The 122,523-nt window shown below is 47.9% G+C and overlaps 1 protein-coding gene and 1 long non-coding RNA gene across 3 annotated transcripts; both read left to right on the top strand.

The window, feature by feature from the left end:
• Positions 1–8,741: 8,741 nt before the first annotated feature.
• Positions 8,742–111,927, top strand: LOC144142667 (uncharacterized). 2 transcript variants are annotated; one of them, XM_077674327.1, is made up of 6 exons: positions 8,742–9,168; positions 90,234–90,315; positions 91,389–91,512; positions 101,525–101,714; positions 105,177–105,539; positions 107,876–111,927. In XM_077674327.1, exons 1-6 carry the CDS (start codon positions 8,814–8,816, stop codon positions 108,022–108,024), a joined length of 1,263 nt encoding a protein of 420 aa, XP_077530453.1. In that variant the 5' UTR covers positions 8,742–8,813; the 3' UTR covers positions 108,025–111,927. The 2 variants fall into 2 exon arrangements, with proteins under 2 accessions (XP_077530453.1, XP_077530454.1); XM_077674328.1 differs by having other exon boundaries at positions 105,204–105,539; positions 107,876–111,926.
• On the top strand, positions 55,280–56,998 carry LOC144141563 (uncharacterized). The gene is made up of 3 exons (XR_013316642.1): positions 55,280–55,363; positions 55,808–55,897; positions 56,554–56,998. It is a non-coding gene; the product is annotated as an uncharacterized LOC144141563 (long non-coding RNA).
• Positions 111,928–122,523: the final 10,596 nt, after the last annotated feature.

Consider the following 122,523-nt stretch of genomic DNA (forward strand, 5'->3'; position numbering starts at 1 on the left):
CGGTGTTGTGCGCATGCTTAGACGAGAAAGACACCTGCCAAAACGTCGTTCCGGAAGTCCTTCAAAGTTCTCCCGTCTGTGTGGGAAAGTCACCATCCAAATGTCATTCAAGGTGCCCTTCATGAAAGCAACACAAAACGTTAGCTCTGGAGACAAAAAAAATTCTGTTCTACGCGATTTTACTGACGGACACGATATGTGGAAACCGAGACATGAACAGCTCCGCCGTAAAGCGTCACGCAAATTGGTACGGAATTGGGACTGAAATTTAGCCCCTGTATGCTAACGTATTTGAAAACTCCCGGGCCATCTCTACTAACGTGAAACCTGGGGAGAGGCGAAGCATGCAGTGTGTAAGTGTATGCTTGGCGCCTTGGCGTTTTTGCCAACGGAGATTAAACCATTGGGGGAAGAGGTACACAGCTTTGCTGTAAAAGTCTCTTCTCTTTGCAGCACAAAGCTCTCTAGCGCGAGGCGCAAACGAGTGTCCCGGTGTTTTTTTTTTTTTTAGCCCTCGTTACGTTCCAGCGCGAGGGGTGAACGAGTTTCCCGGTGTTTTAGTACGGTGACTACATGAGACGAACGACGATTACGACGACGACGACGACAACGGGAGATGCCAACAGCCCCGGCTCATACGGGGCTACGCCCCTAAAAACGCTTCCCATGGTCAGAATCGAAACTGGGCCCCTCGCGTTATCCAGTAGACGTCTATCCTACTGAGCCATTCTGACACGGCCGAAACGGTTTGACTTTTGAACTGACTTTCATTCAGGTTGCAAAGGAGACAGCTCCGCGTTAGCCCTCTTTCTCTTAAAAAATAGAATAATTTTTTTTTCTTTTTTCTTTTTCTTTTTTTGTAGAGCGCGCTAGATGGGCTGTCCGTTCTTCGAGTAATACCATTTTCTGCGCTGCTGCCCCCCCTGCCTGCCGTTCTTCTACGTCTCAAGTACGGCGCCTTTCAAACTTGTACGTGCCTTTAAATAACTGCTCGGCGCTGTTTTCCGGACAGATTGAATCGCCAGCATCTTCACTTGGTCTTCGCGACCTCGGGCTCTTGTCCTCCGCCCCTTATCTCTTCGGGAAAGCTTGGCTTTATGAAAGGTGAATTTCGGCCGCACTTCCTCGCTAGTTCCCGTTATCGCGATTCCATTCTCCCTCTTTTCCATTTTCCCGCGCAAAATGACGTCCCCAGCTAGCCAGAGGTCAAGCCCTTCCACTTCAACAAGGCGTGACTACACTAAGATATATATAGTTCGTCTCATAGAGCTGCGCGCGTAGTCCCGTCATAATAATAAAAGAGTATTTAATACAACTGATTTTACAATGATCAACAGGCAACATTCAAGATCATAATAAGTGTTAAACAGATTAGAACTGCCTGCTTATCGCACAAATAGGAAAGGCAAGACGGTTTCAGCATGAATGAATGAATGAATTTATTGTAAACAAGGAAAGGAAAGGCCACCAGCAGGTGTAGTTTGTCTCACCTAAGGGTGGACACCGGAACGCCTGCTGGTGTGGGGGGTGTGGGGAATGGGGAAAACAGTTGTACAGGGAAGGGAGGATAGAGAGAAGAAGAGGTTACATATATACCAATATACAGGTCTAACAGGACATATATGAACAATACATACAAGGTAAACACTTTTTTAAAACACGCAGACAAAAAAAACACAAGAAAAAAAAAGCACACACACACACCCACACACACAGTTTAGTTTATGTTGGGCGAAAGCGGAGAGCCGGGAGGAGTCCTGAGGCGTCCGGGTAGGACCCCAGGGCCTCATGGACTCCGTCCCGCTCTCTGGCACTGCCTGGCGGCCACAGAAATTCTTCGAGGGGCCGAGCCCCTCCCCCGAAGGCGGCCAACAGTTCGGTCCTCCCTGTCACAAACTGGGGGCACTCCAGGACCAGATGTGGCAGGGTCTGGACAGCCGCCCGGCAGTGCTGGCACGACGGGTCATTGATGAGTGCCAGGCGGTGTTTTCGCCTGACTTAGCAAGACTTGTATTAGGGAAAAACAGTCTGTCGTGTCGTGTGACGGTGTGCTGTCCCTTTTTGGGAGGAGGGGATGTTGTGTTGTGTAATTTAGTTATGCTCATGCCACGAGGGGGCGCACAGTGCTAAGGTGGCCAATTTTTATTGTCATCATCAGTAACCGCAGCCCTATTTTAAATCATGTAATAACAATAAAGGCTCCTCTTTTTCCGTGGGTACGAGGTGGCGTCCGCATCTCTCTGCCAAGTAGGGTAACTCGGTGGGCGACGGATACAACACAATCAATGGAAAAATTACTGCGTTTTCTGGTGCTGTTGCATCAATAAAGGTCATTTCTCTCTCTCTCTCCGTGGCTACATGCATCACAGGAGGCCAAAGGTGAAGAAGAAGGAGAGAGCAGCCGAACGTGCACCAAGCAGTGGCCGAGCGGGATCTGTCAAAAACTGCAGACCGCCGTGGCCGGTTTTACCCAGAGTTCTTCGATGTAAGCAGTTGCGAAACTCCGCCTCAAAAAACGGCCCGCACCTGGACCCCCCTTTTGGGTCGTGCGTACCGTGGCGCCACTGCGGCCGCCGCATGCATTATCAAAAAGACAAACTAATTATTCAAACTAACAATTTAACGTTAAATTTTGTTTAAAAGTGCACAATTCTTTATTTTTGTGCGTTCATAAGTAATTCATTGCTATCTTAACTCCGGTTTTTAGGTGGCGATTGTTTCTGCGTCCGTGCATCTGCCTCGACCAATTGGCGCTTGTGCGGGCACTCCAGCACAACATAGGTCCGAACTGAAGTACCAAATTTGGAGCTATCGTTTGGCCTACAGCTCATTGTATGCCAAAACTAATATAGTAGCCGATCAAGTGGCTATAAATAATCAGTTTCAGTTGGCACAAAGCCGTCGAAGTGAGTTATTTATTTTTTTGCGGCCAGAAGACCGAAGGGACGCGCAGCAGACGACAGTGCGCAAGTGACGGTTGACCTCATGGTCGCATTTCGTTTTACTACTTTTGCTCCGTATGTATCTAAAGCACTTGTATAGTTCAACACATTGGGCTTCTTTGGCATAAAAATTTACGTAAGCACTCAAATACCATTTTTCGCCCAGGTCCTCGAGCGGCGAAGCAAATTGTATAGTTTATTATGCCACCAAAAGATGGCGCCACTGTAAAACAAAATCCAAAGCAGTGGACCAATCGTAGGGCCACTTTTTGATACATGGGGCCTTTGGGGAGTTTCGCAACTCCTATATCAAGTAACTCTGCCCACGACAACCTCTGCTCGTATCGTCTGCTTATGCATCTGCTCCTAACGTCTGCTGTTACGACGCCCGCCATTGTCGTGCTCGCACGTCCGATGCATCGTGCTCCTCCGGCAACCCAGCACACGTCACACGTTCACTTTCGTCGTCTGCTGGTACCGTCTGCTGGTGCGTCCACTCTTAACGTTGTCTGCGCTTTTCATCGCCTGCTCTTTCGTTGCATGAAGTCGTCTGCTGCGAACGTCCGAACACACGTCTTCTATACGTCAACGTTGTGAATAAGGGGCACTGTTTACCGCCAAACCCCGCGTAATTTGACCACTACGTCATCTCACCGATGACCCGGCAAAGATGTTATGTCACAGTACATTAGGTGGCGTTGAAAGTGCATTGGAAGTGTATTTTGGCCGCTGTCACTTAGCAGAACATTTTATGCCAGACTTCCGCCACGTTTGCGCCTAATCTTGAGGAATGCCGAGACGATGCCTGGTATCACGGTCGTAGCATGCATAAATAAGTCGTGTTTGACAGCGTTGCTCTAAATTGTTTTCGAGATCTGGTCTGGAATTATGTAAGACGTGGAGTAGTACTTTTAAAATGCAACCGCGGAGCGACTCTGACTAAGGCGTTGCGTTTTCGCCTGGAAAACTCGGTGTACTATGTGAAACAACTAACAATGCGTCATGACCACATTTGACAAATCCAAAAGCCATCGCCCATGGTGATTAAAAATGTTTTTAAATGTACACTCTACAGTAACCTGTTAATTATTATTGGCTTCATTGTCTGCGGTGAGGAGAGAGTGAAGTAGAAGCGGAATCCGCAGAGGAACACAGGGCCGGAGTATCTCATTGGCTGATCCCGATGATATGCATCGCTCTCGCCGGTATTTTGGTGGAAATGGTTTCCGGTAGATCACTGTCTGCTTGGAACAATGAAGCGATAAATGTTAAAAAAGAAGTGTTACAGATTATATAGAGCGGAAAAAAACAAAGCCACTAGTAATACGGAAAGTTTTCTGGCCAGATAATTTTGGAGAGCCAACTTTTTTCCCGTGAAGTGACTCCCTACGCGTTCCTTCCTGAGCTTTCTTGTACCAATGCACAACGACTTAGCCGAGAGAGAGGGGGAACAACTTTATTGAGCCAAACGAAATTTCGGTGACTACGTGCCGGATAGGGTGGTTCCCTCTTCACGGGACCGATACGCTTCCTCAGCTGCCTGGCCCCTGGGTTCACGTCTCTCCCGCTCATAATCCTAGCGTTAGACTACAGTCTCATAGCGTCTACAAGAGGCTGAGGAGTACGGGAGGTGAGGGTTCGAGAGATATAAAAACTACTCAACACGAAGCAACGGCCTGAACATCGCCGTTCCATCTTCCATTTTCTTTTGCGCCTCTCAGCCGGGAGGCGTCAGTGCTGTGCTTCCAACCTCGAAAGCGCAAGCGCAAGAGGGCGTTCGGCGGCGGCACGTCGCCGTACTCGGCTCCCCTAATTGAGCCGGGCCCGCTGCGCGCCGAGAGAGAGGAGGCCGGCAGGCAGCTCTAACGAGCGGCCGGCGTCAGAGTGGCTTCGTTAGACCAGCGCGCGCGCGCGCGCAGCGCCGAGAAGAGGGCTTCTCCGCACGGCTTCGCTGTACGCGGGAGAAGCGGCGCCGCCGCCACCGCCGGGCGCTAATGGCGGCTCACCGGCCGAGCGGCCCCGACAAAGCCACTCGCGGGGGCGCCAATTAGCAGGCCGCCAACACAGCGCTTCGCGCAGCAGCAAGCAGGACGGCGTTGTCGACGTCGACGACTAGGTGCGCGTGCGACGAGGCTGCTCCAACACCGCTGAGACCAAAAGGCTTGGGAATTACTGTCGTCGCGGCGACCAAGGACCTGAACTTTCGCCTCTCCTTTTCTTCCTCTGCCTGAAATAAAAGATTAAGAGTGATACTGATCCCTCCTGCCCATCAGTAGAGGAGAAGAAGACCGAGATGAGATGACCAGGCCTTTTCTATCGCAAGTGGAAGATGCGAGGCTGATTCAGGCGAGTGAGTACTCGGTGAGCACTCATTCCTGTTCGGTAGGAGCACGTTCGCGAGCCGTTCCCGGGTATACGTCATTACGGAACGACTAACTTGCGAGAGGGGAGCGTGCGTGCGCATCATTCGAGGCGACAACGCGTGACGAGTTTGAGGTGCGAAAAAAGCGTCGCACGTGTCGGCGGAGAGGGCGAGGGCTAATAGAGCAGCCGTGGCGAACACGTGCTTGAAGTGCGAGAGAGTGGGATAGTCGATGTAGTAGTCCCACGGTGTACACGCTGGTCAAGCCGAGGCGAAATGACGCTAGATGTGTTGGCGGCTGTGCGCTGAAGCCATCCAGGGTGCTTACGAAAAGTAGTTGGCGGATTTGGGAAGAGAACGTTGGCATCAGAGTTAACAACGAACGGAAACTTCCACCATTGTCGCTCGGATTAGTGATTTATACAGCCCCATCAAACATTCCCCTGAACTCCACCCTCTCTCCTGAAATCCCGCAGGGAAGTTACGTTCTCCACTGACAACGTTGCATTGAAAATACTTTTTTCTAGTTACAAATGCAGAAGTTTCTTGTTATTACATAATCACGTACGATTGAAATTGTACTTAAACGCATCAATGGGAGTTAGTTAATTAGGCAATGTTTAATTGACACCTTGATGGTCAAAACAATGCTCGAAAGAGCGACTAATTAAAACGGATAACTTAACTGTGAATGAGTCAGAAAGTTGTGGAGCGCTTCGAAAAACCCCTGAATCAAACTTTTCATTCTCCATACGATGCGTGGTGATTATATTCGTTTTGTTTTCAGGAAGAAAAGCAACCAATTTTCGAAAAATGCGTGAAATGCGAGATAGATGCGCATTCGCGGCATTGCTATTATTAAGCTCTTCAAAGTGATTTTAAGCGGAACGATATGCCCTGGGACAAAGCAGACTTTCTCGCTAACACTATGTACACATAGCTATCAATCTAATGTAGACCTCTCGGGGAAAAATCGTGCAGCCGTTTATCGCAGAGACTTTAAGACTCTTCTCTTATGACACCTAACTTTATTTACTTGCCATAATTATTCAGTGCGCCGTGAAGTTGTGAATAATCACGAGATCTCGCTTGCTGCGAATGCAGCAATTTTTACGGGAGGAGCATGCTCGGTATGGTGACCGAAAACATTTGAATTCTGAGGTTTGTCGTAACCACCCTGAATCAAATCACTTGAAATTTGGCCGCTATGACGACTCTATCATTGCGGCGAGTTTCATTTCTTTGTAACGATGAATTAGTTGAACATGGCGTTGTAAACAATTGGGAATTCTCGACACTGTTGATTGCATGCGTTCGCGGGAGGGATAGGCTGCAGGAGACTCCCGCAACTCTTTTTTTCACCCAGCTATCCCTAGGAAAACTATATGACGTTGAGCTGCTAAAGCAACTACATAACCGTGGAAAGTTTCATAGATGCAGTTTTTTTTGTTTTATTTCACACGGCGTCACCAGCCTTGCCCAAATCAAAGAAAACGGCATTCGGATTTAATTCACCGTACGCATGTTCGAAGCGTATACGGCGTTAAGATGACACGTTTGTCGTCCTGACAAGATGACAAAACTGACAAAATGATGGAATACATCATTCGACATTGAAGCTGCGGTGTTGTTAGGGTGATAGTGTGGTTTCAATCCTAAACGCAGAGTGGTTACGAACAGGTCAGGGGCTGCGTGTTACAATCAGACAGTAGTTTATGTAGTTTATGGAAGTACACAAAAGGAACAAACTCTGGGTGTTCGCTTAGTGGGACAGGAACAATGCATATGACGCTACACTATGGCTGCACTGGAGTATCCAGTGTAGGTAAAAAAAGGGGGAACATGCGTTCATGGTAGGAGTGGGATCAGTGGAAGTACAATCCCTCTTCTGGCTAGAGGTATTATTACACTGAGTGTAGACTATGTATTACGGGGACAATACGCTGACGCTACAGTATGGCTGCACTGGTGTAGGTATAGTGTAGGTAAAGAAACTGAAAATGCTCTAGTGCAAGGAGTGGGATCAGAAACAATGCAACCCGATCCTGGAAAGTGTTGCATGGTTACACTGAGTGTATACGCTCGGTATGAACGGGACAGTGCGTATGACGCTACAGCTACACTGGTGTAGAAAGTGTGGGTTAAAAACATGTCCTAGGAGCAGGAGTTGGATAACGTTATTCCTCATTAACAGGGATTGTCAAACATTCGCAATTTTCACGTCGAAGTGGAGGAATTTTTTGAGGCGTGCTTACGTGCGGATGCACCCATCTTCCATTATGTACGTTCTTACAAATTCCTGCGAGCGAGGAGATTTGCTGGAAATATTGGGTTCTTCTTTTTTATTTCCCACCGACTCCCGATGCAATCTGATAATAACCGTCTTCAAGATTCGCAAATGTCCCAGCTAATATCTCACCATCACCAACAGTGAGCGGAGCGCCATTTATAGTACTCCGAAAATAATTTGTCGCGCGCCAAAAGTTGTTCCCTCGTTGGTGTCTCCAGGAAGGCCGGCGTTTCTACTCTATCGAACACTGAAGAATTTTAGATGCATCATTGCTGTTCGCTTCCGTCGAAGACGATATTCCAGACAGAAGAGAAAAAAATATCAGAAGCAAAAACAGAAGACGGCGTGAAGAGAAAACTAGAGAAGGGGATTTGAACGAAGAAAAAGGAAGACGTAGTCGGATGGTGGCTCCTGATGTCGCCTCTCCGCTGTGTCGCTGCGCGCAAAAGCGACGGTGAGCGCCATCCGTAAATAACGAACGCGCAGCGAATAACGTCACAGGCAACGGTCGTCTGCTCTCTTCGTTTTCGACAGCGGTTCTCCTTCAATTTTCCTTTTTTGTCACTATTATTTCGTCGCGGAGGAGGCACGGGGCGCTTCCAGGACACACGGGGACCATCTACGCGAGCTGTGGAGTGTCGCCGAAGAAAAAAAAGGGGGGAGAGAGAACAACAGAAACGTGCGCCCGTCGCGAGGGCTAACCGAGCCGCGCTCCGCTTTATAATGGCCCGACTACATAAACACGATGCCGCCGGAGGGGCTGCCGCCTCGCCTCCTTCGGCTTCGGCTTCGTCTTCGACTTCCCTTCGCACCTCTCCCCACAGCACCGCTTCTTTTCCAACAGCGGGGCGCATCTTCAAGATGGCGGGTACGAGCGGACCAGCGGTCTGGCCGCTTCCTAATTGGCCGAAGGGCGCCAGCGTCGGCCAATTAGGAGCGGCGCGCGGCGGCCCCGATTGGCTGCGGCCGCGGTGCGGCCGCCGGCGTCGCTTTACCCTCCGCCCAATGGCGTCGCGTTTCGGGCCTGATTGGCCGTGTCAGGGCTCCTCCTCTCCGTTCCGACGCGTTTCCGCCCTCCTCTCCCAATCAAAGGAAGAGGGGGAGCAACGATGCGTCGGATCTCGGTCGGTTTGGTTTGGAGGGTATCGGAGCGGCCCGGGAGCGTGTTTCTGGCGGAGAATCGGCGTCGTGGTGTGGGGTTGCCGGGCGCTGACGCGCCATGCAGCGAGTCTCGGCGGCTCAACACCAGCGTTCGCCGTTCGCCATACAGGAGTTGCTGGGATTGAGCGATGCGGGTCTGCCTTCGTCGGCGCACAACAACCATCATCACGGTAGTGGTGGCAGTACCAGCCAGCTGTCGGGACTGCCGCCGCCTCCGTCGGCGGCCAGTGTGTTGGGGGGACCGGGATCTCTGGTGCATCACCAGTCGGTGCATCATCACCCGCCTCCTCCGACCCACTGCGGCTTCCCCGGTGACCGCGCTGGTGTGTACCTCGGCCACGCGGCGTTCATGCCCTGTGCTCCGTTCCTGCACGGCTTCGAGGGACCGCACGGCGTACCAGGCGACATCGCCGGTAAGTCGTGGTCTCGTGTTACGCAAGTCGGCGGTGTGACTTTGTTGCAACAGTTTACCTGGGACGTTTAACGGAGGCCGTGTAAGTTCTGCGGCCGCCCTGATGCCTCTGTACGGAGTAGACGTCTGAGTGGAGCACCCTTCTGGTATACGAACAGTCAGAGAGGCTATACATAGAGAGTAACGCTTGGGATATCCCCTGCCTTTCTCCGGCGTGCTTGTCGACTGAGCGTCGTGTTTACGAAACTGTCTGAAGGTGAGGTACAGACAGCTGTGTAGGCAAAACGAACGCGAAAACAAGGGGATACGAATTGCTATACTTCCTTTCTTGTACCTACAAAAATGATTTGTACTCAAGTAAATTGGTGCTAGTTGTGTCCGAAACGACGATTGTTAAATATGTGTGCATAAGTAAACGCAGAGCCCGGATTTTGCAGTAGTTCCACAGATTCAGATGGCAGATCTTCAGCGCGCGCAACAGTTGATACCGCGTCCACCGCGCATGCGCGATACGACCAGCATGTCTTCAGGACCCTTGATGCGATACTGCACGGGTATACATACTGCTGAAATTATGTGCAGTATTTGGCAAAAGCTGCTGCGCATTTTTTACAGTTCATACGAGACAAAGAACGCAAAATACAAGGTTACCTTTAATGTGAAGCGGACATGTCCTAGACCAGAAAGGGGAGGCATACGTTTTTCCTTCTTACCCTCACGCAATGTTGGGGTCAAACAAATTTTTAACTTTTGATTTTATCCCTTTGTATCCCACAAACTATTGGGGTGGTCTATTTTGACCAAAGCTGCACATCGTCGGCGAGGCTGCTCTAACGGATTACAGGGTTTGAAACACCTTCTGTACCTCCGGTGAAGTGATCCAAGGTTTCCTAATTTTTCTACGTATGAGACCACACCGACGTCACTCATTTGAGGTTGGCATTTTCAATGCGAGTTGCGTGACAATCGTTTACCCGCCCGTGGATGAGGTTCGAATCCCAGCCGCGGCAGCCACTTTGTGATGGAGGGGAAAAGCGAAAGCGCCCGTGTGTTCAAGATTTCGGCTCACGTTGAAGATCCCCAGGTTGCCAAAATTAAACCGGAGCCTCCACTAAGGTGCGCCTCATCGCCTGCGTTGCGTCAGCGCGTTAAACCCTTCAATCAATCAATCGTTTACCCGCCTTCCAAACCAAAGTTTGATACGGCTACTTGAAGTGCGCGAAGTGCTGACGCTTTCGTAGTGCCTTTCTCGTGAGCCATGTGTCCCGAAGCCAAGATCGATGCAGTGTTCTTTCATCAAACAGAGTTTATCGTTGCGCACTTGTGTTCCACAAAAAAAACCTGAAGAAAATACAAGCGGTGAAGAAGCAGCCAACAGGGCGACGTGCAAAGGCGAACGTCGTCGAAAACGAATGCCGTGCCGTTTGCCCTGCGGGTATGAGTCGCTCTACGTTATCTTTTACGGAACCGTCGAATTAGATCGAGAACACTACTGATCAAGGAAGAACGTTCTCGTCTAGGGAAGGGCGACACTCTCTCTATCAAATAAGATACCTTGTGTGGCATACAAAATAGAGGAACATACAAGCTTCGCTTCAAACATAGATGGCTAATCAGGCAGAGCCGGATGCTGGCAACAAAACACGTAAGTAAACAAATTAGAAGGCATGGTTCGTGGCACATGGCATGGTTGGAGGTAGAAGGTTGCGAATACGTTAAAAAAAACTGCAGTGTCCCTAAAGTTTACACCAGCAAGATCTGGATTATTTGTGGTGCACTTCCTGCAATCACGTATACCGCGATGTTCTCGCACGCTTTTAGTTGTTGCTGTCGAGGCTACTTCTTCCAAATGCGAACACGTCGTCTCCTTCAGGTTTGTGTCTCGCTTCACTGCAGAAAGAGGTAGCTTGCGGCAAAGCCTCCCGCGAGGCGTGCAGTGAGTCGCTAGCTGGGATCCAGCGGTCGCAGACGCAGTACTCCTATCACACCCAAAGCACTCGTATTCGATGCAAGCACATTTCTGTAATTAATTCTCCGAACTTACCAAGTAACCTGTAGTACTATAACGAAAACAGCTTTTTGCTCTAAATGTCCGCGTAAGTGCCCTTTAGTCAAAGCCTGTAGCTTACACATGCCAATTGTAGAGTTTGCCGTGGAAACACACGCAGAGGGAGGGGGCTAACGTGTGAAGGGCTTGCAAACTTTTTACTATCGACCAGGAGCTCTAATAAGATGTATGTGCTTTGTGTGTGCAATGTACGTTTTCATTGTTCTCGGAAATACATTCAATCGAAAATCGCTCAGGGCAGAATGCGAATGCTATTCCGGATGGAGTTCACGCCTTGTAAATTGGTGAGACCACGAGCGTCGTGATCTTAGCACTGGATTTTATCGCACACGTTGCAGCCAGTGTGAAGCAAGAATAACTTTTTATTTCAGCTAGAATAACGCCACGGGTATACAATCCCTCGCGTGAATATAAGTCTGAGCATAACCACTACATATATATATAGCTCACACTAACCGAAAATGTACAGGGTATTTTGTGTTATCCAAATATCGACTGGAGGTTTTTTTTTGGTTGTGATGCACCGACTTGAGTGGCGATGCATTAAAGAAAGGCACACGGTTCACTTTGTTTCACGTTCTGTTTCTCCACGAGCGTCCACCGTCGACATGTCTTTCACCATTTGCGGGCTCGACTATTTTACCGGCAACCCTTATATTAACGTACACACAAATTGCCATTGTCATCCGTGATTTCACTCCTTAATTAGTTCAAGTGTATTTTCACTGCTTGTGTATTCGCTCGATGAGATAGGTTCTTCCCCTCCCTTCATCTTCGGTGCACTGGCGTTGACGACCACCCCTCGTCACTGCCGAGTCTAACATTCATCATTAAATATCAGCGCGGGGGAAAAAAAACACGGCACAAAAAATTGAGAACCGTGTATTTTTTTTTTCGGTACGAAAGAATGAGGTTTTTTTTTTTCGGCCTGATCATTAATGATGAACGCTCACCAACTCACCCAACCGACTGTCTTCATAAGACGGGTTTAAGCTAGCGCTGTGCTATGCCTTGTGCATGGAACGCTTTCTTTGCTCCGAATGAATAGTTGTACACGATAGTAACGCTGATGGCGTTCAAGGTCGACTGAACAACGGACGCCTAAAGCTTTTTTGTTAGTAAGCTTAGAAACCGACCCTCCCACTGCGCTATTGCGACACATCCGCAAAAGCTGCGAAGTTGGCTTCTCCGCGCAGCATGGCTGGCTAACGTGACGCCGCTGAGTCGCTCGAAACGGACCCTACGCACGGAACGTGTTTGAGTTGAGTGTCGTCTTTTAGATGCATTATTATACGTAGGGTAGCTCGTTTTGGGGGTTGTATTCTTTTAAAAGCGAGGGGTACAAATCGAGTTTTTTTTAACTGAAAATTTGGGAGAAAGCGTTTTTTTTTTCGTGAAATCATTCCGAAATTCGGGTGTTTTGGAGTTAAATCTATAGTATAGAGTTGTACTAAGTAAAACAGACAGTTTAATTTATCAGGATATATATGAGCTTCTTAACTCTAACGCGCTAAAACTGGTGCTTGTTTCAAGCTGGTAATCCGGTGGGACAGCAGGGCTTTCTTGCAAATACTGTACGAAATTTGGTGCTACTTTGGAAATGAATCGGTAATGATGACAGCAAATAGCGTTGGTAACTTCTGCGAAATGAAACATCTTATTCACAGAAAGCTGCAGGTCATCGTTTTCAGACACGTTGTTGTTTACATACATTATCACTTGTATGCGCAACACGATGGTCTCCATTTCAAACCTGTCCGATCGTTCAAGGTATCTCAGCTTTGCGAAAGTTCTCTCGACATCATAGCTTAATAAAGGTAGAACAATGTCAGTGCATCGTCAGCCAGAGGTAGCGAGCAGTAGAGTCATGCCAATACTCAATGAGTATTGGCATGACTGGTTGTAAAGCAAGTAGTGGTTGTAAACGGTGGACCGGCAGCGCACAATTACTACTTTGCAAAGGTCTATTCGGGGTGAAATCAGGTTTAGCCCGATTCTCCTGACGCATGTTCGGTGTGTAAAATTGGGGTAACATCGTGTTTTACCCGAAAACGAACAACCTCAATTCTGCGTGCTTTCGGACGCGGTCCAGGTCTGAAATACTTGTTTGTAATGCAAGGAACGAGACATTCCTCAAAGCCGTCACTCGGGCCCTGGGGAGGCGTCCAAACAGCATTTACTAATGGTTTGTTCTCTTAATTGCGGTGATTGGTGACCGCGGTTGTTCTGAAACGAACCTGCGTCTGTCATTCAGGAGAACATTCTCAAGGTCAGATAATTGCGGCCTCAGGGAATTCTATTGAGACGTAACGGGACCAGTGTAGTGTCATGCCACAGGGATAAAAATGGCCGCGTATCTGCTCCTTTCGTTGCAAATGTCGCCGAAAGACGGTAGTCGACTGGCTCCCCTGCCAAGTAAATGCCTCCCTTCTCTTTCCCGCTCACCTCTCATGCTGTTCCTCTCCCGTCGCGTTCCTCCCAAGATAACACGCTAGAGGTTTGCTCAAGTCAATTTAAATTTACCGTGTTCCACTACTCCAAGCCGGGTGTCTCGATGCCAGCGCTGCTGTACGGCGGAGACGCGCGTGAATCGAGGCGCCCTACTACAACGTTTATAGAACCACGTTGCCCAACTCCACGAGCGTTCCAAGTGGAACGTGGACCCCGTCTAGTGGAACCATTCGTTGCTATTGCCGTTTGATTTCTTAAATGCCGCAAGGAGGTAGCTCTGGCAACAGCACGCGACGGTTTTCTGCCGTTAATGTAGTATTTCTTTTGCTATCGCAAAAACCAAGCATCCCTATTTTTTTAAATAAATGAACACTGCGAATATCACTTATGTGTTGATTTTGTGCTTTATATTTGCGTAATGTCTTGTTCTTGTTTAACAATGATGACAAGTATGAACAGTTCCACCGGACTTAGATGTTTAGATTTGGCTGTGGGTATATAAAACTATTACGCAGCTATAGTTTCATTTCGGCCGGGTGACCGAATCGAGTCACACACAGACAGTTCTTCAAAGATTCAATAGGTTCTTTTGCGCAGATACTGAAACTTCAGCCTTCTAAACCCGAGTGGCTACCCACAATTGAAGCGTTGTTGGTAATGAAAGAATATTGAAATCACCCCGCTTGCCCAAGAAGGGCTGCAGTTCTAGTGTTTGTATTGAGTATTGAGTGTACAGATTATCACTTACGTGTGTCTTTGTTTTGTCATCCTGCCAAAGAAGGCAATAAAGAAAAAAAAAAAGAGTCCCACACAGAAAGACACAGACAGACAGACCAAAATTAAGTAGCCCGAGAAAGACTGTGCTCTTTAAAAACGTGTACACCGAAAACATTTGAAGACAGTATTCTGCGTACACGTTATTGGAACAGTGCATGAAAACTTTTCTCTACGCCGGCGTTCTCGACCGTATACAGGCAGAAAACATCCTCTGTAGTTCTCGACTATGGGGAAAAAGATGCGGGGAACTTGAGATTTTTTTAATAATGCGAAAATGCTTGAGTGTCACTTTTCGCCGCGTTCTGCCGTTGAGATTGGTGTCGCTTAGTTTTGAGCTGCTGCATTTAGTGTTGGTGACTTTGATGTCGCGAAACACGCAAGAAGTCAATCATTCTGTATGAGCAAGCTTCACCGCAAAGGAAATATGGGAAGGCCAGCTTTAAAAAAGGCGAACCTATCAACGGAACCTTTAAAAGTTGACCTCACTACTTCGCACCAGTGCTTTGCTGAGAAGACTTTTTCAGGGGAGCTATTAGCAGTCTTGTATCAAGATATGAAAGCTCTAGGACGCTCTTTTTAATCGTCCACCGGGCAGAATTTTGCCATCGTGTTCCGGCCACGCTGTTCGGTTACACGTATCCGCCGCATTTTTCGCTAACTATATCAGCTCGAATTAAAAATATTCTACCTTGAGTATGTTCATAGTTCTCAGCGGGTACCCGCCACGGTGGCTCAGTGGCTAAAGCGTTCTGCTGCTGAGCACGAGGACGCGGGTTCGATTCCAGGACGCGGTGGCCGCTTTTCTGATGGAGGCGAAAAGCAAAAACGCCCGTGTGTACGAGATTTCGGTGCATGATAAAGATCCCCAGGTGGTAAAATTAATCCGGAGCCCTCCACTACGGAGTGCCTCACCGCTTGAGAAGCGTCGGCGCGTTAAACCCCACAATCAATCAATCACATCAATCAAGTTCTGAGCGGGTGACAAGTAATTTCGCATCTAAGGGAGAAGGAGTCATCACTCCGCTCAAGAAGTGAAGAATCACATCCTTTCATTCGTCATCAATGTGCCCGACCATTCTTTTTTCTCACGCATGTGCTGGCTTTTATGAGTTGATTAGCTTGCGCACAATATATTTTGTCCGGATTTGCCGCTGTAATTCGTTCGTCATTTCATGACCACAACAGCAGAAGCGCAACAAAAAAAAAAAAAACTGTTTACTTGGTAAAAAGTGCAGGCATTGTTTTACAGGGGACCCAATTTTGTAATTACTTTTGGCAAACCCTTTGGGAATGAGTTAATATAGAGAAACAGCGCTGCGTCTACTACTCCATAATAATAAATAAAAATCAGCATTTCCTCCCATCTGTTCAAAAAATTTGTGGGGCTTCTGGGGCGGGCTTTTGAGTTAGTTTTAGCTTCAGTGTGGAAGAGTACGAAGGGATTCTACGTCCACGGAATAAGTTATAGGTATACAACGTTTACAGACTGTTCGGGTATTTTATTAATTTACAATAATAGTGAAGCGAACGAAATATGTTTTCGGGGGGCATTACGAATGTTTAAGGTTCGTCGTAACGGATGACTTGTCCGAATGGCAGACGAATTGGAGACGAAAAATATTCACGCAGACCGCCCGCTGAGAAGAAAAGGCATACAAGTGCGCATATTTCACTTGCTATGCCACTTTTATTTCTATCCTGCATATGTAAATGAGCCTTTTCCGTGTCTGTTTGGCTGCACCTTCCGTGTGTTTGTACACTGAAACATCAGAAGCCTCCAGTCAATTACGAAGCTCATGGAGGTCTGTATTCTTCTCATTGTCTTACGTTACATGATGTGCTCGGTCCTGGTCATGTGCTAAAATGGCCTCACCTGCGACGAAATCCTTTCTCAGCTTCCTCCGTAGTTGAGGACTAGTCAACACTCTTTAACAGTGCTGAACACGGACGATACGTGTGATATAGGACCGCGTTCCTCATCTTTCAACTCTTAACCTCTGTGGGGTGGCAAAGTGAACATTTCGCGTGTGTGTGTTCAGCTGTTCAGCATGACTGCCATGCCATGATAATGCTAAACGTGCCGTGTTCGCGTGTGGTTACTTCACGGTCTCAGAACTCTGTTCAACTTGAAGCGAACATTTTTTTCGAGTATACTTCGTCATTTCTTCTTATACCGAACTACTGAACTTGGTTCCGACTCCAATTCTTAGCATTCCTTTTTCTTTTTCTTACTTTTTCTTTCTTTCGTTCCTTCCTTCTAGCTTGTCTTTTCCTTTTCTTTTATTTTCTCACTCGTTTCATTTTTCACCTGGTGTAGCATGCCAGGCTCTTTTCTGGACATACCTCGCCAGTACCATTAAATTACATTCTCTCTCACTCTTCCCATAATAGCTCCTTTCTCTATACTTTTTCTGTTATAAAGAATATTACTTCAACCACGTGACCACCAAAGGGGATGCTCCGGAGGTGGCAGTGCTGAAGTGCTTTCTCTGTCTTTATTTTCTATTATCCGTCTTTTTCTCACACCGCTTTTACTAGCTTGATTTCGTAACAGTGAATAAACTTCCTTCGTTCGGCTCAAGAACTCCTACACCTACGAGGGAACTGATTTCTGATTGCCAGCTAAGAAGCGAATTAAAAAATCTATTTGTGTTTCGAATGTATGCTCCGGATGAATGTTAACCATCGATTCGGAATAGGTATGAGTATTTCTTTTTTTTTACAAACTTGAAGTAAGTAATTAATTTCAAACAAATTTTTATAGGGATTCTTTTACACTTGTAAATGTTAAATTTAGTCTTTGAATGCGGTGCGAAACAGCGCATCCCTAGCGTTTGGTTCCAACAACATTATGCCACGAAAAGTTTATGCTCGGATTTATGTTAAAACCAAGCACCCTCAGGATACTTAGATCTGTCAAACTTAATTTCAGCGTAAGAATCCTGTAACATTAAAGCGCAATATCTTGGCCTACTGGTGATAACTACTGCAAATGCGTTTTATGCTCAGGGGGAAATTAAGTGATTTGTTTTACAAACCGGCATTCCCCATAGCATCTCCATAGTTTGTTTCCCAAAATGCGTAAACCAAGAAGCTGCGAGGCGTACGCATGCATGGTTCAACGCGCACAGCGGGGGAATGGAAGTGCCCTTCCGAGCCCTAACGCCCATTGTCAGTTTTATTCAGCCGGCATTTCTAGAGTGTCACGGTGAATTGCAACACCACGCTAGTCGGAATGGTGGGCCTGGGTCGATAACCGTCTCGTTGTTAGCTGCTGACACAGTTTGTTAACTGAACTGTACATTGCGAGAGTCATACTACAAAAAAGGAGTGATACCAGAACGTCTCCCTGCGGTATACTTTTCGGGGCTTGGTGAGGCGCTTTGTTGATTAGTGCTCATGTAGGGGAACCACCACAGATTAAAATGTTATTCTGCGCGTATATTAAACATTGAAACGAAGGTAAACATTACGTAGGCGAAAAATAAATTGCAGAATTGCTGGGGCACTTCCAAGGACTCCCGAATATTATCAATCTAAAACAACCCCGTGGTTCAGTTCCACCACAGTGTACTCGAGGGACAAATCTATGCCGCCAACCAGGCGAATTCGGTGAATGTCACCATCGTGCATATAGCATTTGGCTCAAAAATGTACCTGCGCTGTGGCGCTATGCAGAACGTCATGTCCTCATAGGATCATGCCACAACGCAGACCAAACTTTTGGGTCAAATCGCATGCTAGACATCGTCCTTCGCTGAATTCGCTTCGCTGGCTCTGTGGATACGTGCATCAAGTGTATTGTGCTGAAGCCAAACCACACAATTGTCTTAGGGTGGCTCAAGTAGCCAGAAGGCACGAGCGGAGTGGTCTACTAAAAATTTAAACGCGTGAGCATTTATATGTGAATTCATAGAGTAAGCCTGTCAGTCTGTCTGTAATAATCTACAAGGCACACTTCCTCTGCATACGAAAATGCTATTAAATATCCCTGTGACCTTGATGTGTTCAGTCTCAACCGCCTATATGGCCCCAAAAGCTGTGGTCTCTGCAATGCTTTTGTGAATACTTGTGAAGCTAACTGTAAAGATACGCGGGGAATAGCGTTACTTAAGAATACGGGGGGGGGGGGGTTCCCAAGAATTTTAATAAGAGGTCCGCCGGGCCCCGGCACACTTTGACATCAAACTGCATATATTTCATCAAAGATGTCTTTCCGGCCACGCAGTAGTGTATAGTTAGGAATCAGACAGCAAAGTAATCGGTGAGCAGGGTTTCATATGGGTACACGGGGTATTTATTTATTGAAGCCCGAGGCCCGTCCAATTACATATAATGCCCCTTAAGATGTCTTTTCAGCAAGACCTGCTATAGTTGTGAAGCCGACTTTAGGGGGCTTGGTGTAAAACAGAAATGCTTGCGCGTTTATAGTCAGAATGCTTCCTTCCTCGCTTGCGCGAGGAAGGAAGCATTCTGACAAAGCCTTTCAACTGGATATGTCACGTTTACGTACTCTTAATACAACAGGCATTTTTTCGCAATAGCAATGGCAGCAGGTAGTTCCGGTAATGCAATTCATACTCGCTTTTTTAACACGAAGGTGTTTTATTCCTGAAAACACGAACGTATCCCTGGCGTCATATCCGTCACGGAAATGACGCTAGTACAACGAAGCAAGCAGCCTGTAAAGGGTGCACCCCTGCACACAGGGTCTTATTGCGGGGAAGCAACCTCTAGTAGTAAAGAGTACGTTATAATTAGGGTTGTTGGTTTTCGGGTTCTATATTTTATCACGAAAGTGTTTCTTGCCGGGATACACCAAGATTTTACTGACGTCATATCCGTCATTAAATGACGCCAGTACATTTTTGCCGAAGCGACCCGCAGCAGGACGTCGCTCACCAAGCACACCCACAAGACAGCCGCCGACCAGCAAATCATGCTAAGCTGCAGATTTCACTGCACATTTCACTTTCGTGTTTTACCGATTCCTATGACAGATGAATCAACCACAGTTTTTTTTATGGCAAACCCAGTAAGGCTAACTGTGCGATGCCAAGCCACCCAGATTTTCCCGCACTGTTGCCCTACACTTCCGTTCACAGATCCGTGTACACATCCGGCTTATTTCACACCGCAGTGCCAGTACCCCTATACTCTCGCTCCCAGCTGTCGTGACTTCGCCGAGGCGTGGCCTCTTCGCCACGTGCCGTGGTTCTGAATCAATGAAGTCGCGGCGCTTCGCTGCAGCCTAATGAACCGGCACGTACGAAGAGAGTACGGACATCGTTATTATGCGGCGCACGCTCTCGCGCGAACGTATACAGGCACCCATCGTGAGCAGCGTCCGTGGCCACGCGTGCTGTCCTTTCGCGGTTGGACGAACGTTCGTTTTTTTTGATGCTGAACGGTGGCGCCGCGCGGTAACTAATTTGAAGTTGCTAATGTATAGCAGGCTTATTGCCCCGCGTGGCGTCACCAGACACCTGCGGTGGCAGCAGGCACTTATCCTTTATCGGTTCACGCCGCCGTGGCTACACGAAAACGCCACTTGTGGAAAGGTTTCGGTCCACTGTACGACGTTCGCGTATTGTTGTAGGATATCATTCGCAGCGGGTGACCAATTCATCATCATCGTCAGGAAGTAGTCAGCCACTGCAAATGATATCCGACAACCCGATCGTAATCGCAAACAAAAACACCCCTCCTGGAACGGTTCCGGACTATCGTATACAACGTTCCGGTCTATACAAAACCCATGGTGACTAATTAGGACGATACTAAATTCAGCTCATTCATATTTTTATTGCGCCTATTCGGGGATATTGCGCTACCATGAAAGCCTATAACATAAGGTAAGTGTGCACACATATCGATTCCCCTTTTCGCGCTCACAAACCACCGTAAGTGTGCTATTGAATGCGCTCTACCACGTGACCTTACGAGCTAGATCGTTTTGGCGTATGCGCAGTAGAGTTCCGCTGAAGTGGTCACAGATTAGTAAATCATGCCCTGTAAGGCGTGTATGCATAAGACATAACGACCCTAATCGACGCTTCAGATTAATCGTTGAGGTTTATACGGAATACAGTTGCTGTAAGGGCGTCGTTTGAGTCGCTGGAGACACGCGCTAGTACTTCAGGAGAGCGAGGCCAAATGTAATCCGTGTCTCCGAGCATCTACTTGCCACCCTCGGGAAAAAGGACGCAAATTTTTAATAACTCCCTGTTGTGTTTCTACAGAGTCAATAAAAACTTAAAACTGATAGCGTATGAACTTTGGTCAATATAAAGTCAATAATGTTTTCATTGAAAAAAACTCCGCATATCGATTCTATTAAGTGAACCAATGCCTGCAACTCATTGGCTGAGGTCATAAGTAAGGCGTAAGGGGCCGTTGATCACAAGGTCATGTAAGTTTTTTTTTTTTTTTTCGTAATGAGCCAGAACCAGAAACCGAAACTGAGCCAGATAAAGCTGAAGTGGCAAGAAAAACTCCGCAACTTTCCCCTAAAAAAGTGGTGGTATGAAATTAGTTGAGATAACGCCTTGAAAGCGTGTACGCAGATCGTATAGTTCGTATCAGAAATGAGCCAGACCCTGCTGTTTCATGGATCAAAATGAGCCAAATGCATTTGCCCAATGGGAGTTTGTTTTTTGTTTGAGTGTGCAGACTATTTCGTGGGTGTTTTCGGAAGTTTTTCTTTTGCGTTTCGGAGCTGGCTGATTATGAATTCAGAAGGCAATTAGGAGTTCGGCGAAAACTCTGCCCCCAGACTTCAACGACGATGTGAACGGAAGAAGGGAGCGAAATGAAACGGAGATGTGAAACAATAATTTCATTTCGTCTCCGCCGTTCCTACGAAATAACTCTGGTTATATGTATTTATTTTTACTTCCATATTTATCATTTCAGTACGTAACTAAATAACTAAATAGCCGCCGCTTACAAGCCCTGGCTAATCCCCCCTCCTCCTCCCTCTCTAAAAGTACGAACCACTTCATCATGGTGAAGGAAAAGATATGAACAGCCTTCTTGTCAAGCGTTTTGGAAATTCCTGGCAAAGCAATGAAGAGCTTGCTTACTTCGCTAGTGCTTTGAGGCGTGCTCAAGGTAATTATCTTAGGGAAGAATTCGAAAAGTGCAGCTAATGGTTCCAAGAGGACTCACCTGCTCTCCATTTATAGTTCTACTGTTCTTGAGGCCCTGTTGCATATGTTTAATGCCTTTTTCACCAAAACTCAATCGCACCTTGCTTGAAAGTCAATTTGAATAAAGTTTAAATAAACAATGTAGCATAAACTTGAGTGTTTCAATGCAATATGAGCCAAATCCGAATTCATCACGCCAATGTTGCTCAAATTAACGGCATGCTTTTTAATTACTTGGGGCCATAAACTTCCCTTAGGTGACGTGTAAAATATATCATATAATAGTTTTGACGGCGCTGCATTTAAGTCCAGTAACAAACTTCCGCTTGTTTCTCAAGTTCACGTTAGATGGATCTGGTCCATTTCGAAAAACAACGCCTCATGTGTTCGACGTGCATCTGCGACAGCAATACGAGGCGACGCGAATATATATGGAAGCAGGTAGAGTGGCTAAGGGGCGCATAGGCTTGAGGTCGTGCGTTATACTTCTGGACATCGTGGGCGAAAAAGGCTACCCGCAGCTCTTCCATTTTACTTTTAAATTCACCAAATGACGAATTTAAACAGAACGTATTCCAGGAGTAACTAAAGATGCGCGCTTTTTATGGGTTTCAACCGCTCGTACTGCCCTCATCCTCATGCTTTACGTATACCGTATAGTCTTGTATTTTAGCAGCGAAGCTGTTTAGCAAATCGTAATTTTTCGTGTCCCCAGTTAAAAAGACCAAAAAATTGCCGAGCGTGCGCACGTGAGCGCGAGCCTTGCGGCGACCGCAAGACAGTTAACAAAACCAAGAAAATGCCTATAGCGCTCCTGTGTGCCTGCCTCGCGGCGACCGCCTAGTAACTCCATCAGATCTCACACACCTAGTTTGGTGGTGCCTGCAGCTTTCGCCACGCACCGTACATTCAAATCGCCCCAACCCCATCCCGATCCACAACAAACTGATGCACAACTATTATATGAAATAGCGGTTTATTCAATTAAAAGCGGTCTGGCACGGGTTGTTTGAGCGGGTCCTCCCCCGAACGAACTGGCGAACGTGCACAAACACTACTGCGATCACCACGAACTGGCCCACGAATTGCAGGTTCCAAGAACTGGTCCAGTTATTGAGTCTACTGAGAACGACCAGCATTTGTTTATTTTCTCTTACCCTCCCTCCCCATTCCTTTCCCCCATCGTGACCAGTGGTCATCCTTTTCTATTAAAGGTTGTCTCTCTCTCTCTCTGCCCTGCGCACGTTTGTCGAGCCAAGCATACCCGCTTAAGGAGATTGGCCAAAATTTGCAAAAAAAAAAAAAAAAATTCTCCAGCGTTCGCTGTAATTGTGGCAACAATTCCTAGGAATAAGTAAGACACGTCATAACGTACGCCACTCCAAGGTGATGCACAATGATTATCACTTCCAACGAAATGAAATAAGCTCACACTTATAGCAGCAACATTGATGGAGTAAATGTAGTTGCGGCAGCGAAGAAGAAGCAAATCGGCTGCAATCGTGGACTTCAAACCGCTGTGATGGTCGCTGGAATGCGTACAGGTTCGCTACCTTCACGTCTTGCGCGTTAGTGCGATATTCTCCTTTATAGCCCTTACCTGCTTAACTTCTCGTTGAGCTGACGCCGTAAGACCATGAAACAACCCAACAATTCATCTTTTTTTTCAGAAAAGATCGTGTAGAAACGCTACTATATAACTCTTGAGCATATATATTTTAGCGCGTGTCACCGATTGATGGAAACGTTCACTAAATCACATCCTTTTGCAGGCGCGCAGCTTAAGACGTGTTGTCTAGACGTGTTAAACGATCAATACAAACTTTCGAGTCCAGGGGTTACTTACACACCAATTGAATATATACGTTCTCTTCGTCAAAGGTTCACTTATTCTCATTAAAGCACAACAGACGTGCTACACCACTTCCCTCTTTCGAGTGTACAACCATTTATGTGTGTGTTTCAATGGGCGTTGCCGTAAGCGCCCAAACGTCATGTTTTAATAATAATTTTGTTTTGCCATAATACATAAAACGGAGTTTGAAGAAAAAGAGGCTCGCAGGAACGTGATTCATATCGCAGAGTATCTGGATGCTATACCCACGCATGGCCACATAACGCATGCCAGCGCCGCTTTCTCCTGTTTTAAAGCGAAGCCTTCTATGCCTGGCTGGCGCCGTCCGCTGTCACGCCCAAACGCACTGCAGAAAAGCCAACTTAAAGAATCTGTTTCCACAAAGGTGGACCAAGAACCTCAAGGCAAAACGCTTTCCTCGGTCGGAATTGAACGTGTGTCCCTGGCGTTATGAGGCCGACGTCTATCATACTGCGCCACTCCGACCCGTTCGTCGAAGCAGTTATGGACTTTGACTTTGACGCAAGTTGCACGGGAGATAGCTTGGCGTTTTGACCACCTTTCTTTTCAGAAAGGGGCTTTGATTTTTTGAAGCTACATCTACATAACCTAATATTGTGTTTTTATATAACAGACATCATCATCAGCCTACTCAGGTGCACTGCAGGGCGAAGGCTTCTCCCATTGACGTCCAAATGCTCCTGTCCTGCGCTGCTGTAGTCCATTCTTTGCCAGGCAAATTTCCTTATTTCATCTCCACACCGAGTAAGCTGGGAGCACTGCAAAACGCCACAGCACTATAGGTACAGCATTGTCACACGACAGTATTGACAAGCGTTATGTACTACCGCTGTGACCAGAACAGCACTGCTGCCACCACAATCTGCTTCCGTTCAGTTACAGCCCGAGGCCCACTTTTGCATTCTGTCTGCGAGTGTATTAGGGCGCAATCAAACGCTCGTTCTTACTGGATCGGGCATAGTATCTAACGGGACCCCCCAGTGAGACCGACACGGCCTGCTGTGACACGCACGTGCCGAAGGGATGCATGGCGAGTGGGCTGCACCACGCCTCATTTCCGTTTGGCTGCCCGCAGCGAGCACGAGTGGCGCGCGTGTGCCGTTCAAAGCACTCCGCGCGCCGTGGGGAGGAAACCGACGATGGTAACGGGTCGTCTACGAGCTGGTCTTCCAAGGGGACGATGTCACTGAAACGTCAGGCTAGGCTGGGATTCCCACTCAAAACTGTGGTTGATTCCTCATAGGAACCGGTAAAACACAAAAGTGAAATGTGCAGCGAAATCTGCAGCTCATTGTCCTGTACCTTGATGTTTATTTATATGTCTAGTGTTCATATGTATTTGTCCTTTGCTCAATCGTTTAACTCCTAATTTTTTTGTTTATGTTTTTTTCACCTTTACGTTGTATATATGTTCCTTGTTAACCTTGCCTATGTGTTATATATATTTATGGGAGCCCTCTACCCTATCCCCTTATTCCTATGTACTCTTTCCTCCCTATCAAACCTTCCCTACACCTGCAGGCGTTCTGGTGTCCGCCCCTAGGCGAGACAATTTATACATGCTGGTGGAATTTCCTTTCTTTATATACAGTCAAACCCGGTTATAGCGAACTGCAATATGCGCCACGACTACTTCGATATAGCCAATAGTTCGAAATAGCCGAACCCGCCTATTACGAGTGTTTTGTTACGACTTCGCAATATGCGGGACCCCTTCACCCCCACCCCCCTCCTCCTGCCATCCCCGCATGCAGAAACGAACACAATAAAGTATTCCATTACCACACACAACACTATCTATTTATCGCAAGCAATTACTTTCCGCTGTAACTGCCTACCTTCCCGAAAAGCGGTGATTTTTGTTTTCACTGTCGTTTTGGCGGCGTCAACTAGCAAAACATGCGCACGAGACATCATTTGCATCAGTTGCGGTCCGTGTCCTTCAATATCGAAGCAATATTGGTGGAGCACATTGACTCCCGAAAGCGCTTCATTAAGCATCAGACGGCTTTCACTCGCGACATCCTCCGCCTCTTCGGTGCCTTCATCAGCGCCAGCAGCCATGACATCGGTGACGGTGTAGGTGTCTGAGGGGCTCACAGTAACGGCGACGTCGTCGTCGACACTCAGGCAATCCTCGAAGCGCACTCCTTTCAGCCCAACATCGGGAACGTTGGCGAGCTCTTCTCACAGTTCATCGATGCTTCCATCTTGGTCCGGACGCGCTGACTCGGAGGGTTTAATCGTGAGTCAGGCGCGTCGGAAACAGGTACGGAAAGTGCCGGGAGTCACGTCGCTCCATTGGGAGGCTCAAAATCTTCATTCCAGCCAATAAGCACCTGAATAGCCGTTCCGAGATCATGCATATTGGCGGCAATTCTAGGCGCGCCGAGTTCGATATATCAGATGTGAACTTTGTTATAAGGAATATGTTTCGCGTGTATTTCCGTAACTGATTTATTTTTGTTCGATATATAGCATAATTCGCTCTATCCGGGTTCGTTATAATCGGGTTTGACTGTAATACAATAAATACATATATACATTTGCGGGTCAGTGGCTGTCTTGTGGGTGTGCTTGGCGAGCGACGTCCAGCTGGCGGGTCGCTTCGGCAAAGGTGTACTGGTGTCATTTCCATGACGAATATGACGTCAGTGAAATCTTGGTGTTTCCCTTAGTAAACACTTTCATGTTAAAATATAAAACCCGAAAACGAACAACGCTAACTACAACGTACTCTTTAGTACTAAAGGCTGCTTCCCAGCAAAAAGACCCTGTGTGCGGGGGTGCACCCTTTACAGGCCGCTTGCTTCGTTGCACTGGCGTCACTTCCGTCACGGATACGAAGTCAGTGATATCTTTGTGTAGACAGAATAAAACACTTTCGTGGTAAAATGCTGCCCTCTCGGTCAAATCGGTTTATGCTGCGATCACAGATTGCCGAGAAAAAAGTAAGCAATGGCAATCCTTTTGTTGTGTAATATGACCAGGGTTGTTCATTTTCGGGTTTTATATATATATTTTAAATCGAGCTCTAAAAATCGGGTGCTATTTTTTAAAAATGATAATCTTGGAGAAATCGGCGTTTTTTTTGTAGAGCAATTCAAAAATTAAGGTGTTTTTTTTGTTTAACTCAACCGACGTACTAAGTAATACACCCCGTTTATTTCATCAGAAGGTATCAGGAGCTTTTCTCTAATGCGTTAAAATTGGGATTTGTTTCAAGCTTGCAATCCGGGCGGACATCAAGGTTTTCCAGCAAATACTCCCAGAAACGTCGCGTTTGTTTGGAAAAGAATCATTAATGATGATAGTAAAACATTTTATTCGCAAAAAGCCGATCATAAATTTTTCACACATCCTTGTTTACATACATTATCACCTGCATGCTTAACATGTCGGTCTCCATTCGAGACCTGTCCGATCGTTGAACGTATCTGATCTGGGAGAGAGAAACTTCTCTCGACATCACGGCTTCCGTTAGCTAGGCCCAACAATAGGGAGTTTTAGTACAGCGTTTGTTGCCTTTGCGTACGGTAAACGCTAAATTTTTGCGTCACGCTACGTAAACACCGTGAGGGTAGTTTTAGTGGAGCGTCTCATCAGTTTTGCGTAGCGACACGCTAATGCTTACGGCGCCATCTGTCGAATGTTTTGAGAAATGAATCGCCGGCTGATCTGCCAGCGGCGTGCCGGAGTGCTTGGACATTTTACGACTATCCAAACAATTGTAGACAAGCGCATTCCCGTTATTTGAATGCGACACGGCCATAACACGACATGAATATTGTCTTACCTGACTACGTCCCATAAGGAAAGCGTTGAAGCCCCGTGGAACTTCTTTCGTGCCATCGCAGAGAACGCCCTGAACCGAATGTCTGGGTTTTACGCATACATTTTATTCAACTTCAAAACAATCCAGAGATGCGTCTCGAACGAACACAACGTCACAACAGGTGTTGCAAGTCTGAACCGCGATTGACAGGCGATCGGTTGCCTCCTCCTGCCCATCGTAAATTCGGCACTCACTTCGCGCGCGGTTTGCGGGGGCGAACAGCAAGTCACTTGGCTCTGGCGCGCAAGCCGAGAAGGCTTTTAGCCACGCACACTGCACCGCAGAGCAAGATTGCTCCGTGCACTGCACACACCCGATGCGAGGTTGAGTCGTACGTCGCTCGAGAAAGATAAACCAGAGCATGGGAAGCACTATCCACCCGCAGAAGCACAACGTTGCATTTCATCGCGAAGCGAACGCGTTTACAACACACACACCCAGCTTCGGTCGCTGGCGTGGCTGCAAGCTTCATTCGGACAGTCAGCGATGTTACGACGATACAGAGCTATTCGAAGGCGACGTGCTAACCACTCGATGTATTTAAAAACCCAGGAGCAAAGAACTAGGTCCATCGGAAGCAAATTACTGTCCACAGAAGAGCGGAACCGTGTATGGTTGTCGCGGTACTTGCCGCCATGTTGGAAACGCAAGCGGCCTCAAGTACGCACGCTATTTTGCTGAAATAGCGTCCGCTATTCTTCCGTCCTCTAAACGCAGAAGCGTCTTAAAGTACGGTGCATGCGCAGTGCGAACGACGCAAAAAATACCGTTCGCTAACTGTTTGCGTACGTCTGCGTATACGTTATTCTAAAACTCTCTAATGTCACTGCAGCATTTGCCAGCCTATAGGGTAGCGAGCGGCAGAGTCATGCCAATACTCACTGCGTTCAAAAGCCTGGTTTGTGGTGCTTGCTTCTAGCAAGTACTGTTTGAGGACGGGCGACCGTCAGCGCACGATTGCGCAGATCGCTACGTTGAAGAGGTCCATTCGAGGAGAAATCGTTTTTAACCCGCCTCTCCTGACAGGAGTTCGTGGTGTGCGAATCGGGCAAAATCAGGTTTTACCCCAAAACGAACTCTAAATATGACGTATACAGTAAAAAACATTATAGCCAAGTCACTCTAGTTCAAATTTCTTTTAATTCGAAGTATTCCGTGGCCCCCATGCACTAGGATGTATACAAAGTGCATCATGCGCGTTTTTAACAAAAATATAGCATATAACGAAGTAAATTACCTCTCCTGGCGGACTTCGTTACAACTTTAATTCATCCTACATCTGGTTCTATGCAAATATGTGCCCGTGAAACATGTTAAATTAGCGCCGTAGAAACGGTACAACAAAGAAGACACTACACAGGGCTAGCGCTGGTCCTATAGTGTAGTCTCTTTGTCGTCCCGATTGCGCAGTTTTAACCTTTCACAGCTCCAACCAACCAACCAGCCCACATTGATGCATTGACAAATAAATATCTGTTATTAAGCATGTAATGACATCACGATTACCATCATTATCATCCGCAAAGTTCGTTGTCGTCGTCGTCACAATCAATCCACGAGGTATTCCATTCAGCCACTCCACCGAACCGAACCGTCAAAAAATCGAGTAGTCCTCGTCCTCAGTCTGACCAATCTGGTTTGAAGTGAATAGATGGATGGATGGATGGATGGATGGATGGATGGATGGATGGATGGATCCATCGGATGGATGGATGGATGGATGGATGGATGGATGGATGGATGGATGGATGGATGGATGGATGGATGGATCCGTCCATCCATCCATCCATCCATCCATCCATCCATCCATCCATCCATCCATCCATCCATCCATCCATCCATCCATCCATCCATCCATCCATCCATCCATTCATTCACTCTCAAACCAGATTGCCCAGATTGAGGACTGCGGCTACTCGATTTGTTTAGGTCTGTTCTCTCTCTATCTCTCTCTCTCTGCTTATGTGGACGATGACAGCGCGGTATCATGAGGAATGAGGAAAGTGGGGAAGAAAATCTGGGAATTTCATATGCGCAAGCGATCGTTCCATCCATCCATCCATCCATCCATCCATCCATCCATCCATCCATCCATCCATCCATCCATCCATCCATCCATCCATCCATCCATCCATCCATCCATCCATCCATCCATCCATCCATCCATCCATCCATCCATCCATCCATCCATCCATCCATCCATCCATCCATTTATCCATCCATCCATGTCGGTGGCAACAATAAACTCTTCTCATTATTTCCCTCTAATATTCCTATTTCTTAACTCACCCGTAATAGCGCTTTAATTGCCACCGCGTAGCAAGCTTGCCACCAGCGACCATATAGCCTCACAAGGAGCTGCCTCCAGTGGCGAACTGCCGGGAGCGCGCTTCGGGGTACTACCGCCACGTGTCCCCCTGGCGGACGGCGGCAGCGCTGAAGTAGGCGTGTGCCCCGCGACGCGTTCGATAACGAGCCGCCGCTCGCGCGCACCTTTGGGTGGCACGGCGCTAATGGCGTCATTAGCGGGCGTTGCCCCGCTCTCGGGAGAGCCGACGCCGTCGTCACGCCGGCCACGACGACGACAGCCGGCCCGCTGAACAGGCGGAACACCCGCAGCGCCGACGAGGAGGAAGAGAGGCCTCGCGGCAGGACTACTGCCGTCTGCTACGGGCTGAGCAGACGACTGGTGCCCGTTAAGGATATGGCGGCAGAGCAAAAAGTGGCGAATTAATTAACGCAAGATGTTTGATCAATCTGATTGTTTGCATTTCGATTCACTTATCGTCTTTCAATAATTAAACATAGTTTTTTGCTCGTGCAATGCTCTATGGAGAAAAAAGCAGGAAAAAAATGGCGGGAATAGAATGTACGCACAATCATGTGCTCAATGATGAGCAGACGACTAGTGCACATTAGGAATATGGCGGAAGGAAAAAAGTAACGATTTAATTTACGTTAGATATTAATCAATCTTTATAGAATTTACGACTTCATTTCCGGTTTAAATAAACGTGCCATGTAAAGATTCCCACGTACAACGCTTTGCACTCCTTTCCCGGCCACAATGCCGTGAAAGGAGTGGAGACAGAATCGTCTGCTCCTATAGATGAGCAGGCGACTCGTGCGTGTCACGAATATGGCGGCAGAAAAAAGAAGTAACGAAGTAGAATTATATATTCGGTCTCGATATTTGCGCTTAGAAATGATTTCTTGTGTTTAAATAATTAGGATACACATTACTTGCACGTACGGTTCTCCTTTTTGCAAAAAAAAAAAAAAGCAGGAAAGAATTCCGGTAGATGGGTAGGAGAAGAATCGTCTGCTTCAGTATGAACAGACGACTTGTTCCCGTTCTTGTATATAGCGGCATAAAAAAGTATCGAACTATTTTTACGCTATATATTCGACCACGCTGATTATTTGCATTTACGATTTTCTTTTTTGCTCCGATATTACACACATCGTGAAATTATTTGCGCGTGGTATTCTCTCTTTCGTAAAAAGAAAATGGGGAATAATGCCGGAAAAGGAGTGTAGACATGATCACCTCTTCGTGGGTGAGCGGACATTGATATGTTCAATAAGCGAGATCAATTTTACGATGAATAAACGGCAACTAATCATGCGTATAAATGCTAGCGACGATACTTGACTAAAAAATGCAAACCTGCGTTTATGTAACTTCAAAATGAAATTCAACTGAAGCACAAACATAGGTTATAAATTATGTAGTTGGCGCCAAACTGCGTGCATACGTGCGTACTTACATACAAAAAAAGATACATACATACACACAAAGGCAAGTCTCTTTGCTGAAACGGTGGCAACAGTCGAGGTCGATGTTTCAGTTAAGTTTTCGTTTTCTAACATACATACATACATACATACATACATACATACATACATACATACAAAATAGAACACCACTTGGGGATGGGCAAAATCTTGAAAACAGAAAATAATTAACCACATTTTATAAAGTCTTGCGTAACTACCTTAGTTTAAATGAATAAATGCACCAATCAATTTAAATAATTAAAAAATTCGCCATCCGCCAGCGTGGTCGTTCCTCCAAACATACCCGCAATACGTACACCCCAAAACAGGGCTTGCCCAAATCTTGCTAACTTGAATAATGAAATAAATACAAAAATACCTTTATTGACTAACATTTTCAGCAAACAATAGCGTCAGCCGACACCGAAACTCCCCGTCCGCTAATATATTTTTTTCATCCATTATGCTGAATGAAATGAAGACGAGCACGAGTACAACACAATCAAGGCCTAGCACAGAGGCGACAACGGGAATTTTTTGAAGCGGGGCTCTTACGAATGAGTCGAATTACGATAAAACGAAACCGGACCGTCAACGTGTCGGAGCCTTCATTCAAGCGCTCCGCGTTCATTCAAGCGCGATCGAAAACAAATATACACAACCGCCACATCTGCAAAGCGACACCAATTCACCCTCAACAACTCTTCCCTCTTGTAGACCTCTCCTCGGCAGTTCCGCCTTCGCGTCATTTTTTCGGTTCCCCGTCCGAGCTGGCCGGCAATTTTCTTCTTAGAGAACTCTCTACGAGCGCCAACAGCTCGCGCGGCCATTGAAATCTGACGCGTCAAGTGGCTGCAAGTGGCTAACAGGACGCCAACGGATCTATCGTATAACCCCCTCCTTGGTGCTGTCTTCATTGTTCTTGGGCATCTTCATTTTGACAGGTGAGGTGAACTCACCCAACTCGCGAATGCGACAAAGAAATGCGCTGCACAGCTGTCTCGGCCGCTGCCGGGGATGACACGCTAACCGCACGGTGCCGTGCCCACGCCCGCTGACAACTAAACTGGCCGTCGATGCTGGCTCCGCTGTTCCTGGTATACATACTTCTCGGCTACCTCGGCTGTCGGCAGCCCGCCAAAGCCGCCCTCTGGAAGTCTGACGCCGACGATGCTTTGAGATTGCTCTCCCTGTAGTACGCCGGGATGCCACGAGAGGTGAAGAGGACCCGGTCGCCTTCCCCCCTCACTTCATTGATGCGACCTTTAGATAACCGCGTGACCCCTGTTCCCTCGCACCGCCCCCCCCCCCCCCCCCCCCAGCCCCCATCTTTCCCCCCTCTGCCGGGACGGCCATAACGCCCCCGTATTTGCTCGCGGCAGCCGTTTACCGCGCAGGGCCTTCTCGGCTCCGCCATCACCGTAGCAGGAACCTGTCGTCTGCGTGTTGTTATTATTTTCAACGCTGGAAACATTGCTGGGGTACCTGTCAGACACAGACAATCAGAGCGTGCGTGTTCATCTGTGTGGGTGCATGTGGCTGTTCCTGCTGTTCATAACAGGGTGGACTGCCACAGTTTGTAATAAAAAGCATTGTAATTAACGCCTCATTATTTCTGCGGAAAGATGGGTAAGTTGGTCATATTCTACTCCGGTACAAGTAGAGAAAGGCGATAGGTAATAGAATGTATCACTCCGCCGAAACCACTGACCTGGACGTCAACCCTGGCGAGCGTTCTGAAATTCGATTGCGTTTAATGCGTGACTTCAACTGCTTTTCACTCAATAGCGTTATTATAGGCTCATTTTCCTGCGTGCTAGCCGTCCGCTATCAGCCGTGCTCATCAAGCGCCTGCGGGAATACGTCATCGCTGCCGAAATCGGAATCTACTACTGATTCAGCCAGATAGAGTACATCACACTCCCACCTGCTCAAGGGATCGCTAAGTCCACTATGCAGCAGGTGTGGTGAATATCTATCCGAAATTCACATTCTAATAAAATGTAAGGCACTTGACACAACACGACACAAACAGTTCCAAGAACTACAGACAACACGTTCCACCACGTCCATCATACCTTTTAGCTGATGATGCAATATGTTTCCCATTGAGCACGTTTTTCAGTATTTATTAGAAGTTAAATTTGACAGCTCCTTCCATATCCCGCATAATCATCCTGGCCTTGACACCTGCCATTTGCATTGCCTTCCATTTTGTTTCACTTTCATTTTTGCTGACATAGCATTTGCGTTCACATTACTGCAATTAAATAACTCATTTTTCGCGCTCTTTGCCCCAGTCGTCCTCGCGCTATTAAACACCAAACATCATCACCACCACCAGATACGGGTACACACATGAATTTTGAATATGGGGCAGCGGCAACAGGATTCTGGAAAGGAGAAAAACAATTCTACGGCGGAGACGAGAGAAGTGGTAGGTGCTTTCCGCACGAACCTTGAAAGAAATACCTTTAAAAAAATCAAAGCGGCCACTGTACCGAAAGAGATGAAACGCCTGTGACAAACAAAATCAGGACGGGCCATTTTAGGGAATGCTAGAACACCTGGAGAAAAACAAAAATTACACCATCTTCCCGTAGGGGAACCCTGAGTAGTATGCGAAGCAGCCATGGGGTCGACTGAAGTTCCCATTAGTTTTGAGTTCGTCGTTTCCGTTGACGTTCAGCTTCGCGTGCCTTCGTTGTATCAGTAGCTTCTTGACGTAGTTTGAATGAGTGACGGACATAAGGCGCGTTCGTAGCACATGCTCCCGTCTCGGTTTGTAGCGCTGTGGGGAAGAGCGCCACGTACCTCCCGTTGCGGCCGGAGATTCGTGGGATCGAAACCGGGCGCCGCCTATTTCTTTTTATAGTGGACTGCGCTGACGTCAGCCCAAACGCTGACGGGGCTGAAGAGACGCGCATGCGCAGTAGAGTGCGGGCGGCGGAAAATGACAACGAGGGAGGGAGGGACACAGCCCCGAGCATGAGATGCTTCGCATCTAAAATACGGGTATATAGACACCATTATGGACATGCCACTGATCGAACTGTTCTTTCGAAAAACGGAGATCCTAACCTACACACGGAGAGACGACAAGCGAGGATCAAAATATTTCGATAAGAGTTTCTAGAATATGAAAACACAGTAGACGCCGACGGCATGATGTTCGGAAGTACGGAGGCAAGAATTGTTGTTGTAGACTACCATCGCAATCGTTATGACTCCATGTCCCTTTTACATTTACACACAGGAACGAAATAAGGGAAAATTGCAGCCATCCTCTTGGTGATCCGCATATAACGCAAAGAAGCTTAAGCATCATTACACATTCTCGAAAGTTCAGTAGACTGATGGTAAGGGCTTCAGAAAGATTCTCCCAGTCACAATGACGAAAATTCACCTAGCACTGACACCCGGCCATCATGGTCTGGAAGAAAATGCCGCAGCGGACCAAAAAGCATGCGCACTTTCGTACCATGCTCCGTGGGGCCACGAGTAGCACACTCCACTCATAGAACAATACGAAGAGCGTGTCCTCATCCTACGCTATAGGAACACCACCCTTTTCCGCGCCAAACGGGGACCTCAACACCGAAGAATCGGTAACTCTGCACTGGGGGCAAACCAATTCATGTAACTACAAATCTAGACGGGTGAAGATGTTTGGTAGGGAGCGCCTGGCATTACTTTAAAACTGTGCGAAATACTGTGAGACATCCACCCTGTTCCCCGCAACCAGGTTATATGCTCAGGGCATAGCAACTCAAACATTAGATACTCCACTTCCACCGAGACATGTGAGGCAGCCTTGACCAGCTGGTCACCTCAAGATCAGCGTGAGCTGATTGAGAGGGCTTGAAATGCGCTGCTGCATTTCGGGCCCCTGACTTCGGGTTCCACCCTCGATCTTGGTTTTTGGTAGGGTGTTGAAAGCATGTGGAAAAGGTGTTCAGGTGTTGATTGATTGAGGCCACGTGTGCACGTATACAATTTTACTGTGAAGTACAATACATCCCCTCATACCCTCCTCCACCCCTCGTAAGAAATGCTCAAAAGCAAAGAAAAAATTGTTCGTCCGCAATGATCTCTCGTTGCCAAGTACTGTGCGCCTCGTGGCCCAAGTTACGCTTTGGCTCGTGAAACGTAAATCTGAACTTTAAAAATTAAAAAAAAATACATATACACACTAAACTTTTTTACACCCTTATTACCTTAAACGGGAGTAGTATAAGTGGAATAAAGGTGTTGGTGGGAAGTCACTACGTCCTTTTTCTAAGGTTCCAGCATCCTAATTTGTAGCTTTACACTCTTTTTGTGTGGCTAAAATGGTGTTGAGTGACTGCAACGCCCTTGGTTTTCTGTACAGTGTTGAACGGGTGTGAAATAGGTGTACAGTTGCAAAAAAAAAAAAAAAAAAAACAGCGGAGATGGGGGTCGGCCTATATATCTTCTTCCGGTATTGCTAAGTTTTGCTAGGCTTTGCTAATATTTGTTTGGTTTTGCGATATTCATGCTAGGCTAGGCTAAGTGCTGAGGGATGAGACCAAGCGTAGCCGGATTTTACAAGGCTGTTCCTGTGTGTCCCTCACACTGACTGCGGATTCAAAGGGGCACCAAACTAGGTCCACACCCAGCTCCACTGTTTCTGACTGCATTCTACGGGCGACGAACTTGAACACTAGGCTATAGGCTGAGAGCCTCCAGTGTCAATCACTGTCAGTGCCTCAGTGCTGGGCATACGTGTCTGGTCCAACTTTTCCTCTTTTCTTCCTCTCTCTTTTTTGCCCATTTCCCCTTTCCCACGTGCAGGATAGCAAACTAGGCTCTAGCCAGGTTAACTTTCCTGCCTTTCTTCTACATTCTTCCTTCCTTCTTTTACTAGCGAAAAAAGAGACGCGGGCGAAGAAGTAGTACACAGGACACTCGCTGTACAGTTGCAAAAAAAGAAAAAAGAACAGTGGAGCTGGGGGTCGACCTAGCTTCTTTCGGTATTCCGGTGTCCTGTGTACTTCTTCTTCGTGCGCGTCTCTTTTTTTGCCAGGAAAATGCAGTCAGATAACCAACTAGCCCAACTTTCTGCCTCCACTGTTTCTCCAGCCTTACACCACTAGTGCCAGCTGCGTCAATTTTTTTGCGTTTTAGTAGCCCCAAAAGACTATAGTACCTTTAAAATGATGAGGTGCGCATAGGCATGCACCCCTTGTGCTCACACTCGAACGGCCTCGAAAGCCGGCTTCACTATTATAATAACCTATCTGCGCATGTGCACCCTTTACAGGTGCTGCAGTTCTTTTTCTTTGTATTTTTTTTTGCGAATGCCACCGAACCAAGCTCAAGCTCAAACAGCTCCGATGGTAATAAATTATGCCAATTCATATTGTTTTAAACATCATGAGGTACAACACATCCCGCGCTTGTAGACAATGTTCAGTCCACCCATGTAAACGGGTATAAAATACCTCCAAAGTTGGAGGTCTTTTAGACCTTTTTTTTTTCTTAGTTGGCGGTCTTTCGCGCCATTTTTGCTAGTTTCCAACACCCTAATTTGTAGCTTCACACCCTTGTGGGAAACGGGGCGTTCAAATAATGAACTCTTCTCGGTGGGTGTAGAAATGGTGTGAGTGGGTGTTTGGTGTATACGGTTAAACCTGGATATGACGAAGTTGACGAAAATTCGCAAATTTCTGTTACATCCAGGTTTTCGTTACATGCAGTGTTAGAGTTAAGGCTCACGTAAATCAAGCAGAAGTGAAACAAAAAATGCTAGACTTCAGTGATGGCGAACTCCCGTTTAAGGATTTATTTCACCCTGAAAAACTGCGTAATTCGCGCCAGCTGCTTTCCTACAAAATTAGCCACTACACTGCACTCTAAAGAAGCACGTTTACTTACCCACGTATTCACAAACGTAACTTTTAAGTCTCACTTATGCCTTTTGAAACTTTTCAGTGCCTTAACACCTTTAAAGGTCCAAAGTTACGCGGAAAGGGCGCCTTTTCGTGAACTTGATGTTTTTTCCCCACTCAAAATTGTTGAGAGGGTGGTAGCTGAGACCCTGTACACAAGGGCGGCGACGTTATCCGTTCTCGTTTGCAGAGACGGCATTACAATTGCGAGCTTGTCTTGGAAAGACAAAAGTTTTCGTTTCCTGGCACCAGAACTCATCACCGACGGACCGATACCACAGATCGCAGTGGAGACTCGCGACTATAGACGCCGACAGGCAGGCCCAATCGATGCCGCTGTCATTAGAAACGTAGGGTAATTTGGGGTGCGGGTGAAGCTCGCTAAATTAGTTCATTGCTCCGGGCTATTTTTCAGAAAAAGTGCAAAAAACAATGCCTTATCAGCGCAGCGAATTCGTTATGACAAGGTGAACCGTCGCAATGCATCGCAAACACATGGGTTTCAATGGGGCTGGCAATAGGAAATTGAAAAACTTCGTTAAATCCAGGAATTCGTTACGTAGCTGTTCGTTACATCTATGTTTACCTGTATAATAAAATTTCATAAGTTATCGAACATGATGACCACCTCACGATTAAAAAGGTTCTGCAAATCCGCGTAATCACTTGTGTATGCTCATATCAAACTGCATAATTCCGAAATTAGCGCCCAGAAATCTGATTTTTGTGACTGGACCACCGACTCTATCAGATTACTCTCCTCTGCTGGGTATAAAAGCAAGAACAGGAGACGTATTTGTAAATGTGTACTCGCTCTCCTCACGCATCCAGTTGGTTTACTCGCTTAATTCATTCGTCGTCCAAGTGTGACTTGTGCGTGTTGAATGTATATATCTGTATTTCATGACGCGTGCTCCGCCGATCTACATTGGCACGCGTATAGCTGCGCTGTCCCCATCCTAATTTTAGGGTGTTAAGCAACTTTACACCCTTTTTTAGGGTGTTCACAAGAACACTCCTTATTTCATCCTTAAACCTATTTTTTAGCCAAAACACCTTGTAAAGGTGTGCGCCATGGGACAAGATTTTTACACCCTTTTCGGCCAAAAAGGGTGTAAAAAAGTTTAGTGTGCACGTAAAATAGCGGCCGCACGTGGCAGTTTCGCTGATTAACCATCTGTACGGAGTACGTAGGCGCATTTTAAATCTTATTGAACCAAATTTTGATATCCCGCACCCATAGTGCGCATATACCTTCGACACAAACTATATATACGGAACAACTGCACATATAACTAAAAAAAATGATACTCACACAGTTACGAACGTCGTTTAAATGGCCGAGGAGTAAGTTCGTTCATGCTTTGTTTAGAGGCATTAGCCTGCGCCCTCATACGTCGCTTGAAAAGGAAGCAGTGCATATCTTTGAGCCCTCTGCTATCATTCTACCTTGATCGACAATGCTCCCGACATGACTGCGTGCATCTCGGAAGGACGCGGCCTCAAGGTTGACCGTACGCCGCTTCATTCGATTCGCGAGCTGACAACTGCATGCCCATGCCCATTTGTTGAACAACCTGTTCTTGTTAGTTGCTTTTGGAGCGGCACTTCTCTTTATTAAACGCTATTCGGTTCTGAACCCCGGCGTCGTGTTTGCTTTCGTAACATCATGCGCCCACGCGTTGACCGGCAAAGCTGCAGGCGCGAATACGAAGAAGACGTACTGTCCAGGAAGTCTGAATGTCATGTCCTTCAACAGCACGCTATTACGTATTTACAAATCAATTTTTTAAGCGAGCGCTCACAAGTTGCTCATTAAACGCAACCTTTGATCCACTTGATGTTGTCATTTATGAGTTTAAAGCATCATCACGGCCTTTTATTTACAGCGACGTTGTACAGTTGAACGTCGTCATAACGAACACTTATATAGCGAATTATCGGCTATAGCAAATGAAATACGAACTTTGCGTGATCACGTAGCCACGCGCGCTATCGGATATAACGGAGAAATATTTGACCAGTAGGCTGAGAAGATACTTGGAAAAACTCCCGGCGTCAGAAGTAGAAGAGGCCGACTGCAGAAGTAGAAGAGGCCGCTTTCTTCGTGGACACTGGAAAACTTCGTCCTGCTCAGTGCTGCGAACAGCCACCAGTCAAAGATCACATCCTTCCTCGAAGAAATTGGAACGCAGGCGTGTTTTGTCAACTGAAGTTTGTTCTGTTGTACTTCCCCGTTTCATGTTCTGGTTCATCGAGCTTAAAATGCCACAACGGGAAGGATAAGGGTTACCTTGTTTATAGTAGGTTAGAAGATTAAAATAATGTGTTTTTGTATCGAGGATTTTTGCGGGAGTCAGATTACCAATTGGTTTGAGCCGATTTTTACTTCTACAGTCACAACGAATATCTGATATAACGAAATAAATGACTGTCCCGATACTAATTCGTTATAGCGAGGTTCCACCTACCGATTCCTCAAATGGCTCAATCGTGTTCAGAGTCCGCACATAATTTACGCTTTGCGAGAATGTCCACTCTTTCAAGCATGCTCTGTAGATATCAGGGCAAGAATGCCGGCAATCCATAGTGCAAAAAATATTAAACGGCCTAGCCGAACGAGTGCACGCCAACAAAACGATTGAGGCGGGGTGGAGTCCAAATGAATCCAGAGAACGGAACTGGATTGTGTGTAATGCGATCTAGCACACTCTTGAGTTAATTAGCTTAGTGAAAATTTCAGCATACAAACATGGGGCTGTCAGCTCTGCGGTGGCTTCGTGACGCTGCTGAAATGGCTCATTGGCGGTGGCTGATTGATTGATTGACTGATTCATTGTTATTTTTAAGGCGCCGACGCTACACAGGCGATGTTGTGGAGGGCTCCGTATTAATTTTGACCACCTGGGGATCTTTAAACGCGCACCAAAATCTCGAACACATAAACGTTTTTGCTTTTCGCCTCCATCAGAAAACGGCCGCCGCGGCCGGGAATCGAGCCGGCGACCTTGGGCTCCGCAGCACAACGCCTTAGCCACTGAGCCACAGCGGCGGGTGAGGAACGGTGGCTTCAAGTTTTAACGCGATGACATTATTAGGATATTTTTTTTTAATTTTTCCTCGCGTGCTAGCAGTCCGCTATCAGCCTTGCAGATCAAACATCCACGGCAATACATCATCGCTGCCAACTGCAATAGAGGCTGCAAGGCAGCCAGATACGAAGGCTCGCCTGAATCAGGAATACGGCGCAGCGGCAAGTTAAGTGTGTAATGAGGAGAATGCTAATACGGTGGAGACGAAAGAAAGAATATGCAATTTTAACACACGCCGCGCCTTCGGCATAACGTTCGTTCTACGCCCGGTCGGTGGTAACGCTTGGAAGACACGGTCGTCAGCCGTGCCCGTTATCTCAGCAAAGCGTCTCTCTTACTGGAACTCACGCCGACACAAACATGGGGTCACCTATCTTTAAGGGAAAAGGAATGACAAAAAATTAGCGCAAGTTTCTCGAAAATGGCTACATCATGGGAAGAAACGAACTAAAACGTGTCCTGATAAAAAATAAACTTAGCATATACCGTCTAGTTGCACAAAGTTTGCGATTACTTTTCGACTTTCTCACGTATCCGTCACCAGCGCAAGCTCTGTCTAAAGAACGATAAAAGTCGCCACGCGGCCAATTTATATAATTACGTTTAACACATAAGGGTGTCGCTAAGGGAGACCTGTCCGATCGTTGAACGTACCTCAGCCGGGAGAAAGTTCTCTCGACATCACGGCTTCCGTTAGCTGTAGGCGCAGCCATGGCAGTGCAACATTTGCCAGCCTATAGGGTAGCGAGCGGCAGAGTCGTGCCAAAACTCAATGGGCTCGAAAACTGGGTTTGTGGGGCTTGCTTGCAGCCCTGGTTGAAAACAGCTAACCTTCAGCCCACGATTGTGCTAATGGCTACTTTGAAATGGTTCATTCTGGAAGAAATCAGGTTTAACACGATTCTCGCGAAACATGTTCGGGGCGTACAGATCGGGAGAAATCGTTTCTTACCGGAAACGGACGACCCCTGGTATACACAGCGAGGAGGAAGACGGATCTGCGTTATCCGTCCACAATTTGACCCGGTTTTTAATTTGCGAGACGAGACGAGTCGCTGCAGCTCTCGCCTTTTCCGTGGCGATGAGTTTCGGCCGACTTGGACCAAAGCGGACGGGACATATCAAACTGTGAAGGCCCTGGACTTGAAAAGTAATGCGCAGACCCGACAACCGGTGTATCATCGAGGTAACAGAATGGCTACCGATAAACGGTACTAGGAGTAGAGGAGAACCATTAACCCGATGTAGAGACGAAAGCAGAAAATTCGGAGGCAAATAATGAGCTAGGGCACTGCTATACAGCTATTAGGACAGAAAAACGCTGCAAGATGCTGGAGAGATCTTCATCATGCAATGGACACAAGCAGGATGATGATGCTGATGATGACGATTAACGCCATTGGCCACGACTGCAAGTTCCGGGTGCCAGGCGGCCTGTCAAAGCTCGATGAAAGAGCTTTACAACATATCCGGTTTAATGTGGACTACTCAAATAATGCATTTTTTTTAAATTCCACGAGCTTCATCCCACCTGTGCCCAATTTTTTTATATTTATACGTGAACCCAAGGTTTACGTACGCTCCCCCGCTATGCCGTTTCAGTGAAGGTGTCTTGACGTCTCCCCTCCAGCATTGCGTAATGCGGTCGTTTCTTCGCCGACATCCTCCAACATGGCGCCACGCTTTTTACAGGGCAGTAATCTTCTGAATGCTTCGGATACACTCAGAAATAGCTGTTGTTTCCAGCCTGCGTGCTAAAGCTGAACTTTCCTCATCGTCATCTTACGTAGCAAGTCAGATAGGTTGAGCTAATTAAAACGTTATCGCTTTCTCCTGTCACTTATAACCATTGATAAATACGGTATACTTGTCACGTATTCGTTCAGTTGAAATCTTCATCGTTCACCTTGTTCAGGCTCTTCCCATATGCCACGTTGGAGGGGGTGGGGGTCCAAGATATAGACGTGTAGGGGGCACTTGTACTCCTTAAAGACTGCACGACAGGAGGGCTAACCTGCGACGCTCAAGAACGCAAAACAGAAATAACCAAACACGAAGAGCGCACGAGCCTTTTCTTCACCCCTCCGGCCCCACGTACACTTTTAACTCCGTCAATCGTGGCTGTCGCGCTGCATTATTCTCTTTCTCTAAAACGGGCCGCGTGGTTGTCGCGACAGCCATCTACTCACGGCGGGAGAATCCAAACAAACCTCGGCTCTTTCTCTCTCCGCGAAAAAGGCCGAACACGAGCCCGTCGGACACGGTATGTGGTGGGAGACACGTATTAACAGTCGAAGAAAAGACGACCTCCTGCTCCCTGCGACTCCGACTCAAGGGGCGAGACGCGAGTTTCCCTCAATAAAACGGAGAAATGAACCGTTTAATGTGAAACGAGTCAGGAGGGGGGAGGTTCGGGGCGCGCGACCAGCTGCCATGGTAGTCCTCGTCGTGGGAAGGAACGGGGCGCGGCAACCCCTCCCTCCCCACTGCCTCGAACAACGCTTGAAAAGGGGGGAGGGGAGGCAGGGGCCGACCTGCTCTGCTCTCTACGAGTTCGCGAGGGGCTGACAGCTTTAACAGGCGCTTTGTTACCGCGCGACAACAACTTGTCCGGCCGCCGCAAAACCTATTGTCGAGATGTCATCCCGACCAACGTTTTTAGATACTTATAAACGTTGATCCCGACTACGACGACCAGAGCAGAGGAGAGCGCCCGCGCGAGGGCGCTGTGTACCCCCGTGCGCGCTCCGGGAAAAAAATCCATTGAGTTTGGGCGAAAGAAGAGGCCGGGAGTGGCAGCGGCAGCAGCGGGAGCTCTCTTCTCGGGCCGTCCCATTGTTCTACCGTGAAGGGGAGGAGGGGTGGTACGTCGGGGATCGACAATGGCGCGGGCTCGGGCTCGGGGTCGCGGTGCTCGAGGCGGAGGAAGGGAGAGAGGAGGTGTTCGGTCCCGGGATGCAATATGACGACGACGTCGCTCGTCGCGCAGTCATCGCCGTCTAGAGAGAAGGAGGGAGAGAGGGATAGAATCTGCCGCGCGCGCGCGCGCGCTTCGGAATGTTGGCGATTTGCATGGACGGGCACCGGAGCTGTCGCGGCAAATGGACAGCGTGACAGACAGGCGTGCGGAGCAGCGCGTGTTTGCCGTTGGAGTCCGGGAGGGATGGAGCGGGCGGCGGCGACGCGGCGAACGCGCGCGGCTTGAGACCCAAACGCCTGCCTGCCTGCATGCGCCGCTTCCCGGAACCGCCGCTGTGTTTGCGCAGGGCGGCCCGGCGGGCGCGCGCCATCCCGACAGTGTGCTCGCACCTCTCTCCTCACCCTCCTCATCCTTTTCCAACTCTCTCCTCTTCCTTGCATCTTCTTCGCTTTCTCGACCCCGGCGACCTACGTTCCTGTCCAGGCGCCGTCAACGACTGCCTTTACCGAGGCTTCCACGAGGGCGTTGTGAAGACACTCCAATGTTAGACGGGAACCTTTGGACGATTGAAAACAAATTTCCCGCCCGTTTCCTTGACGTTGCTGTGGCGTAGGTGGAAACACCGGGTCGTGATTCCTGTGAAGGCGTAACGCGTTGTATTGATGTCGATGCTTTCTGGGGTCTGAAAAGTCGGCTCCCTAGCTTGACACCACCATGTTTCCCGGGTCCGCAGCCAAATAAGTGACGACTAGATAGAGGATAGACAGGGCATTCTTCATGGCGTGGTCTCTGAGTTTCACTCGCATCCATTTCCGAAGTTTAGGAACGATTTCCTGAACTACATGTTCCGCATAAGTTGAGTTTTTGCCCGTTCGACACTTAATGGACAAGGGAAGGTTGAAAATCGCAGTTGAATTTTCGTCTGCCTGCTGGCTTGTATCTATATGAAATTGACCCAACCTATTCTGTAAATCGAGAAAAATGCACAAAAAACAAAATTTTACATGGTAAAAAATGTTGCATACTGAAAAAGCTTGTGTCTACTTTAAAGGATTATATACCCTTGGCCAGACTCATAAAACACTAAGTTTTACCTCACGCAAGGGCGACTTGAAATCGTAGGTACACCACAGTGGAAGTGGTTACACTTTAAAGACATGGTTCGATTGATTGTAGGGTTTAACTCCAGGGCGCTACACAGGCGATGAGGCGCGCAGTAGTGGAGGGCTCCGGATTAATTTTGACCACCTGGAGATCTTCACCGTGCGCCGAAATCTCGAGCTCACGGGAGTCTTCGCTTTTCGCCTCCATCAGAAAAGCGGCCGGGAATCGGACCCGCGTACTCATGCTCAGTAGCACAACGACAGAGCCACTGCGACACCGCGGCGGGTAAACCACGGGCCGGATTAAGTCCCCAATTACAGTCGGTGATTTGTGTGACGCTCAGACTTAAAGTAATCCTTACAAGTTGGTGTGCGAAATACAAATAAAAGATTGCGGCTGATTCCTCTGCCCAATGAATTGGTAAAACACGAGAGTGAAATGTGCAGCGAAATATGCAGCTTAGCATGGTTTGCGGGTCGGGGGCTGTATTGCAGGTGTACTTGGCGAGCGACGTCCTGCTGGTGGGTAGCTTCGGCAAAAGTTTACTGGCGTCATTTCCGTGACAGATGTGACATCAGTGAAATCTTGGTGTATCCCAGCATAAAACACTCTCGTGTTAAAATATAAAACCTGAAAGCGAAGAACGCAAAGTATAACGTACTCTTTGGTACTAAAGGTTGCTTCCCCACAAGAAGACCCTATGTGCAGGGGTGCACCATATACAGGCCGCTTGCTTCGTTGTACTGGCGTCACTTCCGTGACGGATCTGACGTAAGTAAAATCTGTGAATCCCGGAATAAAACACTTTCGTGTTAAAAAATATTCAATTTGATTTTTTTAATAGCATGGCCCCCAATCTACGCTTGGAAAAGGAATATACAGCGAAGCTGCGACGCGCTAGCAAAGCGCTAAACTGAACTGACGGGGGCGCAGTCCACGCGAGTGCGAGGGACAAAACACGATTGTTTGTTACTGGCAATTTCGCATACTTCTCACTTAATTAGCCTAATGACACTTGGGAGGATTACAGCCTTATATTAGCATACGAACATGAAGCTGTCGGGCAGGTTTCACGGTGGCTCTGAGATGCTGCTGGAATGATTGCGGAGCGGCGGACTCAGGTTATTAGAGACGACATATTTATATAGTAAAAACTCGTTTATTAGAACTCGAAGGAGATCATAAAATTGTTAGAATTAAGCGGAGTTCGAACTAACGGGCGGGCACTAGAATAAATGGAAATCGCGCCACACTGCACAGGCATAACACAAAGAAGCTACCTCTGAGCTCGTAATCGCGAATTAGGCGCTACTAGACTTTTGTGGGAGGTGATTTCGTAAATAATGGTATGCGACGGAACACTGGCGCCGGTTGCACTGCGCCCTCTGTAGAAGCGAAATAAGCTGTTGCAGGAGCGTATCACGCGCTCCACGTATTGTTTTTCTGTTTCGTTGTTTTGCATCTCTAGTAAATTTGGTTTGGTTTGAATTTGCAACACATTGTAATAACTCATAACTCTGGGGCGACTTCTTCTGCGAGGAGCGATGGACACCAGGGGATCCCACTTCGAATTAACCTTTCTGTATACCGACGCGTTCGAATTATCGGGAGATTTCCCCATTGAAATATACAGGGCTACGGCGGGACCACGGCGTCAGTTCGAATTAACTGGAAGTTCGAATTAACCGAGTTTGAATTAACGAGCTTTTACCGTAGAGGCAAAACCATTCAAAACCACAAAATCTTAAAACACACTTCCTACTTATCAACATTGTTCAGCAAACAGAAAATATTAGGCATGTTTTAGGCAGAACGTCAACACATAAGTGCTATTTTCGTTTTTCATAAGTGGTATTTTGAAGGTGGTATTTTCAATTATATATACATGGGTGCTGGATTTTTGCGATAGCAAATAAAAAACGCGTTATAAACAATGTTTTGGCTCAAAAGTACAAAAATCACTCGTGCGGGGGTCTAGACCTCGCGGCGGCATTGTAAGAAGTCCAACAGTGACGAAAGGTTCTTGTGGATGGCGAGCGAGCACTGGAAGGCTGGAAAATTGAATTAACTTTAACTAGCCTCCACCGTGTTTATTGTGGGACGAGCGAGACGGGAGGGGACGAATGGGAGAGGTGGGCAGGTGACAGAAGTGACGCAATTACGTGGGAGGATCGGCAGAGATCTATCGTCTTCGGACGAGATTTGCCGCAAAATGAGCAGGTACCCGGCCATTTTTTTAAAACATGAAAGTGTTCTATTTCCGGGTACACGAAGATCTAGCTGACGTCATATCCATTACGGAAGTGACGCCTGTACACCGAAGCAAGTGGCCTGTAAAGGGTGCACCCCTGCACATAGTGTCTTCTTGCGGAGAAGCACCCTTTAGTACTAAAGAGTACGTTATTTAGGGTTGTTCGTTTTCGGGTTTTATATTTTAACACGAAAGTGTTTTGTGCCAGGATACACCAAGATTTCACTGACGTCATATCCGTCGTGGAAATGACGCCAGTACACCTTTGCCGAAGCGACCCGCCAGCAGGACGTCGCTCACACCCACAAGACAACCGCCGACTCAGAAATCATGCTCAGCTGCAGATTTCGCTGCACATTTCACTGTCGTGTTTTACTGATTCCTATGACAGTGAAATTAACTACTGTTTTTTTTATTACAACTGCTGCTAATAATTATTTATGACACCGGTAGAGACGAAACTCCCTACGGTTATATAGTCGTCTTAGCGGTCAAACATCATATATTTGCTTAGCGATAATTTTTCAACTCACGAGTTCCACCCATGTCCTGTCACTATGCTCCTTCCGCATAGAACTCCGAACACAGTCGAAAATTCCGGAGCATTTACAACTGCTGTAATCTGAATAGTTATGACAAGTGAATGAAACTTGTAGGGAAGATAGAGTCGTCTTATCGTCTAATTGCCGTTTGACTGTCAACACGACAGCGTAATCAGGCTCATTTTTCGATTGTTTCGTCAGTGATGGCCATCCACTATCAGCCCTGCTCATCAAGCGCACGCGGAAATACATCGTCCCTGACAAGCGGAAGTTACGACTGAGGCAGCCCAATGGACGGGCTCGCTTGAATCTGTGATACAGCGCCGCGGCAACTGGAGTGCGGAAAAGGAGTGTGGAGCAGAAATAACCTAGTCGTATCGGCCACTAGTGCGAAACCTGGGGAGCAGCGAATCATGCAGTGTATAAGTGTATTCTTGGAGCCTTGGCGCTTTTGCCCACAGAGATAAAACCATTGGGGGTACAGGCTTGTTGGAAGCACTAAGCTTTCAAGTGCAAGGCGTTGGTGCAAGGCATTGGAAGCGTCCTGGTGTGTTCTTTTATACGCGTTTTTGCCCACAGAGATGAAACGTTCCAGCGCGAGGGGTTGAAAAATAAGCGCCCGGGTGTTTTAGTACTGTGACTTAGTAACCCTAGGCCCTATGGGGCTTCGCCATTAAAAGCGGACACTGGAGCCAATCCAACTATAGTGCGGTCGTGCAACAAATTCTTAAAAGGCCGTTAAAAGGCCGTGTTGGCTGCTGGCAGTGTACCGAACGATTCGGAAAATTTCTCCCGTCTGAAATGAAGAAAGCTCTCAACATTACATTGGCACCCGGACCCGAGGGTCTGATAGAGAGAGAGGTAGCAGACCAAGAAGCACGTGAACTCGCATACCATGCTCCTTGAGACGACTACTGTACTCCCTTCGACGAAAACTATGGGAATTTGTCTTCATCCTACGCCTAGGAATACTGTTCCGTGCCGCAAGAAGTTCTCAACGCTGAGGAATGGCGAACCCTGCGCAGGATGAACGAATACACACATCCACAAGTATGAATAGGCAAAGATGATTGGTGGGGAACATTATATAATAACTTAAAACTGTGCTTAATGGGCAGAAATGTCGAGCCTGTTCCAGGAAACCTAAACATGTTCAAGGGTATTCTTTAGGGGGGGGGGGGGGGGGAGGACAACTAAAACTTCACATATTCTACTTCTATCGAGACATGGGATGTGGCAGCTTTGACCAGCTGGTTACGTCAAAACCAGCGGGGCTGACTGAGAGGGCCAGGGATGTCGCTGCTGCATGTGGTCTCCGGACTTTGGGTTCACCCCTCGAGCTCCCTACCATCTTTTTAACCTCCCCTCCCCAAACTCCCACTATTCTTCGCTCAAAATGGTCTTCTCGCTGTACCACTCTCTTTTTTAGCAAAAACTAAAATTCAGTCCACGCACGACGTTGGATAATAAACAAAACACTTGCATTGCCACCTTCTAGCTCAAACTGACCAACATACCGCAGCTGGAGCCTTTCACGCCCACGTCTTATCCTCAAGCGTAGATGCCCTCTGTCTTTCCTGTGCCACAGCGATTAAAAACCGTTGCGGCTAGTCTCGCTCTCTCTGCTGCCCGTCAGTGCTTGGGAAGCCGAAATCATAAATGCAACGACTCCCTTCCAAGACACTCCCTCGGTGTCAAAGTAACGCTATGTCGTCCTACGACTTTAGATCTACACTTAGATGTCAACTGCAACTTTTTATTGCGAAGCATTCTTCTCCTTATTATTAGGGTTTTAATGGCCTGCCTAGCCCGCTTCCTTACATGCCTGTTATTACAAGCGCGCTCAAATTTGTCACAACAGCTGCCGCCATTACCTGCCTTTTGAATATCTACCAATTTTAAGTGGAAGACATTGCATGTTATTTCATGTAGCTGTGCGAGCAATTCTTCCAATTCTCCTAGCTTAAAAACAATCAAGAAAACGAAATTATGCCAGAATTTTTTTCCCTCAGTGAAGCACTGGAGGAGCACCCGCTTGATTAAAAAGCCCACACCCAATCTAGTGTCATCATCCCGATTCCTTTCTCTTGACGTGACGCCGCGACACTTGCGTACTCCGTGGCGCGGCAGTTACAATTCTCAATATGGACGGACGGAACAAAAAATTATCAGCCATTGTACAGAATTGATCTCGCCTGCACTTTCCGAACGCAGTGTGGTCTGGGAAAGCGCGACGAAGCAGCTGTTCTCCGTATTCGCCTCAACGTCGCTTTTACCAGCCACTACTTGCACAAGACACGCCGAGTTGCCTCCCCTAACTCACGTATTTCGTGAGGACATAGAACATGTACTGTGTGTGTGTCCCCGTTATGACACCCCCCGGCTAACCTTGAAGACAGCTTTGGGACTGCGTGCTGATGCACCACTGAAGCTTTGCGACGCCATTGGTCCATGGCAACACGGAGTGCATGCGCTTTGGTGTCATTTCTCCGTGACTCCGGCCTGAACAAAACCCTGCGAAACTTTTCCTTAACTTTAATTCTCTTTGTGTGCTGTGTGTGTGATCCTGCGTCTGTCAGTTTGTGCGCTGATTTGCGTTTGCAGTGTCTGTATGAGTTTTTGCGTCTTCGCTTCCTTTCACTTTCGCACCTCTCATGTTCATGTGGAGTGGCAAGCCAAGCTCGCTGCCAGGCTGACATCTCTTCATCATTAAAGGCATTCCTCCTCCACCTCCTCCAACGGAAACAAGAAAAAAAAATTCCCAAGTAATTGAGTGACCCGACACAGTTCTTGAAAGACCGATACGGCTTCACAGTTCACACCCAGTTAGGTGAAAAAGGAGCAAGTCTAATTAAACAGCGCACCCGTGCAGACAGGTACGCGCGTAGCCGCCAAATTAGTGTCCCCCGCGCGCAGTCGGGCACGGAAACGTGACTTCTATCCGTTCGGCAGAAGCCCGATAATTAGCACCCCCGAAAAAGTCGACTTGTCACGTACTGTAAGAGATATATATATATATATATATATATATATATATATATATATATATATATAGTGTAAGTAAAGAGTCGGATACACAGCATTAACAATAACAAACAATGTTTACTTACGTAGCGGCAACGGGACTTGCCTTCATCAGAGTAAAGTTACATGATTTTGCTATATATATATATGTATAGAGGAGAGAGAGAGAGAGAGAGAGAGAGAGAGAGAGAGAGAGAGAGAGAGAGAGAGAGAGAATCGGAGATGGCGAAATGTGGGAAAAAGAAGGCGCACAGCAATAAACATATCTCCAACACGAAGGCATAGTATACATGTATACCACATGCCGTATCGTTCCGTTGCTTGCGCACCGTGTGGGGAAGTCCGTATATTATTTCTGCGGCGTACGGGGCAGCTGCGGAGGGTCGTTAATTGCCGCCTAATTACGAGTGCCCGGCTCGTCTCGCGAGAGCCCCACCTGCCACCTAGCGGCGACAGCGGTGTTGCAGCAGCCCGTCGCCGCCCAGTGAGCGCTCATGCCGAACAAATTATACAAGAGGCCCGCGTCGTTCTCGGTGTAGGTAGGCCGTACTGCGGGACGCGCGGAGGGCATACAAATAGCCTAGCGTCACTCTCTCTGGCGTCCTTGCAATGTATGCAGATCTGCAGGAGTGTCAAACGCTGTCCCGGGCTGTGACACCGTCGAACCACAGGAACGGTTGTTGCTTGCGGCGACTGCGATATGCAGCTGTGACCGCACGTGCGACATAAAGTAACGATGTACAACCACGTTGACGCATACGTGGTGTAGATATCCTGGAAGTTCTGGATGTTGTTGCTGTTCTGTTGGAGTCGTAGCGGTTGTCGCTGTTTTTTTACAGCAGTCTGGTTAGGATCTATCAGATCTCAAGCGCTAAACTACGTAGCCCAACATTTTTTAACGTATGACAAAAACAAAATGGCCATGTATCTGCCCCTTGCGTTGCAAATGTCGTCAAAAGACGATAGCCTTTGTCGAAATTTTCCAAGTAAATGCCTCCATTTGCTCTCCCGCTCACCCACCATGCTGTTCCTCTTCCGTCGCGCTCCTCCCAAGGTAAACACACTGAACGTTTGCTCAAGTTAATTTAAATTTACCGCGTTCTACTGCTACAGGCCGGGTTCCTCAATTCCAGCGCTGCAGTACGGCTTAGAAGCGCGTCAATCTAGGCGTCCTACTTCAACGTTTATAGAACCACGTTACCCTACTCCACGAGCGTTCCATGCAGAACGTGGAACCTATCCTGTGGAAACTTTCGTTGCTGTTGCCGTGTGATTTCTCAAATGCCGCCAGGAGCCGCGGGCAACAGCAGGCGACGGTTTTCTGCAGTTGAAGTAGTATTTCATCTGCTATTGCAAAAACCAAGCATCCATCATTTTTTAATAAAGGAACACAGCAAATATTACTCAAGTATTGATTTTCTGCCTTATATTTGTGTCATGCCCTTTTCTTGTTCAACAATGTTGACAAGTATGAACACTGAAACCAGTCTTAGGTGTTCAGATTAGGCTGGGAGTCTATAAGACTATAGCGCAGATTTTGTATCACTTTGGCCGGTGGCTCAATCAAGTCATAGACAGTCAAACAAACAGACATACAGACACACCAAAATTTGTGGGTTAGAGTAGCTCAAGAAAGACTATCGTCTTTACAATCATCATGAAAATAAAACAGGGCCATAGGGCCTCCATATTTTGATATAAGGCAGCTTACATTGACCTTAGGTAGGCTAAAAGCGGAAACGTCCATGTGTCGAGGTCTCGGCGCATGTTAAAAACCCCCACGTGGTCGAGATTTATTAGAATCCCTCATTTACGAAGCGCCTCATAGCCCATGAGTAGCTTTGGTGCGTTAAACCCTACAACCACAATCCCTTACGTTGCGGGCAAAAATATGTCTTACGAAAAATACATTTGGGTCTTGAGGTAAAGCCAACTCTGAGGGTAATGGTACGAGCCAAGGAGGTTAAAATTTTTTTTAACCTCCTTGGTACGAGCTTAGTCTCTGTAAGCTGGCTTTCCCGCATTTGGGTGTTGCACAGTGAAGCATGACCATCAGGGCGAGGAGAAATAACCTGCGCCGTGGTTGGCGTAGACGTGATATAATAGACGTCCCTGTCTCCCCCCCACCAATCGCGTGCGTCGTGGCACTGTGACAAGAGATCGCGCCACTGTCCTCATAATTCAAGACAGGAAATTCCCGACATACCTAAACCCCAGCTTAGCAAATCCCACCTGAGTGCCAGCTTTGCTGGCCTTCCCTCTTCCGGGGTGGAAGGGTCCGGATTTTAAAAAGGAAGTGTTTTATGCCCAGGTACGCCAAGATCTGACCCTCATGACGTCACCAGAGCCCAAGAAATGACGTCACCTGACCCAAGTCAGGTGACGTCAAATCACCTGACCCAAGAAATGACGTCACCAGAAGAGGTTCCGTTGACGCGGCTGCGCCCGGATTCGAGCCACGAACTCTTTTACCGCAACGGGAGGTACACAGTGCTCTGCCCACTGCGCTACGAATTCAAGCGCAAGTAGGCCTAAGAACGCGCCTTATATCTTTCGCAATACTTTGTTCATTAAGATGGTGCTGCCGTCTAGAAGAAGTGAAGCGGAGTAGTTCATTATGACACTAATGAGCGCCGACAGTTGGCGCCTCGATGCCAGCGTCTTCCTGTAGGCGGGATGCGGGTGAATTCAGGCACCCTCCGCCACCTACTGCTTTCGATTTCGGGTTCGGTTCAGTTTCGTTCGCATAGTTTTCAAGGGGCTGTGGTTTTACGTAATGCTCCGGCGCGTGCAATCCAGTGTGATGCGTGATGCGGCTAACGGTTCCATACCGACGTAATATAAATAGCGATGGCAAATTCATATATATGCACAATAAACAGTTAAATGCTCCTGTCAAGGCATATTTCACTTTCGTGTTTCACCGATTCCTATGAAGGAGGCATCAACCACATTTTTTTCACAGATGCAGTAAATCGTCGTTACAACGAAGCTTTCGCAACAGAGAACTGGCTTCGTTATAGGTGTTACTTCGTTAGAAAAGGTATTATGTGCTCTTTATACGCCGCAATAGGGAACGTGAAAACACTTTCAATGAAGCGGCATCCCGACTGAAGGACTTTATTTGTACTTGGAGTTTACTGCAGTTTCATTCTTTAAGCATTGATGAACCTTGACATGTTCTAGACTTTATGGCACTTGCGCGGTTAGGTCGTCCTGTCGATTGTGCCTATTGAACCGCCGATAGTACAGTCCAACGGCAAAAAGGCTGCTCCCAGGATAAAGAAGTTGAATAAGACCGCTTGGGCGGAAGTATAGCGTGCACGCTGCAGAAGCCTGGTAGCTCCTCGTAGTGGGCCGGAAGTAATGTGAAAAGGCTTCCGGCCTGGACTTCCTTTTTCGGCGGCTTCCAAATTACCTGCGGAGAAACCCAACATGACTGAGATACTTCCATATTCTCCACATTTCATCAACCGGTTTCATCCTGTTCAGACGTCGTACTCTGTTCAGTATAGGTCTAAGGAGAAGAGGTTTCGTTCAGCGGGAATAACTGCTCTTTCTGGGTTGATCGACCATGCGCACCAACTACATATCGCCAGTAATAGTGGCCGGTGGTTGGTGCGGATACCTGTGCCAAAGTGGTGCACCAATAACGTTTAGTGACAGAAGGCGGTGATAGTGAAAGCCGTAATAGGTGATAGGCAGTGATAGGGAAAGTCGCGTGAGGTAGCAGGGAATGATGGAGAAATCCGGTGATACACTCTAATCCGGGTAACCCCTAATGTAACTTCTAAACTGAAGTAACCTATAAAATAAAGGTTACAATGGATTCATTTTGATGTTTTCTTTATACCAGTCCGTTCTAGGGTTACAAGCGTGAGGTTAAAAGCGATTTATAGGTTACAATAATGATTTATAGGTTACATCAACAAAATCTGACATGTAACCTCTACGTTGTAACCTATAAAACGCCCTGTAACCTCTAAGAGATGCTCGTCGCGCCTTCTCTCCCGGCAGCCGTTGATTTCTCCGTTGCATGACGGGATATAGAGAAATGGCGGCGCCGGCAGGCCCGGTGGCCGCGTTTTCGCGCCACTCGAGCCTTTTCACCGCTGTGATGCCCCTACGATGAAGCGAGGATTGCTGTAACAAGACTTATTTGTCGGCGTGAGTCGCGGAGGCTGCAGCGAGCCCATTTGTGACTGGCAGCGCTGCACGGCCCGTTCTTCTACGACCAGCATCAAGTTCGCATGTTGGACCAATGCCCCGGCGCCAGTGAAAGCGAACTCGGTGAGTATATTCCCGTGACGGTTTCGGTGTGTTCATTGGATATATCTTTTCGCTGGGCGCTTTTCAATTTGAAATTGCAGCATTCGAGAGGGATTTTTGTTACCTAACTGGTTGCTTCGCTGGACGTTTTCTGTTGTCCGCGACGGCAATTGAATGAAATCACGGGCTTGCGTTCGTTGCGTCAGACTGGAGCGGACGATCGGGAAAGCACAGATAACGGCGCCCGTGACCTGCTTTCTGCTCTGTTTGCGCGCCTTCGTCATGTGTTGAGCGTTTTGTTTACGCTGTTCGCTGCATCGGGCGCACTTGACGAGTTATTGGCCCATGTCATTGTCAGGTAGCTCTGTTTGAATAATTGAATTTTTTCCCATTAAAGTCTTATATTATCGCGCTATTTTCTGGGTATTATCATTTTGTTTCAGTCGTCGGGAAATGTTCATTTTTCTCGCTGCATATATTCGGAATGGTGTCCATTTTATTGGTAGTGTAGTAATATATCCGGATAAACACAAGGTGTGTGCTGCAGAAAAGTAGTCCACTAAATGCTGCCAGAAATGTCTAAACTCACTTTTGTCCAGCACAAGCCTCTTTTTTGTGAAAGTTTCCCTTACGGCACAATAAAAAGTTTTCGTATGTACAACACTCCTCATTTTTTTCATTCTTTTCCTTGAGTGGGTAAATTTGGTGTTAGTCATTTTGAGACAGCGGGCCATTTTCACCATGTTAAGTGGTTTATTATTCTCATTCGCACAAATCAGTCGTTTATTTATTCGCGTGGTATTGCAGGGCAAATGATTGTCTCGCGTGATCCTAGTGTAGTGCAGTAAAGCGACTTTACAGAATGGTGGTATGTATGAGCCAGCATGCAGGCTGCTTGATTGTTGTTTTTTGATAATACAGAAATTGCGACGAATTACACAGATACAGCTGCAGGTGTAAAAATCGGTTCTGCACCCTCATCGGATCCTGGCTGTTAAAAAAGTGTGGTTGCATCTGGCTACCTATGCTATGACTTATCAGCACTACTGTTTTTTCTTGCCGGCAGTGTTCCTTGAGCTGGCAACCAGGACTCCCCTGCGTATGACACAAGTTGAAATGAAGTCTGATTTCAGCGGAAACAACGGTATGAAAATGCAATGACTAAAACACATTCATTCAAATATTCTTTGTAAAGATGGCACCCAGGCCTGCACAGACAAAAGTATGATTCACTTGTAAAAATGCGAGGCCTTTCTTCAAGTGTTATAATGTTATATTTCGTATCTTATTTTGCCTCATGTTTAGTGACTCTTTCTATCGGTTCGTTACTACATGAACGTTATGAATTCACATAACGATTTCCTCAGCATGGAGCTTTGTAGTTTTTCAGCAACTCTAGCTATTCTATAAGATGCGTGGTTTTGCAGAGCCAACAAGAAGAAATCTCCAGTTGTTAGTGAGTGCTTGTGCTGTGTTCTTTTCTTCGTCTTGTCAAGTTTAAGGTGTTCTTTCATTATGAATGTATACCAACTGCCCAGCTCTAAAGCCTATTACATTTTAACCCAAATAACCCTTAGAGTCATTACAGGTACAGACCTCCTGGGAATGCCACTTGAAGATCGGTGCAAGTTCTAGATGTATCCTCTCCCACAACACATCTGGACGAAGAAAAAATTAAGTTGGCGATTCCTTTTTACTGATAGCCGAGGAAGAAACCACCGATAAGAACACTTTACTTAAATGAAAAACGTTTCGGCTTCCACGTGGGACCCTTGTTCAAAATGAAACTGCCAGTACAAGGGGGGGGGGGGGGAGGAGGAGGATGTTTAAGTACAGAGTAAAATGTGACGCAGGTGGCGTCAGCATCATGAAAGCACGTTTCCTGGGTTTAGTGCGACATTCGTTCTGTTGCGAGTACTAGTGATTCCACATGAAGGCGCGGAAACGTTTTTGTTTTCTCTTTTGCAAATGTATGTCAGTTTATCTCGTAGCCCAAAGTTTCTGCATGTTCTGGGTGAGCATGCAGAAACATTATCGCGAGATAAACTGGAACATGGCACGATTAAAATTCGGGAAGGTTGGCCGGTATGACTATAGTGGCTTCGCGTTGTTCTGAACAATGCGGCCAAATTACTCGGTGTAACGATTACTGAAATGATGTGAAATTATTAGGAAAGGCCGTAAATCACTCCTCTGGTGTGGCCTTTCATTTCATTCTCTGGTCTCCGTCTTCATTTCCGTGCAATATATTTTTCGTACTTCACATGCCTGTGGTTTGGTGTGAGGGGCTTATGGTTGCACTGGATTTCGTTCTTTTTCTGAAATTTTCTGTAGATGGCTCTTCAAGGTGGGGAAATCCAAGTGACGGCCCCTCACATATATACCTCCATCTGCGGCAGCAGGGAACAAGATGACTGCGGGAAATCTTCAGCGTGCCCTGATTTTGTGCCTGCTTGTGTACTACGTAGATTGCGAAGCTTATCTCTGAATTTTTCCAAGCGCCTTTTTTCATGCAGGAAACTATAGATACCATTTAAAGTTTGTCCAAAAGACAGATTGCAATCGGCCTAGAAACTTGTTAGTGCTACATAAAAAACGATAACTTGGCGTGGGAATCACAACTCAGGTGGAACTGTAAAGAGGAACCTAAGAGGGAAGTGTAAAGATGGATTCGTAAAGACGAGTGAATTCCAAGTGTAATACTAGACTGAGTGAAACGGAGAATGTAGGGAACATAGCTATAAACACTGCTTTGTATGAAGAAGTGAATTTGTAATAAATGTTCTTTCTACTTTCCCACATTCTGCGTTTTTTCTGTGGGGAACCATGCCAAAAACGCTGTACTGGGAAAGTGCACCCCTGAGAACCATCTTATAATTGTAGCTCAAACTCGAATTCGTCTGAAATTGTTCAATGGCACTATCCAAACAATTCGGAATGCTTTGCATACATCCGTGCAAATATTGAGGTAAAGAATTTGTATATTTGGCCATGTTTGTGAAGCTGTTCACGCAACATTTATTAAATAGGTTTAATAAGGATATATGAATAAACCGAATTTTACCTGGAAGTCTAAAGCAATATAGGAAACACCAATTCGCCCAGGAATCTGCACTCGTCTAATACTCATTAAGGAACGATATTAACGTTGGGGTGGTTCGCAGCTTTGCTTCTTAATAAATAGCCCACAGGTATTTCAGAATAATAAATGTGAATGTTCAAAACTACTGATGCCAAACTTCTGGAAATGTGCTCCTGTGAAATGCGCAAATATGTGTGCATGTACTGCAATTCTCTTTTGATAATCATGGCCTAGGTTGTCAGACAAGAATTTTTGGCTTAAGGCTATGTTATAACTTTGGCGTCCTTTTGAAGTATGCTATCAAGTGCATGTTTCCACTCAAGCTTGGTTTCACTAAACGCCTAATGTTGTTTAACTAAAGCTCAATTTAGCAAAAGACCTATCATGCATGTTTGATACTGGTTTCTTAAACGGCACAAAGCTGATGCAAACATCAAATTTACTTATGCCTGTTTATAAGACTTAAGCGTTGCCAATACTCACGAAGATTTTTGGGTGACAACCTGGGTAACGATTATCGAACAGGTAATGCAATGCATATATATTAAGAGAACATTTTCAAGCTTTTTGGCACTGCTGTTTTAGGAATTATAAAAGTAACTTCTCTTTTAGCCCCAGCCGTGTGGCCGGTAGTTTATTCAAGGGACGAAGAAAAGACACCCGACGCAAAAGTTTAGACGGCGCAATGGACAGCATGGTCGCACATATCTTCCACTAACCCAATGTTTGTTTACCACGCGGGAAAGGCGCCTTCGGGGTGTCGCCACAGCGGCGCCGGCGAAAGCACAACATCACGTGAACCATCCAATTTGTGTGTCCTTGGACGGCGGTAGATGTAACTTATATAAAGGTATACATGCTGAAAGCTGCAAAGTAACCCATAACTGCGTAATCCTTACGTGTATACGTATATAAAGGTTACGAAGATATAGGTTACATTTGTACCTTATAAATTATAGGTTACAAAAATTCGAAAATGTATATCTCTATTAAGGGTTACCCAGCTTAGAGTGTAGGGAAAGCCAGGTGCTAGGGAATTAGGCGAAGCTGGTGATAGGAAAAACCGTGTTAGGCTATGTTGATTTCGAATAAAGCGAATTCGTTAGACGCGGATTCATTGCACATTAGGGGCAAGGGCGCAGTTCGTAACAAAGCACTTTGACTGCCCAACCGCGCTTTTTAAAGCGAAGCTTCTTTGGTCTCACTGATTGCGGTGTGGTTACCTAAAACGCACGACCGGAAAGTCAGCTTTGCGCAATGGGAGGGCAGGTGATGATAATAATAATGACGCAAGAAAAAAAGGCTTCTCAGGGTCAGATTCTATGCCGGGTCCCACTCCCGACGTCCATCCGATTGCGTCATTGGGACATAATGGAAGCCGTTTGGATTTCAAAGGGAATTTGAACGCTTCACTTTGAACGACGACGGTGGGGGCGTGGGCGTTCAACTTTCTCGTGAGCTGTCGTCTGCTGTCGTCTGGGTTTGCTGTTGTCTGCTGCCGCCTGTGTTTGGACTTTGGCTCGCAGGTAGTTTGCACTTTGAGCGTTGACGCTCTGACTTTGATTGCAGTGGCTTAGAGTTTGCCTCTTCGCATTTCAGTTTCTCACGCAAGAAACCTTCGCGTTTCAACCACTGTCGTCCTAAAACGGAGGGTATTTGCATTTTTTACTCCCAGCTCGACCACACCATTGCGTAGGGCCGGAAATGTCGCGTTTGTTGTGTAATTGTATGCATTCAGTTTTTTGCGCGAACGCATTGGGCGAACGTATTGCGGGAACGCGTGAGCAAAAATTGAATTATCACACTCTACAGTGTGTGATAATGGACGGGCCAATTTTTGGGTCAAGACGACTTCAGGGCGAAAGCCATTCTGTGTTGTCATAAAGATTGTTCTGACATTATCCTCGGTGTAATATGTGATTCGTTGCGATTGTTGGTTGGACATTTGTTGCGACATTCTTTAAAACTTAGGCTACGTTGAGAAAGACATTCATATATTTGCCTTTCAAAGTGGTTTTTATTTTTAAGGACGATAGTGTCTTGGGCTACTTGAACGCTAGAATTTTGGTCTGCCTGCCTGTCTGCCTGTCTGTCTGTCTGTCGGTCTGTCTGTCTGTAACTCGATTCAGCCACCCGGCCAAAGTGTAACAAAAGGTGCACAATAGGTTTGTATACCCACAGCCAAGTCTAAACGTCTAGGTCCGGTTGCAATGTTCATACGGTCAACATTGTTGAACAAGAACAAAACATTACGCAAATGTGGGGGAGAAAATCAATACATATGTGATATTTGCAGTGTTACTTTATAACAGATTCATGGATGCTTGCTTTTTGTGATCAAATGAAATGCTGCATCTACTGCATAAAAAAATCACTTCGTCGCCTGCTGGCGCCCGCGCCACTATAGCTTGTAGCGTCATTTTTAAAAATCAAACGACTAAAGCAACGAAAGGTTCCACTAGATAGGTTCCACGTTCCGCTTGAAATGCACGTGGAGTAAGGAAACGTGGTTTTATACACGTTGAAGTAGTGCGCCTCGATTCACGTGCGTCTCCGCCATACGGCAGCGCTGGCATCGAGGCACCCGGACTGGAGCAGTGGAATGCGGTCAATTTAAATTGATTTGAGCAAACCTCTAACCTGTTTGCCTTGTGAGGAGTGCGACGGGAGAGACACATGTGCGGGAAAGCGAAGGGAAATGTCGACTAAAGACTATCGTCTTTGGTCGACATTTGCAACGATAGTTACGCGGCCATTTTTTCTTTGCCTTCTGACGCGAATGACTCCGACAGCAAGACTGAGCGCACTTCACGCTTAAGCTTCCCCAGTCAGCACTGCCCTCCACATGCTCCCGTTCTACGTACTTGCCGTCACGTGCACCCGTCACGGGGCACGCATCACGCTAATTCTTGTGCCCTTCTGGTAAGGTGCCCGGTTAGTTTTGCGGTTAACCCACGCGGCTGCTATAGGATGGCTACCCGTGTTCAAATCCCACACGAACCCAATTTATTTTCTCTTTAAAGTGGCGGCCATTTTGGTTCCATTCGTGTTGACGACGAAAGCGACAACTAAGGCGACTGTCACTTTTCGCTTTGGATGAAGCACCTTAGTCTTTCGCCTTAAAATTTTCAGTTTTGCCCGCCCAAGAAACACGTAGTCATTGAGGCGCCTCAGGGGAGTGCTTTATACCTCCTATGGTAGCTCACGATGCATTGCGCTATTAGGCACGGTCACCATGTTTGATTCCCGCCAATGTGGCTGCATTTCTGACGGAGGCCGAAAGCGAAAGCCTTCCGCGTGTAAGTACGTACTTTCGGCACACGTTCAGAACCCTCTTGTGTTCTAAATTCGCAAGCATTGACATTACTCGAGGACTAAACGCTCAGGGTAGCTCGATAGACGAGCTTCAAGACATAAAATATCGCAATGCGATTGGGTGGGCACGTGCACGTGATAGTTAAGTGCAAAGTCATTTTTATTTAGATAACAACGTGAGAAACAGGCCACGTAACGGGACGCAGTGTTGAAGACACGCACAGAGTAGAAGACGTCCCGTTACTTCGCGCCGTTTCTCGCGTTTTTAACGTGCACCGACCAGCCCTCCCGCGTGCTTCCTGTTTTCTAGAAGCGAAGCATCTCATGCTCGGGGCTGTGTCCCTCCCTCCCTCGTTGTCGTTGTCCGCCGTCTTCACTCTACTGCGCATGCGCGTCTCTTCAGCCGCGTCAGCGTTTGGGCTGATGTCAGCGAAAAAAAGAAATAAGAGGCGGCCGGTCTCGATCGCACGACGCTCTGGCCGTGACGGGAGGTACGTGGCGCTCTTCCCACTGTGCTACAAACCGAGACGGAAAAGCACGTGCTACGAACGCGCCTTATCTACTTCACTCATTCAAACTACGCCAAGAAGCTACTGATGCAACGAAGGCACGCGAAGCTGGCCGTTAGCGGAAACGACGAACTCAAAACTAATGGGAACTTCTGTCGACTCCATGGCTGCTTCGCATACTACTCAGGGTTCCCCTACGGGAACATGGTGTAATTTTTTTTTGGTTTAGACGCCGATCGATACAGCCTTTCGTCGTATAATTTGCGACAGCAAAAATTAAGGCTGGCTTTTACGCTCCGAAAGTACTGAAAAACAGAACAGAAGGTGCTTCGCCTGCGTCAGCATAACCACCACCGTTGCCAAGACTCGAAATCGCATTCTCGTGATCAGCAGCACAACGCCTTATGTACACTGAAGCACCGCGGCAGGTTTTTTTTTTTCTTCTCTATAATGTGTGGTATATTTATGCAAACGCACAGGCGATCGACGATTACACAGAACGATTAATGCAGTAAATTTTAGTTATTGCTTCCTTCAGAAATGCACCACCCTGTCCCTTATCACCGTGAGAGGCGAGACAGACTCTGAGTCACAACCATTTACAACTTTACATGCGTAATTATATACAGAACAACTATAGGAACCGCCCGCACTGGTGCTCACGAAATTCCTGACGGTTTCCAACCGACGTCGACTGGACTCTTTCCCGCAACCAACGGAGAGATAGATAGCAGAAGATACCCCTCTCGCCGGGCGGGACAGATACACCCTCGGTGAGCGAAGAGGAAAAAAAAAAAAATAAAAAAACTGGCGAAGCTTGCTTTAAGTCGCGCAAGGCTTAAACCACAGCGAAGCTACAGGATTTCATTCTACGTGAGCGCTGAAGGACACATCATCACGCATTTGTACAGGTTTGAAAGTGTTTATTTACATGTCCCGCCCTCGCTTTGCTCTTTGCTAGAAGTAGTCATCACCATATGCATCGATATCGTCGGGTGTAAGGTTGTAATGCGCCGACGCAACGCAGGCGATGAGGCGCTCCGAGGTGGAGGGCTCCGGATTAATTTTGGCCACCTGGGGATCTTTAACGTGCGCCGAAATTTCGTACACACGCGCGTTTTTGCTTTTCGCCTCCATGAAGCCCTGGACGCAGAAATAACTAAGGAAGAAGTTAGGGCGGCAATCAGAGCGGCACAGAAAAACACCGCCGCGGGTGCGGACCGCATAACAAATGCAATGATTAGAAATTTAAGCGAAGACCATATAGAGGCACTAACAAAGTACATAAATGAAGAACTCTGGACAAAAGGAGAAGTCCCACAGGAATGGAAACATGCCGAAATAATAGCCATCCCCAAGCCAGGGAAGAAACCAGGAATCGAAGCGCTTAGACCAATCTCACTGACCTCATGCTTGGGGAAGGTCTACGAAAGAATAATATTAAGAAGGCTACAGAACTACTTGGAAGACAACGACCTCTTACCGCACACCATGGTAGGCTTCAGAGAAGGCCTATCTACGCAAGACGCCTTCTTGCTCCTGAAAGAAGAGGTGCTCACCAACATTCCCAAGGGAAGTGAACACATAATCATGGCCCTGGACTTAAAAGGGGCTTTTGATAATGTGTCACACTACGCAATTTTAAAAGAGCTCAATAACCTCCATTGCGGAGAGAGAATTTACAACTATGTAAAAGCTTTTCTATCAGACAGAACTGCAAGCATAGGACTAGGGGAAGTCAGATCCAAAAGGCTCAAAATGCCCAACAAAGGCACACCTGGTCCTCAAGGATCTATAATATCGCCCTTACTCTTCAATGTAGCGATGATAAAGCTAGCAAAAAAACTTCAGGAAATAACAAACATTAACCATACGCTATATGCGGATGATATAACCATATGGACAACCAAAGGCTCATTGGCCCAAAAGGAAGAAGCAGTTCAACAGGCGGCGAACTGCGTAGAATCTCTCGCCAAGGACAGCGGCCTCCGGTGTGCTCCAGAAAAGTCAGAAATAATCAGGGTCTATAACAGCAGATACAAAAGCCCGGGAGACCTAAATGTCATTCTGGAAGGACAAAAAATCAAAGAAGTCTCATTAATCAGGATACTCGGACTCTGGATACAGAGCAACCTAAAGGCCAACTAAACTATACAGATGCTCAAGAAGACCACACAGCAAATAACACGAATAATCAGAAGAATAACAAGAAACAAAACAGGAATGACAGAAGAAGACACTCTCCGTCTGGTACAAGCCCTGGTGGTCAGCAGAGTGGCGTACAGCCTACCATATCACCGGCTAAACAAACAAGAGAACGATCAAATAGAAACGATATTAAGGGGAGCTTGTAAAACCGCAATCGGACTTCCTCAGTGCACGGCCACGAGTAAGCTACAAAAACTGGGCGTAACAAACACCTTTGAGGAGATCAAAGAAGCCACGCTGATCGCTTAAAAACAAAGGCTGCAACTCACTAGAGCAGGCCGAGCCATACTCGAAAGAGTAGGCACGCCCGCTGATAAATTCAACATCACAAGTAAAGTCGACCTCGACAAGGACATACGCCGAAACTTATTTATATCACCAATACCAAGACACATGGACAAGACAGCCCACCAAGGAAGAAGAAAAGCAAGGATAGCATATCTAGAAAAAAAAACTTCATGGAGACCCTAACACATTCTACACTGACGCAGCAATGTACAAAAACAACAGAGATGCGGTGGCGGCTGTCATAGATTCTGATCACAACTTAATAGATTGCTTGACTATTAAGAATACGAATCCCGAGGAAGCGGAGGCCGCAGCAATAGCCCTTGGTTTCGCCCACGGAGAGAGACAACAGAAGAGCCTGCACATAATTACGGACTTCAAGCAAGCATGCTACGACTTCGTTAAAGGAAGAATACCACGGGTGGCAGCAAACATACTGAACAAGATCAAAGGAAGACCCCATGGCACGCACAGATTGACCTGGACCCCCGGTCACGAGAGATTGGCGGGGAACGAAGCGGCTAACAGCACTGCCCGAGAATTGACGAACCGGGCGGGTGACGGCACGCCGTTTTTAACCCCACTTCCCAACGGCTATGGGGAAAGACTGGAAGCACTCAGGGCAGCCAGGGCACTCTACCCGCCCCCTCACAAAAAGCTAAACGCAATGGAAGCCACCTCCTGGAGACATATTCAAACGAATACTTATTCAAACCTCCACAGGTATAGCCTTATTTACCCAGGAAAATACCGATCAGAATGTCCAACCTGCGGCAGCACTCCCACACTATACCACATCACCTGGGAGTGCAACAGCAATTGGCGTGAAGATACAACACCAGAGAAAAAACTTGAGCTATGGGAGGCAGCCCTGGCCAGCTCGAGCCTGGAAGACCAGCTTCATCTAGTCAACCAGGCCCGGGAGAAGGCCAGACTCAGTGGAGTCCTGTACTAGGGACCCCACCCATCAGCGTCACCAAAAGTCTTGCTTTTCAATAAAAGTTTGTCCCTCCTCCTCCATCAGAAAAGCGGCTTCTACGCCGGGAATCGAACCCGCGTCCTCGTGCTTAGCAGCGCAACGCCTTAGCCACTGAACCACCGTGGCGGATGGTGTATATGAACGTGCCGCATGACTGCCCGGCATGCGGTACCCGCTGTGATAACTAAATCCCTTTTTTTTTCTAAAATAGCATGCATTGACACGGACCGTTAGTGACTGTATTTGTTGGGCGCCTGCATCTGCTTGCCCGAGCGTTGAACTGGGGCGAATTTCAGTTGGTTCTATCTGTTTCTTCTTCGATCTCGGTTAGGTGTTTCATGATGTATTTGTAACGTTTGGCTGTGGAGGGCCGTGGTTGTATTTCGGCGTCGTACTCTTTGCGCAACCCAAGACGCAAATGCGGAGGCGTCGTCACCCCGATGCTGCTGACAGCTACGTCTTCATGACGCGAGGCGCGCCGGACAGCGAGCAGGGCCGCGTTCTGCCGGTGCAAGGGAGGCGGCTCTGTTCACTCTACTGGGCGGCATACCACCCGCAGGTGCGTACTCCGGGCGCCCCTTGCTCGTCGTCTAGCGCGCAATCTAGCGCACTCGTCTAGCGTGCTGAGCACGAGGTCGCGCGTTCGATTCCCGGCCGCGGCGGCCGCTTTTCTGATGGAGGCGAAAAGCAAAAACGCCCGTGTGTACGAGGTGTCGGCGCATGTTAGAGATCCCCAGGTTGTCAAAATTAATCCGGAGCCCCCCGCCACGGAGCGCCTCATCGCCTGCGTTGCGTCGGCTCGTTAAACCCTACTCTCAATCAGTCAAGAACTAAACAACGCACGGCGCTCGATTAACATCCCGCGACGGCAACTACCGAATGGTGTACGAGTACCGCCCACCTTCTTTTTAATCTTCCGCTGCAAAACGTAAAAAAAAAAAAAAAATCAAAGCCCTTCCTCACTGGAAAGACGGAAGTCCAGCAAGGCTAGCGCTCTGGTGTGATCTCAAATGTTTGGATTTGAGCATTACGGGGATTTGCTACGTTGAGTTATAAGGTCAGTGGCGCGAGCTCTACGTCACGGACTAAAGACAGACACGATTGGTGGGTAGAGACAATGACGTCTCGAGTGCGCCGCACAGTTGGCCGCCGGAGAGCGCGCGGCATTGCGCAACGTCAGGGGAAGGGGACGCCGCGCGTTGCAAGGTGGTAGGCGACTCCGGAAGAAAAATTAGCTGTGGCTTAGCTCGGGTATGCCAGGATAGTGCGTAGCGTGAGCGAAGGTTGAGCTGGTTATTCTTAGCTTTCCTGATTGTCTAGGATAGCTTGGTTATCATGCTTACTGCTGCTTCAATGACACATACACACACACGCGCACGCACGCACGCACACGCACACGCACGCATGGTATACGCATTATGTGATACATGTAGGTATATTTATCAGGCGGCTCCGGCGAAGTGTCACCAATCGCCCCAAAGCTAAGCTGGTTCCACAGGCGCACGCCGGTGTTGCTGCGACGCACGAGCCATCGGTTCAACACTCGGCCACCCCTCGCATGATCATCAAGTGGACGGGGCCGCCACGTGCGGAACGGAGGTACGCGAAGACGCTCGGCGCGTGGGGTGTGCGACAGACGCCGGGCAGCGAGCGACGTTGTGTGCGCCGTGTGACGTCACTGCTCCTCACGCATGCGCAGCACGGCTCTCCAGGAGCCACGCGAAACTGCTCAACTTCGGCCAGTGTAGCTTACGCTACAAAAGGCAGAGGCGGTGGAGAGGAGTATAAGGTGCGGTTGTAAACACACTCCCTCCGTAGATGCTTTACTGTGCAACCCAGATTGCGTGGAAGCCAGCTTACAAAAAAACTGTGGTTGATTCCGCTGTCCTAGGAATCCTTAAAACGCGAAAGTGAAATGTGCACAGAAATCTGCAGCTGAGCATGGTTTGCGGGTCGGCGGCTGTCTTGTGGGTGTGCTTGGCGAGCGACGTCCTGCTGGCGGGTCGCTTCGGCAAAGGTGTACTGGCGTCATTTCCGTGGCGGCAGTCATTTCCGTGGCAGTGTTCCTAACTTCCTTAAACACCCCATGGCCGTTTCGTATTATCTTTGTCTCCAGAAATAACCAGAAAATGGGAAGGAAAATCTCTGTGCTGCTGACGTACAGCCAGTATGAATGAATGAACCACTAATTTGTTAAAACAAAAAACAGACACAAGTTGACGTAATACATACGTCTTAATACAGTTGAACACGGATATATCGAACACGGATATATCGAATTATTGTCTATATCGAACAGTGCAAACATCCCCTTGAAAATCCCATGCAAAAGTATGGGGCTGTTGCGCGCGTGTATCGAACTCCTTATCACGGGCGAATTCGATATATCGAATTCCGCGCCGAAGGTGCCCCTGAAAGTTTGCTTCTTCTAATGGGGTGGAGTTGATGATAATGTTGACTCACCGCAGAAGCTTCCTGGCTTGGTGAGACAGAGGCGGCGTCCGCGGCATTATGTCGCTTCGATGGCCTTCAACAGCTGTTTTCACGCTAGCACGAGGGGCAGCTCCATGATAGCTAGAACGCGGATAGTGGTTGGGGCGAAAGAACATAAAGGAGCAAAAGAAAGTGACCGGAGGCACTCTTTTTCTGTGATTGAGCTGTTTAGTGGCTCGTGCAGGGGGACCGATGCGGCGTTGTATGTTTATTTTGTCCAAGGCATTTATTTCGGAGCAACGAAGGCGGGAATTCGTCGGGTGCAGGCTGCTGAAAAGATGTTGGTTGAAAAGGCGTCCGGAATTCCTCGCAATAGTTTTGAGGGCGATGCACGCATCAACGTTGACGTAAAGGCGAATGCAGCACAACCCGCCCCGGCTATTCCGGAGCGTGTCGGGTGCAAAGCGACTTCGTTGCACACCTCCAGATGGGGGAGGTGTTCGGTTCGGATACTGAAGATAACGGCACTCAGTGCCTGACAACGTTCCCAACCGCCTACTGCAGCCAAGGTTCCGTCAGCGTTATTCGCCTCTGTTGTGGCACAGTGTACAGCGTTGATTTTCTCATTTGTGCGTGTTTGTAATCTTGAAGACAATTTGGCGAACTTTACGACGCAGAAGAAAAAACAAGCGAAGCTCAAAGACATTTTAATGATAAATAAAGTGCAGTGGTCATCATGCTGCGGTTCGGATTTTCCGTGCTTTGAGGGTCAAAACGTAAACTACCGTTTTCCACGACTTCAGAAAGCTCTCAGTGATGTGCGAAGTTGTCAGATAATCTTCAGATAGGCGTATTTTATATATCGAATTATCGATATATCGAATTCTTTCGCGATCCCCTTGGAGTTCGATATATCCGTGTTCGACTGTACGGAACGGATGACAAGAAAAAAATTAGCAGTGGCTTAGCTCGGCTATGCCAGGATATACGTAGCTTGAGCTAAGGTTCAGCTCGTTATTCTTAGCTTTCCTGGTTGTCTAGTATTAACTTGATTATCATGCTTACTGCTGCTAAAACGATTTCCAATATAATCCAGTTTATTTCAATTCAATCCAATCCGATCAAATTAAATCCAGTCGAACCCAATCAAATTCAATCCAATCCAGTAGCGGCGGCGGCGGCTCCGGCGCGCCAGCTGTGCGTCGTGAGACGTCACTGCTCCTCGCGCATTCGCAGCACGGCTCTCCAGGAGCCACGAGAAACTGCTCAACCTCGGTCAGTGTAGATCACGCTACAAAAAGACACACACGAGCGCTTCCGTCTTCACTAGCTGGCGCCCAACCTTAGTGACCTATGTAGAGCCAGAGCTTCATCCCTCGTGCCACTTACGCTTTGCATGGTGAGGTGGATAAATTTGTATAAAGAGTGTGGTTGATATGATTTGCGTGAGTATACCATCACAGATTAAAAAGAAAACCATTTAGACGGGATGCAGTTCGAAATAATAGTGACTCCTACCTGGAGGTTCCACGGCAGCAACGCTATGATCAAGCGTCGTGATTTCTTGTGTTGTAGGCGTGATCACTGCCAGCGGTATGTGAAGAATTATACACTGACATTTCGTATTTTGAGAAATCACGTTAATGGGAAGTGCTTCTTCTGACTTTGTTCTCGCTTTCCACTCGAATAGTTCTCCGATTCTTCGATTGAATAAACGTTTAACGAAAAGAGCCAATCAAGCTTGGTGGAATAAGGGCGCCAGCTTTGCCGGGGTCTTGCAAGTCGTAAACTCTGAGGCCCTCGGTGACAGTCGGGGCTTCGTCACCAAGTCTCGCTGGTGAGAGGGGTCGAACCTGTTAGCAGGGCTGCCCACCGTTCGTATCAGGGGTTGGGATTGGAAGTGGGGTATGGAGTTGGGGGGCACTCCCACATCATGTGGAACAGGGTATGGGGTATATCACCGTTCGCTGGGCGGAGGGTAGGGTACATACACATAGTGAAGTAACTTTATGAAACAAAGCTGTCGGGCAAGTTGGTGTATAATAATTGAAAAAAAAAAATCCAGCCATCTCCACGAGTGAATGAATGATGAGAGGGGCGAAGCTAAAATGCTTATCGGTAAAATCGTGAAACATTCGCCCACACATCATATAAAGACTCGACCCGTCAAGCTTACCACCGCTCCGTTGACAAGCCCGTCGACGACGTCGATGTTTGTGGTTATTATGTAGGGCTTGTTTGGGGCGATAAGAATCTCCATGGGTAAATTGACGAATTTGGTGCGTGACATTTCAGCCACCTTGGCCGTCGCCTTCTGCAGAGCGTCTTGTGTCGCGTACCCCGGGCACGTGTCTTCAGCTCGCAGGCGACGAACGACAACCTCTTCTTCTTCCTCTCCTCCTTGTTGGGTAGCAACGAACGCGTTGAACGTTTTGACCTCTTCGGCACATCTTTGGTTGGCCAATCTCTAGGGGGATCCTGCCACAATCATCATTAATGTGCCGGATACAGCAGCAACGAGGGACGGGACAGGGCCCGAGCAAGAGGAGCTTCGCCCCTAATAGAGCGCTTGTCCCGTCGTCCTTCTGTAGTGTCGTTGTCCAAGTCGCGCTCTATTTTTCAAACATAGTGAAGGCCCGTGAGCATTGGAATTTGTCTGTAACCTCTAGAAAGTAGTTGTTCAAGCTCTGCTGTGAAAGAGGGTGATGGGGTGGGAGGAAAAGGCGGCGTTCTGGAAAGTAAAACATGTGTGAAATTGGTATTCCATCGCATGTTTCTTTTTTTAATTTTTCGAGGATAGTGGGAAAACGCACGGTCGCTTCGACGTGGAATCTAAAAAAATACTCCGGACACTTGCCGGTGAAGCAAAATGATGCAGTTGTGTTGACCCCATGAAACTGTGGGTGCTTTCAGAACACGCGGCGTAAACCCCCGTGACTCATGAAAGACACAGGTCGTCAGAGGGCCCCCTCACTTCCAGAGCAAGATAAAGCCCAACACGTTAGCAGCGCACCTGGCTGCCGTTCCCGCTCGTTTGATGGCATCTCGACCGGGAGAGAGGTCAGGGTAGAAGGCGGGAAGAAGGGGAAGTGTAAAGCACCGTTACGACGACGAGGAAACCCGAACCCAGCGCTGCCACAAGAGCGTGTCAGGGGGAAAGGTCCGCAGACGGCGTGGCGGCCATCTTTAATTTCCAGGTGCGTCCGGAGAGCGGCCACTCTCGCTCTCCGGGTCGGCGGCAGGGGGCAGCAGCGTCGGCGACCCCGCCGCTGCCGCCGCGGGGGAAACGCCCGGGATGACGCGCAGAAAGTGGTCATTACCCGATTATCCCGCAATTATCGATTCACGCCTGCCGCCGCTTCTTCGCCCGTCACCCCCTCGTCCCTCTCCTTCCCTCCTTCCCCTCCCGGAGGGGGAACAACGACGGCTGAAGCGTGGTCCCGTTTTTAATTTGGCGCGCTCGCGACGCAGAACAGCGCGGTGGCGCGCCCATCTGTTTGTTTTCCAGTCCTCAATCTCTCCGCCCCCCTCCTCTTCATCCGGGTCCCTGACGCGTCGTCGTTGTCGTCTGGCGCTCAAAATTGGATTGCTGCCCCCCCTCCCGTCCGAGTCGCTCCTGGCGCACCTAGGCGAGGAAAGAGGACGCTGGGAGGAGGCTGCAGATGAGAAGATCCCCCGCTGTGGCATCCCAGGCACGCGGGGGTGAAGAAGGGAGTCGGAGGCGCTCAGCAGCATCGCTCCTCGGGGTCTTGGCCTCTTCTTCCGCCGCTTCCACTGGCCGCCGGTAGGCGGCGAAGCGAACGGCTGGTTGTGTGTCGGCCGCCGGCGTCGATCGATGCCCGCGGCCTGTCCGCTCGCTTGCGCGGACCACGCAGATTAGAGTCCAATTTGCGGCGCTTAATGAGATGCAGCCGAGGGAGAGAGAGAGGGGGATACGCAAAAGAAGAAACGGCTGCTGAGGAAAGGGACCCTTGGAATTAGAAAGTCCGAGCTTGCGTGCGCCGCTCCGAACAAGCTCCGACTACACTAGTCTCTCTCTTTCGTTCTACTCCCCCGAAAGGAGAGCTAGGGCGCGCAAAATCTGCCCCAAAGGGCAGCCTCCTCCTCCCTCTTCTCCCTCCTCCGTTTCCGCTAGGAGAAGACGGAGAGGAGGGCGCCGCGCAGCCAAGCGACACTAATCTCCATCAGTGAAATGGATCTCCGGCGGTGGTGGTGGCGGTGGCGGCGTGCCGCCTTTTAATAAAGCCGCTCGGTCGGGGTTAATCCGCGCCGCCCGCCCCCGCTAATCGGCTCGCCACGCTTGGCCAAGTCGGGGTCAATAAGCCGCCGGCGTTATGGCCTCTTCTTCCCCGGCTGCGCCGTTGAAAGGCGCGCAGACCGCATAGGCCGGGAAGCGGCGCTATGCGTTCTACCGCGCCGCGCTGAGCTGCGAGGCCTGTTGTGGCGGACACGTCACGGCTGAGGCACGCGCGCTTTTTGTGAGCTCCGGAGCTTCCTTTGAGGATGGAAACGGTCCAGCGTCATCGGCGGTGCTCGTCTTTTGTTGGCTTGCGCGAAAGCCGGCTCCCATTTGAAACGGGAAACTGCGAGAGTCACTTGGTAATCACGCCCTGGAGGACTCTCTTGTTTGGGAGTGTGAGTTCACCAAGTGGAAACACGTTATCCGTTTCCGTTAAAGGGAAGGGGGGGGGGGGGGGAGCGTGAGAGTAGAAACGCGACCTTCGTGTATTGGGAAGTGCAATGAATGGAAGCAAAGTTCGGGATTGGTATTTTCGTTAAAGGCTGAACCACATGGACGCGGAAGATGGATGTACTCGCGCATCGACGTAGCTCGGCGTAAGCGCGCGTAAAACCCGCATACTCCGGTGTACGCCCAATGCATCGGTACTCGCGTGCTGCGCCAAAGTCAGAGCCAGCCAGACATCGACGCACTGCTGCTGCGCGCACCGCGCGTTGAAACCAGTTCCGCTTGCTCGTTTGAATGGGCAGCTGATTGTGCGATGGAGTTGGTAGCGAGAACGGGGTTCGGTCTATTCCCTACGCGTTTTATTGCCTGATTGAAAGAGGTTTGTCATGTAGTAAAAAAAAATGCACGCATCTCCACGAAGTGAATCATGACGAGTGGGCGAAGCACTGGGGATCGTTCTTACCGCAGATCACCCGTGAGAGTGCTTACTGCAGCTAAAACGATTTCCAATTCAGTCTAATCCAATACAAGTCAATTTAATCCAATTCATTTCAATCCAATCCAATCTAATCCAAATTCAACCCAATCCAATGCAATGCTCTTCGCGCATGCGCAGCACGGCTCTCCAGGAACACTATCTCTCTCTCTCTCCCTCTCTCTAACCTTTTTGTAACGTTTTATTTTGTTCTTGTTAACCTTCCGTGAACCTTTTCTTCACAGATGTTTCGATTTATACGGTGCTGTGCCATGCGCACGAACGCCGGACGGACAAGCCTCGGCCTGAAGGTGCTACGCCCCTAAAACATTTGTGTTATCATTCTTTGTTCGAATGCAAGTTAATGGTCATACATGGTGAAAGCCAGCTTCGGTTGAAGCCGGTCCTGTGGCGTTAGGCCTAGGACATACGGCAGTCGTCGCTGTTACGGCGGCTGTCTTGTGGTTACGCGCCCTCTCCAGTGTTGTGCGTGGTCGCGCGTACAAGTTTACGTCGATGCGGAAGTGCGTCGTTGTTACGCGCTCGTGTGGTTGCGCCTTAACGACTCGTGCCGTATCAAAGAACACCTGGTGAAGCTACAGCAAGTTTTCAGAATTGAAAGCGGTACGTTGCCGACACTTTGTTTGTTCCCGCTAAATTCAGCGGTTTCTTGCGGAGATGTCTGCCTTTCGGTCTGCGGGGTCCACAGATAGTCTGGGCAGATGGTGGAGAGAGAGAGGGCGTCAAGAAGGGAGAGAGAGGGACGGAAATGTACATAGCGTGTACGGTGCCTCTCTCAGGCGAGCAAGACCCTATGGAGCGCATTTGATCATTCTTGATTGTCAAGTATCGAAAGGACACACTTCTGCGGCATTAAACGGTGCCTGTCCGTCTGGTCCTCTAGGTTGACTGCAGTGGATACGAGCCTAGCTTATGAGCATCTACAATGTGATCCTACTGTTACAGATGTTCATGACCAACATTTGGGGGCACCGCGGCCGTGCATCAGTAGTGGTCACGGTTTACGAATTCAAACCTATTACGGCTCATCTCTGGAAGACACCGACCTGCTCTGAAAAACACGCTTTTTAGCAATCTTTTAAGAACCAGGAACGAATGCGCATGCGTGTTTACCGCCGTTGAAAACACATAGAGGTTCACTCTTAATAAAAAATCGTGTAACAGGGTAGTAACGGCTGTATTTACTAACTCCTTACGAACTTTAATACACCCAGAACGGTACATAGGTCTTGCGACTAGGTGTGGAACCGTTACTAGTTAGTCTATACCATGCACTTAGTAACTTCTGGTTGTTTGATACTAAGATGCAGTGACAGTGACGAAATTCTATGAATTATTGAACGTAATAAGTACAGCACTTTTCTCACTCCAAATCCCGATTAAAAATTTTTGCAAATCCGCATGCTCACTTGCATGTGCTCACAATAAAATGCATAATTCTAAAATTACCGCTAAAATATTTGTGTTTTGCGACAAGCCCACCAACTCTATCAAATAACTTTCCGCTGCTGGGTAGAAAAGAAAGAAGAGTAGATGTATTTGTAAGGTAAATATGTTGTTGTCGCTCTCGTCGTGCGTTACGTTCTTTTTCTTGCTCAATTCATTTGTTGGTTGTCTGAGTGTGATATGTGTCCGTTGAATGTGTCTATGTCGCGCTGAACACTCAGCCGATACACATTGTAGCGCGTAGCTTTTTAGTATGTTATACATTGCCACTTAGTAAAATCCACTAAGTACCCAGTTTATAGTGCGACAAGTAACTGGTAAGTGTTGTGTTAGTAAGTGCCACGACCTTTTTTTAAAACTATTGTATGTCAGTATTCAAAGTAACTTTCATAGCGAAGATCTCTATGACTCTTCTGAGAGATTCGTTTTCGCAGACAGGTATATTATGCGCAAGAGTGGCCACAAAGCAGTGAACTTCCACTTTGATTAAGCGCTCATCCCGTGAGGGGAAAGGGGTTCTTACGACTGCGAAGCAGTTATCGCGGTGTCGATGTCTCAACCCCAAGCGCTTGGCCTGCACCGAAGTGTGTGCAATAATTCTGGTCACTCGAATGTTTACTCCTCCAGTGCGAGGCAGATACAAACCTGTCGTCGCGTTCGCGTTTGTTACAGGCGCTACAAATTCCCTACGGGCGTGAGATTTTCCTCCGGAACATCCTGGCAGCAGTTCAGAGATTTTCAACTCTTTATTACTAACTCGAGTGCCCCCCCGCTTTTTGGTTCCGGTTTTTTCGGTTAACTGAATAACATCCCTGATAAATTTTCGCACGAAGGCAATTGTTGTGGTTGCGAAAAAAATGGGCATCTATGGGACATAAAATGGCTGACGAATGGTATACAAATTGTCCGAAATGTGAAGGAAAGTTTGACATCCACCTAAATGCAGCCAAACGGCTACAAAGGAAAGCTATACAGCTTTCTCTTTTTTTCAGCTTTCTCTTTCTCTCTCAGCTTTTTTTTTTTTTTTTCTTCAACTGCGAAGTTTCTGAGAAAGCTGTATAGCTTTCCTTTGTAGCCGTATGGCTGCATTTAGGTGGATGTCAAACTTTCCTTCACAGAAACTTACTCCACCTTGGGGATTTCCCCTAAATCTGGTCGATTAAATTGTCCGAAATTTGGCACAAAATGTAATCGTGTGCTCAAAGGATAAAAACTTTACCATCCCTTCCTAAAGAAACTTGAGAGAAGCGCGAAAGCTTTCTCACGTCAAGACTGCGTCAAAACCTCCGCTAAAAGCGCCTCCAATCGATAGTCAACCCTTCAAAGACACAAATCGCAAACGAAGGACTAACCCACGCGGCAATATGTTGCGCGCAATGTAAACGCATGTACAGGTGCCTTCAGAAGTAATTGGAGCACGGGAGCTGTGGCCGACCCGCATAGGAGCGCCGTGTAGCTGCACCGGCGGTAAACAAAAGGAACAGAACACGCATGCGCGCCTGCCCACGGTGATAGCCCATCTATACTTCTCAACCCACTTCTTTTAACGCGGCTTCGAGCAATTTATTCGCTGTATACTGGTCTCATCGATGGCGCTGATAGCGGAGACGGTATCTGGCAGCGTCGCTCATGCATTTTCAGTGCCTTCAGCGCACGCGAGCTGCTGGAGAAGCATCGCAATCGCAGGGATCTGAAGCGACAATTTTTCTTTTCTAATATTTTTGGGTGGGTATTCCATCAGCGCCATCGCTGAGGCCAGTATGCTGCGAATAAATTGCTCGAAGCCGCGTTAAAAGAAGTGGGTTGAGAAGTATAGATGGGCTATCACCGTGGGCAGGCGCGCATGCGTGTTCTGCTCCTTTCGTTTACCGCCGGTGCAGCTACACGGCGCTCCTATGCGGGTCGGCCACAGCTCCCGTGCTCCAATTACTTCGGACGGCACCTGTACGAATGATCTAAATGGATACGGACGTGGGGTCTATGAGATGAAGATATACTATCCAACTCCTTCTTCACGATCGATGCGTGCATTGCCTTATCTACAACCGCTACTTTATCGCGATTTTCAAGTAACCCCTTTGACACAGTGGAAGTCCGGTTTCGCGCACGCGCTGTGTGCCGAGAGATCTTATCAGTGCTTTTCGGTCGACCAACTGGTTTATGGGGAAATGCATTGGTTTTTTTGAGAGGACGCCGTCGATCCCTCTACGAAAGCTATCGCTTTAAAAAATCGCTGAATAAATGATAGGAGTGACATCACATTTCTGAGGTGAAGCCCCCCTAAACTCGGCAACTCATTTAATTGAATAAAAAAAAGGAAGCTGGTTAAACTTACAAGCGTTTAATCTCCCCATGACTGGGAATTCACCACCACCAAACTTGTGAGGTAATATTCCTTTCATTCATTCATTCATTCATTCATTCATTCATTCATTCATTTAGTGCATACTACAGACCTTCGCAGGTCCAAGCAGGGGGGCACGATACAAGTAAAAAGTACATATAGAGGCACTCAAGTCAGGCGGAAATGAAAAAAAAAAAAAAGAATTCGACACACAAGAACAGGTTCACAGGCCCAAACAAAACACAGTTAGAAAAACAACCAAAGTGAATCCTTATACATAGTCTTTTCGGACGCTCCATTCTTGCACTTTTCGTGGAAAAAAAGAAAATTTAAATGTATCTGTGCGTGCAAAATAAGGTGTTAGGGTTCCGGGGTGATGGTGACTCGTATGTCTTGTCGATATGGGTGTCAGGTACTGTGTCGGGTCTAGTGCTGTTTGTCTCTGTAGAAGGAGGGAAAGAAAGTCAAGCCTGAATGTCTTCCGTCGTGACTCAAGGAGTTAAATGCCATTAGCTCTAATTAGATCAGAAGGTCAACCAGTTGGACGAATATATGCCTTACAGCTTTTGTTTGGATTCTTTCCAGTTTATTGACGTTTTTCTGTGTGAACGGCTCCCATATTGGGCATGCATATTCTAACTTTGGCCGGAATATTGATTAGTAGGCCAATAGTTTAACGTCTGAAGGAGCGTTTTTTTTTATTTGTGTCGTAAGAAGGACAGTTTACGGAAGGCGGAGGCGGAAATATTGTCAATATGTTTATTTCAAGATAAATTACTTGTCAGTGTTACTCCTCATATCTCATCCGTCTAACGCAACAACGTAAACGACCCAAGTGAGATGAGCCAGTCGTATCCCGCAAATGCGCGCAGTGCCCGACATGAATCTCCCCGGCGAACCTCGTGCGTGAAGTTCGCGGGAAAAAGTACAATGCTACGGAGCGGTGCTTTTAGGCAAAGTTTCTGCGCTGCTCCCACCTTTTTTTGATTCTCAGTTCTTATAACCAATCAATTACCTTCCCCCAGTCTTGTATCCCGTCATAGTTTGTTGGAGTTCTCGCCCAGAAAGTGTTTGCGTAAAATAATAAAAAAAAAGTCCCGGGCCATCTCTACCAACGTGAAACCTGGGTGAGGGGTGTAGCATGCAGTGTATAAGTGTATTCTTGACGCATTGGCGTTTTTGTCCACGGAGATGAAACCGTAACGTGAAACCTGGGAGCGGCGAAGCAAGCAGTGCATTAATGTATTCTTGGCGCCTTGGCGTTTTTGCCCATGGATATGAAACGATTGGAGGGTGGAGGTACAGAGCTTTGCTGTAAGTCTCATGCCTTTGAATCCCGAAGCGTTCCAGCGCGAGGCGTTGGAAAAGGAGTGTCCCGGTGCGTTCTTTTAGAACGCGCCTTTTTCCACAGACATGAAACGTTCTAGCGCGAGGCGTTGGAAAACGAGCGTGCCGGTGTGTTCTTTTTGTACGCGTTATATTCTAGCGCGAGGCTTTGGAAAACGAGTGTCCCTGTGCTTTAGTACCATGGCTACATGATACTACGACGGCATGAGACGACGACGACATGAGACGCCAACAGCCCCAGTCTTTAAAGGGCTTCACCCTTAAAAATATGGCGACAGGGTTTGAAAACGGCGTACCGGAAATGTTCATGGAAAAATTACCTCAACCGGTGGCCTCAGTGCATCACACTCGGCATTATTTTTAGCGTCGCAGGAAGAAAAAAAGTTCAGTTACTGAAACTCTGTCTTGTTTATAGAGTGGAAGGGCCGTATCTATGTACTAGATGCAGCGCAGTTAACCAAGGTGTTGTTGGCACAGGACTATATTTTCTTAGAAAATTATCCGTCGGGGACATAGTTTGCCCGTGAGCCAACTCTGCAGCAGAGAGCACCAAATGTACGTGTCGTCGACCATCCTCCAAACCTTCATAACTCCACTCACTCACTCACTCACTCACTGACTCACTCACTCACTCACTCACTCACTCACTCACTCACTCACTCACTCACTCACTCACTCACTCACTCACTCACTCACTCACTCACTCACCCACTCACTCACTTTCTTTCTTTCTTTCTTTCTTTCTTGCTTTTTTTTCCTTTCGGCCATTTTTCGGTCTTTTACTTGGAAACCGCTTTCAGCGGGGAACATTTTTTATCCCGGCAGACTGTACAGCTGGGTTCTCCTTAAACACATAAGCGAAAGGTGCAGCCACCTTTAAAAGCGACGGGAACCTTGGGGTAAGGGGGATGAGGGGAATGTTTTATGCAATTGTTTGGCCAACGGGATGCTATGAAGCACACAATGACAAAAGTGAAGGAAACTTCTTTAAGGAAAGGATGAGAGGAAAAACGAAATTAAAAGTAGCAGAAACAGCTGAGAAGAATTCAAGAAAATACCCGCGTGCAGTGACAGAGAGAGAGAGAGAGAGAGAGAGAGAGAGAGAGAGAGAGAGAGAGAGAGAGAGAGAGAGAGAGAGAGAGAGAGAGAGAGAGAGAGAGAGAGAGAGAGAGAGAGTTTTGAACGCCACGAATCACACTCCGCGCAAGCAGAAAAAACCTTCTTTGGTTGGGCTCACCCGCTTGCCATCGCTAATGGAGCCCCAAAGGACGGTCGTCCGTTCAGACACGTCGCCGCCTCAGAGGAGACAGGCACAGATGTGGAACATATCGGCATGTAGCCTCCGGTATGGGAAAATATAACCACGACAGACTGCGCCGAGCTTTTTCCCATTCATACTTTCTCGGATACTGAAAACTTGAGTGATCTGACCGACTTTTGTGGTTACCGACTTCGCCCTCCGCCACCTACGAGCGTACTGGCTGAATATAAAACACAACAGAAGAAAAAAAGGATTCCACGGTTGTACTTCGCAGATCTCGTATGCTATTCAGCCTCGTCGACTGTAAACACAAAGGAACACAAGAAAACTAAGCAAAAACGACAAACAAGCTGCCGGTGGTCTGCATTGAATAGGTGGGCACGCACACTTGACATGAGAGTAATAGAAGAAGGTGGATATTTGAACGATACTTTGGGAGCGCCTTTTCATAGCATTCCATGCGTTGCTCGAACAAGTAAAGCTGTTTGGAGTTAGATCAGAAAATGGCCTCTAAAAATCAGTTTTCATTTTTGCAACAAAAACGGGATTTTTGACACGCGTTTAAATCACCTGGGTGTGGAAAAGGGGCGTTGTCATCGCGAGTCACTGCTACCAATGAATAATATGTGCCACTCGTAATTTTCTGCATCAGCGTTTGTTTTTTGTTATCAGGGCATGAATGATGAACCAGCAAATGATTTTAGGTCTTCAGGTTTGCACTCTGACAACAATCCCAGAAATCGGCTGAAAATGTCACGCCGCGCCTGTTTACAAAGCTACTTTATGATTTTAGGCAGTTTTATTGCCTTTGCGCACGTTGTTCTAAGTACTGTGGTAGTTCTACTTACCCCAGGACCATTCGCGAACAGTTTACAACAGTTTCGGTTTGGTTTCTGCATAACGAAATTCATATTTAGCGGTACTACGCAGTTACCCAATTAACTTCAAGGCTACCTGGCATGGCGCCTTGAGCGTCCGTGACTGATCCTCGAACAAAGCATGCTGTTCCTGATTTCACTGAACCCTAACCCAATTTCTGCGATAAGAACTTCAGATGCAAGTCAAAAGATCACACCCAGTCGCCAGATATCTGTTCCGACGAGGATAGCGCTTCAAATCGGCCTTACACACTGCCAGCTGTTCGCCTTCCAGTTTCGTTTCCACACGAGGGCATCTCCGGGGGTCTAGTGTTGCTGCTTACTTGAACTGTCTATTCGGACAAACTCTCCGATAAGTTTTTGTACTGTTTCATTTAAAAAATGTCAGGTAGCGCTGCAATAGAGGGGGCGCGTTGTTGCTGATTTTTTTTTTATCGCGCAACAGCTACTCGGCAAAAGTTTGTAGGGCACGATTCTAGCGCATCGCACCTCATTCCTGCAAGCAAGGCTACAATTGCGAGTCAGAAGATGATAATAAAGCTCGACTTTATGTTTTGAGAGATAACTGACCGTGAACGTCAACAGGCATCAACCACGGAGTTCCGTTTTCAACTACGTGCATGTTTTTCCACATCGCGTCCTTGTCCCAATTATTGTGCTGGCTGTAAATGCAAAGTCACTCATTGGTAAGATCTTTTTACGTTATGTGGGGTCAAAATGGTGCCTCTGACAATGTGGAACTGCCAGATTTCTTCCATGGAACCACCCGAAATTGCACATTTTGAATTGGAGGTTGGGCTTCACCGCATAACATGAGCACCGCGCGTGCTAACATTTTTTATTATATCTAAAAAACTGTACCGCGCACATCTACACTTTTTATGGCATATTTTTGAAATGTTTCCCCACAAAATTTATATATTTTTTTTCTACTATCAGTGGTTTGTTATACACAATTCCTTTTTTATCACTTTTTTCGACATTTGGACAAAAATTTTAATTTTGATATTTTTTCAGCAACTATGACCCATAAAAACATCTAAAAAACTGGTGTTATTGGAAAGGTGATTAAATATACTGCATTTTGTTTCTGTAATTAGTGCCTAACCAATTTTTTAGCAGAAAAAGAATGTTTTCTTGGACCCTTAAAAATCCGTCAATTTTCCCCCGGTAGCGAAAGAGTTAGACCTGTTAGAGTAACGAAAGCAAGAAGAGTGGTTTTTTATCAAGTTTATCCAACTAGTCTCCGGTCGGGTAAGCCAGATGACTAAAACCGCTAATTACAGACAATGCATGCTACAAGCTTCCACTCTCGTTTGTACATGACATTGGAATACGTGTCTTTCCATAGACCTTTCCGCTGATGACTTGCTCGTAGATACGCAGCGTGCACCGTAAAAAATGGCTGCTTGTGACGTGTGCGCCACAGATGAAACAATCGCACTCCGGAAGATCGACGACCGGCCTTTTACGGCGCAGACTATTTTACGTCACAAGCGGTGTCCATCGTAGTCCCAAATGCCAACAAAAGCCCCCCTTCGTTTTTCAACGCCACAGACTTGCCTGAATGATTGTAGGGACATTGTGTACTGCTTTTCATTCGCCCATTTGGCCAGTCTACCTGTTTTTATGCCGGGATTCTTATCCTCCAAGGTTTTTAACACGACGGTGTTTTATTCCCGGATGCACGAAGATTTCACTTACGTCATATCCGTCACGGAAGTGGCGCCAGTACAACGAAGCAAGCGGCCTTTAAAGGGTGCACCCCCTGCACATACCGGCTTCATGCGGGGAAGCAACCTTTAATACTAAAGAGTACGTTATACTTCGGTTGTTCGTTGTCGGGTTTTATATTTTAGCACGAAAGTGTTTTATACCGCGATACCCCAAGATTTCACTGATGTCATATCCGTCACAGAAATGACGCCAGTGCACATTTGCCGAAACGACCCGCCAGCAGGACATCGCTCGCCAAGCACACCCTCAAGACAGCCCCCGACCCGTAAATCATGCTCAGCTGCAGATTCCGCTGCAGATTTCAACTTTCGTGTTTTACCGATTCCTATGACAGAGGAATTAACCACATTTTATTTGTCTTTGTAACTACCTTTACTTTTTCTTTTCTCGCTCCTTAGACCGAACTCCCCATCTTTTTATATACCCCTTCTTTCTCCTTCAATCCTTCCTTTCCCATTTGCCATGTGTAGCGTAGACAACATGATTTCTGAGAAGAACTTCTTGCTGGGCTAGTTGGTGAATAGAAGCCATGATTTGAAGCGCAACAAAAGCACACGGACGAAGAACAGAGTAGACGATACAGGCGCTAACTTCCAACTATTTTATTCGGCTACGCATGTGCTTATATTCCCTAGGAAAAGAGACGGGGAGAAAGAAGGAGCGTACACATGCACAGATGATAACAAAACTAGATATGTTTACAGCACTTTTTTCAGAAAAACCATTTCGCTACTGTACACAGCAATCGAGGTATCACTTATACAGTCATCCGCTCTCTCCCTGATATAAAACGCTTCGGCTAATTCCCTCGCAGCCCTGTTCTTGGATTTCTTCAGTATTCTTATCTATTCGAACCGTGGCTCGCAACCGCAGGCACGAGAGTGGGTGGGCAAATGTGCTCCGTTATCTTTTCCAAGGGACAATTCATGTTCCCTGGCTCTCTCGTTGACGCACCGGCCCGTTTGCCCAACGTAAGACCTTCCGCAAGATAGAGGGATTTCATATACAACACCGACTGCGCAGTCGACATAGCGATTTGCGTGTTTCTCCCACATGCCTTGTTCCTGCGTTCACCCGATATGCGCGAGCACAGGCGCCCAAGTTTACACGGAGCAGAGAACGCAAGGTTGATCCCTTATCTATCGGCGACCTTCTTCATGTTGTGGGACACCCTGTTGTGGGACACCAGACATGCACAGGGTATCCCGCAAACATGAAGAAGGTCGCCGAAAGTTACGGGATCAACCTTGTGACAGCCGCTACGACGGAACGCCGTTTGTCCCTACTTAGATCCAGCGAGTGATCTACGACGACAAGGCGAACCCCTAAAGTGCTCTGCACTTAAACGGGAATACGCTTCTGGTACACATCCACGCAACGTGATGACAAAATCGGGCTCGGCAGCGCTGAGTATTGCGCAACACAGAGGTGCACACGTAGCGTGACTCGCAATGTGCCACAGCCGTAAATAACGAGGCACCCTTTGATACACATATTTGAGCGAAGTGCAGCCGACTGTCACAGAGTGGTTTGCGCCGCGCTCGTATATAGTGACCCTCCCGTGCGGAATCGAGAGGAGCCGCATACTCGAGCAGAGTACCGACTCTCGCTTCGCAATAACCCGATCCCTCCTCGATCGGCCGCGCTCTCTCTACCCCCCCTTTCTACCTTCCTGTTGTTTGACGAACGACTGGCACAGGGCGGGTTCACGCACAGAGCCTCGGGTTCACTCTCGTGTCGCTAGTCTTGCGCGAAACTCAAACCTCGCTGCCGGCACGCGCCGCGCGCCCGTCGCGCGAACCCCGTCTGCACGAGAGGGTTGCATCGTCGACGGCCGATCGCTTCTATGAGCGAACGAAAGCGCCCCGTCTGCGAAGTCGGCGAGACAGTGTTTGAAGCCGTTTAAAGCACAGAGCGTGAGGAGAACACCTGCGGTTGGACACAACAGGAGTAGAGAACACCGGTGCGGGAGCGAGAGAGGCGAACGATGCCGTTTTAGGCTTCCCATATTTTCCAGTTTATAACTCGTCTGTGCAAATGTTGATGCGCAGTATAGAGAGGGCACATGCGGGTGTGCGCGGCTCGACAAGCCTAACGTCACGCTAAGTGTTGTAACGCCAAGCGGAACCCCCCGCTCGACGTGAATGAGTGGGATGCTTCTCGGAATATCGCAAGGCTCGACTGAAAAATTGCTATTTACAGTCGGCCTATACGTATAGACGCCACGCTTTTTTTATGGCTCATACATCGTGCTTTTATGCCTGTCTTGGTTAACCGGTACCCATGGGAAGTATTCATCGCATACTCAAGTAATCGTATGACATTTGTCACTACCATCAAGATACTGAAGGCAACAAGAGCACTTCCACGTTTTTCTAACGATGTATGTTTACAACTCTTCTTCTCGCCGGTACTCCTATAACAGCTAGTTTTCAACCCATACGACTACTCGGAATCTAATCGGACACAAAAACAGCCCGTCAATATGGTTACAGCAGCTGAAAGCTAAATGGAAAACAATTCAACATGCCATACATCGCCTCTCGAACAAATTTGGTGGAGCAAGCCAGAAGGCAACCCAAACTTTAGCCCACGCCGTCGCAATTGGTACCATAACTTACGCAGCCCAAACCTACGACCTCAACAAAACGGCCATGAGAACGCTTCAACACCTGCACCGAGCCACCCTTCGCACCATCAGCGGACTACCAAAACATACTCGTCTGGAGAACTTGCAAGCTACAGTTGCTCTTCCCCCACTGGAAAATATAATTAAAGAGCAAGTGAATCAATCCCTTCATAAGCGCACATGAACTCATCAAGGTGTCTCTATCATCGCCTGGGATAATCTCAAGCCGCCTGAACCCCCCGACATCCCATCGCCTCTCGCTCCGTGGAGCCGCCCTTGCGTCACGGACTCACCCATCCCGTCCCGCGAAACGCCCGCCCCGTCCGCGCTGCCCGCATCAACGCTCTCCGAAACAGTAAACTCCCCAACGAAATCGACATTTACACGCGAGCATTTCTCCTCCGCTAGTTGGCACCGCATGGGCTTCTCCTGACCTCCCTTCCATCCAAGGCAAACGATCCCTTAATATTCCATGTGCTACCATCCTCGAAGCGGAACTCCATGCTATTGTTCAAGCCATAGACTACCTCATGTTTGACTTTCACTGCTCCGTGCCTTCCCAGATACGCATCCTCACAGACTCTTTCGAAGCCCTACAGACTCTAAAATGTCCTACGTCGACCAATAACATCGCCAACAAAATCATTCATTAGATCTCCATCTTGAAATCTAGCGGCATTCATGTTCGCATCGACTGGTCACCTGGACACGAGGAGTCATCACCGGGGAACCAGGCAGCCCACTCGGCTGCGCGGGAGTGTATAACCTCTAGTCCTCCGCTGCTACCCGACTTGGCTCCTCCACCTACTGAGACATTACCACCAGCGATACAGCTTCTACGTTACAAAACGGAAAAAAAAGACCGCTTCAAGGCCCTGACTCCAACCGGCTTTTTATCCGCCCTGCCCCCGCTCCCAAGATCAGCCGAAATTTTCATAAACAAATATTTTGCTAATGCTTGCCTTACCCCTGAGACCTTCCGTAAATAGTACACCTCGTCTCTACCGCCTCGATGTCCTTTCTGCGCCTCCCCCACTCCCGCCAATCTCCAGCACCTAATTTGGCACTGCCCGAAGTTCGCGCGCTACAGAACCTTCAAGCCTCCTCCAAATACAGCCTCTCTTTACATCAACCCTCGTACACTGGAACCCTTCATGCTCGCTTTAATTGCACACTTTTCCCTAAAAAGCGGTCTAGCGCGAGCAGTCTAGAGTCGTGAGCCTGCTCTCCTCACCCCAAGCGGCCTCTTCAGCATTCTTAAGGAGCCCACCTGTTCTGGGTCGAACAGTGCGCATTTAAGATGTCCTAAGTTACAACCCCCCCCCCCCCCCCTTCTACTTCCCCTTCCCCCACTTGACGTAGAGTCTTCTTGTCACAATAAAGGCTACCTCCTCCTCCTCCTTTAGTGTCTTAGAAAAGGACCAGGAGTGCGCGCGCGTTTTCGCTTTTGTCTCCTCCTTCTCGCTTTCCCGTCTTTTACCCTCTGAACACCATGAACACCACTCCTACAGTGCAGGGTAGAATCAGGCTCTACATCTGGTTAACCTCCCAACCTTTCCGTTCATTTTCCTGCTACTCCTCGTCACCTCGTGCTCTTTATCTTGTTGCGCGCATGCGCAGTGTTTGCCATCGCTCAATATACGCTGTATTCCTGTTTTGGGCATCCCGGCATCGAATCGAATAATATTAATCGAAGCTCATTACTGCAGGAACATACACCGGAAATGCCCGGTAGCGTTCCTATTATCTTCAAGCGAGCGCCTCGTGCACTCTAGGTCAAGCAAGCGCATCGGACCGTTTCGTGGTGCCGACAGAAGCGTCACCGGCCACGCTTACGCCATCGACCGAACCAAACCGCAATGCCGATGGCTTCCGCAGTGAAATAATCTAATCGCTAGCTCGTTCAAGGGTATTGGTAGGGAGAGGAGAATGGGGAAAGAGTAAGAGCGCGAACCATCAGAAAACGGTATACAATTAAGAAGAAGCTGGCTGCATCCAACTTCAGTGCGCGTTTGCCCCTAAGCGGCACCGCGCCGAGAAGCGTCTTTTAAGAGCGGAGCTGTTGAAGATTGAGCTTGGTCTGTTGGCGTTGGCAAAAAAAAAAAGAAGAAAAAACTCCTCCGGCACGAAGCGCCCCGCACGACCTTCGCGCAGCTGCGTTGGCGGAGCCAAAACCTCGCCTAGCTATGACGTCATCGCGCGCGCCGCCACCGCTCGACCTCCGAGAACACTACCCAGTGTTGTTCATGGCATGATCTCGCGTGCTCTTTTTCTCGCCAGTTCACGTGCGTTCGCGCCTCAAGTGGGGAGCACATACGCCGAGTTCGCGTACGCCGAGTTCGCGAGGCCGGTTTCCGCTGGTTCTAGCGCGCACTTTGTGAGAGATGTGAAAGCGCACGGACACAACGATCCGGCTCTGTGAGCCATGTAGAACTTTCAGCGGCACGTTTGGAAATCCATGCGAGGTGCAACAGTCGGATCTGAGATGAAGGGAGAGATGGGACGACAGAAGAAGATTGTCATTCCCGAAGAAGAGGAAGCGGGGCGCGAAAGCCGCTGCGCCGATACTCGAGAACAGATGCGACGACTTCGGTCCACTCCCGAATATCTCGGCGGTGAAGCAGCGGCGAAACGTCAGCGAGTTGCACAAGATCCGCAGTTACGAGCTCGCATACATTGTACATACTTTAACGATCGAGTGTCCATTGCTCTTTGGGGTGCTAACGACGACACCATGCAGAAAACTTCCCCGAGTCTTTAAGCATAACTACGCATACACTTAGCTGAACGAATAATCAGGTACATGGAGCCGCTTTAAGGTACATGGAGGTACATAATAAGGTACATGGAGCTTTGCACTACTAGGGCAAGCTGCGCCGTTTTTTTTTTACTTGATGTGCGATTGTGTGCGCGTTCACTGCGCCAGTAAACCGAGTTGTCGTTCCACAAACGTGGCTCAAGCGCGTTCAACCAGGGCAAAATTTATGGGTGCGGTTGCAGGCACGTATCGTGTCCGAGACGCATGACCGCTTTTGACGCTCGAGAGAAATAAAATTTGCTCATACCGTTGCCCTAAATTGAGTGTCATCTCGATGTCGTCGTGTGTTAAAAGGCTTAGTCCCTGGTCATCCAACTTCGCCTAGTGCTATGGCTGCTCCTTTTTCGATTAGGAGGGGTGGCATGAGGCCGCATGGATGAAAGAGAACTAACGTCTGGGTTTGGGTTAGTTGGTTCCCCATAAAACAGTGAAACAGCGCTTAAACGAAGAGAGTAAGAGAAGACACAGACAGTGTCTTCCCTTTTTCACAGATATAGTGGATAGTCAGCGCTCGTGTCTGTGTCTTCTCATACTGTCTTCGTTTTAGCGCTGTTTCACTGTTTTATGATGAAAGAGAATTGGAAGAACGGAGACGTCAATGCCTTATCATGGAATCATCACATCTGACAGTGCATCAGTAATTCCCTATCACGCAACGGACATGAAATGAGTACCACTAACTGCTCCGCTGTACAAAAGAAGGATGGCCATCCCACTAGAGCTCCTTTCTAACGTCATTCCTCAGCTTCCCTGGTGAGAGGAGAAGCACCCACTCGTCCAGTCTGTAAAGTAACACTACCGTCTTACCCGCCCTTCGCAAAGGAGAGGAAGAGTAGCCCCTACGCAGGGCGCCTCCTTTTCAAGCGAAGCTTAGATTGTCTGACTTGCACCGTAGGTGGCGTACGTCTAAAACCTTAATCAGACACGATTTTTCTGAGAAAGAGAAGTTGAAAGGCCTAGCCCGGGCCACGTTCTTTTGAATGTCTTCAATGTGCTCGGGCCACATGTCCTAAGAAACACCATCTTCGGTAAATTTGGCACCGAGCATCTCTGTCCCGAACTATTTTTAAGAGACAATTTAGGGCGAGTGTTACAAGACGGAGGACAACACTTTTTGTGACATTTAACTCGGCCCCTGAATGGCGGGCATCAGACTGGAATTAGACAAAAGCAGCCGTGAGGCTATCTGTGCCCCGGATAAAAATAGTAGCGTTATCTTCGCCCACAGGCACTTTAACTGAGCCTTGTCCGAGGAGGGGAAGGCCTCTAATTTTGGGGTTGTCGACGAGTTTCCTGATAGGAGTCTAAGCATAAGACAAAAACAAGCGGCGACAGAGGGTATCCTTGTGTGACGCCCCTATGAATTGCACTTTCCCCCTGCGCCACAACATTAATGAGTAGATCACGGGATAAATTATTGTACAACTCTCGGAGAAGCTGAATAAATTCAGAAGGAAACCCACATGCCTGAAGTACGGCAAGCAGGTATGAATGGTTGACCCTGTCAAATGCCTGTTTTTGGCCCAAAAAGACACACAGGCCGGCAATACGAGTTTGATGCCTAGAGGCCAGTATGTCCCGTGTTAGGATGAGCGCCGAAAAAATGTTCCTGTATTGAACCGAGCCAACCTGTTGGAGCGAGAGGACGTCCGGCCAAAGAGCTTTACTATTGGTGACCAAAAGCCAAGCTAATATCTTGTAGTCCACATTCAAAACAGTTATTGGTTTGTAAGAACTATGGATTGAGGTGTCATTGCTTTCTTTCAAAAGTAAGATTAGACAGCCTCTTTTGAACTGGCTTGTAAGCCGCTGATCTTGTGAGATTGAATAAAAAAAGTTTCACTAAGGAAGGGCCTAAATCTGTTCAGAAGCGCTTGTAGAATTTTTGTTGGTAAACCCTCCGCAGCAGATGCTAATCCGGTTTTCACATCTCTTAAAGTGTCGTATAATTCGGAAGAGGACACGTCCTTCAGGATTTGCGAGGCATGCTTTCCGGAACCTGAGGTAGGGAATTTGAAGAAGAACATAGCTGTGCTACCATGTGTCTTTCATATACCTCAAGGGAATCTGCTGAGATTTGTTTTTTTACCCCAGAAAAAAAAAACAAGAATAAAAAACCAAGAAGCTCTTATTTAATAACTGATGGGTCCATGCAGGTGTCTTTACTCGGGCAGCGCACTCTCTATAATGTTTGGAATTTCACGCGTCGCCAAAAATCTCTGAATTTCTAAGCTACCGATGCAAGGACCACGGATACTGTAGGTAGCGGGTGGCTGCATTACTTCATTCAATTAACGTTTGTACCGCTCCCTACGGATGCCAAGGTATTCACTCGTTAAATGCGTTAGTTGTCCATCATATCTAACTATCCGGATATGCTTGAACGTGCTGTTAATCTCAGCTGTGTCAAGAACCTTTTTTGTTTTCGAGCTATTTGAGCTCGTTGCCTCCTAATGGATCTTAAGCTATTCCACTGCTCTATACTAGCCTCAACTGGTAGCGAGGAAGAAATCTCTGTCTTCAATGACAACAACGCTACGTAATGCTGCAGTATTCTAGTATCAAGTTTCCAGTGTCGGGCACCGTGCAGTCTGCGGTTACCTGTAAACAGGGGCGGCAGCAGCGCTGGGTAAGGATCGGAAACGTAACCGGGCATACAATGGAATTGATGTACTTTTATTTTTGACACAGTGGTGATTAGGTCTGGAGTTACATAAAACCTGTCCAGTCTGAACATTGAAGAGCCGAGCTTCCTTCATAGGGGTTAGGCTATTTTCGCGACGGAGCAGCCATATATCCTCCAGGAGAAATTCTTGCATACTAGGGAACCTCAATTCGCATGCTTTCCACATCGGCCGTCCTTGACCGGACCGCACATATCGCGCATAATATCAAGAACGGAGTTGAAATACCCGCAAAACATTGTGGGGACGTGCTCCAAAAGATAAACCCCTAGGACCCGAAAGCCGTTGTTTGTGGCTGGTACTCGTGCAGGCGCATACACCTTGATAAGATCATATTAAAGCGGGCACCAACCGCCCAGGCAAAGTTAAAAGATTTGTCGAACGAGATGCCTGTATAGGCTAAGCCATTACTAAACATCTAAACCTGGTGGCAATGTTCATACTTTGCAACACTGTTGAGAAAAACAGCCACACATTGCGCATGTCTAAGGCAAAACATCAATACATAAGAGATATTTGCAGAGTTTCTTTATTAAACGTAAGTGGATGCTTGACTTTTTCAATAGTAAAAGAAATACTATTAGTAAAAGAAATACTACGCCTCCGCCCGCGGTCGCCCGCGACACTAGAGCTCCTGGTGGCATTCGATGAAGTCCAACAGTAACAAAAGATTCCGGTAGATGGCGCGTAGAACGGGCGTTGAGAAAGGTCTTATCTTGGAGCAGTGGAATGCGGTAAACTTGAATAGATTTATGCGGCAGGGGTGGCAGACAACTATCGTCTTTAGACGACATTTGCAGAGAAGTCAATAGATACGCGGCCAATGTTCTTCTCGGGGTGTGCGTAAACCTTTGTTCCCGCTCCTCTCCGCAGGCTACCCTGGCTCCACAGCAGCCGACCTTTGCGACGAGGGCTCTGCTCTCTCCAGAAAGAAGAAGAAGAAGCGCCGGCACAGGTTAGTACGTCGTTGTTGTTGTTAAGCCTTTTATTCCAAAAGGGAAGACCGGAGGCCTTGTGGGGGAGTTGGGAGGGGAGGGTTCATGGATGAAACGGGTTCGTATCAGTTCGTGGTTGTCGGGAGGAGGCGTGAGTTTTGTAGCGTGAGCTACACTGGCCGAGGTTAAGCAGTTTTGCGTGGCTTCTAGAGCGCCGTGCCGCGCATGTGCGAGGACCAGTGACGTCCCACGGCGCACAGCTGGCGCGCCGGAGCCGCCGCCCCCGCGTCGACTGGATTTGATTGGATTGAACTGGATTAGAATAAATTCGATTGTGTTGCATTGATTGAAAATCGTTTTAGCAGTAGTAAGCACGATAATCAGCTAATCCTAGCCAAACAGGAAACCTAAGAATAACCAGCTGAACCTTAGCTCACGCTACGTATATGCTGGATAGCCGAGCTAAGCCACTGCTAATTTGTTTTCACAGGAGGGTTGTTCAGCATTGAATGGTCTACTCACTGGTGTAGGCCATCGCTATATAACTCGCGCTAGACCGCTCTTAGTGGTGAACAGTATGATAAGGTTAATGGTGTGTTCATCTAATGTGAGGGGATCGATATGGGTTGAGGGATGCGTCGTCCCACCTTGGCCAATCTCCCGTTTTCAGCCCCGCGTCAACCTACTTGAGAAACATCCTCCCCCTCCTCCTTCACACGCACTATCATCCTCATTATCCTCGTCGTCGTTGCGTCCTCTGATTCGCCACAATTAAATCCTTCTTCCGTCGTCTGTCGTCGTCTTCGATTTTACTGCAGATGCTTCTCCTGCGACGAAACAGGTGCACTCGGGAGCAGATTAAGCTTTAGCCGTTATGCAAAATAGTGGGGCGCATGCGAGCGATGAATCTTTTCTCAGACATGAGCGAGTCCCCCCGATTCTATTCAGTTGGTGTTTATAAAAGTACTGCCAAAATAATAATAAAAAAACTGAGTTGTGAGGGCGATACATCCTCATAAAACAACTGTATAGGTGGCTCTCCACCTGCAGTCATTTCTTCTAACTTGTCCTGTTGGCCGACGCTCGCTCGCAGGACCATCTTCACAAGTTTCCAGCTCGAGGAGCTGGAGAAAGCCTTCAAGGAGGCCCACTACCCGGATGTGTACGCCCGCGAGATGCTCTCACTCAAGACGGACCTCCCGGAGGACCGCATACAGGTAATTCCATGGTTTGCGCAGTCCTCTCTTTATATGGTTGTTGTTGTGATATGTATGTATTAATCTTAATTACCGTATTTACGCAAGTTGCAGTTCAGAATGTTTACGATAAGTCTCATGAACATAATAAACATAACAAATAGAACATAATAAAAACTCCACCGGCCACCGAATGACCACCGAGTGATGCAAAATGCAGTGTTTTCATTACGGAATGCGCCGGAATTACGGAATTACGGAACGCGCCGGAACGAGGTTGGTGCGAGGTGAGAACAGGTCGACCAATAAGTGGCTGCTGCTGTCACAGCGTGGTACATCAAGACACGGTGGTGGAGAGGGGTGTAAAGGGGGGCTGTACCCATTCTCCATCCGTAGGTGGCCATGCTTCGCTGTGCGACGCATAATGTGGGAAAGCCAGCGTACAAAGGCCAAGTGTACAGCGAACTCCTTGAAGTCGGTTTCCCCTCTAAAATAAATGCATTGCTGAGGAGATATTACCGTAGGGGCAGTGTACGTTGTCTGGTATAAAAATATGGAGGCCGAAAGACCTTTTATTGTGTTAACTCGAAAGTGTTTTATTCCGGGGTACAGACATTTCAGTGACGCCGTATCTGTCACGGAAGTGACGCCAGTACAACCAAGCAAGCGGCCTGTAAAGGGTGCACCCCTGCACACACAGTCTTCTTGCGGGGAAGCAATCTTTAGAACCAGAGAGTACGTTTTACCTAGGGTTGTTTGTTTTGTGATCTTATATTTTTACACGAAATTGTTTTATGCCGGGATACACCAAGATTTCACTGACGTCATATCCGTCACAAAAATCACGCCAGTACACCTTTGCCGGAACGACCCGCTAGCAGGTCGTCGCTCGCCAAGCACATCCACAAGACAGCCGCTGACCCGCAAATCATGCTCAGCTGCAGATTTCGCTGCACATTTTACTTTCATGTTTTATTGATTCCTATGACAGAGGGATCAACCACAATTTTTTTAAAAAGCGGAGCTGTTTAGGTCGAGTTTTGTGCGTCCGTCGCAGCAAAAAGCCTCGAAGCGTCAAGAACAAAATGCGGGTTTGGAGGCTCTTGGAATCGCACCCGGCACCTTTCCGCCATGAAACCGGAAACGTAACCCCTAAGCCACCCCAAAGGCGCGAGGGGCACGGGGTTAGCAGCGGCGGGTAACGATAACATGAGCAGGCAGTTAGAAAGATAGAAAAAACACTCCCCGTGGTCGGAATCGAATCTGGGTCCCACGTGTTATGAAACCGGCGCGTCTATCCGATTGAGCTATCATCGCATTTCCTTTGGGTTCGTAGCGCAGGCGTTGGTTTTGGCCTTGGCCGAGGGTTCTCGCGCGTGCTAACGCGGTTCACGTTGGGACAGACGTGAAAGCCTGCGGGCGAGACGATCCGGGCCTGCCAGTCATGGCGAACTTTCAGCGGCAAGTTCAGAAATAAATGTGAGGTTCAACAGCCGTGTCTCCGACGAAGGGAGAGGGGCCGACAGCTCAGCTGCTTTTCCAATTTTTAGGAGCGAAGCACCTTAAGGCCGAGGCTTGTCGGTCCGGCGTCCGGCGTGCATGCTCATGGCACAGCACCGTGTAAATCGAAACATCTGTGAACAAAAGGTTCACAAAAGGTTAACAAGAACAAAATAAAAGGTTCAGAAAAGGTTATAGAGAGAGAGAGGGAGAGAGAGAGTGTGTGTGCTCCTGGAGAGCCATGCTGGGCCTGCGCGAGGAGCATTGGATTGGATTAGATTGAATTCGATTTGGGTTCGGATTGGATTGGATTGGATTGATTGGATTAAATTGAATTGGATTGGATTAGATTGGAAATCGTTTTAGTAGCAATGAGCACTCTCACGGGTGATCTACGGTAAGAACGATGCCCAGTGCTTCGCCCAATCGTCACGATTTACTTCGTGGAGATGCGTGAATTGTTTTTATAAATGTTCTTTGAATTTCCATACGTCGAAAATTGTTGGTCTACGCTCAGTATGTCGCCGGGCACGATCTGCTGGGTACTAGCCCTAGACAGCTTCGCTGTAATAAGATGTTTATCGGCAACGCAAACATGTTCTGACGACGCTTCGGCGCGGCGCCGGGTTACAAATCGCGGCACTGACCGACACAGTCGGGCCGACTCGTTTCGGGCTCATTAAGTCGGGTTAATTGGCGGCCAGCCAACATCGCGCGCACTCATTTAAACGCGTCACATGAAGTGTACACTTACTCTTCATGACTCGTCGACTAATAAACTTCAATTTTCTTCCGTCCTATCTCTCTGTTACCCTCCGTTTTTTTTTAATACTCTCCCGGGCTCTGATTCTGCCGTGGTCTTCGTCGAAAGCAACGCCGCGCGAGCGTTGGCTCCCTGACTCATGCCGCGGCGTTGGCGGCCGCGCACGCGTTCCCGTCAACGCGCGCTAATTGGATTGCCGTTCACTCGATTAGCGCCCCAAAACGTCGGCTCAAATTAAGTTTGCGCCGCCCATGTCGCGAGCGCTAGATTTCCTCGCCGCTGTTGCCACTGTCGCTGTGTCCCGCTCCGGCCACCCGAAATGAGCACGCGTGTACGTTGCGCGACGACGAAGCCGCGAGAGAGACAGCCACCGTCGTGAGCTTGTGGATGAGAAAGAAAAAAAAAAAAGCATAGATTAATGAACGACCGTTTAGGTGTTTATTAACTTCTTTTTTATGCGACGCGCATGTGCCTGGGGTTTTACGTATTAGGCGCGAAGCACCTTAAGGACGAGGCTTGTCCGTCCGGCGTCCGGCGTCCGTGCTCACGGCACAGCACCGTGTGCATCGAAGCATCTGTGAACAAAAGGCTCACAAAAGGTGAACAAAAACAAAATAAAGGGTTCCCAAAAGGTTAGAGAGCGAGCGAGCGAGAGAGAGAGAGAGAGAGAGAGAGAGAGAGAGAGAGAGAGAGAGAGAGAGAGAGAGAGAGAGAGAGAGAGAGAGAGAGAGAGAGAGAGAGAGAGAGAGAGAGAGAGAGAGAGACCTCCTGGAGAGCCGTGCTGCGCATGGGCGAGGAGCATTGGATTGGATTGGATTGGATTCACATTTGGATTGGATTGGGTAAAATTGAACTGTATTGGATTGAATTGGAATGGAAATCGTTTTAGCAGCGGTAAGCACTCTAACGGGTGATTTACGGTAAGAACGATCCACAGTGCTTCGCCCACTGGCCATGATTCACATCGTGGAGATTCGTGGATTTTCCAACAGATGAACCAGAGTCCTTCAATGCCTTTCTGGTCATGAAAATTCCCCATCACGCTATGGGAGAGCTTCGTACGCTGCCACGCCGTGGCACTGGTGTTGATCGGAGGGCAGCCGGGGGCGTGGTCAGAGCGCGTTTGGCAGGGAACGGAACACGGAGTAGGATAAAACAGACGCTCACCGCCTTATCAGCAGTGCGCTTTCGCTTTACCTGTCGTGGGCCGCTCAAATGGACTTATCATTTCGCGAGTGGCGAAAAAATTTGGTTCGAATGGGCATGCTGCCTGCTACCGCGTTCCTGCCTGCCGGTCTGGCTACAGAGCAGCGGCGGCCACCCGATGCCCTCCGATCTGCGGTGTCGCCACTCGCGGTAGCCTTTGTCCCCGTACGGAACTTGGCCGGGGATTTCGTGACCAGAGAAGCATTGGAGGCCTCTGGCCGAACTGTTTACGGTTTTCGCTCCTCCGTCCGGCGTTAGCAGAATAAAATACCAATAAGTAATACTGAGCGCACGTGAATGTGCGCTTCTTGAGGACCGTCCGGCGTTGTCCAGGCTTTCGCCACGTGAGGAGCTCATAAAGAAAAATACCCAGATCACGGGAGCGTGCGCCACGTGAGGAGCACTCGATGGCGGCCAGCTCGCCCTTCGAGAACACTCTGCCCACCGTTTTTGGCGTGATCTCTCACGTGCTCTTCTACTCGCCAGTTCACGTGCGTTCGCGCCTGAAGTGGGGAGCACAGACGCCGTGATTGCGCGAGAGGCAGCGAGTTATCGAACCCGGTTGCCGCGGGTTCTGGCGCGTGCTAGCGCGGCCCACGTCGGGAGAAATGTGAAAAGCGGCGCGGACGAAACAATCCGGTCCTGCCAGCCACGAATAACTTTCAGCGGAAAGTTCGGACATCTATGCGAAGTGCAACAGCCGAGTCTCCGACGGTGCGAGGGCAGCCACCAGCTCTGCGGTTTCTCCAGCTTTGCACCAATAGTGGAAGCTGCACCAACTTTTTTTGATGCCCGAGAACAATACCTCCCAAGACTTCATGTGGCTTTGAAGCGCGAGGCGTTGGAAAACGAACGTCGCCGTTTTTTCGGTCGTTTGCAGGCAGTCGTCATCAAAAACGTGCTCCGTTCATAATCTGGACAAGCTTCTACGTCTAATCACTTGTAGACACATCTCGAGCTTAATAAGCATCATTTGTAAGGTAAAAAAAAATTCAAGGAAGCATGCAGTCACGCGCAAGACTTGAATGGTGGAGCTGTTTTATGTGAGCAGTGCCGAACACATAGTTAAGTGTCAGTATAATTGTTTATTTGCATAGTCGTGGTGCCAGCAATCGTCGTCATATGCGTCGAAGAGGCCATCGTCTTCTTCGTGGCGGCGTGTGGTGGATGCAAGGTCATCCTCAGCATTGCAGACTTGGACCAGGTTTTCGTCATCGACTCGAGGCATCCCGTCTCGGGGAGGATTGGCCCACTCGCAGCCATGTCTCCGATTATACATAATGGCTTCTAGAGAATGCGGCGGCAGCGGTGACCTCTAGCAAACAGGGTGTCTTTTCATCTTCAGCAGTAGCACGGGAGTTTTTTTTTTTTTTTTACATCCGCGGCAGCGCTTGACGATGGCGCTGGAAATGTTTTTTGTTTTGCTAAAGCCACTGCGCGTGCCGAGGACGCTCGGCGATTCCCGGGAAGCACGCGCTCGCGAGCGCTCGGCATTTTCTTGGTATTTTTCCTGCAACAGCGAACTTACGGCTTGTACACCAGCTCGGCTGTTATAACATGGCCTTGAATTGATTAGTTCTTAGTAGGCAACATTTTCAAGGCCAGCAGGTCGAAATAAATGTGCGCGTCTTTCTTGGGGGTGACCGCCGTCAACGTTCTGCAAAAAAAAAAAAAAAAAAACTTGCTGATACCTTTCAGTTCACCTCGGTGTCACCTGTATGCAGTGTTTTTCCGCACTGGGGGAAAAAATTCTGTTTCTAGGTTCAGAAATTCCCTTTTTCCCGGCTGGTTTCTCAAGAATGTTCCTTGAATTTCCCTGGCGGCTGATAGATCTTTACGTGGATTCTTGTTCGGTTTTGGGCTTCTTGTTTCGGTTTTACGTGGATTCTTGTTCGACCAACTTGACTCCAGTGCAGTTTAGAATCGGCGCATTCGTTTTTCCGTATAGAATATCGAAGGACAACTTCGCTGGACAAATTCTCAGCGGGAATATTTGAATACATGCAGTGAAATAACACCAGAGTCGTCCCTCCCTCACATTGAGGAATTACTCGCATGCTACAAAAAAAAAAAAAATCCGCGCCATCTCCACTAACGTGAAACCTGGTGAGGGGCGAAGCATGCAGTGTATAAGCGTATTCTTGGCGCCTTGGAATTTATGCCAACGGAGATGAAACCGTAGGTGGGTAGAGGTATACAGCTTTGCTGTAAAAGTCTCTTTTCTTTGAAGCACGAAGCTCTGTTATGTCAGGCGTAAACGAGTGTCCCAGTGTTTTTTTAGCACACGTTACGTTCTAGCGCGGCGCGTGAACGAGTTTCCCGGTGTTTTAGTACCGTGACTACATGAGTCGAACAACGATTAGGACGATGATGACGACGACAGAAGACGCCAAGAGCCCCAGCTCCTAAGGGGCTTGGCCCCTAAAATACTTGCTCGTCCATCCACAGCCGACAGACATGTATGCGAGTTCAGGTTGCCCGCCGGGCTGACGAACCTGCGCCTTTCCCAAGAAAAAAAGCGCGCGCAATGGTTCACTTTCGCGGGCTTTTTCTTTTGTCCTTTACCCCCGCGCGCACGCGGCGGGCAGGCGCGTTCACCTGAGCATCGTGCTCGCGATCGCTCCGGCCTCCGTCTCGGGACCAAAACGTGCCCTGGGCTCGAAACACTATCCTCATTACAGGAGCATCCGTGGTGCTAGCCCTGGAAGGAGTTGAGGAGGTGGAGGGGAGACTAAGGAGGGGCGTAACCGAATCCTGCAAGCGAGGCACTAACGAGCCACCCCATTAGCCTAATTGGGCGTCGCCACCGCGTCTACGACCCTCGGTTCCCGAGGCCCAAGCGTTGTTTAGGGCTCCGGACTGCAGCGGCACGCCGAAAGCGGAGAAAGGTCGGGGGGTGGGGAAGGTGTTCTCGGGTGAGCGCTCGCGCTGCGGTTTACGGTTGTAGAGAGAGAAATAAAAAAACAACAAAAATAAACTACGTGACCTTACAGTTCAGCAATGCTCTTCGGCTTACTGGAATATGTCTGAAATCGCGTGGCGCGCACCTAACTATACACCTACGGGAACACGAAAGAAGCAAGGTGGTTTCTCTCGTCCGCTTCGTGGGAGCTGCGGCCGTGTTGCGAAACTGTCTCCGTCTCCCGTTTCTTTTTCTTCGGAGAGCACGACAGTTTTAGCGAAGTATTTTCGAAGTTCTGAGCTACGCGGAAATCTAAAGCTTGTGCCTTAAGTAAGCAGAGACGTAGCCTTTCGCCATTACGCAACAGAACCTCCTTCAGAAGGGTGAAAAGACCCTCAGAAGGTGCTCGCACCACTCGCATGACTACATCCTCACTGTACTGTAACTTAAATGGCGATGTTGAGGGAGGACTTCTGGAGGTGAGATTAGCGCGAGGAGGTAGACACTGCAAGGGCGGTCTCTTCCGCCGCTTCCATTTTTGACGTCGTCTTTCGGCAAATTCAAATCTCCGGAAGGTCAACTGCAACTGTGTCCGTACTGTAAGCTCTCAGTATAACGAAAGCGGTTGATTTCATTTCTTGCCTTTTCAAAGTTTTACACCATCCCAACCGCAGTGAAGAGAAAGAAAATCATTCCCGCTTATAAAGAAGTACCGCCTATAACAAAGTATGTGTCCTGTGTCGATAATTTCGTTATAACTAAGGTTTATTGTATTTATCCCTTCCTGTGCCGCAGCTGCCCGCATAGTGCGAGCTAATCTGATCATTATTTCTATTTTCAAGATGACCGGAAAATTAACGCCGACGTAAAGGTTAACACTTTCGGCTTACCGCTGTTTATGACGTCATTGTATGAGATGGGTAAGCCATAGAGTAACAGGGTAACTGCGCTGGGTTACTCGTTGTTCATCCGATACGTGCGCTCGTGAGACGGTCACTGGTTCTGGGAACAGACTTCGGGCTCTGCTACTAGTCGACAGTGGAGCATGTGTTGACGCGGCGCACAGGCTTCGACAGCGCAGAGCTTGCTCGCCATCGGGCTTTCCCGCAGGGCTTCAAACGCCTGTTGTGAAGGCCGCTTGTAGGACTAAACCATGCAAGTCTGTACACGCTGCGACGCTCATGCGACATCGAGAATGCTGCGCGGCCAGAACCCTCTTGTGAGTCACCGCGTCTTCTCCGACTCTGCGAGAGTGCTTTTGCATATGTGTGGTTTATGCTTCGAAGGTGTGGGCACTTGTTCTGACCGTTGCACTGGAACCTACAAATAGGGCCTCTTTCCAACGAGGGGGCAGTGCGTCCTGGGGCACCGTGGAGTACGTTTCTCTGCCCGTTCGAGTTGTCATGTTTTAGGCCAGCCAGTGTGCTGCTATCTGCATTATATCTTTTCTCGACTTGCCCTGCATTACACAAGTTTGCCTTTGGCTCTTCGTCATCAGAACGGGAGCAATTCCCCTACAGGCCGCGCACCCACCACGCTACCTCGATATGATGGAGTGCCGTACTCGTGCTCCTTTGTTCATGTCTGTTCACCCACTCGAAGGCGCCATGAGGACAAACAAAAGCAAATGTGCCGCAGTCGATAGATACCCCAGACTGACTTTTAGATCGATAGAATACTCGGTTTGGTGGGCTATACGTATCTATAGCGTGGAGGGAAGTTAAAAGAGAAGAATTATGGGAAACTAAGAAGTTGATTTTTACAAGTAGTACCCCAAGGAATCAGCTTGTGTGCTTTGCACGCTGGGGACTGGTGAGTAAATCGGCTTGAATCGGAGCAAAAAACTTTTCTAGACATCTTTCAACGGCTGCACTGCACTGGACGTGTCCGTATTTTTCTTCGATCTTACATTTTCCCAAGTGCATTCAGCCGAATTTCTTACAACCCTTCAGAGGTGTAATCACGTAACGACGGAGTGTCAGGTTGTCACACAAAATGCATAACGGACAGACGCACGTCGGACGTCCGGGGACGTGGGAGGCAGACTGTCTACATAACGTCTGCGTCGTGTGCAACTTTTCCGGGATCAAGAGCCATGGTGTCTTCTTAAGAATGACCCCGGGACTATGCGTAAAAGACAGGGACGTTTTGCTGTCAGTGCGTAATCTTATCATGGGTGAGAAAGCAAGTTTTAGGAAACATCATTTAAATATGGCTTTACAGTAGCGCAACCTATTTAATTTGATTGCGTAGCTGCCTTGGACGCAAGGCTTTAATCTATAGACGGTACTGGTGGCGCCATAATAGCGGTACCGGACCGGTCGACCAGAGTGCGCATGCGCTACACAATATAATGCGCTGGCGATTATTGCAAGGTTTAAAGAATGATTACACATATAAGAGAACACGGTAATATTCACAAGTGTTACCGCAGCTGAACATCTTTTAGTGACATTCTGAACATACCAGGCTTACCCCTTGAAGTTCCGGGATAGTTTTGTACATTTCAGGTAATAATGCGAGAAGCAAATAAGGACAGGTTAAGAGAGAGGCTTTGAAATTAAGTGGAGCATTAAGGGTAAGTGGATGAAATACAAGGGAGGTTAGAGCACAGGGATGGTATTCACTATACTCGGATGCAAGTTAAGAACGGCAATAGCTTATGTAGTGTATCACTCCGCTGAAGCGACTGACCCGGATGTCAACGCGCGCGCGAATTTTGGAAGGAGATGACTCTTAACGCGTGAGAGCATCTGCTTTTTTAACATAGTGTGTTTGTCGTCGCTGCAGTAGTTTAAAAGCAGATTAACGCCAAAGGTTCTGGAAATGATTCGTGTACCATTCAAAATACTCGCAGTAACGCACTCATTGCGCCACGCTGAGGAACCGCTGACGGCGGTGATGCGGCGCCGTAGCGACTTCCCTTGTCGTTCTTAAGTCGTACCCGCGTATAACTTCTCACCCAGAGTTCTTCAATATCCACGAGATGCGAAACTCCGCTTCAGAATCCGGGCGGGGCGGGCCCCCCTGCTTCGTTGGAGCTCAGGGGCGAGCGTGCTGGCGAGGCGTCTGTACGTGACAAAAAAAGTGACTTCGTGAAACATTTTCTTAATAACACAATTTTATAAAATGAAGATTTCTTTCAATTTATAAAACATAGCTTAGGTAAAATTTACCTATGTTTTTACGGTTTTTTTGTTTTTATGACTTACAGCAGCAGCAGCAAGCACTTGAGTACTGTACTTCAACTTACTGTCGACAGGTTACCTGCTAATCCCCTTACTCCACGCTTGCCCTTGTTTGGTCCAGCGCAGGGGGGCCAGCCACTGACCGGCTTTTGGTTACATGGGGCCCTTGTTCCTTTATTTATGCCGTGTTCCCCTAAAAAAAAACAAAAAATGTGGGGAACAAAACCACTCCACCTAAGCTATGGCAGTTCACAGCCAATAAAAAATGGATAAAAGGGGCGAACGCCCAAAAGTATTTTTTCACAAAAACCAATTTGTATATGTGAAAAAAAAAACAGTGACACCAAACACCAAACCAAACTCTCCACACCTACCCAGTTTTGAAACTGGTGCATATTGAGCAACTCTGCTTCTCGCCGTCGATCATGGAGCCGGTCAACATACGGTCCTGTCTCGGCACGCGCATGCGCGCAGGTGTGGTTCCAGAACCGGCGCGCCAAGTGGCGCAAGACGGAGAAGTGCTGGGGCAAGTCGACCATCATGGCGGAGTACGGGCTGTACGGCGCCATGGTGCGCCACTCGTTGCCGCTGCCGGAGTCCATCCTGCGGACGGCCAAGAGCGACAGCGGAGACGACGTCTCCTCCTGCGCCCCGTGGCTCCTCGGTACGTGCTTTCCGGGCGTGACCCGTCCTCTGCTCGACAAGTGCTTCAAAATCAAACAGCGCTCTTGACGGAACAAAATAAGAGGATATCACTGTAGATTGATTTACGCCCTTAAGTGTGTAAATCAGAACAATTTTGTAAAAATCACACCTTTAAGGGGGTAAACTTACACGCCTAAGAGTTACACCCTTAAAGGTGTAATATATTAAGGGTGTATTTAATTTACACCCCGTAAAATTACACCACTGAGGGTATAAACGTAAACTTTCTATTTACACCCTTAGGGTGTTTTGTAGTTCATAACACTCGTGCACCTCAGTTATCTTTGTTTTTAAAGGGTGTAAGAGTTTTACACTGTAAATTGACTTACATACTTTTTGTCTATAACTAAAACCTTCACAATCTACATAATACGAAGAAAAATACCTTGAAAGGGCGTAATATAAATATAAAAAACCTTTAAAAGGGTGTATTCTTGCGTTTTTGCTAGGGTGCAAAGGTGTTGTAAATGAAAAAAAACTCCCTTAAAAGGTGTTGTCCTGCACTCCGTGACTCCTCGGTACGTTCTTTCTGGGCGTGACACGTCCTCTGTTTATTTAAAGTGGCGTTGAAGACAAAATAAAAAATTTGGTTCATTAAAAATGCATTTTTTTGGTCGGGTAACAACTTCACGAAGTTTAGCGCAATCTTCAAACAAATAATTCAGATAATAAAAAACAAAATCAACAGTGGCGACTCCCTAGCCACTTCCCGGAAACTTCTTTATGACGTCACAAAATCTCGTTTGAGCGATTGGCGGCCGCATACCTAAGCCACCGCCTGAGAAAACGTGATTCGAAGATTGCAGTGGGGGCTCCAGTTTTGTTAGATCGAATCACGTGAATGCTAACGCGAAGTTAACACACTGATAAAAATGCGTTTAGTGCCTGTCTATAGCACGTCACTCCTGACCATACTACGTCACTGTGGCGCTAAATTTGAAAGCTGTTGAATATTTCGAGCGTTTTTTCGGTCAGAAAACGTCTTTCGCGGCTAAAATGTACCTGAGCGAGCTGATAGAATTCTTTCAAATAAAAGAAGGGTTGCAGATTTTCTTCATGGCCGCTGTAAAAAAATGAAAGCTGGACTTGTTCCGTTCGCTTTCTAGCAAAAACATTAGCAGAAAAATGGCTGCAGGCATAAGTAAGAAGTTATTTCGACAAGTGCTTCTCACACTTTATTATTCGTTTTCTCAATGATCACTTCCTCGTGCTTTCTCAATTTTTGTCTCCGCTTGATATCTTTAGAGGCAACTCATTACAATGCGCATTATTTTGCGTAGTCTTCCTGCTCGGTAGCGAATAAAATAACAATTGGTTCTAATGTTGCTAAATATTTCACGAAACCGAAATGTGTCTTTGCTAGGTTAGCAATAGGCGGAAATTTTATTGCAGCGCCTTCCGGCATTTACCGTCGTCCATACCAATAAAGAGAAGTGACCGACTGACTGACTGAGTCATAAACGCCCAGTCAAAACTACTACGCCTAGAGCCTTCAAATTTCAGGAGTATATTTGTGTCATGGCGTAGGGGCTAACTAAGCGGCATTTTCAGAAATTGTACTCCTTATTGCTTGTATTCACTGGCGAGGCGCGCATGCAGGCAACCATGTGAGTGCGCCGTCACTGGTTACTTCGGGCTCCACGGGATGTCGGTACTTGTCCGCGCGAAGCAGATCACTGTGTTGCACGTTACAAACTATACCCTAGCGAATGCAAAGTAATGCCTCGAGTTCAATGTGAGTGCAGTTTTCTTGCAACAGTTTTCTTGCAAGCGTGGTTTTTTCTTGTTAAGCTCTCGAGCGTGCTGTAAAACCAACTCGCAAAAATGAAACGGTGAACAACTTAACACGTAATGGAAATTGCGTTTGAAGTACGGTTAGCCTCAGGGAGATGCTGATATTATGAATTTTATAGAGAACAATGTTCAACCCGTACAGTTACAGCTAATAGAAAAATATATAAATGTCGTAAAAAACAAGACAATGACGGAAGATGACAAATTGTGGAAGGACAACGCAAACTTGCGGGGAAGAAACAGTACTTTTTATCTCTTTGAGTACACACGAAGGAGGATCTGTAAGCGCTTCAGGGTGTATTTTGGGGGCAAACAGAGATCGTGAAAATTTGTGTAAAAATAGTAGTATACAGGGCGTCTTTCATCAGCGGTTCAACAGCGATGTCTCCTCACAAATTTACCAAGACGAAGGTCATCACTTGAATCAGAAGTTGAAAACTTAAGGCGGAGGTTCGAGTTGCATGGGGCCGACATGACAGGGGCCAGAGGGCAATTGGAGAGGGGGGGGGGGCGGTTCGGACATGTGAGCGATGTGTAAACATTATCTGGCGAAGTGTGAAGACGGGGGAGCATGCAAACTGGCCCGATCTTGATTTCTTCCTGTCTAACCCATTTGAGGTCAGAACTGCCATGTCGACCTTGGGAAGTGAGTTTAAGTGACAAGGGGCGGGGGACGGGGGTGAGTTCTGACGTCGTGCCTGGGGTCACAGAATACTGGGCCGCGGGCCACACGTTGCCGACCCCGACTTGGATTAATTAAATGTATGGGTTCGCAGACGCCTTTACGTCGTAGAAGAAACACTAGCGCAATTTTTCCATTCCCTCTGTTGAATAATACGAGTGAGAGCCGCCAAGAAGTGTGTTTTTCTTAAGACTCGCCGTGGCCGCGTATACATTCCGCTACGAGCCCATTCTCTGAAGCTCGGGAAACGCTGCAGTGTACCTGCAGGACTGGGTGTGTGCGTGTTAGTTCGTGGCTACAAGCTCGCGGGAACACGAAGCTTGTTAACGTATGACGCTTATTGAAGTGCAGTGTTTGGGAAATGATCCTCCCCAACGCCATTGAAACAAAATACCGGAGCATTGTGCGTTGTATGCCCCCATCAATTGCGTCGAAACGCCACCATCTTGCAGCATTGCAATCACAGCATAATCTGGCACTGGGGAAGTGGCACCCGCAGGGACGGCCCAGTCGTTAAGGCGTTGTGTTGCTGAGCGCCAGGCCGTGGGTTCGATCCCTGTCCCGGCAGTCATTTTTTCTTTTGGGTACAAAAAAAAAACAAAAACAAAAACAAAAAAAAAACCGCCTGCGTGTTGAGATTTCGGTCCCTGTTAACAACCACAGCAGGGGATCTAAATTAAATCGTAACCCTCCAGTAGGGCGTGCCTCAAAGCCCATGTGTAGCTTCGGCGCCGAAAACGCCGTAAAATTGAAGGGGGCCCGAAGCTGTTATGAGGAAGGGGAAGGTAGGGAGGAACGCCGATAACGCCCCGTCTTAGAGGCCGCTCAGACAAAACTAAAGATTCGGATTTGGCATTGGGAAAGGGCACGGTGTTGGCATTTACGTAAGCATCGCGTGTGCGCGTGCGCGTGCGTGTGTCCTGCAGCGGCGCTTATGGGGCCCAGCCTCTTGCTGCCGCGTTGTCGCCGCAGGCATGCACCGCAAGTCTCTCGAGGCGGCCGAGAAGCTCAAGGGCACCAGCGACTGCTGCAGCGACAGCGGCGGAGCCCCCTCGACACCACCCCCGCCCACCCAAGCGCTGACACCATCCTCTTCGGGAGGCGTCAACAACGCCGCTGGTGGCGGTGACGGGGCCGTTAGCAGCAGCAGCGGTGGCGGCGGCAGGCTCGAGGCTCCGCCGTCGAGTCCCCTGGCCTCGTCGACGCCACCTTCGTCAGCCCCTTCGTCGCCTCTTCCGATGACGACGAACGCCACGACGCGGCCGAGCCCTCCGAGCTCGGTTCCGCCATCAGCGCTGTCACCTGCAGGTGAGACCCTGTTTGGGTGTCTGTACCACCAATGTGACCTATTGCAGGAGACCGCCGCTCCTATATGGGTCCTGTATAGAGCTCTCCTGTATCAGGTCCTGTATAATATATATCTCATACATAGCTCCTATATGACCGCTCTCCTGCCAAACACACCACCCCCTTGCGCTGTACGGGTCCTGTATATTACCTATATCCCACGAAATTACTGTATACAGGGGTTGAGGGGGCCTTGAAAGAGATCAAATCGATTGGGGTGCGGCGTGCGGTTATTCTAACGAATTCCCAGTCAGCTCTACAGCTTTTGTAGCTTGAATTCCCCGTATACAGAACTTAACAACGCTCCCTACGTCTGCTTAATGAAAACGAACTTTGCGTTCGCTTCCGGTGGGTTCCTTCCCACTTAGGAGGGCTTGAAAACGAAGGTAACGTAGCATCCACTTCTGGTTTCGCTTGTGCAGCGTCAAACGACACCAGGTAGCAAGAGTAACTACACTTCACATTTGTTTTCGCCCGTACCAAAAACTACCGTGCGTTTCTACGTGTCAGTGCGGTTTGGGTTTGAGATTACAATTCTGAGATGCTAGGCCGTCCTTTACGCGTGTAGTCACGCGTCTCACTTCTATCTGTGGTACCGGTTCGTTGGTGATACGTTCTGCTAAAAAAAAATCAAACGCTGTGTCGTTTCAAGACAAGCGCACAATTTCAAATGCTGCATCTGCCGGCGACAACGAAGAATTTCCCAGCCCGGTACAGTATCCCAGCCCTCTCTGAACAGTTTTGAGTGCAGTAAAGAGTATCAATTCCGCAAAAAAAGCACCCTTTCAGCATAACTTTGGTTCTGGAAAAGCGTTAAAGCGTCGGAAACTGTCAAAAGGCAAAAGTGATTCTTTAGTTACGCTTGTTACACGGGGGGGGGGGTAAGTGACCTTGCTTTTTGGAGCGCCGTGTAGTGCCTAAGCTCGTGCGAAAGCAGGAGGTGCAACTCACGCAGTTTTTCGTCTTGAAATAAATCCACGAATGCTGAGTTCACCTGCACTGATGTCTAGCATATTGGCTTCGTTTCTGCTTCATTCCCGCGAGCCTCAACTCAAAATGTGCATGTTACGAAAACTAGGATGTAACAAAAAATTGAGAACTTTGTGTCAACTTGGTTACGTACGGGTTTAAATGTATTATATCGAGCGTATCCAACTTTTGGTGGCGTGGCTTGCTTCACAGTGAATGGCGGTTCGTCCTCTCTGGCGGGCCCAGAGGATTTATGTAATTGAAATGTCATTCACAGCTAAGCATGTCGTAAGTTCACGTTGAGGAGTTTTATTGGGCGTTCAATAGGCCCTACTTCTGCACTGAGATATTATACAGCTGCCTGCAAAAAAGATATAAACACGCATTGGGCATTCGTGTAGAAAGATTAGGACAGGGCCATATACGGTGAAAGGGAGAGTCGAGAAGTGCGACAACTAGAAAAAAAGATATGACTAGAGATAACAGATTTCTTCTAATACGCCTAAGAGGACCACAGGACGAGCTTACAAACCTGTAAATACATTTGATAATAATGCTGTTTTTGGGCGGGTTCACTTCGCGCACTAAAAGCTGTCGAACAATTCAGACGCAGAGCGGAAAACAATAAGAAAAGGGTACACATGACGCAAGTACCGCTGAATGATCGCTTTGAGCTTAAGTTTTGCGTCTTTCGGCATAAATTATCACAGAATGTTATATTTACCACAAGTTATCATTTTAACTATCAGCCAATACTGAAACTATTTCGCTAGCCGGAAACTGTTTCCCCAGCATCATCGCACTAACGTACGGCTCTTAGCATTCTTTTAAGACAAGCATCGATCCATCATCATCACTATCATCATCGTAATGAATATAAACACCAACGACGACGACGACAAATTGTCATCATAATCCCCATAAGCATCATTTTTATCATCAACAACAACAATGACAGCACCAGCTAAAGCTGTAGTAATTTCCCTCGATCTGGCTAATACCCTTTTGAATGCATCACCACATTATAAGTCTTCTTGCGGTGGAGCATGCTTTAAAAGCAACCCTTCAATGCGCTGATCCTCGCGAGAGCCCGGCATGGTGAACAATCCGTATCGATTTCATAACCGCGAAAATGCTGTACAATAAAGACACACTGTACCAGCTATAGAGTACACGCAGTAAACAAAGCAGCCAAAGGTAGTTTGAGTATTTAATTAAATTTAAAGTAATTATTTGGGGTTACTTTTCCAATACGGACTTTTAACGACTCGACAAATGCAGCACGTCGTCACAGTGACATACGACACCGTTTCCCGCATTCCTCGCAGGGTCAACTGCGAGCGGCGTTCCCGGCGGGGCTGATCCGTCACCGGCGGTAAGCCAGGACCTCCGGACCCATAGCATCGCAGCGCTCCGGCTCCGCGCGCGCGAGCACAGCGCCCGGCTTCAGCACTCCATCGACGCCCTGTTCGCGTGACGCGGTCGCACCTGTCTCGTCGTCCCCTGGGGAGGCCCCTCTTCGCACCTGGCCCCGGCGCCGCCGCCGCCGCTGCCATGAGTCAGGCGCCAATTGAATTAGCGCCCGCGTCGCCACAGCCGACCCGACCGACCGACCGACACGGCCTCCGCGGAGCTCGGTGTCGTCTCCCCATCCCCGGGGACCGGTCTTTCTCTGCTCGCCCATCGTCCGCCGCGCCTGGTGGCCGCCGCTGATTGGATTAGGCGTCGCCACAAGAGCGGGCCGTGTGGCCAGCCGCACGCACTGCACTCTCGCCGCTTGCCCGCTCGCCGCCGCCGAAACCGGCTCGCTGTGGCGCAGTCCATCCGAGGCGCGCCCAAATCGCGTTAGGCCTAACGATGACGGACGATCTCGGCGCGGCCAGCGAGTCCATCCGACGACGGTCGCGCTTCACTTGGCCGAAGCAGTGGCGACGACGCGGCAGCAGCCGATCTCCCTCGTGCGTTTCTTTTTGTGTGTTACTCCGCCCTGGTTTCCTCACTCCATCCCCTGCTGGGCGACTGCTCTCCAGTGGGGTTTGTGTACGGCGAAGTACTTTACAGAACGATGCGTTTCTCCTTATAACCAATAAGTGCTGGTGGGTGCCCCTATATCGCTCCTTGTTTCTTTCCACATCGTCTTGTTTTAAGCTTGCCTCTCAAGAACACAAGTTTCGCTCCTGATTCCGCTCAGCCCTGATCAAATTCAAAGATACACGCAGGCGATCTTGGGGAGCATATCTGTCAAAAATTCTCGCTGCAAGGCGTTCAGCGCCCTTTCGTGCTGCTGCGCCGTTTACAGTGCTCGTGTAGGATCAGGATCAGATGCCGGATAAAATGGTCTTGGCTAGAGGGCGGCTGGGAGTTGGAACTGCACGCGGCGTCGATCCTTTGGGTGCTTCCGTCTGCCACACCACGCGCAGGACGTCCCGGGGGAAGTCAGTCGGGCGGCTCGCGCCATTAGCTGCGCCCCTCTCCCCGGACGCTCCGGGGCGGTAACGTGGGGCGCTCGCAGCGTTCGCTTTGTCGTCGCCATCCCCGCCATTGTCGCGGTCTGGAAGACAACGCGGGTCTTTTAATTAGCGAGAAGCGCTCTTTTTGTGCCCGGTGAAGCGGCAAGCGCTGATGGATCGTGACCACCATCGCGCGCTCGGACGATGCAACGGAGGAGAGAAAGCGGGGAGCGTGGCAACGAATGCACGGAAACAGTGAAAAGAAAGACAGGTTGCGCGAGGTGGTGTGGGCTTCCGGCTGGACCTGTAAAGTCCGTCGTGGCTCTTCTTCTTCTTCTTCACACAACTGAGCTTCCTCTGACTTCTGTCGGCCTTGATGCTTTACTCGGCAGCGGAATCCCGTTAAGGCGGGTGTCTTGTATTATCTGCTAGCTTCACTCCAAAGCTTGTTTGACCCCCAGAGTGTCCAGCTCATGACACCAATAAAAAAGACAGCTAGATGTATTGGCACGGGTTTGTACGGAGTCGCCAAAACAGGGCTAAACACGGCGGAAAAGTTCGCTTTGTTTGTTTTCCCAAATCACTCCGCACGTCGTCTTGTCAGGTTGAAAGTTGGTCGCAAACTTGTCACTGCAATGTCACCTACGCGCTTCCATGGGAAGGCGGCGTCGACGTTTCCAGCCAACCTTCTGTTCGTGTCTGTGAAGTTGCCGTCTAATCCAGGATACCCCAAGCAACGGTGTTATTGGCGCAGTCGACAGGGTAGCACCTCGCAGGCGCAACACTGCCTGTAACGCATGCCCACTCTTTCAAGACATAAACTGCGATACAAAGCTCTTTGCGTCTCCAGTTCCAATCGAAGACCTCGTAGACTGATCCTTGAGAGGCCCAACTCCACAAGTGCTCATGTCGTCATTTCAAATGGAGTCTAGTTGAACTCTCGTTAAAGTTAAGGAATGAGACAGAGCTCGTTTGGATCTGCAGTTCTTCCCGACCACCACGCCACTGGTACATACCCGCCCTGCGAGTATCACTTGATCCGAAAACGTGAGCAGATTTGTGAAGAGCAGTCAGTTTTATAGGTTTCCACAATGCATTGAGGCCCTCGTCCGTGCTGTATTTGGGAACAGCTTTGGGACCGCAATGGGGAACGTGCCAATAGCGGAGGCTTCTAGAAGGTCTCTGAAAGGCTTCTAAAACGTCACTAAAGGCACCCAGATGGTACCTAAAAGGTTTTCGAAGGTCACTAAAAGGGACCTAAAAGGTACATAAAAGCCCCCTAGGAGGTCCCTAAAATGCTCATGGAAGGTCAGTAAAAGGCTCCCAGAAGGAGGTCCCTAAGAGGCTCCCAGAAGGTTCCTAAAAGGCCACCAGAAGGTTCCTAAGAGGCTTCTAGAAGGTTACTCAAGGACCCCTACAAGTCCCTAAAGGGAAACCGTCTGTTTCTAGGGCCGAACTTCGCCGTACCAAATAGCAGGCTTGTCATCGCTCCCTATTGTTCAGGGAGGCACTCTAGGCTTATTTTTAAGCTTCCAAGGTGACTGCTCAGTAGTGGCCCCACCGACGGAACAACATTTGCAGTGGCCGAAAGTTCGTCGGCACAGCCCTAGTCTCAAGTTTACAAGCTTGATTCTTTACGTAAGTGCAATCATCTGACTGTTAACTGACGATAACGTATTACGTAAAAGAGCGTGGGTGACGCATTGCGCAGGGCGCAGTTTACGCGGACGACGCCAACGAAAAATGGCCCGAGTAACACACTGGTGCATTTATACATTTGAAACAGGAATGAATGAATGAATTTGTTGTCAAGGAAAAGGAAAGGAAAGACCACCAGCAGGCGTAAATTGTCACACCTAGGGGTGGACACCGGAACGCCTGCTGGTGTGGGAGTTGGGGCAGGGGTGAGATATTCATAGAGAGGAGAGACAGAGGATTGAGGTGACATATTTACGGAACACAGGGGATAGAGGGGCATATTTACAAGTTAACACACATTCACACACACACACGATGTCTGGTCCAGGGAAAAAAAGGAAAAGTCCACAGGAAGGGAATTGAGAAATGTTGGATTCTTCAACTCTCAAGTATGAAGTAATTAACAATCATTCAGGGTTACATTGACACGTTTCTGCTATTTTTATGCTTAGTTCTCAAAGGGCGTGAATAACCTTTGAACCTACAGGAATCTTATGAATTGCCAAGTTTTAAAAAGCAAAAATTTGCATATTACCTAATGCATTGGTTGTCAGGTAATTATTCGCTATAGGCCTGAATGATTATTATTGGATCACGTGCAGCAAAGAATTACCCCATTACTAATTTCAATATTCGGATCAAGGCACATACAGTAAATATATATATATATATATATATATATATGTCAATGGATACAAGGACAAGTATGATCTCGCCTCATGCGATCGAGTGGCCATCAAGGGATCCCGACTGCGCGCAACGATTGTGCACTGTAGTGGTGACAAGACCTTTTCGGTGGACTTTGTTTCGGTAATTGTGCCCGGTGGCGTCGTGATGAGTGGACTCCACGAAGGTGATGACGACCACGTGACCGCGAGGACCCCGGGAAGTGGAGGAGGAGAAGGTTGTGCTCCTGCGCGTCCCGCACCGCGAATTGATGCTCACAGTGAACTCTGATGGACCCGGCCGGCGCAGTGGCGTGTGCGCGGCCACGATTTCCCTCGGTGTTGTTGTGCGTCTTTGTGTCTGGGAAGGGGCACGGGGAAAACTGTGAAGGGAACCGTATGAACAAAACCAAACGTCTCCTTGTCTCTTCCTTCGCGGCACCACCGTCCTTCAAATGCCCGACGCAGTGGTTTCTCTCATAGAGTTTCATAGTAATATACACTAGAGGGAAATCTGGCGCCACTGTCTAGGGGAGCCCGCGCTACAGCGAGCGTTCCGTCATGTACCGGGAACGCACGTTCCACTTGTCCTTGGCATGGCTCATGAACAGGCTGGAAAGTTGGCTCTGGCTTCGAAAAACTGACACTTACTGTAGAAGGTTCATCAAAATTGCTTTGTTATTATAAAATTGAACCTCCAAAAAGATGAATTTGTCAGTGATTATGTAGAAGCTTCAAGCACGATGAATAAAAAAAATGTTACCCTTTTTGGTTGATTTTGGCTTCGAGACAAAAAAAGCCATATGGCTAGCTAAGCCAAGTAGGCGAGGAACGTCGCTAGCGGCAATGGCGCCCCCCACGGCCGCCCGCGACTGCAGCGGCAGATTTCCCTCTAGTATATATCAGTATGAAACTCTATGGTTTCTCTGAAGCTGGATTCAGGGGAAAAAAATCCTGGGCCATCTCCACTAACGTGAAACCTGGGGAGAGGCGAAGCATGCAGTGTAGTATCCTTGGCGCCTTGGCGTTCTTGCCAACGGAGATGACACCTTTGGAGGGTAGAGGTATACAGCCTTGCTGTAAAAGTATCGTGTCTTTGAAGCACGAAACTGTCTAGCGCGAGGCGTAAACGAGTGTACCGATGTTTTAAGTGCGAATGCACTTTATAAGCGACCCCGAACCTTCCGCCGTCCGCATAGCAACAGCTGCGGGTGCGCGCGCTCCTCGTCTTCCTTAGCAACGGGGGGAGATGGGCGCGCGCTGCCTGGCCGCTGACATGGCACATACCCACGTGGGAGATTGGCCAGGAATAAGTGCGAATGCACTTCTTAAGCGAGCCTGAATCGTCGCGCTCGCATAGCGCCTCCTCTCCCCCCTCGCCTACTCTCCTAAAACCCCTTTACTACTCTCCAGCTCGCAACACCCTCTCTCGGCGCGCCAGCCAGGCCACTACACTATATAAAAAAAACAGCATCCGGCGCCAGGTTTCGATCTGCGGACTTCGCGGCCGCAGCGCGACGCTCTACCGACTAAGCCACGGACGCGACGTTGATATCAGTGTTAGTAACGCGCCTTATATCTTTAACGCATTCAAACTACGTCGTCAGCGGCGTGCGTTGGCGACTCAGCGGTGTTATAGCGGTTTGATAACTGCGTGGTGTACACGTGATACTACAAGCCCGCTAGTTCTGCATTCTCTCACGTGACTGCGCCTCCTCTCCCTTCACTCCGGTCGGCGCGTCGCAGCTGCGGTGCGGTGCGCTCCTCCTCTCGAAAGCCGAACGTGATCACGAGGGGGTGTTAATGTAACTAACGGGAAAAATGCCACCGAACTTCAACAAACTCCGACTAATAGCATCACCCCGTGCTTCGCACTTCCTCATACTCCCCTTCGGGGAAATGCGGGGGAATTTTTTTTTAGCTCGTGTTAGGAAGCGTTCCAGCGCGAGGCGTGAACGAGTGTCCCGGTGTTTTTCTAGTACGCGTTACGTTCTAGCGCGAAGAGCAAACGAAGGTCCCGGTGTTTTAGGGCCATGACTACACGAGACGACGGTTACGACGACGACACGAGACGCCGTCAGCCCCAGCCTCCAAGGGGCTTCGCCCCTAAAAAGCAAGTCTATTTGCACTATACTAAACTATAGTATACTATACTATACTATTTGCACAAGACTGTTTGCACTATAGTGTGTGCACTACTTGTAACTACCAGGCCCATCTTTACCCTACTAGAAGATAACTGGCCCTGTAAGAACTGGCCCCGCCTGCGTCTATGCTGATAGTACCTACAGTCGGGAGCAAAAGTCTGGATTCCACTCGAGCAGCAATCTATAGGCCATTGCATCGCCATTACGTGACTGCGGGGTCCTTAACTGCGCACTCAGTTAACTGCACATTTTAATTGGGTACCTGTTTATTTCAGGCCCCACGACGCAGCACACTTAGATTTTTAGTAGTAACTTAGCAACACGCTTAGTACCTTTATTCTGGCGGACGTGGAATACAAACTTTTTCTCCCGACTGTACATGCATACATACCTGCTGAAGTGAGTGGTAGTTGCTTGTGGCTTAACAGTCTTTAATGTGATGGGAAAGAGCTTAGAATCACCCCGTAAGTTTACGCAAACAATATTAATTGTATTTAAAAAAAAAGGAATAATGTAAGGAAACAGTGTTCGTGTATTTTCTTTTTTCTTTTGCCAGGAGACCTACATGCTTGCATACAGAAGCAAAGACTCCGAGGACACCTGAGGAGGTCTTATTAGTTCTCAATGCTTTCGAACGCCTCTCGGCTCCCCTCCGGGTGTAGCTATGTTGACGCCACAGCCACATGCGAATTGGGGAATTGGCCATGAACCTCTGACGGCAGCTCTCAATGTCAATTGGCCGCAGTTGAAGGGGAATTTCCGAAACATTTTCCGACAGCTGCTGCACCGCCACTGACAAAACCCACTTAGACATTATTGGACCATTTTGGTTCGGAATGTTGACGTCGCAGTTTAAAATCAGTAAGCTCCTGACGACAGCGGCCACCACCAAAGGCTAACACCCTCCAGAGATTATGATTTTATAGTCAAAGAAGTTCATTGAAGTGCGTTTGAAAAATACGTAAGTAAAAACACTACAGATGAGGGTCCCGAAGTCAGTGACGGTACTGGGACCCCCGATAAGTTACTAACAGAGGTAAGAATTACAATAAACTTTGACAGCAATAAGCTTCGACAGCAACCTATATTCAGCCCCAATGTTACCTTAAGGTTGAGTCTATTGTGTTCCAATCAACATCAAATTCATCGTGAATTAGGCTGCGTGTACCCATAGACGACGTTTCCTCAACATGAAGCCGTTAGGCATTTATTAGAACCACCTTTAGCTACCTACAGTCACGGAGCCGAAGCGGCGCTGTGGATGCCGCGACTTGCAGTCTAGATGCCCCGGCTTCAAATACCACCAAGTGCCAAGTTTTCGCATTTTTTTTTCAACGGAATTACTACACCTTTATTCTCCAGCAAATATCGGCCAGTTTAGGAACCATTCCGCTGCTACGAACACCGTATGGTGACTTTTCTGCTCAATGAGCACTTAACGCTTTCACATTAAAATATGCGGCAAAATTGGGTGGTGAAAGTAGGTCATCCAAAGTGGTGGGTGACTTTACTACAGCTCTGCTGGTAGCTTCAGCTACTGTATGATACCGGTTCCTTGAGATGTTCGACTAGAATGTGATGCCTGCGCGGTTCAGGAAATGGAATTTAAGGTAAGTATAACCTACGGGCAACGCGTGCGAAGGTGAGCTCAGGAGTTAGTGTGAAGGCGGAGAAGACGAACTCATTCGTTTTCTTTTACCCCGTCCTTTCCGGCTTCGTAACTGGCTTATATTTCGGCTGCAAGCCCGTTTCGAAGGCGTTCAGAAAACTTTCGAAATAATGCTCTATCGAATGGCGCACGTGTTAGGCGCACGTGTACGTAAGCAGCACTCTGTTATTTGAAATTCTGCATGTAGCACAGGTACAAGTCTAGTCGACTCTCAAGTGAAACTTTCTCTGCAGCTCAAGGATTAGACATCGGGGGGCGGGATAACGAACGAGCCCTGTAATATAGTGCCAGTATATTCTAGGCACCATACCTGTAAGACGGAAGCAGAGAACCGCCACTTTTGGAATGTCGTAAGAGGAACACATAAAGGGGAACAGGTGTTAAGAGCTAACACACAGCACGAAACGGGCCTGTTAACAAGAGAAAAAGAGTAGAAATGTGCCATTCGTTGATAATGGTGACGAAAGGTTAGACGGGCTGCTCGTTAACGGATAATTTTCAAAACAGCATAATATTTTGTAATTCCGAGAGTTCGCTCTGCAGAAAACTGCTGGGACAAGGGAGAGGAAATAAACGCGGATACGGCCGGGGTTCTATTGGTAGCGCTGTTTCACTTAAGAATGGTTGCTCACGGACTATTGTGACTCGATCATCGGAGTTGCCAAGATGAAGTGATCAACTCTAGTTTATATATACCAGTTATACTTTGACGGCCGAACTAAACAGCCGAAAGGAAAAAAAAATTGCTGTACGCATGAGTGAACAAGAAATCTGGTAAAACTAGCAGAAGAGTTTGCTTCGGGATAAACCGAAGTTTCAGCATCGAGTCGGCCACTGTCGTCATCCAAACGAGATGCCTCTAAGACGTCCTTAAGTAAGAACACGCTGATCATATAAAAAAAGTAAAAAGCCGTTTTCTTTGAAGAAGCCACTTTTGCCACCATTTCGATCGCACCGCACTTGTTTATCACTACAGAATGAAGATGAAAATTGAGGTCATCTGTTGGCCCCGAATCGAAGAGTGCCGGAACTTGTTCATGCAAAGAAGACAATGCGGCAGGCCCTTAACGCTGCGTAACGAATGGCGAAGAAAAGAATAACCTTTATTCCTGGTCTTGTCCACTACACTTCGTGGACAAATCTGTAAAAGAGATTCCTCTCGTCAAACCGCCATACACCCGAATCCCCTGCCTCTTCGAGCAAGGGATAGTTTCCCACATAACGCTCCATCCACATGTGTGGCGCCATCTCTCGGGCGATCAGAATACTATGCAGGCGCTCCAGTCGGCGTGAGAACGAGCCTACCCATTCCGGTCAAGTGGCGGGAGGCACGTGCGCTGTTCAACCCGTCATTTTCTGGTTCTGCAGTTGTAGCAAGGTTACCGGCGGAAAGCTGATGCGACATAGATGTGTAGCTTTTCTTAGAAAAAGCCAGGCACGCCTGTCCCGGGACTTCTTTGTTGGCCACTTACATTGCGGGACCTCCATTCTTCGTAAACTTCAGCAGCTGTATTTTCGTGTGTTCCAACAAATGAGAACCTAAACATTCCGAAATAACACCTCGAACTAAGTCAATTCAGGAAATCAAGAGAACATTGAATCTTGCCTGTATTCTCCAAATACAGCTTCATGTTAACGTTTCCGGCATGTGTACAGCCGGCGCTCTCAACTTTTCACAGGCTTTAGTGTTCGATCACACCCATATTCATCATCATCATAATAATAATGGTGTTTATTGATTCCATAAAACAGGATACATATGTGGGTCTGCCAAAGCCACAAGGGCTTGAAGGGCAGTTCCCGGCAGCGAGCAACACGTCGTGAACCATACACCAACAGATAATTCTCACTTTCATGCAGCAAAACACTAAAGATATCCAACAAACAGACAAAAGTTATAAGAAAATAATTTAGACGAAAAAAAGCACTGTTAAAAGCGAAGGTGAAGTTCTCTCAGACTGTCTTTAATTTTCCTTCGACTATTTATAGAAAAGAAGTCCTTTGGCAAAGAAATGAGGATCATCGGGACATAGTAGTCTCGAACATGTTCACCAAGTCGAGTTCTAGTTCCTGGTACAAGAAAGCGATCGCGAGGGCGTAAATCCCACACAGGAGTGTACCGCTGGCAAAATTGCAGAGACCAAATATACTTAAGTACAATCGTTTGTTTGAACAATAAGGCAAAATCGGGCATGCGCAAAAAAACATTGAAGACATCAATATTATGAAAATCTGGGGTACCATACAAAACGTGTTTTAGTATCGAACGTAAAATAGCATCCACCTTATTTTTCCAGAAATCAGAGCAAAAATAAAAACAACAAATTCCGTACCTTAATGTGGAATAGGCGTAGGAGAAAGCAATTTGCTTACGTACTGTTAAGGAACAAAGTGATTTGAGCCCGTTCATCAAACAGGCAGTTTCTCTCAGCTGATAACATGTAAAGGCCAGATGCGTGTTCCAAAACATGTTAGAATAAAAAAATATACCCAAGTATTTAACAGAGTCCACAGGTAAAATGGGTGTGCATTTACAGTTCGAAGAATCAGAAACATGCAAAAAAATTGATGTAACGTTCGATATTGGCATTATATGATTATGAAAGCAAACAAACTGAGATTTTTAGTGTTGATTCGAATTTCGTTGCTGTAAACTATTTCATTATTTGTTCGCAATCATATTGCAGATTCCCAATGGCAAGATCAAAGGCGCTACGCCTAGAAACAAGCAGAGTGCCATCCGCGTACTGAAATACCCGGGAATGAAGTACACAGTTAAAAATGTCATTAGCATATCATAATATCATAAGTTAAAAAGCAATGGTGCCAAGATGGACCCTTGCGGAACACCAGACTGCAATACTTGTGGGGAGCTTGTAATTTTACCTAATACGACATTCTGTCGGCGGTTACGAATGTACTTTTCTAATAGCGACAAAAAAGGCCCACTGAAACCATATTGGTGCAGTTTTTCAAGCATTACATCGTGGTTTACAGAATCAAATGCTTTTGACACATCAAGAAACACTGAACAGGCAAATTCATTGTGATCAACGGCATTATTACGTACACGCGAAAGGTCATCCAATGCTTTTTGTGTATCCCAACCAGCAGTGAAACCATATTGGTTAGGTGAAAGTATCTCGTGTGTTTTGATAAATTAAGTCCTTGTAAAAACGAAATGTTTTTCTAGGACGAGGGCAATTGTTGGCAAACTAGATGTACCTCGATAGCTTTCTACACAGTTTTTTACGACTTTTTTGTAAATAGGTTTAATGAGAGAACTTTTTAAACATTGTGGCACAATTTGGTTTGCAATATTATTATTGATGATGGCAAGAATTGCACATTTAAGTTCACTAAAATGCTTACAAAGTAATTCAACGGATACAACATCCAAACCTGGCGATTTCCTCTGGTGAAATCCTAATAAGATACACCTTAAGCCATTCTCGGTAAAAGGGGGAAGAAACGCAGAATCCTTGACAGAACTAATGCATTGAATCTTCAGATTACTTCTTATGGCTTGACCAGCAGAGGAAAAGAACAGTTAAACTCATTTGCGAGGGCAAGTGACGCCGCGCCAAAATTTTGGGCAGTCATATCAGAGGCATGTTTAGCTGTTTTGCCCCGTAATCGATTAATAGTAGACCATGTTTTGGCCGGTCTATTTCGGGAACCGCTAAGCACGCCTTGAAAATATTTTCTTTTTTTCAGAGCCAAGCACTGCACTTGCTTTGTTACGAGCTGTTTTAAATTGGGCTCTTAAATGGTCATTTTCGGGTGAGCGTCTGCAACGGGCCCAGGCCCATTCTCTTTCTGCTATTGCTGCAAGCACCGAAGGATTGATCCAAGGACAATCAATCTTCTCTGCTTTAAAATCACTGCTCTTTTTGTAGCTTCCAGGATCGTAGTTAGCTGGGAAACAAAGCAATCATAAAGATCGCTAGGAGGAGTAGAAGCAAGAAAAAAGTTCCAGTCAAAATTTGCTACTGTCAAATCTACTTGCCGTTAATCTGTAATTACAACTGTAATTACTGATGATAATGTAATAACATCATCATAGGCCTTGTTGTGTCCACTGCAGTACCAAAGCGTCTCTCAAAGATATCCAGCCACGGCTATCGAGTACCCGAAGGCCGATAGTGCGATTGTGCAGTCGACTCGCGGTAATTCACACTCGAAGGGACTTCAGGATTTTGTTTGAATTATCTGAATTTCGGAATTATCAGAAGTTCTCATATATATGACCCTGGGCAAGGTGACAGCACACATTATGATTAGCCATTGATTTTCATCTCATTTTTTTAACAATTTCGAAGTGTTTTAAACCATAACTGCACAAAATAAACAGAAAGCAAAGACATGAGGTTCACAAGCCGAATGCCCTGCGCGTCACTCTCGTAACCACCGTGTCGTTTTTATTTTTCTGTTTTTGCTCACACGTGACACACGAATGCGGGATTGTGAGTTTTTCTTTTTGTTTTTGGGACAGTGGCCAGCATGGTTTCGATCGTTTCGACAAGTGTATGTTTAGACGTTTTTTGAGGCCTGTTCGTTGTTGTCGTTTATAATTAGCATAGTGAAAACGCTAAATAAGCCTAGAAAGTTCAGAAACGCCACTGTCTGCCGTACTTGTTCTTCCTTTCAAACGTTTGTTTACTAGCAACGCCCTTTTCCTTGAAGGCTTGAGGGAGTTCTTTTTCATTTTTCCACTCTTATGATATAAGCACGCAAATTTTGAAACAGTTGCGGGAAAGCAGTAGATATTTTCTGGTATGGACACGGAAAAAGTAGGAATTGACGGAGTGACGGGATTTCAATACGCGGCTTTTAAATAAATTGACAGGATAGCGGGCAAACCAAAAATTTGAAATTTGTTTGAATTAACCGGAAGTACGAATTATCAGAGTTTGAATTATCGCGAGTCTACTGTATTAACATTAGGAGGTTTTTAGCAAATGCACTCAACCAGGGTTGCCACATCCTCGTCTGGTGAGGACAGGCTGTTTTGTGAACCAGGGAGCCTCACCTAGCATGGTTGAACCTATCTAATTCAGCCTCCCGTGGCATCCGGCGACGTTATGACCCCACCAGGCAGCATTTCGGAAGTGTTAATGTGATGGAGGGTGGTTGCTGAGCATAAGCTCAATCCATATATACCCATATATAATATTAGGCCACCATATATGGCTTTCCTATGTATGGCCTCACCCATATATGGCCACATCAGGAATTGGGCATATAAGTCCATATATGGCACACATCCATATATGACCTCACCCATATATGGCCACGTCAGGAATTGGGCATATAAGGCCATGTATGTCCCTATATGACAAACCCATATATGGCCACATATGCCCAATTCCTGACGTGGCCATATATGGCAATTTTTATATATGGCCATATATGACATTTTCGTAAGGGTTGGTATGCTCAGAAATTGTGGCACGCTTCACTGATGCACATAAGCTGGGACGTCTACATAGCACGCTTTTTTCAGATTTCTCTCATATTACTCAGAATACTCTCAGATTCAACACTCAGATTACTCTCAAAACTCAGATTACTCTTGCATTATTGAGACTACAGAACTTGCTTCAGTCGGGACGAGAACAGGATTCTATGAAATCCGTCGGTAAATGGTGCCTCCCTCAACACGTTTCGGCTGTAATCTGGGTCCCCACCGTTTTTGCTATGTTCGCCCCTGATATAATTTCATTTGTTCCTTATACTTCAGAGAAAAAAAAACGTAATTTATTCTAGTCACGGGAGCTATAAAGGGGTAGGTTGTATTGCACAGGTTAGAAGGTACACTGAGCAGAGAAAATACTCCGACGACCTGCGGGTTAGGAAGGGGACGTTGCGGCACTGAAGTCGGCACCGGGCGACAGCGGGCACTGAAGTCGTCTTCATGCTAGGCTATGAACAGATGATTTAGCGAGTTTATCAAGCTCTGCGTGTCTGTGGTGAACTATGGTTTCCCATGAAGAAGCCGAAGCCCCTTTCTCAAACAGATGGATCCGCGTTTGGGTTTTTCTCAAAGTCACATAGCTTGCTTCTAAATGTGTTTGTATAAGACCCTCACAGGAGTAAGAAGCCACAATGCAAAGCATGCATCACAGGCGCACGAAGTGACCGTTACAACTCAAGAAAACTTACAAAAGTACAAAACGGAACTAAAATATGGTCTAAAAATTAGGCACACACAGTTCAAGATATGGTTAGTTAAATTTTGCCCGTTGTATATAAAAAAATTCTGCTGACAGCTGAGGGAGGGAGACCACACAAGACTGTACCCTTCAGACCCAGCTCGGGCATCAAATAAAGTAATCTTTCTCTCTCTCTCTCTTTGACTCTCTGTTTCAGTCTCGCTCTGCCTCTCTCTCTGTCTCTCTCTCTCTCTCTCTCTCCGCTACCGCCTTCCCCCTTTACCTCTGACATAATCCCTCTGCTCGCCCTCCTTAGAAAAAAGAACGGTGTGGACGCCATAGCTGTACACGTTACATGACCCGAATATCGCCACCGAGGATAACTTCGGAATCATTTATTTATTCAGGTGAAAGCCTCCAGTGCCAAATTCTGCCAAAGCTCGTCGCTGTTGTAGTTGTTGCTGCTGTCCGGCAGGAAAATGGCCGCCGCATTAAAGAGTAAGGGGATAACCAAACGGAGCGATTTTTTTACGCTACAAGCGTAATTGTGTAGTTTACAGTGGGCTAGTGGTGCGGACAACAGCGACCAGCCTCTGTCGCTGTCGCTGTCACTGTCGCTCGCTTCTGGCCGGCCAGATGCAACCCACAAGCGGTGACAGTGCGGGCGACAGCTGGTCGCTGTCGCCCTTATTACTAGGCCACTGTAAACTAGCGCTTGTCGCGTGCAACTAATTGGAACCAACTAACACGGTAAAGTATTCCTCTGGGGCATCGTGAAGTTTGTGTTCAGCCTCCGACAAGAGAGAAAAGAGAACGTGCTGAGGCGACTCCTGTCTAACAAACCACAGGCACATAAAGACGAAAGCATTTTTTTATTGCGCCCTTTTACCAGAGGGCACCAAAATAGTGGAACAATTACATGCATAATTGTCACTTCTTGACGCTTCAGATGAACGTTATCGTGTGCTCTGCAAGCTGAGACAACTTAAAACCAACTCACTGCGCGTGCAGCCTTCATTACGGAGAAATTTATCTTTGCCTCATCGCTAACCGTGTCAAAGACTTTCTACGAACCACACGGAAAGCAGCAGGGTTCCAGTAGGAATACGGCCGGCGGCGTGCTTTCCTCGAAACACGCAGGCTCGCACCGCGGGGGCCGGGACACGCGGTGCCGTACTGCTTATAACCGGCC

Source organism: Haemaphysalis longicornis, unplaced genomic scaffold (assembly GCF_048455015.1).
Source record: "Haemaphysalis longicornis isolate Haplotype H1 unplaced genomic scaffold, Haemaphysalis longicornis Haplotype H1 scaffold_6, whole genome shotgun sequence".
Lineage (NCBI taxonomy): Eukaryota > Metazoa > Arthropoda > Arachnida > Ixodida > Ixodidae > Haemaphysalis > Haemaphysalis longicornis.

Bases quoted from the DNA above. Each gene is read 5' to 3' on its own strand.
- LOC144142667 (XM_077674327.1), top strand. From the start codon at position 8,814: ATGCAGCGAGTCTCGGCGGCTCAACACCAGCGTTCGCCGTTCGCCATA. The intron at 90,316-91,388 runs GTTAGTACGTCG...GCTCGCTCGCAG, and splicing joins AAGAAGAAGCGCCGGCACAG to GACCATCTTCACAAGTTTCC. The intron at 105,540-107,875 runs GTGAGACCCTGT...CATTCCTCGCAG, and splicing joins ATCAGCGCTGTCACCTGCAG to GGTCAACTGCGAGCGGCGTT.